The sequence below is a fragment of the Pezoporus wallicus genome, unplaced genomic scaffold (assembly GCF_028554395.1).
Source record: "Pezoporus wallicus isolate ANWC-B61680 ecotype Strahan unplaced genomic scaffold, APGP_CSIRO_Pwel_v1 contig_2132, whole genome shotgun sequence".
NCBI lineage: Eukaryota > Metazoa > Chordata > Aves > Psittaciformes > Psittacidae > Pezoporus > Pezoporus wallicus.
The window spans coordinates 622,106-766,284 of record NW_026637551.1 but is presented as its reverse complement, the minus strand read 5'-3'; the positions used below and the strand labels follow the sequence as shown (position 1 = coordinate 766,284).

The 144,179-nt window shown below is 39.1% G+C and overlaps 1 protein-coding gene across 15 annotated transcripts; it reads left to right on the top strand.

The window, feature by feature from the left end:
* Positions 1-34,809: 34,809 nt before the first annotated feature.
* Positions 34,810-123,645, top strand: MPDZ (multiple PDZ domain crumbs cell polarity complex component). 15 transcript variants are annotated; one of them, XM_057406240.1, is made up of 49 exons: positions 34,810-34,941; positions 35,346-35,512; positions 43,767-43,988; positions 44,926-45,065; positions 47,132-47,345; positions 49,112-49,240; positions 50,436-50,639; positions 53,619-53,733; positions 55,483-55,571; positions 57,267-57,462; positions 58,756-58,845; positions 60,591-60,670; positions 61,375-61,521; positions 62,749-62,916; positions 63,856-64,041; positions 66,756-66,965; positions 68,967-69,083; positions 71,383-71,541; positions 74,130-74,405; positions 75,282-75,405; positions 79,566-79,764; positions 82,533-82,574; positions 87,065-87,169; positions 87,336-87,428; positions 87,932-88,109; positions 90,243-90,353; positions 90,880-90,963; positions 93,809-93,910; positions 95,110-95,181; positions 97,909-98,071; positions 98,683-98,879; positions 100,844-100,935; positions 101,212-101,296; positions 101,643-101,723; positions 102,124-102,216; positions 102,343-102,417; positions 103,837-104,014; positions 106,336-106,481; positions 106,808-106,891; positions 106,991-107,184; positions 107,411-107,558; positions 110,628-110,714; positions 116,658-116,754; positions 117,409-117,452; positions 118,486-118,608; positions 119,514-119,618; positions 119,737-119,849; positions 121,067-121,190; positions 122,018-123,645. In XM_057406240.1, exons 1-49 carry the CDS (start codon positions 34,926-34,928, stop codon positions 122,162-122,164), a joined length of 6,411 nt encoding a protein of 2,136 aa, XP_057262223.1. In that variant the 5' UTR covers positions 34,810-34,925; the 3' UTR covers positions 122,165-123,645. The 15 variants fall into 15 exon arrangements, with proteins under 15 accessions (XP_057262223.1, XP_057262224.1, XP_057262222.1 ...); XM_057406241.1 differs by having other exon boundaries at positions 87,333-87,428; positions 117,412-117,452; XM_057406239.1 differs by having other exon boundaries at positions 87,333-87,428.
* Positions 123,646-144,179: the final 20,534 nt, after the last annotated feature.

The following is a 144,179-nucleotide window of genomic DNA, read 5'->3' as shown; positions in this document are numbered from 1 at the left end:
CGGTCGGGGGGGGACACGGACCTCGATTGTTGTCAGCTCGGCACCACTCACTGGGAGTGGGTGAACAAGTTACCTGACTGGGTTTAAACCACGACAGGTTGGCATCAGCCCACCTCACAAGTGTGTCAAGGTCCCTCTGGATGGCATTCCTTCCCTCCAGCGTATCAACCAAACCACACAGCTTGGTGTCATTGGCAAACTTGCTGAGGGCGCACTCAATCCCACTGTCCATGTCAGTGACAAAGATGTTGAACAAGACCGGTCCCAACACCGATCCCTGAAGGACACCAGTCGTTACTGATCTCCAGCCGGACATTGAGCCATTGATCACAACTCTTTGCTTGCGGCCATCCAGCCAGTTCTTTATCCACCGAGTGGTCCATCCATCAAATTGATGTCTCTCCAATTTAGAGACAAGGATGTCATGTGGGACAGTGTCGAACGCTTTACACAAGTCCAGGTAGATGATGTCAGCGGCTCTACCCCTGTCCATCAGTTCTGTAGCCTCATCACTGAAGGCCACCAAATTGGTCAGGCAGGATTTCCCCTTTGTGAAGCCATGCTGCCTGTCACCTTGTTGATTTTCATGTGCCTTAGAATGCCTTCCAGGAGAATCTGCCCCAAGATTTTGCCAGGCACAGAGGTGAGACTGACTGGTCTGTAATTCCCTGGATCATCCATTTTCTTCTTCTGGAAAATGGAGGTTATATTTCCCTTTTTCCAGTCGTCGGGAACTTCACCTGACTGAGATGATTTTTCAAATATTATGGACAGTCGCTTGACAACTTCATTTGCCAGCTCCTTCAGGACCCGCAGATGGATTTCATCTGGTCCCATGGACTTGTGTAGAGTCAGGTTCTTAAGATGGTCTCAAACCAGGTCCTCTCCTACAGTGGGCGCAAGGTCTTCATTCTCACAGTCCCTGCATCTGCCTTCCAAGACTTGGGTGGTGTGGTCAGAGCCTTTGCCAGTGAGGACCAAGGCAAAGAACCATTGAGAACCTCAGCCTTCTCCAAATCCAGGGTAGCCAGTTCTCCTGATAGGAGAAGTCTGTCTTTTATTTGCAATGTACTGTAGAGTCTCGGAAAACTGAGAGAAGACATTTCATAAAGGTCACTGATGCAACTTTTATTCAACAATGTATTCTGATTCTAATGATTTGATATGTTTACCTCCACAAGAAGGACTTTCTAGGCCATCAGTTTCATCAAAGCCTTTTACTAACATTCAGCCAACTCCTCTCCTCCTACTTTTACAACAAAAATTCTATGTATTTATGCAACTCTTAACTTTTCTGTCCAAAAATTACAAAAGTAGTATTGCTGAGTTTTAGTGGCAATTTTTCAAGGAGTGATGTAGGGGTTTTGCCTCATGGTGCTTATTAAATATCATGAGTCATATGACTAAATCCCCTCACAAAATTAATTTTAAGTTTAAGGAGCGCTCAGTTCAAACCAAGAGACATGGAACCAGGACAAAAAATCCTTACCCTCACTGCAGTGGAATTGGGCTAGAGTATATTGAAGTGAACTGGACATACACAAGTTCCTGGAACCTCACAGGATGCACCATGAGTGCTGAGAGAGCTGGCCCCGGTCACTGTGAAATCACTCTTGGTTATCTCTGAAAGTCATGGTGATCCAGTGAGATCCCTGATGACTGGAAGACAGCAAATGTCATTCCTGTCTTCAGGAAGGATGAGAAGGAAGATCTGGGGAACTATAGACTGGTCAGCCTCACCTCAATCCCTGGGATTGAGCAAACAATCCCAAGAACAACTTCCAAACATGTTGAGCACAAGAAAGGGATTGGAAGAAGTTAGTATGGATTTATAAATCCATATAAATCCATATAAATCCATAAAACTCAGATCATGTCTGAGTATTCTCATAGTCTCATTCTCACAGTACAATGAGACAAGTGGTTCTCTGGATGAGGAACAAAAAGTGGATGACTTGGTTTAGCAAGACTTTTGTCACTTTCTCCATGACATCATCAGTGACAAGCTGATGAGATGTGGTCTAAGTGCGCAGTGAGGTGGATTGAAAACTACCAACACAACTCAGCTCCAAGGGCTGCAAACAGCAGCACAAAGTCCAGCTGGAAGCCAGTCACTGCTGATGTACCCCAGGGGTCAATACTGAGTCCAACACTGTTTACCACCTTTTTTAATGACCTGAATGATGTGACCGTCAGTGTATTTGCTATGATACAATCCAGGAGGAGCAGCTATTACATGAGCTGACCATGTTGTCATTCAGGGGGACCTGACCACACTGAAGAAAGGGGATGACAGTAACTCCATGAAGTTCAACAAAGTGAAATGTGAAGTCTACACTTGGTGAGGAATAACTCCATGCACCAGCACAGACTGGGGGTTGACCATCTCAGAGCAACTTTGCGGAAGGACAGGGGTCCTGATAGACACCAAGCTGATCATGAGAAATCAGTATCCCCTTCTCACAAAGATGTCCAACTGTGTATGGGACTGCATTAGAAAGAGTGTTTCCCTCCACTCAGCAGCAGTGGGGACACACCTGGAGTGTGGCCGGTGCTGGGCTGTCCAGTAGAAGAGAGACATGGGCTTACCAGATTGAGTCCAGTGAAGGGTCACAAAACAGGTGAAGGGACTGAAGCATACAAGAACAGGCAGAGGCTGCTGGGACTGTTTATCCCTCAGAAGACAGAGAGGGATATGTGTATAATACCTGATGGGACATCTGAAGAAGATGGAGACAGACTCTTCCAGTTGTGCTCAGTGACAGGATGAGAAGCAATGGATACCAACTGAAATGCAGCAAATACTGTTTTACCATAACAAAAAAAAGTACTGTGAAAGCATCAAACACTGGAACAGAGCCCAGAGAGGCTGGTGGAGTCTCTCATTGTGGACATGTCCCTGAGCAACCTGCTGTAGCTGGCCGTGCTCTAAGCAGAGGTGGGACTGGACAGCCTTCAGAGGCGCTGGACAGCTTCAGCCACACCATGGTCCTGTGATTCTATGACTGAGACAATTAAATCCAATGAAAAATCAGTTTTCCTTAAGTTTCTAATTAAAAAAAAAAGCAAAAACCCAAAACAAACAAACAAAAAAACAAAGACAAAACAAAACCCAAACAAACAAACAAACAAAAACCAACCAACGAACAAACAAAAAAACCACCAAAATGGAGCTTACAGGGTGGAGTAGCTGTACGAAAAAAGATGTTTCTCAAGAGAAGGCATTCTTTTTCTATTTTGGAAGTTGTTCCTGAACAGGTTAATTTCAGTGAGATAGGGGGCAGTGAGTGAATCTGGAGACCAATTCCAGAATAGATACCACATACAAAACAGAAGAGATATTGTATGTCTTTTTAGTGACTCTTCCTTCCCAAAATGTCCATTGGACATTTTTAAAAACTAGATTATATGATTCTGGTAGATTACACCTGGGTTAATGCCAGCAAGTTACACACTCCGAGAAAGGTGAAAATCTCCCCAAACAACAGTGAAATTAATGCTGCCAATATTGGGTTGAATACATTCCAAAAGTATTTCCAAATAAAACTTCTCCATTACTCACTTGGGTGCCAATAAACAGGTCAACTTTTGGAACTTTAAATGCAATGAAACCCAAGAGCTCATTTGCTACATTTTCATGAGAAGCAGGATTTTTTTGCTTTTTTGTTTGAGCCATTAGAGGACACTCTCTATATCAAGAAACTTGTCCTGGCTTTACTGATCTATGTAAGATCACAAAAATTTCTGGACATTTTTGTGACCTTACATAGAACAAAAGAACTGCAAAGAAAGCTCTTAAGATTAATTCACTTCTCAATTAAACTGGTGAAAGTAAGGGGTCATCATTTCAATCTATACCTTTGTAACTGAGGAGATGATTGATTTTTCATTTGGAAATTTATATTGAGTGCCCAACTGTCCTTTCATGATTTTTTATTTTTTTAATAATGAAGGTTGGTCTGACAATTAAATATTTAGGAAACTAACTCATGATACCACCTGTGTTAAACTCAACTTGTCAGGTTCTCATGAGTATAACTATGTAATTGGAACATCCTACTGAGTAAATGTAACAATAAAATATGATAGTATAAAAACAAATTAAATAATCAGAAAAAAATACCATTATTAATGTAATTATTTTTCGTCTTTAGAATTCATTATACAGTATAAATTTAGGGGTTTTTATGGGTCTTTCATCTCTACCAGAGTACTCTGTGACAGATTTCACTTTTTTATTCCTACAGTGATTGTTGTGCAGCTACATCAGTGATATATTTGATCCCCTATGGAACCCACTGGGGATGGGGAAGGCAGTTGACTTTTACACAATCACACATGTTTAGCTGTGATTTCAAGGTATACAACACCATGATGCATTATATAATGCCACATATATATATGTATATGTTATTATGGGTGTTTATGGTATCTGCTGCAGACCAGCAGGCTTCTTATTGAGGATTCTGTACACAGGTATTGATCTTAAGTTTCCATTTCAGTCTGTGTATACTACTGTTTTCAACAAGTGAGCTCTAGAAATTCATTCAAGTGCTAAAAAATGGAAGGCAGAAGAGGAGACAGTGAACTGATTTGCTTCTAAAAATGGGACTGAGATGGGGAAAAGGCCTTCATAGACAAAAACAATCCTGTAAAATCTCAAAACACTTTGGAGAAAAGTCTGATGAAATACTGAGAAGAAAAATGATTCACCACTATTTAGCCAAGGAAAAAACAAAGCAAAAACAGTCAAACAGATTTTTGGAACTGAAAAGTATGATGAAGGAGAATGTCCTTAATAAAACTAATTGTACACACAAATTGAATAAAAATTTCAGAGAAATACCTAAGGGAAAGACAGGAAAAACAAAACAAAATCAAGGATTAGGCTTTTTATAATATACATACATACAGTCTGATATTGATTTACAGAATGACCACAAAGAGAATGCTCTGTTCTCTGGATTTCACCAGTGCAGAGAACCTACTAGGGAAATAAAAGGTCTACATCTGATGTATAATCTTCAATGCAGCATGATTTTTACAAATTTTTCCTTCTGCTTATTATATTCCTATTTTATACTGTGGATGAACTGGGATTTTAGGTATACCAGTGTAAAGGGGAAAAAAAGCAGCATCTCTGCTCTTTCTTACCACTTACTCCTAGAAAGTGCTGGCATAGCTTTTTGAAGGGCTGTCAGGAAGTCTTACAAGGAAGTTTACTGACTCTAATTGTGCCACAAAAGAAAACTACCTGTGTTTTGGAAGAGGAGGGGAAAAAAAGGTAAGGAAACAAGAGTGTGAAGGCATGTTTGTCCTGCAGCGCTGTGCTGGAGGAGCTTTCAGTGTCTACAGTAGTGTCAGCAGAGGGTATCACCCAACAGCACCAACTACCCTAGAACGAACTACCCATGCACTCTGCTGCTGTACCACCTCTGCACCTATGCCTGGTTTGGCACATTGCTGATCCTTTCTGCTCCTCAGGCTCTGACACAGAAATCCCCACCCTGATAACAGAAAAGGATCAACCCTCTCAGCTCCTGGCCTAGCTCCCACCACTTGCCCGGTTACAAAATTCATGTGGAATCCTGCCCTTTTCAGCACAAGTAGGCATTATCAGACATCAAGCTCCTAGTCAGCAAGAAGATGTCTGATGCCAGCAATGCTATAAAGTATTTGTGAAAGCATCTGGAGGCTGGTGAAGCAGCATGGCTATAGGAGGAGGCAATGGGAGTGGGATCAAGAAGAGAGAGCACGTGGGGCAGGCAGGGTGTGGGAGATATGCTTAGCCATGAGAGGAGGACCAGGGAGAGGAATTTTGTTTGCTCACGGTACCTTGCTTTAGTAAGTGTAGCACTGTCATTTGGCACAAATATTTTCATATCTGTTTCTTGTGACATTTTTTTGCTGCTTTTATATGCGTATGCATTTTTTGATTATAGCTGATAGGGCATTCACCAGTGTGCTAAGGATGATGTGGCCTTATTTATTTATTGTTACAGATAGCTAAGGATTCACAGGTAAATACAAAATAGTTTTTGAAATATAGCATCTTGTTTTGGTTTGGAGATTTTTTTTTTTTTTGCTTGTTTGTTTATTTGTTTTTCTCAATATCGTACAAATCTTCTCCAAATAATTGAGCTTGGTATTTCAAAATGTAACAGTAGACTGATTTACTTTTCACATAAAGATTTTTCTGACTTTCTGTCCAATAATATTGACCTTGTTGGCTGTGTCTAAATACTTGCCTCTGTCAGTGCTAATAGTGTTGTATATAACTTATGCCTGTGGAAGACTGTGGGATATGGAAGTAGCTTCTCTGATTCTTATCATCTGTGCTGTCTTGTGAATTTTCCTTCACAGCTCCAGGCCAAGAGATGAATAAAAATTGCATTTGCTCCCCACATTGCTCATGGAAAAAAAAACACAAATGAAGCAATTAATTTGAAATAAAATTATTTTTATTATTAGTGCTCTCATGGACAAGTTCTAACCATAGTGGAGCTTTAATAGAAAGATCATTCAGCAATGCTGTAAAATTCCACACACAGGCAAACACTGCAAACAGAAAGCCAAGCCATAAAAAGAAGAGCTTGCAAACCCTTTGTGTTGATCCAGCATCTGTCCAAGGCATACCAGCCAGCAGAGACCTCTAGAGGCTGTTCATGGCTTCATCCTCCTGCGCGTTGGCATCCATCATACAGAAGATGCATCTAAATACTCCACCATCTGTGGGACAGCCATTTGCTCCCATGGTGAGTACATGAAAGCCCCACAGCTTTCCCATTTCTGGACCATATGCTGCTCTCATTTATATCCCATGGATTTGGAACTGAGGCATAATGTAAATGGGAAAGCCTAGTTATCAGGATCTGCTGTTTAATTTATGCAAAAACTGGGGCACTGCAATTCTGGAAATCATATGGTACACATTTTAGTAATCTATCATTTACATAAAGATGGGGGTGTCCTGAAAAGTAGCATGTGCATGAAGACACACATCTGAATCACAGAATTCACACCCAGATTTCTATTACTACTTCACCTCCAGACTCCGTGATACTCGTTTCTCACTTTGAGGTTAGATCGCTGCAGACACAAAGATGAAATTTGCATCTGGGCTACATTTCCAAATGCCTTCAATATTTAGTTGCATCTGCAGTTCCCAGTCAGCCACTCTGTATTTAAAAAAACAAAACAACCTCCTTTTCCTCATAATTCTGTGAAGACCGTCTTTCTGTCTTCTAAAAGTGCATTTTTGACCAACGTAATCTGTGAATAATTGGGTCTTCTGTGAATTATATACTTTATTCATTCTTCTGTGAATTAAAAAATTGAGTTGGCCCTACCATGGGCATGAATTCTGTAATCTGTGTTTCAAGTCAGATGATGTGGATTTTTTTTTTTGTTATTTATTTATTTTTTAATTTTTGTCATGGGTCTGGCAATCTTCAGCAGTTAAACTTACCGTATTGCTTCCACCAATGCACACCCACATTCTATTCCATTACTTTCATGGCACATCCTTCTAGTATTTTTGAGTCCAAGAATTCAGAAGCTTTGTGAGCCTTTTGTCAATGCCAGGCTGCTGGGGCCATGGCAGTGCCATTCTGAGGGCACTACTAAGTAGAGTGAGAGCAAATGGAACATTGACTAAGCTGACCTTGTCCACCCTTGTGTGCATCAATCTTGATCAGCTGGGCATTTAGTACCTTCTAGAAAAAAGAGTGCAAGAGGCTGCAACAGGGGACACACCTTGTTGCATTTAATACTAATTTGCTTGCTTTTGTGCTTTTTTCTACCAAATTGCCTGCCTTTGTGGTTTTCTCAGATGATGTGTTTTTTTCTGTTCTGACCGAAGGCCAGCTGCATGCTTCTCCAAACATTTGCGGGCTGGGAGTTAGGTATCTAAATGGTTTGTGGATGTGAACTTCTGTGCCTGGCACCATCAAGGTATTGCCTCTGCCAGAAGCCACTGTACCACTGAGGCAAACCATTGAAAAACCACTGGTGGCACTAGAGGCCTAGTTCATCTCTGTTGGTATGAAGAGCTTTACTAAGGCAGGCTGCTTCTCATGCCCCATTTGTGGGTCTCTACTCTCACTATTGCAGATCCCCGTCAGCAAAAGGAGCAGTCCTTTTCAAAAAGGAAGAAAAAAAAAAAAGTGAAGAGTTGCTGCCTTTCTTATGCTACTCAGTTCACCCTTCCTTTACTTCTTTGCATCATGCAATATGGAGGGTAGGTGAACAGATAGCTGCCCACTCCGACTTAGCCTTTCAATAAGCTAGCAATACTGCATATCTCATGTCAAACAAAGCTTTAGAAATGGGAGCATTCTGCTATCTCATGGCACGGTACACTGGGGCACAACTGGTACCTGCTGAGTTCCTGCAGAGAAGAAGGATGAAGGAGGTTTCAACCAAGTTGCATATGTTGTTAAGTGATGCCACCATCTGGTGAGCTATCATTTTTCACGGCAGAATGTCACGACACCCTCCACCAGGGGAGCAGCCACTTCAAAGGCTATGGATTGAGCTCAGCTCACCTGTGTCTGGGTGCCCCTCTAGGGACCAGAGTCAGGTCAGCTGTCCTAGGGACTGCTCAGTGTGTGAAGGAAAGCAGGCACTTGAGCAGTGAGCCAAGGAGGTGTGACAGTGAGACCCTAGCTGGATATGCTTTATGTTTCTCTTGGACTTTATGACTTCCCTACAGGGGTGAATTTTGTGACCTAGTGGAGAGGCCAAGCCACCAAAGGGTTATTAAAGCACTGAGAGCTCTTGCACAAGCATGAAGACCTTACTCATATGGTGAAGGCATGACAAAGTGAACACTCAGCCAGGAAATATTAGCAAGGTCTGAATGATCATGCAGCCTGGCAATTTAAGACAGGCAGTTTCCTGTTTCTTTTTAAAGTTATGTTAAAATAAAATTCAATAGCACTTACTTAAATACAACCCTCTCTCCCAGGAAGTCTGTACTTGCTATGTTATATTATGTGAGATTTATCTTCTCCCTGATGGCTATAAACCTTCGTTTCTCTTTTCAACTTTAGTTACTGAAGGGACCAATTCTCCCTTGCATTCTGTCAAAATATCAATAACTAGCTTTAGATGTTTGGCTCTTCAGAGAGTAACAAGTAGAAAGCTTTTTTGTCTTTCACAGAGACAAGCCTCTCTCATGTAGTATCTATTGCTGTGTGATTGATATAAGTACTGGAGAAATGGAGGAAAGGCTCTGTAGTATTACATCTTACTTTCCATTTGCATTCAGGGGTCTGTCGATTTTAAGAGGCTAGTCCATCCCTTAATAAGGAATATCTATTCTTCTCCATCTTTGATCCTAACCACATTTCCCAGGCTGTATTAATATACAGTTTCCTAAGTGCCTGATTTCAACTCTCTGCTTTCTTGTTCACATACCTGGTCAGAGAACTTAATGTCACTGAGGCATATTCATCCCAAGATCCACAACCATCATCCTGTACTCGATATTATTTACTTTATACATCTTAATGCCAGCTGTCTGGTAATGATCAGCAATGTGGGACTGATTATTGACTTTCAGGGGAACTGTGGAGATTGTAAATAATACAGTCTGTTAAGTTTGATGAAGAGATGTTAAACTTTCTATGATTCATGAAGCCAAGAAGGATATTAGTCAGGAACAGACCTGTTGCTGATTACCCTGGCGTCTTTAGAGAACAATGTGCATTTCTCAAATAATTCATGAAATGTTCCACCTCATTGTAGAATACTGATATTTGTGCACAGCCAAGACAACAGACAACAGGAATTAAGAGGGAGGAGGCTTGGTGAAATTCCTCCATTTCAATGCACCCTGATCTGCATTCCACCTTGAGGGTTCTCATATGAGTTTCTAAAACCCTAAAGAAATAGAGCCATTTGCCCATTATGGCTTTGTTTAACTTCACAGTAATATGTCTGAGGTTTTTTGGTTTTTTTTTTTTTTTTTTAAAAGGCATTTAATAGACATTTTTTCTTCTCTCTTCTTCTTTTTTGATTTCAGGTAAACAACTCATTTTATTCTGTACAATGGCCATGGACTTTGGATTTTGGGTTTTGGAATGAGTTTTGTTTTTCTCTGTCGATAGTTAACTGACATCAGTAACACCAGAATTATTACGGAGAACATAATTTTCTGTTCTATGTTGGGTGTCAGGACACCAGCTATTACAGTAAAACAAATAATCAATCTTGGCATATGAAAACTTAAAATAAGGAAGAACAATATCTTCAGCTATTCTGTATAATATGAGTATAAACCTACCAATTCAATGTTCTGTATATTCAATATATCTGGTCCCACCAATTTAATTGCCTATGTAAGACACTGTACACATGCATGTTAGTGAAAAAAGTTAGCTTTGTATAGAAGTATAACAGGAATGCGAAATATGTGTGTGGGGCTCAAACTAAAGCAGATTCTTTCTGCTTACTTTGGATCTCATTATTTGCATGAAAAAAATTCTTTGTGCATTCCTTTGTGAGACAGGGCTTAACCATGCTTCCTGTAACATTTTCTGTTTTCACCTCCAGTTTGTAAAACACTTTGCTATCCATGGCAATGGAGGAACAGAGTGAGAAAACAGTCACTGTCACACGTTAACTGCAAGTGATCTTCTTGACAGTTGCCCCAAGTGGCCCCAAAGCAAACAGTCATGTAAATGCTAAAGAAGTCCCAAAGCAGGACAGTTAAAAGCACACACGTTAAAAATAGCCAGACTGGCACAAGAATGAGAAGTCCATTACAACACTGCTCAATTAATATTCACTAGTAGGGACAAAGGATAGTGCCAGCACGGAAATGAGATCCTGCACTACCTCCTTGTCTTTCTTGTCTTCCTTAGGCTCAGCTCACATAGAGTTCATGTCCTGATTCTGCCCCAGGGTACTGTATTGGGGTGACCCAGACAACCACCATTCTCTCCCCCACCTTCCCACATCTTTCCTTCTCTATCTCCAGGGCAAGGAAATGTCAGTGCGTTTGCAGGAAAGTAAGTAGTCCAGCAAGCAACATCCAGGTGCCCGGAAGTCAGCTCAGACATGACTTTCATTTCCTTGGGCTTATTTCAACATCTCTGTGGAGGGTAGTGAGGATAAGTATGTCAAATTTAATAAGAAAATGTAAGAGACATGAAAATAACCTGGAATTTGACACTGTGTGAATTAATATGCACCATTTCTGATCAGTGATCATTTTGTCTAGGTAGCATTTGAAGGCCTTGGGAAAGGATAATTTTTGATTCTTTATTTTGATGGATGCTACTGACCTATTTTGGTCTGAGGTAAGCAAAATCAAATTGTGTTAAGGTTTCAGCGTTCAGCATCCTGACACTTGATAAGGTTTGCAGCCAGTAGCAGGGTCATGTATCATCAAATGTATGTGAACTGTATACTTAGGAAAAGACATTATTTGTCTGTGTGGTTTGCAGGTTTAGCTGTTAGACTATCATAATTGGTAGAGTGAGTATGGTAAATATCCCCAAATACAGATTTTTGGTTATTTTGGTTCTATTCATGTGTTAATTCTGAAACTATTCCAGAATCCTGGAGGGTAGGAATTAGGATTTCAAACCCAAGGAGCAAGACATTAAAAAGGGAATGACAGCAGGTAAAACAGTATGACAATACTGTGGGAAAACAGTCTTTCCAGACCGGAGCTGATAAATAAGTTTGCCATGCCCCTATGCAGAGATACGATGTAGAAAGAGTATGTAGTTCTGCACTTGTTAAGGCTATTATCACACCATTCCTACCTCCTCTTTACTTAGAGGGTTAACTAATTCCAAGGTTGCTTCCTATTGACTATCTGAAGTTTTATTCACAATTCCCCATCCCTTTGAAAGTCAGAGGAAAATTTTGTAATACAGGCTCAATGGAATATAAATATAGTCCTCAGCTCTGAACTCGTCCTGGAAATGTCAGAGAAAGCTACAGTTATATTTTATAAGTTGTAGCTATAACTTCAGATGGATTTTGAATTCCAAGTTGTGGCTGGAAAAAGCCAGGTCCCAATACCTATTTCTGGAAATGCTATGAATTCATTAATGTAAGAGCAAATGTTTTTGGAAAGAAGATAGATAATTAGAGATGCCGATCAGCAAGTAAAGAAGATGCCTAGAAAATACCTTTGAAAATTTTAGCACTGAAAATCTCTTCAAGCTCTTGATAGTATAAATGACTAAATTTTAAAATTACAGACTCGATCTTTTCTAAAACTGTCAGACTGTTACATGATACACTAATTTTGATTTGTCTGCAGCCATGAATAGGAAGAACATACTCTGCTATACTGTAGTGGAGTTCAATGATTGTACTGACCTCTGCTGGTATAATATTTTTTTAACTATTAGGTGTAATATTTGAGATTACAAGCTTGTAAATTAAGGTATAAGAAAGCATTGCTACCTGCAATTACTTTTTTTTGTTATTATTTATTTTTATTAAAACAACCAGCTATGCTATTGTGCTTACATCTTGCTAGTAATGGAATACATTTTCAGGAACTGCATTTTCACTGTATTGAAATATACCATTGCCATGGTGGCAATTTGAGTATTTTGGTTGGTATTTTGGTTAGCTGTTATATCAACCAATTTTGGTTGCTTTTTTAGCACTCCCTAGTAACGTATTGAAAGGGATGGGGTGCTATAGGTTAATTCAGTACTTAACAAATGTCATTGCAATGACATAAAAAAGACAGAAAACAAATTTTATGGCAGGCACAGGTTTTCTGAGCAGCATTTACACAGCCCTAGTATTACATCAGAATGTAATTAGTGCTGTATTATCACTTTGACAGTAAAGATGTCCTGCAACATAACATAACAGACACTCAGCTCTCTTTTACAATTGCCTCTGACTGAAGTTATTTTGACACTTCTTGGAGGAGTTTTCATTTATAGCTGGCTAAGCATATTATGAAATAGAATGGAAATGCATTAGAAATCAACACGCTAAAAAGCTGATGGGAGGGAAGAGTAAACATGAATTAATTACTTTTCACAGATCTGTCATTAAACCACAAAAGGACAAATAAACAAGAACTTTTAAATGCAGTAAATTTTTCAGTGGACTGTGTCCTCAGCCATTTAATATGTGAGGGAGGCTATGTCAGTCTTTTTTCAAACATCAGTGTTTGAACCTCCTAATAGAAAACTTTTATTATATTGTGGATGTTTTTTCCTCACATCCTGAAGGAAGAAAAAAGGTATGTCAAGGTCCCACCTTTTAAATAATGTCTCATTGCTATATTTCAAGTCACATTTCACAAAAAGTCCAATGTTGGGAATGTTCTAATTCGATTGAGTTTCCTGATTGCAGAGCAAAATTTTTACCTTGACTAGAGGAGGGAGACACAACAGGTACTGTGTCAGTTCAGGAAAGGAGAAAAAAAGATCTAGGAGAAAAAGAAAGATGTAGGAGAAAAAGCAGAAACTTAGATCCTCTAAGATTTAATAAGAAATTTGTATGCTCTGTCTTTCAAAGGATCTTTGGAATGCCCTGTGGAATGGTCTTTCTACTAATGAAAGTTGCAGCACATGTATAGCAGCTGTTGCTTGATTCCAGTATATGCTCATCATTATATCTACCTCACTAATAAGATGCACAAAACACCAACATAATACATTATAGAAAGGTCATAGGTTGAACAAAGCAACCTTGAAACTGATGATTTATGTTCTACATACAGTTTTACACACTTCTTAAATGTGAATATATTTTGTACATCTGAGGTTTTGGACTTTATCAAAACAGTAAGAAATTATGAAGTTTGAGACAGAAGTCGTGGTAGAGTGCTTAAATGCTTAATTTGGGAGGTGAAAATCCTAGCAGATGTCTTGATTACCAGTAGCTTTGGATATGAGAATACTTTATACATGTGAAGATCTCATGTTCTTTGTAAATTAAACATCATAATTACATTAGATAAATCCTTTTATGCTTCAGTTATTATAAGCATACATTACCCACTATAATTTGCTCAGAGAAACTGCTCACTGATAACCACGTTAAATGTTTTCCCTTTACTTACGTGTAACTTTCTAAAACTACAATAAATCACAAGCAATCTGGCCGTATCTAACCATCTTGCCATGACATTTTCTTAGTGTGTGTCGTGGTCTAAACCCAGCCACGCAGCTCGTTCACTCACTCCGCCCCTTCCTCCCCCCCCTCCCGGAGGGATGGGGAGGAGAATCAAAAGAATGTAACTCCCATGGGTTGAGATAAGAACAATCCAGTAACTAAGGTATAACACAAACCACTGCTGCTGCCACCAATAACAATAATGATAAAGGAAATAACAAGGGAAGAGAATACAACACCTGAGCACCTGCTGATCGATAACTCGCCCGACTGAGCTAGTCCAATCCAGCAGTGCACTAGCCCTTCCAGGTAACTCTCAGTTACATTCTGAGCATGATGTGCTGTGGTATGGAATTATGGTTATTATTTTTAAAATATTGAAAGAGTATTTAAAAAGCTGTTTAAAAGGCTAATTTATTGTTACTATAAATAGTAACAGTATGAAAATCAACTTTTACATTAAAGCCCTCTGAGTGCTTCAAAAATATTAGTTAAAAAACATAGTTCTTTGGCAGTGTTAATTGATGAGGATTCTATTCTTTTTATATTTTTAAATATAAAATAATCCTTGCGTATCATTCAATAATCCCTAAGGCTGCAGTAACGGAAAATCCAAACTGACTTTCAGGGCTGCAAATAGTGAATTTACTTAAGATATTATGGAAATGCTGGTGCAACTAGAAAATCTAAATATTTATAAATGAGAATTTAGTACTGCTAAACAGGCTTAGAGTTATCTTTTATTTTCCAACTGTAAGAATATTGCAACAGAGCTTTATTTTTTTGTAAAAGGAGACAAAGGTGAGGAGACTGATAATTTGTTACAGATGCTTTTAGAAACTTTTCATGTAATTGGCTCTCACATTTAAATGCCTATATGACTAAATTTTACAGCATATATCTTTTATATTACAAAATTTTGCAACCTATGGTCACGTATACCATGTACTTAATGACACCCACTTTGGATGACTGTCACTAAACAAAACAAGGGTTCCAGCATTAACTTATCAATTCACTGATGCTGTGACCATGAAAGTAACTTTAGGCAAGCCAGCCTGTCTTCCTCTGTAGTCTGTGGCATCAGATTTTAGATCTGTTAAGAGTGGGTCTAGAGAGGACCACAAAATTGATCAGAGGACTGGAACAAGTCCTCTGTGACAAAAGGCTGAGAGAGTCGGAGTTGCTCAGCCTAAAGAAGAGAAGGCTCTTACCGAGTCTTTCCAGTACTTGAAATGGGGGTTATAGGAAAGGTGGAGAGAGATGTTTTACTAGGGCCTGTAATGACAGGAAATTGGGCAACAATTTTAAACTGTAGAATGCTAAATTTAGCTTGGACATAAGGAAGAACTTATTTACAATGAAGATGGTGAGGCACTGGCACAGGCTGGCCGGGCAAGTTGAGGCTGCCCTACCCCTGGAAGTGTTCAAGGTCAGGTTGGACATAGCCTTGTACAACCTGGTCTAGTGAAAGATGTCCCTGCCCATGACAGGGGAGTAAGACTGGCTGATTTTCAAAGGTCCTTCCAAACCAAAACACGATTCTATGATTTTACATAGTGTCTTCTTTTGTGAAGATTGGTATCTCCTTTAATAAAAATATACTTTTTGGTTAGCTACCGTACTTCATCCAGTAAGGCATCCAGACACTACCTGGCTCTTTTTGAAGAGTATGAGAAAATTATGATCATAAATATGATGAATACTTTGTCCCCTTGCTTTTCATATCTCCATGCTTAAGTCTCTAATAGGTTTTCTTCCATAAATTTTTTCAAAATTTGTATTGATCCCGTGTAAACTTCTGTTCTGTGGCAAGGAGCTATACATCTTGCACAAAAAAAAAATAATCCTTTTTTGTTTTAATTAGCAACTTTTAACTTAATTTGAGATGTCCTAGTACTTGTACTGGAAGAGACAATGAACTTCTTTTCCCCTTTTCCCTCTTTGTCCCATTTTCTGCACTACAGTCTCCCTCAATCAGTACTGGCTTCCTGTAAGCAAAGAGTGTAGCAATTATTATTGCATCTGGTGAAGAAAAATACTTGATGTTGTACCAGTCAACTAGTTTGCACACCTTCAATTTCAATAATTTTCACTAAAAACATTGCCTGTATTTTATTGCTTTGTAAAACAGTGATGGTATGTTAATTGTCTGCATTCATTATGGATTGTTCATTTCCTACAGTGTATATTTGACACCTATGTGTGTCTACATCATGCAAACATATGAGTACCAGAAGCAGGACAGTTACATAAGCCCACTGTCCACCTGGGCTAAAATGCTCTGATGCCCAGAACTAATTAGCCGAGTCAAGGTACTGCACTAACGTGGCTCTAGTGTTTCTGGTCCTAAGCCATCTCTGAACCCCTGAAGATAAGTTGCCTATCTTCATGTAGGCACGTGATGTGTTAAGTAGCAACAAGAAGTCAGGACTGGTCCCAGAAACAGCCTGAACCACCCTGGGGACCAATTCTGCAGAGGAACTATAAGGGACCAGACGCCTTTACTGCTTTATGAGTTTCTAATAAGTTAAGCAAGTTGTAGTGATGGATACTTGATTACACTATTTGCCTCTCTTTATTTGACACTTAGTAAATGTAGTCCTAAAATTTCTCTGTTTCTCTTGGATGTCCAACTGATTAGTTACAATTTTGAAAAGAAATTAAGAAATGCTTTTTTGAACCATCTGCTAAATTGATATGAAGTATAAATCTCTTTTAATGATTTTCTCCAAACTTCTATGCTGAAAGTCTAAAAGACTTACTATTTCACTCATTGGAGAAATGCTTATTGAGTCTTAACAGATGCTCAAATTCCCTAATTTCCAGAGTTTGCAATTCCCCCCTTGTCTTAATGAGTGTGTTCAGTACCACTGGTTACAAGGCACAGAAAATTTGATTTCTTGGATCTCCCATCTCAGCTGAAAAAACACTTATCCCCTGCCACGCTTGTAAGGAAAATATGCTTGTAAGCAATGCATGACTGTCACTGCTGTTCATACACACTCCCCTATCAGACTCCTGATGCTTATGTCTTAATGAAAGCTTTAGGCAGGCTAAAAGTGAGAAGGCAAAATTGATAAATACAGGTTTTTTTTCCCTTCCCAATCATTTCCTCTACAAATTATAAAAAGGGTTCAAAAACAAATATTCCTAAAGCTGAGAGCATTATATAAAGTAAGAGACCTGTTTGGATGTTTTCCTGAGACAAAAAGTAGAAGGTAAAGAATCTGGACCTAGATCCAAAGAAAACATGACTAGTCCAGCTTGGTATAGATATATTGGCTGCTTGATCCTTGCTATGGCTTTCAGGGCCCTGATGAAAGTACTGAAATATGGATAGAGAGTATTTGCTTAATGAAATCATGCAGGGCCAAAAGCTGCCTTAGCAAGGAAGAACATAAACAAAAGTATTCAAATCTTTCTCCCTCCTTGGACTGACTAATTTTCCTATCTCATAAGATTCATAGATCATGAAATTTTCTGGCTAGTTGATACCTGAAACAAAAGCTTGATCCTTTTCATGTGGAGATGTCCACATATAAATGGAATAGTTAGCTGGGCAGGCTCTCCATTCAGAGTGTAGCAGACCGTGCTCCAATTTTCATTCCTCCATTTGTTTGGACTGAGGGCTTTTTTGGTCAAGTATGCTACTATGACATTCCTGGAGTGAGTTAGGTTAAAGACTTCTTTTCTTAAATGTCAATAATGCCATTATTGACATTTAAGACACTGAGGGCTGCAAGATGGAACAGTCTCAATGTCAAAGGCAGGGACTGTGCTCAACTCAGCATGCCATCAGCTAGGATAGCCTAGCTTATTTTTGCAAGAAATGTGAGTTTAAATCCTTCCAAGAGCTATCTTAATTCACTTGCTTGAGTACCAAATTCTTCCTTAAAAACGGTGAAGAAGCAGGATGCCCTTTTGTTGTGGTACCTGCACAGGCAGGTATCTTCTAACAGAGAAGTCTGTGTACAGAGCTCAAAATCAGGTAGAAAAATGTCTGCTTTATGAATTCCAGCAGGGCTTACCAAAGGCTAAACCAAAAGTGTATTAGGAAACAAAGATGGAATCATCTAGGTAAATTCAATGTCACAAACATAATGCTGACAGATCTGAGAGTATGAAAACATGGGGTATGGCAGACTTTGGTGAGGCTGAGTGTTGGGTGTAACAATATTGCTAGACTTGTTTAGGTACTCAGATCTGGAGAAAGGCTTTTTGATCTCCAGCTTGACTAAATTCTGTAAGAGCTGTTTCTCTCAAGCTGTTCTGAGGACAGTTTTAACATTCAGGTCCAACATTTATTTCAATACTGAGGAATAGACAGTGGCATTAGAAAAAGCATCTGCAAAGGGTGTCTATCATGAGGGTGACCTTGCAGGCACAGATGTCTGAAGCCACTAGCTATGTTACTGCAGTGGAATCCACACAAATTGTTATGCATTAGATCCCAGAGAAGGAGGACATACAGAGTAACCTGGAAGAGGAAAGGAGAAAGGCTGCTTGTAGCCACATGACTGGGATGATAGGCTCCGTGCTGCAGGGCTGGGGGTTGTATGCAAACTAGTGGTCTAAGTTTCCATACAGCTCATTTCAGCTAGTTTATGCAAAGAGTAGTCCTAAAAACTGTAAGGGTTTTTCTGCTGCTGCCAGCTTCCCTTGTGTCTCTTTCATCAATTCCTGCCTATTGAAAAACATTCCAAGGGGAGGGGGACATTTAGGAATGTCTCTTTTGCTGCCTGCAGCAGATCCTTTCTGTTCTATAATAGCATTTTGCAAACTAGATGTGCATTTTGCACCTTATTCATGTTCAAGAACACCTGATTCTTGAGTAATTCAAGTAATACAAGGTTATGAGATACTAGTTTTAATATTTTTGTGACTTTTACATTCTCATGTTTCTGTCGTTGTATGGGCATATAGAGTTCTGTTTTTCAAAGCTCAAGTTATCAAATGATATGGACATTACAGAGAAGAGCATGAGAGGGAAACAGTGATTTTTTGTTTAGTTGGGTTATTATTCTTCATTCCTCCTGCATACAAGTTAGATTCAGAGTTCAAATATTATTAACAGCAGCTTAAAAATTCATCACTTTGCAGCTGTTAAATCCATTTCCTCTTTGTTTGTCCCCTTGGCAACAAAAATTAAAAGGTAATCATATGATGAAAAAACAGTGCAGCTCATCTGGGCCTGTCTTTGCATAACACATTTTGAGATTCTGACTGGTTGTAGACTTGATGTTTGCTCAAGCCAGAAAACTGGAGGAAGTTTATGAGTGCATTGAGATCTCATCCTGTGCTCTGCACACTATATGAATCTTTAAAAAGAAGCAGAAAAAGAATGAAGACTTAGCCAGTGACAGTGGCAATACCATCTAGCTAGAAAATGAACTGTTTTCTGCATACAAAGTTGTGAGTACAGATGGGCAACCATTTTACTGCTGAAAGTGAGGGGTTCAACTAACTATAGTTGTGTGTTTTTTCTATGGAATATTCAATCTTATTTTTACTTATGATGGAAGTTTCTGGCACATACTGAGCAGCTAAGGACAAATTTTTACATTTCATATCAAAGTCTTCAAGAGCTCCTCATGGCAATACCACTGTGAGAAGGAAGTCTTATCTAAAGGAGAAGCAGCTGACCTAAACCAAAGCACACTTCAACAGGAAAAAGGGATTTAGTGAATCAGCTTCCTGCTCTAACACAGCTTTTTCAACGCTAGTGAGAGTACAGCTGAACTGCTCATTTGCTAAAGTGATTTTCACTTAGTGCTAAATTTCTATTTTACAATAAAGTAAAATGGACCTTTCAGTTGTCAGATACTTGTATAAATGGGCTTATCCCAGAAATTACAACCTTTTAAAGTCTTTTAGTCAGTTCAAACCTCTTTTCTCACTGTAGTTTTATTTTTTCTCAGTTTTTCTTAGTAATTTCTTGATCATAGAATCATAGAATCGTTAGGGTTGGAAAGGACCTTAAGATCATCTAGTTCCAACCCCCCTGCCATGGGCAGGGACACCTTACGCTAAATCATATCACCCAAGGCCTCATCCAACCTGGTCTTGAACACTGCCAGGGATGGAGCATTCACAACCTCCCTGGGCAACCCATTCCAGTGCCTCACCACCCTATCAGGAAAGAATTTCCTTCTTATATCCAACCTGAAGTTCCCCTGTTTAAGTTTTAACCCGTTACCCCTTGTCCTGTCACTACAGTCTCTAATGAAGAGTCCCTCCCCAGCATCCCTATAGCCCCCCTTCAGATACTGGGAGGCTGCTATGAGGTCTCCATGCAGCCTTCTCTTCTCCAGGCTGAACAGCCCCAATTTTCTCAGCCTGTCTTCATACAGGAGGTGCTCCAGCCCCCTGATCATCTTCATGGCCCTTCTCTGGACTTGTTCCAACAGTTCCATGTCCTTTTTATGTTGAGGACACCAGAACTGCACACAATACTCCAAGTGAGGTCTCACGAGAGCAGAGTAGAGGGGCAGGATCACCTCCTTCGACCTGCTGGTCACGCTCCTTTTGATGCAGCCCAGGATACGGTTGGCTTTCTGGGCTGCGAGCGCACACTGAAGCTGGCCCATGTTCATTTTCTCATCGACCAACACCCCCAAGTCCTTCTCCACAGGGCTGCTCTGAATCTCTTCTCGGTCCAACCTGTAGCTGTGCCTGGGATTGCTCCAACCCAGGTGTAGGACCTTGCACTTGTCATGGTTAAACTTCATGAGGTTGGCATCAGCCCACCTCACAAGCGTGTCAAGGTCCCTCTGGATGGCATTCCTTCCCTCCAGGGTATCAACCAAACCACACAGCTTGGTGTCATCTCCAAACTTGCTGAGGGCGCACTCAATCGCACTGTGTCACCAACAAAGATGTTGAACAAGACCGGTCCCAACACTGGTCTTTTTGCTCTGAGTCAGGCCAGTGTTCATCCTCATTTCACACAAGAAGGCTTCTGTATGAACAATGCTAACAACCAAGCACAAATCAAAGGTAAGAAGACAGAATTAAAATTACATTTTAATTACATTAAAATTACATTACGCTGAACAGCCCAAACTTCCTCATCCTGTCTTCATAAATGTTGTGCAGGAACAGTGAACTCCTTTGCAGTGGCTAAGCACATACAGAAGAAGGCAAGTACAGGACCAGTGGAAGCAAACTGTAAGGATCTTTTTATCAGTGAGATGTTAAAAACTCGGCCTGTTACAGACATGCGCATTCACATCTGGGACAACAGTCTGTAGCACAAAGCATCAGAAGTTTCCTCTTTTCATCCAGCTCACTGAACAGAAGATATTCTCAACATAGGAAAGGCTCATCCTTTTCACAGGTTCTGAGCTTGCTTGATCAAATACATTAGTACAGAATGGCATGGAAAATGGCTAAGAAAGCCTTTTTCCTGGGTAACCTCCTCAAGAGATCACAGCTGTCTCCTTTGGAAATGTTACCTGCCATCTACAAAAGACTGGGCTGATGTGAATGAGCAATATGTAGTTTTCAAGTTCCTAGGCAGAGGAAAATGGACTTTGCATGTTCAGATCTCAGAATTAAATTCTCAATATCATCATCAACACTGTGTTGGTAATTCCTAGTCTATAATAATTCAACTCAACTACATATTCATGCTATTAAATGCAGTCAGTAATACTAATAATACTACTGGTTTTAGTCCTTAACCAAAGTGCAGCTACATCATAAATAAATTGAAAGAAGGATACAGATGTACATTTCAGCCTCTTCTCTACACATAACTTAAAATTCAGATAAATCACACAGAGCATGTGGAAACAGTCCCTTTGTAAAAGCATCTGTGGAAGGTCATGGAGGAGGGCTATTTGCAAGGTCTCTCCGAAAATCAGTGAAACAGAAATACCACTCCATTTTCACAGTTTAGACCAGAAGCAAAGAATTGAAGATGTGTGCTTTTAAGGTTAATCTGCATCATACACTGTATAGGGCAGGATCTCAAACACACTAACTAGGTAAATAGACTAACTAGGTAAATAGTGCACACAGAGGGAAATACAAGCTATATGTACAGTGATAAACTGCAGGGCCATATGACAAATTGATCTATATATACTGCTCTGGTTTACTTTAGTTTCACCAATTCATCTTTAAGAGGATTTATTCTGAAAATAAATCAACCTGCCACAGAAATATTTCCTTTTCTTCTTATAACTATGTCTCCTTTCAATCTAATGTACTGTAGGTTACCTGGCTGTAAAATTTACTAAGTATATGGCATTTTTTCAGATAAATTTATACCACTGTTCTGATATCCCAACACTTAAAATCACAGAATCCTTTAGGTTGGAAATGACCTTTAAGATCATTAAGTCCAACTGTAAACCTACCACTGCCAAGTCCACCACTAAACCATGGCCCTAAGCACCACATTTACACATCTTTTAAATGCCTCCAGGGATTTTGACTCAATCATTTCCTTGGGCAGCCTGATCCAATGCTTGACAACCCTTTTAGTGAAATTGTTTTCCCAATATCCAATCTAAACTTCACAGTTTCCAACATCAAACAGCAAGGGTCACTGGACAAGTAGGTACATTTTCAGTATATAACATTAACATGATGAGCTGCAGGCAAACTCCTGAACTAATCAGGTCAGTTACTCCCATTCTGAATTCTTTTATAAATCAAGGAAATCTCATGTAGGACATACCGATTTTTCTAGCACAAAATTTATTAATGAGATACTCTCATTTTTTTCAAATACTGGAACAACTGTTGCATTGCCAAGTACCCCAGATCACATGTTGCTCTGTACTGTGCTCCTGCAGGCACTTCTAAAAAAAACAGTTTTAAATTAGATTGTCTGAGAGTGGGGTCTGTCAAATATGTGGCTACCTTTGGTAAAACACAACATTTTTTTTTTTTTGGGGGGGGGGAGAAAGGAAGAAAAAGCAAGCCTTAATCTGAGAAAACCAGACTCTCCTTGTAGGTATTATGTGTCTGAAAAATCTACAATAAGATTAATATGCTTTGTCAATCATTTGGCTTCACTTCTCTGCTATGGGCAAGGCCTGTGGTTTTAAACAATCCTGTTTGTGTGTAAATAAATGCCCCTTTAATTTGCCATAATTTCAAGTATTTTGTTTTGTGCTTATAAATAATTAACATACTTTTTATGATTTTTTTTTACTCTCTTTTACCTTACGGCGCATACTTTCTCTTCCACACACATGTGTAACCTCCAATAGCAATAATAACAGTTATGAAGTATGTCCCCAGGGGAGACAATTTCCCTAAAAACCTTTAAAATGTAAATCTATGCATCATTCTCGCCAACATGTATGCTCCAGTAAGTGAAACTAATATTCTGTACTTGCCAGCATAATAATCTAAAACTTGAATAAATTCCAAGCACCAAAGTTAAGAGAAAGTTCCTAATTCTTAACTCTGCATGACAACATGCATGGTGTTACCCCCAACAGCATAGTTACTTGCTGCCATCTGACTTTTGAAGCATAACTTGCATGTTGAGGTGATGGAAAATACATGTAATTTGACTGTATACTTCTGATAATGTAACTTCTGGTACATATAGTGCAAAAGTATTCTAAAGAGCTCCATGAAAAATAAGAAAAAAGATGGTGATCCAGCCTTATTTTGATCAATAACGACAGAATGCATTGCATAACCACGTACTTAATATATTTCATTAGTAGCTATAGCATAACAGTGTTTTGAGGAAAGCTTATGTTTCAAGTAACTGTTTGCAGTTCTTATTTAAAATCACATGGATAAATGTATGTAGATATATAATTTTTTTTTAAATTTATTTTTAGATTTTTTTAGCTTTTAAACAGATTGGGATTTGAAATACAAAGTAGATTCTCCTTCTTTACATTTTAAGGACAGCATCTCTCAACATAACACAACATTAATGGCCACACCACTTACACTCATGAAGCCATGACACAATGTAAACATTATGTATCACTGTACATCACCTAACCCACCCCTTTGACCTTCTCTTTTTCTGCAAAGGGGCTGGAGAGGTAACTTGGTTTCCTCACTGTAAAATGAGTAAGATGACTATCTTTTTGTCTACTTCATAACACGTCTGCCAAAGAAGAAATAATTAAATGCTAATTGCTGATGTCCTTCTAGTTATCTTCTTAAACCTATTAGCAGGTATATCCACAAAAGCACTAGTGTACTCCAACCCCTAACAGTCTGCTTTGCTATCTGTTAGAACCATGTCTTCATGACTCTTCGTAAAGAGTCACCAGCTACTGTACATGAGAGCTCTTTGTGTCACCATGATGAAAACCTCCCTTACAGATGTGTTATACGTTTACCGAGAGGGCTAAGTTTGTGGGTTCAGCTATGCTAGCATAATTATACCCATGCAAATATTTTTAATACAGGCAAGGCCTAAGGTAGCATGATATTTTGAACTTTGGTAGTTATAATCTACTTAATATATACATCACAGGACTTGAAAAAATCAGAATATAACTGAAAATGCAATTCTACTTGAGAATAGCAGTTTGCACGTTAAAAAAATATCTGAAAGGTATATCCCATATAAATACAAATTGCACTAGGAAGAACTATTACACAGCTCGTGTTGTTATGCATGAGGAGTAAGGCACCACTGCACATAATTTTGGCCCATTTTTAGCTCCAAACAAACTTAGTAGAGTCACTGTATTTTATTCAGTGGGATGCTATGGTTAAAGCCTCAGCAACAGGAAAAGTAAGAATAGCAGTCTGATTTTGCATTTATCACATCTGCTGTGGCTTACTTGCTGAACAATGACACATGCAAACAAATTGTACCTTACTTTTAAGATTGCATTCTGGATTAAATAAAGGGTCATATAACACAGCATGCTGGTGAGGCAGTTTATAGAGCATTCAATGCCTCAGCTATAGCAAACAGAGCCTCTATATTTAATTTTAAAAAGTGGTATGCTCATCAGCACATGCTGGATTGAACAATGGAACCTGTGAATAAAATCTTGATTTTTTTTTTTTTTTAACTTAAGAAATGAAAAGAATGACTGCTAAGCAGGGGTAATTACATGCATATTTTAATGTACAGAACAGTAAGAGGTAGCTAACCATTTGGAGTTCTTCAATCTGTTAATTGTAATAAGAAAGAGAAATACTGTTTCGAGGGATAACTTTTTTCAGAAGTTACTCTTCTAAATTAAAAAAAAAAAAAAATCCATGCAATGTACAAAGAGATGCATTTCTTAAAGTTTACATGATCAATGCTCTGCTTGTGAAAGTGCTTGTACCAGGACTGCATTTATTGTCTCTCAAAGAAATAGGGCAGTATTCCATTATATCTCTAAACCAAAAACCTTATTTAAATTGCCTGTGGGACAACAAAACCCACCTTAAACAGTTATTGCTTGAATATGATGATGCTTGCAATTAAAATCCATTTGGAAAAAGAACCAAACCACATCAGAAGGCAAGCAGAAGAATACTACACCAAGCCTCTGCAGAGCCAGGGCCGTTGCGCCCAGCACAACAGCCCAGATTCCTTTCCCTGTTCACGGTGTTATCTCAACAGAGCTGCATGAGTGCATCTACATCAAAGAATTATCTCCTGGGAAGCAAAAGGGAAGACCATAATCCTACTAACGTCTGCTAGGTGAAAAAATGTTAACAGCAAAATACTTCCACCTTTTCCAGAAAGTATTTTTTGTGATCTTTGCAAACACTCCTGTATCATGTGCTTCATTCTTACAATGTACCTATGGTACCCAGCATCTTTACTTTTAGTCAAGATACTAACCAGCTGTCGCTGAGAGGGAGAAAACCATCCACTCATTAATCCTATGACCTTACTCATAATTTTGTCAGGCTTCATTATAGGTTGTCTGTTGGTTTGTCATGTGGTGTTTTTTTTTAACATTTCCAAACATGACCCGTTTTCCTCCGTTCCAGCCCAGGCGCACCTTGTTGGATTAGGAGAGGTAAAGCCGGTGGCTAGCAATGCAGCAAGCAGGGGCAGTGCCTCCAGGCTAGCAGGACCAAGCCCAGCCAGAGAAGGCACAGCCCCACCTGGACAGGGCAGGGGTCGTCGTGCCGCCGCTGTACCCCCACGAGAAAGCCGGCAGCCGGGGAAGCTGGGGAGGGAGAACCAGGCAGCCCAGCTCGTCGCTGCCCTCCCCGGCAAGGCGTGCTCTCCGCCGCTAGGCCCCGTCTGCCGCCTCGCCTGCAGCCGTGGGGAGACAACCGTTGCTGGCTGGGGTGCGACGTGACCCGCCGGCGAGGCAGCGGGCCGGAATGCCCTCGAACGTGTCCCGCGGAGCCCTGCCCCCCGCGTTGACGGGATGCGGCCGCAGCCCCGCTCCATCTTGCTGGCTCCGTGCTGCTAGCGACCGCTCCAGCCAACCTCGGGGAACGCCGCGCCCGGACACTCGCCGGCGACGGGGTGTGGGCCGGCCCGGGGGGGTGGGGGGGTGGGGGCGGCGGGGCAGGATTAGGTTTCAGGCGGCCGGGGCGTGCCTGAGTGAGCTTCCCCTGCGGCGCGGCGCGGCTCGGCTCGGCTCGGCGCCGTTACTTGGGGGCGAGAAGAAGGAAGAAGGAGGAGAGCGGGGCTGGGCCGCGGGGGTAAGAGGGGCGCTGGGCCGGGGAGTGGAGGGAGCTCGCCTGTGCTGTCTTACGGGCAGGGCAAAGCAGTGCGGGGAGGAGCCGCCGCGTCGCTGGAGTTTGGAGCTGCCTTTTAAAACGTGTTTAATTCAAGAAATGTTATTTATTGTTCTGCTGATGCGCCGGGGTTTGTTGGGGCCGGGAGAGGGCGGCTGGGGGCCAAGGAGCGGCAAGGAGCCCCAGCCTGTTGCTCCCCCATCATTCGCCCTGGGCCGAGCTGCCCCGGGGGCGGCAGGGAGGGCGCTGGACTCCGGGCCGTGGTTCCGGCCTAGGGCCTGCGGGAGGTCCGCAGGCTCGGGCGGCCTGGCTGGGAGCCGTCCTCACGTTAACGAGAGCCGAGCCTCCTCCGGCTGCCGCAGGGAGCTCTGCACCTCCTCCCTCCCTCTGCTCCCCACATCTCCTTTGCTTAACCCGAGCGGTAGTGTGTCGCGCTGGGGAAAGGGCTCCTCACCTGCCGGAGACCTGCGGGCGACCGCGGCCCTCGCCCAGTGCTTGCGGGAGGCGGCTTGGAGCCTCGCTCGGAGCCGGCTGCAGGGCCCGAGCAAGGCCGGCAGTTTCCCCCGCTACGGGTCTGCTGGCTCCCGGTGTCTGCGCTGGTACCCCTATTGCCGTGCTGGTGTCGGCGACTGTTGCGAGTCCGGACCCCGCTGCAGCGTTCCCCTGATCTGCGTTTATACGCGCTGGTTTGGGCGGGATGGAAGTAGAGGGCAAGGCGCGACCCTCAGCTGTGCCCTCCGTGGTCTGGTGTTTGGGTTAATTTTTCTCGTGCGGTATCCGCCCTTGCTGTCAGTACCTTCCCGCGTTACTGGAAAGAGTAATAGGAAGAAAACAAGAGAAAGAAAAGCTCTCACAAAGCCGTCCATTTGAGCTTGGAGTAGTACCACTGGTAACAGATTTGATTTGCTATTTGGCTGAGCAATGTTCTATTTTTATTTTTTTTCCTTTGCTTTTATAAACACTGCGTCATCCCTTTATATTTTTGCTTTTTAACATAAGAAGATTTTGTTAGTGTAAGCTGATGAACTGAAAATTTCCTTACTGGCTTTGGTGCCAGAAAAAGTGGCAGGGAGCAGAGCAGTAATTACCGTAATTAGGCTGAAGGGTCTGAATTCTCCTGTTGAGGAAGTCTATTGTCTAATGCCTTGTGGTTTCTGTATCAGCATTGAGTTTTCCAAGATAACAGCAGCTCTTTGGGAGGGAAGAAACTGACCTGGAAAAGGGGAAAGTGGTAAAATCTTTTGGGGAAATGTTATTTGATGCTTCCGTGGAAAATGGAAATGGAAAGTAAAGTAACATTAGAAGAATGCAGAGTAAGCGTATCTAAGGACATATCTGTCTTAACAGGCATAATTTTTCATGACAGAGGACATAACTTTTTTACCTAAAATTTATTACGCATTTTTAGTATACATATTTCTTATCTCTCTGTATCTTGTTAATAGTAACATGCATGTAGCATTTACTGATTAATACTGGTGTTTAGCTAATGTCTTCCTTTGTGCTTTCAGTAAGGCTTTTTTGTATCAGGACCGGATACATCCTCCCCTCTCGGCGAAAGTGCACTAAGAAAGTTAGGTCAGTATCAGCAGCAGGGAAAGGAGAACTGCACTACTTACATACTAATGGGTGATCTTTATGTTCCATCTGGCTCTGTGTCTGTGAATTCTTCAGATAGGAATGCCATACAACTCAGTCTCTCAGTCTCGCAGATCGCTGTAAATGCTTTTGTTTTAATAGATAGCACTTTAATCAGTGTACTGAGAACCGTTGTAAAGACCTTTTAAATAATCTGCTCCATGTTTCGTGTAAGGAAATTTAAAATTCTGTGAAGTATATCCAGTAAATTTTCTAACTGGCTTTAAATCTGAGTGTGTTGCTGAATCAGTTTAAGCCAATACAATGCTATGCTGGCAATATTCTTATCATCATTGGTAAGGACAGTTTTGTTTCATTGTTGCCCTTCCTGACAAGTCAGTATATAAATATGCTATTTTTGCCTAGGCAGTATTGGAGTATTTCTTTCGCAGGCTTTTCAGAGCCTGGTCTTGCATCTGAGACACTTTGCACAGCAGTCATGTTACATACTGCTTTTGATGATTTTCTGCTTTTCCTGTATTACTCACCTGTTAATTGCCAGAATATACAAAGAGAAGTTTGTGTTTTCAGTTTGTAAGGAAAGCGGTGACTCTTCCTTGAAGCTTACCGGCAGCTCTTCAGTGGGGCTTCCTATTTATTTATTTATGTATGCTCTTGTTACCTCTGTGAAGAATCCGGTATACATCAAGAGGTGCAACTGTTGTAGGAACAGTGGTTCATCAGGTTTAACTGAGTTTAATGAATATGCTAATCAGTTGCATATGCTGAAAACATAAAGAGGCAATATTAAGCATTCCTGAGTTTCATACATTAATTCAGGATATGTTGTATATATTCTGCATATACTAAAAAGTTGCTTTTCAGTTTCTGAAGCAAATCCTGTATTTTGAAAGTTAGAAGAAAGTAATGCCAATTAATTTCAATTTAAAATATTTGCTGAAAGATTTTGGCTTTGTTTTTTGTTTGTTTTCGGTTTTTTTGGGGTTGTTTTTTTTTTTGTGAGCAGATGATCTGTTAGTTTTCTTAACCAAGAAAAGAAAAAAAAAGCCACCCAAAATCTCACCATAAAAATTTCCCCTACTGTGTTGTTGGTTTTGCAGTACTCTTTACAAATTACTGTTGAATGCCCTGTATCACACATGCTTATCAGTAGGTGAAAGCATTAAGTATAGTTTGGGCTCATTTCCCAGTTGCAATTATAACTTGCACATCAGCTAACATGATATTATGCTCATGTAGGGCTCCCTACAGTGTTAAAGAACATTATTATTTAAACACAGTAAACAGATTGCTTGTCCATCCAAAAGCATTGTAAGTTTCCCTAATGCATAAGTGTAATGTGTGCAGAAACCTAAAAATAATTGAACGTTCAAAGTTCTGTTTTCATAGTTAATTAAAAATACAAGATGCTTTTCAGCTCTATCACAGTACTTCAACATATAGTGCCAATACTATAATCTCTTTACATCTTTTTGATGCATTCAATATTGTCCTAATTCAAGAAGCTGGTAACATCACTTTTCAAGCTGCTTATAATCTTACATATGCTTTGCGTTTGTTTCTGAACTTTTTTTTTTTTCTGCTTTGATTGTTTCAGAACAATTTTAATTAGCATAGGTTTTAAATATAAATGTCAGGCTTCTCCTGCTTGCCTGTTGTATTCCAGGTAGTCAGTGGAAATCTGCTGTTTTCCTTTTGGTGCAGTGCACGTTTATTTTCCTTGTATTAAATCCTTAATTTGAATCAGTTTGCTCTTCTGTCATTCAGAAGCATGCAGTCCAGAGTCTCTTGGCTGATGAAACCAAGTGGTTGATGTTAATTTGTCACATTCATGTTCTGTCAGTAAAATGGTAGGCTTGCCTTTTTTTTCCCCATCTTTCTTCATTTGCGCTTTTTATTTATCCTGCTTTCCCTGTCTCTGCTGTCCTGCATTTACCTTCACACCCTTTTACTGCATGCTGAAATATGTGTATCTCTTTCATTATGAGTAGTGAAGGCTATACCACTCAGGCTACAGTTGTCGAGTCCTTGTAATATTGCTCCTGATCCTAGAAAGTGATTTGGTGTTGCTCATAATCTAAGACGCAACAGCAAAATTGACCTTATGACAGTAGAAGAATATATATATAAAAGTGTGAGCTCTTTGAATTTACTGTGTATGGCTTCTGCTGCCTTTATATTGACAAGACTCCCTGCAAAGGGTTTGGGAATCACCTTAGTTTTCTTACTAGAAATGGTAGCCAGTAGGTGGGAAGTAACTGGGTGCAAGGGAATAGGTGTTGGAAATTACAGGCAAAGCAGAAGGTTTATCAGTAATTAGTATCTTCCACTTCCTTTGCGGTTTGGTTTCTGTTCCGCATCAGGCAGTGCTACCACAATGTGCCTGTTTGAGGTATAGCCAGAAAGGAGGAGAGGGAGATGGCATGGGTTAAAAATCAAGTATGAAAGGGTATTTCTAGCCCAGTCAAATCCAGGCCCAGGTGTTGAAATTTAGATCAGAAGCTTTGAAATATGCCTTTTAGCAGCTGTAAAATGCATTCTGTGATTACCATACTGCTTAATTGAAACATACTTAGTTTTAATCTCAAGTGAGTGCTAGCCAAGGTTTGGGTCTACAGATCACTCTTAAGATAGGCATTTTCTCTGTATCCTCAGGGTACTTCAAGTAGCGCATGACTGACAGCAAAGCCTATTACTGTGTTTTCTATCTTTGGCATCACATGTTTGCTAAGCCAGTGCTGTGAGCGTTGGTGTCCAGAGTATTATCTGAAATGGCTTTGTGAAATAATGGATGCATTATTTGTCAATGAAACAGAGGAAGTTTCCTTGCAGGAAGTGCATGATCATGTGTGAAAGAGTAGTCATTGGAAGTGAGTTATCTTTCCCTTTCCATTAATCTTTTGTCCGTTTTAAATAAGTGGTTTACATGGTTGCAGTGGAAAGGTGGTGATCAGCATAAATTTCATATCTCTCTGTTGAAACACCTGTGGATTTGAGTGTTTTAGGAGTGGGCACAAAGAAACCAGAGCTGCAGGATGCTAGCTGTTTTCTGGCAGCTGACCTTACAGAAGGGAGCATAAAAAGTGGGGAAATGTGTATATAACACATTTTTGTTAGCATGAAAAGAATCAAATTTCAGAACTGTTTGAAAGGGATCGTCTTTAACTTTTGTGCGTGCTTGGTAGAAGACTGAATGTTTCTTACCATGCACCTGTATAAAATTACTTGTGTTTTCTACTTTCCTGTAATAAAGAGAAGCAAAAAGAGAAGGTACTTTTTTTTTTTTCCCATTCTTTTTAAGCCACATCTTTCAGGTACCTATGCCTTTGAAACTTGTGAATGAACTTGTTACTCTTTTTAATAGTATTTCTTCAAGTTGCCGATAACAAAGTCTAACTCATTTACTTTGTGTTCTTACTACTATGAAGAGGTTAATGGACTTTAGCACTGAAATACAAAAATAGTTAAATCTACTTTGAGCTAAGCTAGTAAGCTCTTTGAGGCATGAACAGTATTTGCATCTTGTATAGAAAGACTGGTTTTGGCTTCAAACTCCTGTGAGACGGGCTGCCAGCAGCATGCAAAATGAGAGAATCAGAACTAAACTTCCCATTTGTACATCCAGGAGTTTGTGACAGCATTATAAAAATATTCACTATAGCAAATGATAAACCTGTGCCTTTGGACAAATAATCATGCAGGCCTCTGTAATCCTCTGCGGTGTATTATTGTTAAAATATCCAGAAGCAAGCTGGTTTAGAGGCCTATAGTGGGAGGTAGTGTTGTGGGTATGCCTCTGTGCTGCATGTTGGACAAATGAGTTCTTGCTTCCCTTGTACTTCGACTTTGCTAATGCGCCGCTAAGCTGGTGCTGACAGATCGCACTTGTTATTATCATGTATGTGGCACAGCAGGAGCAGTCACGTGGCTTTTTGTTATTTCAGGGTGCAGGCAGAGAGAACAGGGGTCATCTTGGACTGCGACATGTAGAAATGCTGGTCTGTCTCAATGCATTGCTCCTGCATCAGATGAAGTCTTGTGGAGGAAAACATCCTAACGGCAGTTTTGATCTTGGTCCTGCTTAGTGCCACAATTAACAAAAGCATAAAGCTGGTCAGCTGAGGAGGGATTCCCCACTAATATAAGCACAAAATAAGGAGAATTAAAACTGAGAATTAAGAAATTGATTTACTGATATTAAGGTAGCTCTGGAGCAGTATTCCTCCTTCTAAAGCATGAGGTAAATATGAAGTATATAATGAGTGTCTTAGCAGAGCTAAGGACTTCTTTTCAGTGCAGATTAGACAGCATTATCTCCATCAGCAGAGTATATTTAGGACTTTTGTCTGCTTCTAGAAAACTTCCATTGCAGTCTTTTGAATTCATACCTCTGGGATTGTACAGAGAGTGGTGACTTTGTCTATTCTGTCACTTGCAACACATGTCTTTTATAGCACACCAAGAATGAGTTTTTTGGCAAGTTGAATCACAATATAAGGCAATATCCAGCTACTCCAGAAGATACAGTCTTTTTACAGCTGCATCTCTTCTTGAGATTCTTAGTGAGCTAAAGCAGAAGAACAGTTAGCCTGTTTTATTCCTGATTAGTTTCCTTAGAAGATGAGAGTTGAACGTATGATGAGATGTGCCTGAGCATAGAGTACTCGAGACAAACCAAATCATTGCACTGAAGTGGCTGAAAATGCTCCATATCTTTTGTTTGTTGTTATTCACAAAGTTCTCTGATTGCATCCACAGCACAGCCCCAAGAGTAGCTATAGAGGAAGAACTGTAACGGTGAAAGAGGGAAGAACTGCTTTGGTTGGCATTTCCATGAAATAAAACAACTGTGAACATGTCATCTATATGATGTGAACATGATCTCTATTTGTAACTGGGGGCTCTGAATTGAAGAAGTGATAGTAGTTTGCTAACCTAGAAAGAAAAGCTATGAGTGATTAAGGTTTGGGGTAGCCAGCTTCCTTCATAATGTTTATATAATCTCATCCAGCCCTTCCCATGTAAAATAGATGTTTTTTTGTCTTGTTTTCATAGATTGACAAGGTGACAACGCAAGATATTTGGCATGGTTTTCAGATCTGGTAATCATGTGCTGGGATTTGTCTTGCCAAGTGAGAAAACAAATTCAGGAAGGCTTGTTTTTATTTATTACTGATTTGCATAATTTGGATTATGGAATAAGGTTACCTTGGCAAAGTCACATTCCGAGGATTTGAATGTCTGGCCCTAAGTGGTACATTGTCCTAAAAAGGGTGATCAGCAATCCCATATCAATATGTTGGGAAATTCAAATGCAATAAAATAATCTGATAGGAAGCATCAGGTGTATCAAAACTAGGGAAGTCTTGGTGATGGAACTTGAAACCCTTTTAAACCCACTTGATTTGTTTTTTTCTGCACAAACTACAAATAATATAGGCTTGGTGAAAATGTTCATCCTGTCTTGTGTTCTGTCAACACCATTCTTTTCCCTATCTTTCTCAAAAAAATCAGGAAAAACTAATCTTTCCTGAGTGCTTATAGATCACAGCGCTCTGCATGTTGATAAGCTCACCAGATTTAAATTGTGATGCTATACTGAATTGCTTCCCTATTATCAAGAAAACAAAGGCACCATTGATAAAATGCACATCTCAGTTCATACAACTGCAATGATGTTTGAACTCCTCACTTCTCAGCTACCCGTCTCTATCAAACATATCCTGTCACTACAAATTTCTGAGCAATTGCAGATACACTGTTGAACCCCCCCCTCAAAAAAAAAGCCTCCGACCTCCCCTCCCCCCCCACAAAAAAAAAAAAAAAACAAACAACCCCAAACCAACCCCAAAAAGCAACAAAAAAGAATAAAGCAATTTTAGATTTTCTTCCTCTCAGCCTATAATTTCTTGCTGGAAAACCCACACTGACAAAAACCCAGCCATCATCCAGATCTGAGTCTCAATTCCAGAAGGTGATAATAGTGGAGGCTGTAGCATGAGAGTCCTGCAAGTCTGTGTAATGTAAAAACTTAAGTGACTTACGGGACTTTTATTTGCAAAAGGCGACTTCAGAAAACATGCTAAGGCTCACGCACCTGAAATGGTCGACATAGGGCTTGAAAACTGATCCTGCAGGGAATGTTTTTTGTGAATCACTGAAAAGGAAAGGGAAGAAACTGTGTAAAATATCAGTGACAGCTGTGATTCATAGCCTCTGATTAAAACAGTGCAGGACATGTTGTGCAGCAGTATGCAGGCAGCAACTTTGATATGGAAATGTAAAAATAGCGCGAAGCATATTCCTAAAGCAATTTTCAGGGAGGTTTTAAGCTCCGAAGTAACTCAGAATATGTTCAGCTCTGAGGTTATTTTAATCATCCAAGGAGATACGGTTTTTGTGGATTGTTATTTTGTGGGGCGATTTTTTTGTTTTCAGAAGTCAAGCTTTCTTGTTTCCTCCAGAGCTTAGTGATTCTATAAGTGTGACCCTTTTTTCTTTCTGTTATTTTTCAGAGAAATACTGTATTTGCTGCCTCTTGCCATTATTGGAATAGAAGTTGATAAGCAGAAGACATGTTGGAAACAATTGGTAATTTTTTTTATTTGTATCACTATTATTATGGCCAAATCAAGTGTGCATGATAGATTTAGGACACTGGTATATACTGCTGAGAGAGGTTTTGTAAAAAATATTTATTGTGCTTAGAAATATATGGTGTATTTGAATTTTTGTATTTTGTATTTGAAAACAAAAATGGTACCATCATTTGTTTAGTGTGTTTAGTTTTTAGCCTGCTGTTTTGATTTCATTGTTTTAATCTTTACTATAATTTAAAAAGTTTGTACAAAAAGGACAGATGTTTTCTATTATGGCTATTTTCAGCACTACTTGTTTACTTGTCTGTAGCCACAGTTCCCGCAAGTAACTTTGTTGCTTGCCTTGTATGTGGTTGTTCCTAAACAGCTACTGATTAGGAATGATTATTGTCACAGATACACATCGGGCCTTTCAGGCCATGGAGCGCTTACAGGAAAAACTTCGGGATCGAGGTGACATTGCAAACGAGGAGAAGCTGAGCTTATTAAAATCGATGCTGCAGAGTCCTCTCTTTAACCAAATTCTCAACCTTCAGGCTTCTGTTCAGCAACTGAGAGATCAGGTAGGAAAAGCAGCCTCCCAGGTGCAAGAAAATTGCTAAGAAGGTGCAAAATAGCCTAAATTAAATGTCTGCTAATGCTTCAGGGATCTGAGGAGGATGTACCCATTGACTTCTCGGGGCTTTACTGAGGTCCATAGTTTATGTATGTGCATTTTTATATGTATGCTTGTTACTCAAAATGCACGTGATAGGGAAATGATGATCCTGAGTGGGGTGTTAACATAAGGCCTTCTGTCTCTGTCCTTCAAGATGAACATGTTTTGTATGATCTTTTTTTTTCCTACTATTCTTTCACTGCTCTTTTGTGTCTTAGCCTGCTAAATGACAATAGATGAGGGAAGCTGCAGACTGCTGATTTCAGAAGATCTGTTGTGTTTGTTTTTTTTTGTGTAGGAATAAAAGATGAAAGAGAAGCAAGAGCTCATGCCTCCTTTTTCCTTGCTCAGGGTTTTAAGTAAAAGTATTTTTCTGCATGTCTTCAGTGAGGATGAGAAAAAAGGGCTGCAATTTGACTATACTTTATTAAATTACTGTAACGTAATTTCCTTGTCAGCAGAATAAAAAATTGAAGAATATAAACGTAGTTCAGTAACTGAGCTAGGACTAAAATGTGTATCTGGCTTTGCAAACAGTTGTTCTTGTTGACTTCTGCAAGATGGGCAGCTCTCTGGCTGGTATGCAGAAATGCCGAAGTGGGAGGATGCAGCCCCTGCACACTGACCTTATCAACAGCATGGAGCTGCATCCAGTCTCTGTACTGCAGCTGGTGAGGAGCCCTCAAGATCTTGGTGCTACTTCAGCTGCATAGCAGAAGAGCACAGTGGAATCATATTTGTGCTATTTTTCACAGACAATAAATAATTTGGAATGGTGTCTATAGTGCTCTGTGTGACTATGTCACATCTTGCATGTTTAGTATGTAGAGACTTGATAACATTGGAGTGATTTAAAAAATCTAGGAAAAAAACCCTGTTCTGAGGATTTGTTTGCTCTGCTACCTGAAAGGGATGATTGAACAGTAACATCCAGAAATTATGTGAATTACCTGAATTTAGTGAAAAGGCAAATTAAATTTTCACTTCCAGACATCAGCTGTGAAGTTAAAGGATGCTTCTCTTTTTAAATACAGTCACCCGAATCAGTAAAATGAAGCAGCTGATACTACAGACAGGTAATTTCCGATGTGTATTTTTAAAAAAGCAAATAATATTTTAAGTTCTGCCTTAAACTCACAGGTTTATCTGTGCAGAAGCTTTAGTTGCCCATGCAAGTTGCATGGTACATACCCAGTCTAGTTGACAGGGGAGCTACTTTGATTTGAATTCCTTTCCTGTCATGTGTTCATAGAATACCCACACATGCAAATATGTTTCTGGCCATTCTTAGATTTGGGTCAGCTCTTCAGAAAATACCCTGTATTTTCTGTATGGATTCTTCCCTAAAATACAACATGAGATGTCTCTCTCTTCTTTGCTTTATTTACACGTTTATAAAGCGTATTGAAACAGGACAGAGAATAAAACCATGAAATAGGCAATCATGTTGAAAAAAAAAATGTGTTTCTTGACATTTTCAAAGGCTTAGTTTTGTTCAAGGATACCCTTTTATTTTTCTTTTATGGCTGGGAAGGTGCTTTGCTCTTGAAACTCTTAAACTACAGGTTGGTGAAGACTGCAAGGCACGTGAATAGTGACACGTATCCCTGGAAGGAGACAAGTGTTTCCCAAGCTTTTGCAGTCACAGCTGTGCTGTGCTGAGCTGTGCAGCGGCTAGATGTTGCATGCTTCTACCCACTAAAGACTAAGATGCATAAATTTTCTGATACTTCATGTTGAGCTGCACTGACAGTTGAATGGCAGTCTGTTTCTTCTCAAGGTGAAGTGTAAGGGGCAGTCTGTTAAGCTGCTCCTATATTTGTAAATAATTTATATGTTTTTAAAGAGCTATAAGACTACGCAAAATTCTCATGAGGTCATCTCCCTAGTGTGGGAGGTGGGAAGTATAGGTTGAAAGAGAGGATGAGTGCAGAGAAGGAATATTCAGTTTACTTTCTAAGTCGAGTCCCTGCAAGCACCCCAGCAGATGTAGGTCACTGAGACGTATGTGTGGGCATGTAGTGGCCTGAATAAATTTGAGAGTGGGACATATTCCTGTCTTGAGGCACTGTGTCTGGAAGGCGGAGAGGTGATAGTGTGAGCTCCATCTTCTGTTTGTGCAGCGAGCCTGAAAAATGATCTGGCAAATCTTGTAAACATCTGTTGTGTTTTCCTAGCAAAAAATAGGATGCATATACACAGTTTAGGCAGACAAATATTCCTTGCATTTTAGCAAGAGTTACTACTGTTTTTATGGCCTGAAATAGTAGACTTCCTTTTTGTTTTTCCCCTACAAATTAGTGATCTTTTAAGCATGAAAAGAACACCTGAAAAAGCGTGTTTCTGCAGGCACGGAGATATTTTAGATCTGGTGTCCTATTTCCTTAAAGCTTCTGTGTGTTAATTAGAAATTGATACCTTTTGTTAGTTGGTGCATGCTTAGTAAAAGCCCCTCTAGTTTGCATTTGTTGCATGTGCAGTGGTGTGGACTGAGTGGTGTATTGCTTCATCTAGATGGAGATCTGCAGACTTCATCTAGGCATGATGCTGAAGTCTGCAGATCTGGTGCTTTGGTGCTTGTTGGTAGGGGCTTTATATTGTTAGTTGTTTTGGTTTTTGTTTTTTTGTGTTTTTTTTTCTTAGACGAGCAGGCAGGATTTGTTTGCACCTCAAATCTATGATTGTTAAGAACTGGAGTGGGAAAAATCTAGAGACAGCAAAGGGGTGTTTTTGTCCTGACTTCACTAGTCACTTGACTTGAGGAGCACTAGGAAAGCAGGGTTTTTTTTCTGCCTGTTTGTATCTTTATTCTTCAGTGAATGCTTGTTTTCTCATGCTGAAGAGCAGTCTTGTTTGAAGATAAGGAAGTGACAGGAAAGAAAACCAGAGGTTGTGATGTGTTGAATTTATCAATAATATTTGGATCTCCAGGGGTCCCTTGCAACCCTAATGATTCTGTGATCCTGTGATTTTCATTTGTTTCTAAAATACTTTAAAGAAAATAATCAGATTGTGCTGACAGTCCTCTCCTGCTTCTTTCCTTTCTGTCTCTCCCTTGTCCACCTCCTCCTCCTGCCTCCATTCTATTCAGGGCTCTGCCTGAGCAAAATACCCTTCACTTGGCTGGGCTGCATTCCTCAGATTTTTTTCTGCTTGTGAGTTTGACCATAGTTTCTCATTCACAATGCAGTAGTGAGGATGAGTGCCCCCACACTGCAGCATGTATTGGGTTGCATGGGATAGCTGGCTGTCAGAGCTGAAGAGGATTCAGGGAAGAATATATGTCAGATATAAGGAAGAAGTTACTATGAGGATGGTGAGGCACTGGAATAGGTTGCCTAAAGTGGTAAATGCTCCATCCCTGGCAGTGTTCAAGGCCAGGCTGGACAGAGCCTTGGGTAACACAGGCTAGTGTGATGTGTCTCTCTGCCCATTGAAGGGGGGTGGAACTAGATGATCTTAAGGTCCTTTCCAACCCAAACCATTCTATGATTCTGTGATTCTAAGAAATGGAGAAACTGTGTCTTTCCATATTGCCTGTAAGCATTTTTTTTTAACTCTGTGTTTTGCACTGACTATAGAGGAGCCCTTTAGTTTCCATCCTGGACCCATTTTTGTACCGTGCTGCTTGTTGGTGTTGTGAAACAAAGTGCTTACAGGAAATGCTAATTTGGAATCTGCTTTGCCTGCCCTGAGGAGGAGACATAAAGGATGCACACACATACTCAAAACTTTTTTCTGTTAACAGCGTGTTAATATGGATTGGACAGTTATTTTTGCCTTTTCCTCCTACATGTACTATTCAGCACTACTTGTCAGTGGTATTTCAACTGTCATTCAAATCCAGTCTTCAGAATAGTGGAGTTAATAATCATTTATGGAAAATACTTTTGAAAAAGATGAATAAATTTTACCTTCTGGTTTGGAAGGCAGAAGGAATGGGAGAATTTGGTCAGTTACTGTATGTTTGCAGTAATGTCCCAACTCATGTAAGTGTGCAGAAGGGATGAAATATTAGACTGAGAAGGTGGGCACTATATTGCCAGTTTGAACAGGATTTGGTCTATGAGAACATGCACTGTAAACTTAAAATATTAATTAGCATGGTTCTACTTCAGTTTTACGCTTAGTGTGAATTTTCTAGGAGAGAGAAAATCATAAACCCCTAAGGAAGCTGTCATATCTTAATTGAAGAACTCTTTGAAATTTACATGGCGAAGAAAATGGTGATACTGGGCACATGCTCAGGTGAAATTTAATCTGCCCATCATGGTAATCTGCTGTTTAAACATTATAAACAGTGAAACAAGCAGCTGAAAGCAATCCTCTGTTAAGCAGTAGTAGAATGACATACATAGAATGAAGTGCAGGATGGACACAGAGCTCCTCTACATACTGAGGGTTCTGCTGTATGGGATATTGAGTGATACAGGAAGTGTTTTAGGCTCAGAGGAGGCATATAATACAATTCATCGTAAGGGCAATGTGTGATATAAGCCTTTTATTTTTCATGTGTAGCTCCATTTTTATCTTTTTTTTTTTGCTGTTTGTACATAAGGAAGGTATTTTATTGTATATTAACAAAAATTAGTATCATGATGTAAACACCATTTGTATCATTCATATTACGATCAAAATGTCACATTTAGGGTTATTGTGGCTGTGATCTGCTTTATGTGCATTGCATGATTTTTCCATTGTTGCAGTTTGCTCCCTATACATTTCTTTGTAAAAACAGTGCTCTGTATAAAAGGGAAGACTTGACTTTTTATAAAGAGACTTCACAGATAAGGATTGTCTCTGTGTTAGCAGTCTGCATACCATATGGTAACATGGAAAAAATTTAAAAGTGAAATTCGTGAAGGCAAATAGAAGGGAAATAGGCAGTAGGATGGGCACAGCAGTGGTTCCTTAGCTATAGTTTCTGTGCCTTAAAATTCTGTTTCTGTCCTTTTTTGTCTGCATGGCTTTTTCTTTGTAAAGCAGAAGGGGTTCTAGGTTTGTCTACATAGTCTCAAATTTTCCTCTTAGCGCTATTGTAGGATTTTTCTTCTTTTTTTCTTTTTTGTCTTAGGAGATGACTGCACACTCCACTCAAAGTGGAGAATCATGCACAGTTGGGTTTTATAGGACAATGAGGAATACCAGTGACCCTTCACCTGCTGCCATTTTGACGAATAAAATCTCAGGAAGCTCTTCCCACATTAAAAAGGTCCCGAGACAGAGTAATGCTGTACTTAGAAGGGTACTAAGAGAAATGGAAGGCATTTTATGTATTTTTCTCTTAAGTTTAATTGCACTACCTGGAGTGAGTTACACTCTCAGCTGTTGAACCTTGCCTACTTAGTTTGAGGTTACCACCCTAAGGGCTGCACCACAGAGGTTATGTGAGCTTTCACTAATTTGCATTGTACAAAATCAGTAGGTTTGTTCATGCTATGCTGTTGCTTTAGGTTAACCTTGCTGGCTTTGCCTGAGCAGGTGGTGAGTTCGATAGTGACTCCTTTCACCAAATGAGCTCTGATGATGGTAACCTTCTGCAGCAAGGGTAGTTCAGGCCTATTTTATACAATGAGCACTGCAATTTAGAAAATGAATTTATATCCATGACTGACTTACATTTGTGATATCAGACCCATGTGCTGTGACCTTTGGGTGCACATGAGAAGTATTTTGGGTTTGCATCTCATGTACTTTAAGGCTGCTTTATCTTGCAGTGGAAATGTAAAAATGCTTTTTTGAATAGAAACAGTGCAAGACTGGATAATTAGGGTGGTGTTAGATACTCCTACAAATAATAATTTGAACCATGACATTTTTTTGTGGGAAGGAACATGACAGTGGGATGTATAAGAAGATTTGAAGGTGGAGGAGAACAAGAAACAAAAAACATTAATTGGCCAAGTTCAGTGATACACTTTTATACATTAAAATGTATGACATTGGGAAGGTGGAAGTGTATTAACCTATTATATGGGCTCATTCAAATAAGAAGTGTAGTGTGGCATAAACTTTATTAGTTTCAAATCCATGCATATAATGTAAGGGGAAATCTTGCATTCATGGAAAGGCAGAATTTGATTACGTCTCTGGGTGTTGTTACATGTTATGAACTATGAAAAAAGATTTATCTACTTGTGCCTTACAAGCTTGTTGAAATAGCTGTATGTGATTAAAGAAAGTGCTTGTATGCATATTTTAGGCATTATTATTTATTTAACACATAACCCAAGTGATTCCTCAGAAATGCGGACAGCTGACTGTAATTACTGTGTGATAGAAATCACTCCATTCCAAACATCCCTATTTTCCTCTTTCCATTTTACTATGGCAGAGCAAGCTATGTGCTGTTGAGGACTCTTCTTCCCAATGCTGGTTTGTTGTTTGTTTTCTTTTTCTTTTAACTTGAGGGTCTTCATAGGCACAGGTGGTGTTCAACAAATTATGTTTGTTCTATTGTGTTAGATGAGAAGGAATTGTGTGATGGAAAACAATACTGCCCTTGTAATGACTGGACTGTTGGGAGACTGATATAATAAACCTAATGGAAGTAGCATGGTCAAACAGTTGAGACTGGTGCAGTAGACATTTTAAAATACAACTACAGTTTTAAAAATTTTTGTTGCTACTTGAAATTTAAAAAATAAGGTTTCAAGGAAGGGGGATCCCGGCCTTTTTTATTGTGGTGCAGAATGCTAAAAAATTTGTACCGTAAAGCTATGAAAAGTTTTTGAGGCTGTGGTCCTAAATTGTGGTTAGTGTGCCAGGTAGGTATGAAACAGATTAATGTGGAGTAAAACAGTGCCTGTTGACAGTCAACAGGAAAGTAGAACAACAGCCAAATGAGGGTTCTTGGTTCACCTGTGCTTTAAACCACCACCATCACCTGCCAGACATTAGAGTTGTCAGTGGAGACATGCTTGAAAATAGGTAATTTATTATGGCTGGGCAAAGCAGGAGAACTTTCATGTTTTCTTTTCTGCTCTTTAAATGAGTGTATTATCAGGGCTGACTGTGTAAAGGCACAGCTGTGGTTTTTAGATCAACCTGGTGATTTTAGACTTGTTCAGTAATTTTGTATTTAATTGTAGCTCGTGTAGAGGGTCACATTGGCAGCCATACTGCATAGTCATGTAGAAACCCTGACCAGTGAAATTTGTTCCCTACATAGCTGGTGGTTTTTTGTTTTGTTTTGTTTTGTTTTTTTTGTGGTTTAAGCCCAGCCGGTAACTCAAAACCACGCAGCCGCTCTCTCACTCCCCCCACTTTTTCCTCCCTGTGCTCCCAGAGGGATGAGGAGGAGAATCGAAAGAATGTAACTCCACGGGTTGAGATAAAAACAGTCCAGTAACTAAGGTATAACACAAAACCACTGCTGCTACCACCAATAATAATAATGATAAGGGAAATAACAAGGGAAGAGTTTACAACCCCTCAACACCCACTGACCAATACCCAGCCCAACCTGAGCAGTGATCTAACCCTTCCTGGTAACTGTCCCCAATATATACTGGGCATGACATGCTGTGGTATAGAATACCTCTTTGGCTAGTTTGGGTCTGGTGTCCTGTCTCTGCTTCCCCCTGGCTTCCCCTGCTCTCTGGCAGAGCATGAGACTCAGCAAGTCCTTGGTCAGAGTAAACATTACTTGGCAACAACTGAAAACATTGGTGTTACCAACATTGTTCCCAGGCTGAAAGTCAAAAACACAGCACTGCCCCAGCTGCTAAGAAGGAGAAAAATGACTGATACTGCTGAACCCAGGACATTTTTTAATTTTCTTGTAAAAAAAAAAAAAACACCATACATTTGTTTTTCAAAATACCAGGACTGTACAAAAAACTTGTTCATACGTATTTACCTCTACCTTTGTCTTGGAGTACTGCAAGCTGCAATGCTGATATGATGAAAGAATTTTAGAGTATAGAAAGTAATTTTTTATTATTTTCATAAATTTCTTTCATGTTTTGTGCTGATAATTCACACCTTTACATCAATTATAAATATTAATGATAATTTTTCTTTTTAAAATGTCTCTTTAAAATTACAGATTAGGATTTTGGATATTTTTACAAGCAGTTGACCTGGTATGATGCTTTTGGATGAAGAGGAGGTTTCTGCTCTGTCTGTAAATCTATGTTATCATTAATCTTTTACAGGCAAATATTACACTTTCCATACATTCCACTGGTGAATTACCACAACTTCTCCACCATGGTGCAAACACGGGGTCCTTGCCATATAATGAGTCATATCTGTTGGCTCAGCAGAATGGCAGCCCAGCTAATGTGCTAGAAGCATCGGTGAGATCCATTACTCCTCAGATTAATGGGAAGTCCTGTAGTGATGACTTTGAGCAGCTGATCAGAAATATGTCTCAGGTAAGCATGTTGTCTGCTAACTACAAAATGCAGGTCACGGATTGTCTGGAAGATTAAAATATGTTTATTTAAAAGCAGTTGAGCTGTTAAGCAAACCAGAACTCACTTGATACATTAAAAAATGAACGAAACAAAAACAACTTTTAATTTGAGGAACAACTGGTAAATGAGAAAACAGTTGGAAAGTAGCCTTGACATTGTCACTGCTGAGTTACTGTCCTTAGCTGGGCAGTGTGCCTCTCACAGATCAGCATGCCATTATCTTTCCTTGCTCATTGTAGGACTGCTGCTCTGTGCATGAGGGAGATGCTTTGTCAGAGCAAGCTCTTTGTATGCATAACTAATGAAAGCTAGTTCTGTGACTTGCTTGGAAATAAGGTGGAAAATTCGGTTTTGGCCTTGCTATGTGTTGTTCTGTAATCTTACTACTTTCCTGTGGTGGGCAGAAATGGCATTCAGGTTCCTTCAGTGGCTTTGAGAATGGCCAGGCATATATTCTAGCATTTTTCTGGTTAGCCTGTAATAGAGCCAAATAATAGGGGAAGTCTTCTGCCGTTCACCCTGGAGAGCCTTTTTCACAGTCCTGTTTTTTCACTCTTTTTGGAATTCAGCCCTTTTTTCTAGTTCTGCTTGAGACTTGGCCTATACCCTCTAAAATTTCATAGATGTATATATCCTAGTTTAGTCACTACTAAGCCTAACCTTGGTATCTTTAGCTGCTGTTTCCTGATTTCCTCTTCTGGGCTGTAATAATCTTTATTTCTCAAATCTCTCATAATTGTTCCTTTCCGTATGATAGCGAGAAGTCTTAACTGAACTGTTCTTCAATTATTAGCTAGTCTAACCTTGTCCAAAACTAATTTCTAAGTTATCACATTAATTCATACTGCTTTTCAACATTTTTAACATTGTACCTTTTTCTTCTTTTACGGAACAGGGTCGTCTTGTTGAGACCATTGAGCTTACTAAACCTTTAAGTGGTGGTCTGGGCTTCAGTGTCGTGGGACTTAAGAGCGAAAACAGGGGTGAACTGGGAATATTTGTGCAAGAAATCCAGGAGGGAAGTGTGGCACATAGGTAAGATTATGACTGGAATATTTTACTATACAAAGTGCTAACATGACACTGCAAATTTATTGTGTTATTGCTGTTGTTTTTGTGGTACAAGGGCATGTGTCTCTCATGCTCTTTAAGTTATACATTATATCAGATTTAATATTATTACTTACCTCTCCAGTTTATGTAACTTCGGAACAGGGCAACGTATTATCTGTTCAGAGTTTCTGGAAAATACATAGGTAGTTCCTCTGTGGTTTTTTGTATAGTATCTCCTTTCCAAGAGGGAAAATGGGGAATTTGCTGTTCAGTGTTACGGCTTTTAAAGCTGAAATACAAATTTTGCTGTCCTTTAATATACTGGGAACATTACACACAACTTGGTGTGAAAAGATCAGTTGTAACTGGCAGGATTGTTTGTTAGGTAGGGTCCTACTCAGCAGCTGTGAAACGCAGCTTTTAAGCCAAGCAAGGATTGACCTAAAGTTGTTGGGCTCTTAAAATGAGATATTCAGCTTATGTTACCAGAAATTATTACTATAATACTCATGTTACCAGAAATTATTACTATAATAATAGCTTGCACCTAGTATACTTTAGACGTCAATCCTGATTCCACAAGTAGTGTTCAGAGATTTCTCTGTAAGAGCAGGGATTTCTGCTGTGAGAACAGCCCGGAGGGGCAAACAAAGTGGTGAATGGTGGCAGCAGCACTGGTTCACTGCAGTGTGTGTGTGGATTTGCTGATCAGAATCCTGACCAGAGCTGCTTTGTAGTGTACGCTGTATCTTCTGTGGGGCAGCTGAGTAATCCCAGTGCTATTTCTCACTGTGTTTTAGGGAGAAATTTTCTGCTTATTTGTGTTCTGAACACTTCCTTTTAAGAGAGGGCAGAACATGGCCTGCAGTATTAATTCAGTCATGAAAAGCAGCATGCTTAATGTCATTACAATATTTTTTTTAACCTGCCTAGATTCCATGTCTCTTATTCTGTGGAGCTGAGACCTATCTTTACTAAATCAGGCCCTGCTTCATTCACTAGCGAGAAGAGAAACATTCAACAACTGTTAACAGAGCTCATAAATCAGAAAGGCTCTGGCAGTAATAAGCCTTTGAGAGTGCCCTGAAAAACAGTTGAAATTCAAAAGAGAAATATTATGGGTTGAAACTAAGCAGTGTTTTTCCTGAATGCTGTTGGTACCTTGGCTTCTACCTACAGGTGCTCGAAAAAACTGGCATAATAGAGATCCTTGTTTTTGTTGCTGCCCTTTGTTTTCAAAGCATTGCCACTTTGTGATGTTGAAGACAACACTCCAGAGTTTTTGTTGGTTCATTGCAAAAGTAACAGAAGCAGTAGAGGCAGCAAAGGGTAACTCATCTGTGCAGGCTTCATACACTTCCTTTGAAGCAGGTCTGGAAAAGGGCTCAGTACGTAATTTTACAGTAGTGCTTCCTTTGTCAGAAAGTAAAGAGATTATTTTTTTAATTTGTTCAGGGCTTGCCTCCCCATCCCCCCTGTAAAAGGAATCTTTTTTTATAATTTTCTTTCTGTTACTCTGTCTGCATCCCCCTCTCTTTTTTTTTTCCCCTCATCTCCCTCCCTCCCTCTCCCCCCCACTCAGTTTTGTGCAAAACAAAATTTGTTTCCATAAAATCTTGATGAAAGTGTGTTCCACTCCAAGGTTTGATGAATATTCAGAATGGGTACACTGAACAAAGTGGAGCACTTGGTCTGTTAAGCAAGAGACTCAAAGACAAGAATAAACATAAGTTCCCAGGCTATGCTTGGGAGTGACTGAGATCTAATATGCTTAGTCTCACATGGGGGTATAGGGAGAAGAAAGCTAGCTAGGGGGTAGTAGCCGGGGGAGAGTGGCAGTGGGATTAGTTTCAAAGGAAGCTATCACCAGGGTGCCGCATCAGCTCCTTTCAGCAAACCTGCAGGGAGAGATTAAAAAGTGGGGGGGGGATAGAGACCAGGTTATTAAAAATACTGGAAAATTGTCAAAATATTGTCATTCCTTTGGCAACACTTCTTTGGTTTTTCCTGTTTGTCGTACCCCTTTGCTGTTTACACGTACGTGACAGAGATGGAAAGCTGAAGGAAGCAGATCAAATCCTTGCTATTAACGGACAAGCCCTTGATCAGACAATTACACATCAACAAGCTATCAGCATTTTACAGAAAGCAAAAGATAATGTCCAGCTGGTTGTGGCCAGGGGTGCTTGCCCTCAGCTCGTCAGTCCTGTAGTTTCCAGGTCTCCCTCTGCTGCAAGCACAGTTTCTGCCCATTCCAACCCGGTGAGTATACCCCAAATGTCTATGTATTCAGTTCTGGGCATGTATGTGCTTACTGCATCTAGTATTTTAGTTATTTTTTGAAACTTGTATATATGTTTCTGTCACAGTTCTTGAGGGTTGTACCTTTTCCCATGCAAAGAATAGAAAATACTCAGGCTTGCTGGGGGGGAGAATCTTGATCTTGTATGTATTTCTTCTTCCCATCTGCCAAATTCTCTCTGTCCACCAATGCAAATGTGTCGTGTTTATGTTATTTTATGAAGCTTTATTTTGAGGTAGCAGTAAACAGGATCTTTTTTTCTCTTTGCCCCCTGCCTGGGCAACCAAATGTGTTTGAGACATTGTAGTCTGATCTGCACCATGAGCCTGACACATGCTTTTCTGTTTCTCTGTTGTCTGTTAGCAGTGGAATCGAGTAAAACAGCAAGAGAGAGTCATCAAATAGCCATGAATAGAGACACACTTTAGGACTACCAAAAAACGGCTGTGCCACATTTTTTTTCTTTTGAAAACTTTTGCACATCTATGTTTAGAGAACATAACTCAGAAATACGATGATATTAACTCTATTTTCTCTTCCTGGTATCTTTCCCATGTAACGGCTTGTCCTGGGATGAAATGGCCTGTCTTTGGTTTCTGCAGGTTTTACTATTCAGTCATCTGTGGCCCTTCTTTAAGGGAGTTAATAATAAGTATACAGAGCAATATCATAAGTATACAGAGTCTGGAAAAAGCAGCTATTTTACTATTTATTTTAATCATTAGCATAAGAACTTTAGTGGAGAAATTTCAGAATTATTATTCTCTGTGGAGGAATAAAGCTGATTGACCTAACTTCCTGTCAGCGGATAGGAGAGGCCTGCTGTCTTTTAGTATGCCTGTGACGTGCTTCTTTCTGTATGTGATCGCCTCCATATTCCCTTGCTTGAAAAACATGCCTTTCAAACCTGCCAAAGCTCCTAATTATTCCAAAATAATGACTTATTTTCAAAATCCTATCTGTTGGAGCACCAGCTGTGGTTTTAAATTTCAGTTGAGTTTACTGTGTGGTTTGTTCTTCAGGAGCTTCCAATTGCCCTTTCAGTACCACCCTCTGCAAGCAAGCAAGCAGTTGTTCTTTTTTCAGAGCAGTTCCACTCTTATGTCAAAATGTGAAGCCTGCCATCAGAGCTACTTCATGATGCCTGTTGACATCATGAAGTAAATCTTTGTTGCACAGGGGCAGTTCTGCTACTGCTTGCCTTGCAATACCTTGTGCTGCTTCCAGCCTTACTCTCTGAACTGGTTTTATGTTTTCTCCTGTCCATTGTTATAATGGCTGATATGAGCATGTGCTTGTCTGAAGATTTTATTTTCCAGTCCTGTGAGATTTCCTAGAAACAGTATTTTTCTCACTGATTGCAACAGAGCATGGAGATAGCAGCCCTAAGTTGCTAGCTTAAATTCATTCAGCAAGTTCTTGAAAGGCCTGACCCATGACACAGCTCTGGTTTGTTCCAGAGAAATTCCAGCTGTCACAGAATGAGTAATGTTTTGCTTAAATATTATGTAATCTAATAGTAACTGTTAGAACGGTCCCACATTTCCACCTTCCTCCATTCTTCCTTTATTCAAAAACATATCCAAGAATTAAGAGAAGGTACTTTGCAAGTTTTAATGTGTATGTTAACAGTTGGACTTGATGACCTTAAAGGTCTTTTCCAATTGAAACAAGTCTGTGATTCTATGAATTTAGTAATTTGCAAGCTTATATTTATTACTTTTAGGTTCACTGGCAGCATGTGGAGACCATTGAGTTGGTGAATGATGGCTCAGGTCTCGGATTTGGGATAGTGGGAGGAAAATCAACTGGAGTCATTGTTAAAACCATCCTCCCAGGAGGGGTGGCTGATCAGGTAAATTCAACCTACCCTTCTGTTTACTGTTCCGTAAGGTGTGAAGTTCCTCTTTACTTTTACAATCATGGTAAATAGTGGTAGCTTTTTTCCTTGTCAGTGTAAGAGAGCAAGCGATGAAATTTATCCTTGGTAAATGTGTGTTTAGTGCAGAGGATCTGTGCATTTTGAATGTAAAAATGGATTAGGCTCCAAATCACATTTTCTAACATTTGGTGCAGATGCATTTAGGCATGTACTGGTTGTCAGCCACGGGTGTGAGGGGACACCGCTTCCTTGCTCTTCCCTGACACCTATGAAGAGCATCTGCTTCTCTCAGCTGGGCTTACTGAAGCTTGGAACAAGCATGTGGCATTATGCATCTGCTTCAGGACACAAGCTCTGCTCCTGCCTGGGGGGCTTATGAAAATTGAATTTGGTGATCACAGCTCATTTAAAGTATGTCCACTGGACAGGTATCTAAGGCTACCATAATGGTTGAGGATTGAATAGGCACAGATACTAGTCAGTCTTTCAAATGCACAAGTGTTTAAACTGATTAACAGGGCCTGGAGATGTGTGTACGAGATTTACTGCTGCACTGTTTCCCTGAGCAGGTAGATGGGTTCTTTTAACAGATCTGTCACTATAATACTTTTAATATGGGCTAAATTCATGTGAAGGTTTTTTATTGATTAGGGTTAAATCAGTAGGAGATGAAACCAGTATAAAGCAATATAATGATTGCATCACAGTAAGGAAGAAATGTAATTTATTTTGAAATTACGGTTAATCCAGAAGGCCAGTTTTTAAACAGAAATGCAAAGCTGAATGTATGTTTGTACACTGTCTTTTGGAAGTGTGTTTTGGAAATGAAACCTGAAGCTCTGTAATCTACATGCAGTTATTAAATAGGAGTAGGTAGTAACTATAACTATATGCATTTTTTATTTTTTTTTTTTCCTTTGCTTGAGTGACTGCTTGGAAAAGGATGTCCTGTATATTTCTAGAGAAATTCTAGTAAAATTAATATGTCATTAGGCAACCTACTTTTCTTCTCCATGTTACCAGAATATTGACCCACTAGCCTCAAAAAGTCTCCTGGTTTGTAGATCTTAAAAGTGACTAAAGCTATGTCTTTCTAGTTGAATGGTGTGTGGGAGAAATGGCAGGATATTAATGATGAAAAAAAAATAATCTATTATTCTTCCTTCAGCATGGGAGATTGTGCAGTGGAGACCACATCCTGAAAATTGGTGATACGGACCTAGCTGGAATGAGCAGTGAGCAGGTGGCACAAGTTCTGAGGCAGTGTGGAAATCGAGTGAAACTGGTAATTGCAAGAGGTCCTATTGAGGAACCATCTCCACCAGCAGTCCCCCCATGTACACCAGTATCCAACTCCACGCCAGAGAAGCAGGTGAGCAGCGTGAATATCCTTAACTCATGACAAACTTGTATCTCAAACTTATTTTCTTTTAACTGCTATTGGAATATCTTTCACAATTATGTTCTTAAAAGCCAAAATTTTCTTTACCACTAGTATTCTCAGCTGACAGTCTGAAAGCGTTTAAATGTCATGAGTCCACAATGCAAGGAACTATATGCTTGAAGCCTTTTGGGATCAAGGCTTAGGACTTCCATAAGTATTATCTGAATAATGTCTGGTTCTGGCTTGCTTGTGATTGTGCAGTACTACACTGGGAACAACTGTAGCTGTACAGTCCTTTCTTCAGACAGCACAACGTTGCTTTTTAGCCTTTCTCTGCCTGCCTGTCTTTTTTCTCTTCAGGAACATTTCGTAATTCCCTATCATTGCAGCTATCCGTCAGACTGTTCCTCCCTGTGCCAACCAGCACACAGGTGTTGTTTCTTTCCTACATCACCTGCCATTGCTCATTTGCTTGACATCTACCAAAGAAAAAGCCAGCCACCTGCTACTCTTATTCCCCTGCTGCTGATTGTATTCTCTGTGCTGTTACTCTTCTACAACTGTCAGCCTCTTGAAAAAATGCTGTAAATATTCTCATGTCAGCTCAAAACCTATTTTGTAAATAGGTCATTACCATGTTAGCAGCAGAGCCTGGTTTCGTGGCACCCAGGAACTAGAGCTATATGTGTTTTGTCAGATATAGTTATGACCAGATACATGTAAATGTGAATATGCAAAATGAATAAGAGAAGAAAAAGGCGGTTGTTTTTGAGCTTACAACTAGGTAGAATTTGTGCCTTATAAAGAATTTTTTATTTTTTTATGATGTTTTATCTAGACATATTCTTCCCAGTTACAATTTACATTTCAGGTAGGTCACTTTGAAAGAAAAAAAGGCTTTAACATTTTTCGCATGATTACTATTATTTTTCTTCTGTCAATTGTAGTGGTATCTGTGGGAAACAAATAAATACTCAATCCTTCTTCTACGGCTAAAAGGCAAAGAAAATTTATCCTAACATGGAGTCCTCTGAGCATTTAAGAGGATAGACAGACTTCTGTGTCTCTCAGCACTCAGAGGCAGGAGAAGATGGCTGTATTTTAGATAAAGGGATCAATATTGAGCCTAAATATTATTAATCTGAAAAGCAGTAATCTCAAAAAAGAAGCTGAATTTGGTACTTTCATCTGTGTAAATTTCTTCATTATTTGCCTTTCTGAGGTTATATGATGCAGTGTTGAAGGCTGTATCTGCAGGTGTAAGATTTGTAAGATTTCTTCTGCCAAAGAAATAGTTCAAAGCTACCAAGTAGCAAAATTTGACCTTTTTGCCACCTTACTTTCCATTTCCATCATTTTAAATACTTTGCACCTGGTACATCTCTCCTGGCTGGAGGCAGGCTATTCTTAGTTTCTGCCTGCACAAAGTCTTGTTCTTGAAGGGCTCAAGAGGGTGCTGCAAGCCTCATTAAGGCGGGTCTGGAGTGAAGACAATGTTAGAAATAACTTGGTTTGTTAATTTCTTCCTGGCAAATGCAGGATGGGTGAAGACTTCATAATGCTCTTAAAGCTATTACTGAGAGCAGAATGGCTTTCAAAAGGGTGCTTGTCATCATTTCTTCCATAGATCTCTTATCATGTAAAAATTAATGAGGTTATAGAAATTGGAGCAGATTTTTAGCGGTATTACCTGTGGCCAATATAATCCTCTATTATCGAGCAGAGAGGCTGTTAAAGCAGTAGGAGTTTATTTGTCTTCTGTTTGATTGCTGTTTTGGGTGGAGTTCTTCAGATAAAGAAGTGAATAAGCAATACTACTGTTTTGGCAAATATCATCATAGCTCTCCTGAAGTCTTCTTTTTTTTTTTTTTTTTTTTGGCACATGTATACTCATCTAGTCAAATTAAATTTAGTTAGTATCTGGCTCACTGCTGTATTGGCATTTTAAAAAATACTAGCTGCTATTTTGTCATGCAGAAGAGCCAGAACAAAATAGGAATAGAGCGGGATCTAGGTAGACTTGTACTGTGTTTATGAACTGCCATTTTAAATGTGTGCTGGAATATTGATGTCCATATTTACATACATATAGTGAAATTCAAGCCTTTTATATGTAATCGCATAATCACACGTATCAGCTATGGAAGTGGGTAGTTAACAGTCTCAGATAACTAAGAGATGAAAATTTCCTAAAAAACCTTTTTTTAAAGCTGAAATTAAGTTTTAGAAATTTTATTCTACTACAGAAGCAATATTGTAGAAATAGGACTTTAGTATGTATTGTGCTTTCATTAACAGTAAGTAAATGAATTCATTACCCCCAAAATTCTTTGTTATTGAAATTCAGAGTATTTTAGTAGATAGTAGCGGAGATTGTAATTATTTAACTAGCTGGAGGTATAATTGCTACTTTCTAAAAGAGAATATTTAAATCTTTCAAAATCAAACATAATTGCCTCACTAGTAATAACTTTTATTATGTTTTAAACTTGGCATGTGTAGGAAAAGATAGCTGTAGTTATTGAACTGGAATTTTGACAAATAGTCTACAAAACACAATATTGATCTTTTTTTTCCTTGTTTTTAATAACACAGCAGTCTAAAGCTTGTTTTGAGGAGGTCCCAGAAGGACTGCAAGCTACATATTCTAGTGTTTAAGCATGGTTCATGTAACTTGCTGTAGAAAAGATTTGTTGTTAAATTTGTACAAATTTCACCAGTCTTCTTAATCATCAAATAATGATTTTGTAGGTTAGAAGGTAATATTCCAGGGTAGCAAGGTGGGGAGGGCATGACCTGCATGTTACCTATGTTTAGTTTCTCTGCTGAACACCAAATAAGAGCAGAATCAAAGCTGGTGCTTTCTTTTTTACATTTGTGTCTAATTTACATGTGAATGGCATCAAAGAATGTGGTGATCTTTAAAGAAGAAAAAAGCTTCTTTTCTAATCACTCTTTTCTTATTAGGCAGATGCCTCTGTTGTTAGCTGTGAAGATGGGGAGAAATTTAACGTTGAACTCACTAAAAACAACCAGGGATTAGGAATAACTATTGCTGGTTACATTGGAGACAAATCATCAGGTAATGATCAATTCCTGCAGTTTACTATACAATCTGCTACATACTGTGGTATATGCGCATCAAAGACATAATTTTAGTTTTGATATAGCACCTTTAAAAAAACCTTTGCCCTCTAAACTTTTAAGGTTTCTAAAGAATGAGGAATTATTTTCCTTTTGTGAGAAGGACATTCAGTTTAGAAGCAATCAATTTTATTATAATATCTCACCTCAGCATTTTTAAATCAGTTTTTATATTAATTCTTGGCTAAACCGTGTTTTTATATGTTTTGCAAAACAATTCTAAAATAGAGCCGTTTGCATTCAAATTAGCTGGGCCTTTAAAATTACATTTTTATTTTTAAAAAGCTCTTACAGGATAATGCATTAGTATTGCAAGTAGTTTTAGAGCGCATTGTTATTATTTTTTAAACAATGTGTATAGTACTGCTGGCAGACCAAGAATTTCTTAGGGACTTCTGGGTATAGTAAATGCTTGTTGACCCCTGGGTTGCTGCAGCCAATAAATAAGTTTATTTAAATAAATAAATGCAACAGTGTTTGTGTACCGTTGTGTATTTTTACTTGGTAATTTCCACTACGTTTTCCATAAAAATGGTCCAGAACTCTGTTAGGCCCCCATTACGCGGGATTTGGCAAATGCAGTACTGCTAGGAAGGCACAGTTGACAAATGGCTTGTAAAATTTCTCAAGAGATGTTGGTTTGACTTATGCTCATGTATTGTTACAAAAATGTGGATAGATATATCCCATATTATAGGCAGTTTATAGGTATAGTTTATTGGCTTTGAGATGCAGGATCAAATTTTAACAATCTGTCCATAGGACAGGATGGAACTAAATGATCTTAAGGTCCTTTCCAACCCTAACTGTTCTATGATTCTCTGATTCTATGGTCACAGTTTGTGTAAGTCAGCTCTTCAGCAGCATCCAGTTGAATCTTTAAAAAGGCATGTTAAACATGTGGTAGATCTGATAGCATATTTTAATTGATTTAGTGATAAAGTATCACCAGTCTTTGATTTTAAATTATTGTGCTGCATGTAATTGTATTAGAAAACATTCTTGCCTCTCATTCTTTCATGTCAATTAACTTTATGACTTAATAAAACCTGGGAAAATAAAGGCTTAAGAAAAAAACAGAAAAAAATTGTCAGTTTTGTGACTTAAATATGTTTGTAATTTTATTCTTCCGAAGCTGAATATAGTTGTTAGAGGAAAACATATTTGACTCTCTTTCGTGCTAACTTTTATCATATTGAAGCAGTTAAATATTATTTTCTGCATTTGGTTATTCAATCTTGCATTTTCTTAAGCAGTTACTAAGTACATAAAAAAATACAGAATTTACCTGGTTAATATACTCAAACTAAATTTTCTGTCCTGCAGTTTTAAATCTGACTGAGTTAGAGATATGTTTTATGTTGATGTTGGTTTCAACATTTAGATTAAAATAAGTTAGAATAATTCTTCTTTTGCATAAAGAATTGGGAATTTGGCCTTGTAAGATTTTGAACAAAATGTGGTCCAATTCAAGCTGACATTATTTAGGCTAATCCTTTTGGAAAATATTAACATATATATTTTACTTAAAGTAGATACTTTCTTGCTAATTTTTTCCTTATCTTAACTGGAGATTGTGTTTTCTTTCTTTTTCTCCCTTTGGCTTGTGGATTTAGTTGGAGATTGTTGCATTACTTAAATTGTTGCTTAACAAATTGATTAATTTTCTCTTGTTTTTTCATCCTAGAACCTTCTGGTATCTTTGTGAAAAGCATTACAAAAGGCAGTGCTGTTGAACATGATGGCAGAATCCATGTGGGAGATCAAATTATAGTTGTAAGTAAACACAAAGAAATGAGATCACTTCTCTGCAAAACTCCTTTAAGTTGTGAAGGGAAGCTTATATAGTACTTATTTAGGATTGCTGTTTAGGATTGCTGTTGAAATGGTGAGTCCTTTTGTTGACTATTTGATCACATTGTACCACCTATGTGAAACCCATGTTTCTTAAAAAAAAGTCTATATTGTATGTGTGTATCTTATCAGTAAGAGCTTTAAGGCTGCTTAGTTTCAAAAGGCAAAGTTTCAAAAGTTCAAACTAAGCAATTGTTTTCAAAATTAGTTTTTAAAGTATGGCATTAAAGTTTTAGAGAAATATTTTCAGAGAAAGAAGAAAATATTTTGTGCGTAAAGTGTTAGTTGTATGTTGAAAATCCATTCATGAATGCAGGAACCACATTTTCATGGCTGTCATAGATCTGTCCTTGGATTTATGCAAAGGCAGCACTAAGAACAACTTACAGTCTCTCTCCAGGTATACAAATGTGCCTGCATTTTTATATGTGAAAGTATATATGGCTTTTATAAGGATTTAAATGCGGAGTACAAATGGCTAAAATTGCATGTTCCGGATTTTGATTTCTTCTTCCTACTGCAGATGCAGAAGGAGAAAAAAACATCTGAGTGACCTCAGACAGCAGAATAATGAATACTTTTTAAATATGGTTTGCTTAAGTGTGGTGGAAAAATTAAATAACCTCATTTTTAATTATGTAATATTTAGAAGAGCACCAGAGTTGGAAGAAGTTCAGAGAAGGGTAGCAAAATGGTTAGGGTCCAAAGGAAGTAATATTTCATACAGGAGGAATTAAAATAACGGAATATGTGTGTTTTATAGATATGCTGAAACAACTACAGCAGTCAAGAAATGTATTATAATTTTTTCAGAAATAAAGGTAGTGGGGGTGGGGGTGAGACAAAGAATAGGATAACATGAACTTTGCACGGAGAAGGAGAAAAAAGTGTCTATTAGGGATAATGGGATGAAATCAAGCAATGCCAAAGTCTTGAGTTTCAGGGGAAAAAAAAAAAAAAAAATAGAGATAATGTGGTAGCTTCAAACAGAAAAGGCTAAAATTCTGTCTTTGAAGAATTAAAATGATGGACCAGAGATTACAGAGATTACATCTGGTTGGCTGGGGCAGTGTTTCATTAGGAAAGTGGATTTCACAGTATTCAGGCTTCACTGTGTCTGAGATTACTTGGCCTTGGAATGGCTGTGCTCTCTGTTTTTTTTGTGCCACAGTAGATGGATGTGTCTTCCCTCACTCTCCCCTCCCCACCTCTCCCAGCCATGGCTGTGTGGGTTTATTCACCCAGTATTTTTTCCTTGGAGTTGGGGATGGCTAAAGCGGTCAAGCAGGCAAGCTGCACAATGTGCCGTGCACAGCATGTGCTACATCCTCTCCGATTTACCAGTGCCTGGCCCCCACTGTGGTGAGCGCCCAGAGGACTTCTCCCCACTTTGCTGTGGTACTAGTTGTTACCTGGCTGTGGGGTAGTCCAGTGAAAGTGCTTACTGTATCCAATGTTTTAAGTCTTCCAGGTTTTTGTTCTTGTCCCTCCACTTGCTTTGTGCACAGGCTAACAGATGCTGAGAGGTCACCATATTATTTTCCCCTGGATGTTGGTTTGTTGTGGGCTTTTTTTTCTGGGTCGTGTTGCAGGCTGAAAAGCTGCTTAATCCTGCAGGTGGATGGAACAAATCTGCAGGGTTTTACTAACCAGCAAGCAGTTGACGTTTTGCGGCACACAGGACAAACAGTTCGGCTCACTTTGATCAGAAGAGGGCTTAAGCAGGAAAATCATATTCAGCCCCAGGAGGACTTCAGTGCTGCTGTTGAAAAGGACTTACTGTTCCAAACAATGGATAGTAGCACAGCCAAAGGTAATTAAAACTGGCTTTGCTTTAAAGTTGTCTTGAAACACTTTTCTTCTCAATTGCAAACTGGAAATAAAATGGGCCAGATCCATTTGGGGTTGCTATTACTGATGACAGCTGTTGTACTTGAGGGGAGAATTTGGTCTACTATGGTTTCATTAATCTTTTAGACACAGTGGTATTATTTGCTACATTTTCAAAGTGAGCATTGAAATCTCTGCACTGCATTGCATTTCTGGTGGAATTGCTTCAAGACTTTGATCCTGCAAATCTTCAAATGGTTTGGAGGCAGTGGGTGGTTTATTTGTGCTCAAGGGTGAGAGCTGAATTCAAGAGCAAGCAAAGAGATACCTTCCACAATGAGCAAAAGCAAGTCTGAGTTCCTTTCACTGTTGTTTCAGTGTCACAAGCTCAAGGTTATGACAGGAGTGGTTTACATCTAGAGGTCATTAATAATCTGATAGGACATTAACTATTTTATATGTGCAAAGTTTAGAAGCAAATGACCAAAATTAAGTTTGCTGCTGCTGAGATTAGCGAAGCCAAATTTTAAACTGTGCACATCTTGAAGTGTATATGTCAGATCTTTAAAGTCAGTGTTTGAACAGAATATCTGCACAGAGGCTGGATGCACAGTTGTTTTTCACCTACGTGTGTTATATATATATAGCAGAAATACATGGCAATTTGTGGAATGAGGCATAATCCCCATTTTGCACAAGATTTTAAAAGACCCAGTAGTGTGTTATATGTATGGCATCCTCTCAATCCCAGCTTTAGCAAAAATGGCAGAGGGAATGCTCAGAAAGTGCTGCTTCTCCAGCCTAAAGGCAATCAAGACAGCTGACAGCCAGCAATGTACCTAACAACACACTGTGATAGGAGAGGCTGTCTTGTCAGCTATACAGATGTCCAAGTCTGTAGGATTTTCATTTTTCGGTGTCAGCTTACATAAAGGAAAGAAGAGGAACAGAAAAAGAAAAAAGTACTGGAGTGCTAAAGAGTGTTATATTTTATGTTTTCTTGTACTTACAATCATAGAGATGCAGCTACTGATAGTTGCACTTTTTTTTTCTAGATTCATTGAAAAATCCACTGGAGAAGGCAAAGCATTAACAGAAAACAAAATGTCTTTAAAATGTGGCATTTTTTTTCTTGGCCCCTCATGCCAAATTCCATTTGCCAAACATGGATGCTCTGAAATACAGTGGGAGGGTCAGTGCCCTGAGGCATGCCTGTGAGCTTGATCAATATTACAACACATAAAGTAACTGAAAAGGCTTTTTACTTTTTTTCCAGATAGCAGTGAAACAGAACAGGGATCCCCGTCCCTCCCATGCAGTGCCAGTGTGGTAAATACTGGAGAGGATGTGAAACAACAGGAAACAGGTTCTCAATGTTTTAAGATTTTTTCTGTGAAGATGCATGTGGGTGTGTTTACACAAATATCAGGTGTTTGTGTGCCTTTCCATCTTCTTTGTGCTGCGTAGCTGAGGTACAGCTAGAAAGTGAAAGTAATCATGCATGTGCGCATGTACATGAGTGCTGTAAGATTATTGACTACTGTATGTGCCAGAAATATCACAAGAAGTAGTCTGCTTTTGCTGCATGCTCAGGTCCCTTTATAGTCTAGTTTTGAACTTTTACTCTTTTTAGTCTAGCTGTGAGTTAACCTTTTTCCCTCCTCATTCCCCAATATACCGTATCTTTCCAACTGCCCATCTGCAGTTCCAGGACTCATGCCTCTTCTGATAACTCTTCACAAAATCCTGAGTTTGTATGTATTTAGAATCATAGAATGGTTGGAGTTGTAAGGCACCTTAAAAATCATATACTTCCAACTCTCCTGCCATGGGCCAGGTCATCTTCCAGGTGACCAGGTTGCTCAAAGCCCAGTCCATCCTGAACCTGAGCTGCTAGGGATGGGACACCCACGTCTTCTCTGGGCAACCTGTGTCGGTGCCTCACCTGTCTCATAGTGAAGAATTTATTTCTAAAGTCTGATCTAGATGTATTCTCTTTCTGTTTAAAGCCATTCCCCTTGTCCTGTTACTACATACCCTTGTAAAAAGTCCCTCTCTAGATTTTCTGTCAGCCCCTTCAGGTACTGGAAGATTGCTCTAAGGTCTCGCCTGAGCCTTCTCTTCTCCAGGCTGAACAAGCCCAACTCCCTCAGCCTGTCATATATAGTATCCTGTAGTGCTGTATTTGCTGGATGTTGTATCTAGATACTGCTTCTTATTGTTTCCTGTCCTAGAATCTAAACACTGTGAATGAGGGGAAAAGGAGCAGGAGGAAAATATTTCTCTGTTTTTTTCAGCTTGCAGATAAACTTTCAATCAAGTTAAGAGTTGCTGCAGTTTGTTGTGTAGTCTGTCCCTGTATTTTTCAAAGCATCATTACTTTTCTCCCCGTGTTGCCTTCCAATTTTATTGCTGGTCTTTAGCAATTAGAATTATTCTCATAGTTTATGTGCAAGTATGTGAATCTAACAAAAAATAAAAAAAATAAATCTAGGACTTGCATTCTCTCCCTGCCCTCTAGGGCCTACAGTTTCAAAAAAATCTTTTACAGTTGTGCTCATTGTTTTGAAAATGAAAAAAAACCCCAGATTTTTTAAAAGCTTTCCTTGGATACTCTCTGCAAAATGCAGAGGCTTCCGAAAGGATCAGTATGCAGTGTCCCATATGTAAGTATTTCAGCCATTTCCCTGAATCAGTCTGATCAGCCTGCATACAGCCTGGTTTAACAGATGCTTGGGGCATGCATGTAGCTTCTTCATGTATTTTGTACCCATTATCTTGTAAAGTTGAATTAAATTCAATTCACTAAACACTGAGGCTAGTTCAAATACATGTCCTTTCTTCCCAGCCATGCATACCAACCCTTTTGACTGAACTTCATGTCCTTCAAAATAGTTAGTTTTTGGATCTAATGCTATTTTGCAAGCTTTCCCTGTGAAAAAGCTAAGCCTGGTAAGACAAAACATGCCAAGTTTTTAGTCATATTTAGGACAGCTCTGGCATCATGGGAATGGTTGTGTAGTCTTGCGTGGTCCATATACTTTATCAGTTTTATGGATATATACAGAATATTTTAATTTTTGTCACAGTAATCTTAGACATAACTTTTAGATTTCCAGCTAACTACTACAGAAGAAGCAGCTACAAAGGCAAAGTGGCAGAGGATTATGGGTTCGAATTATGAAATAGTGGTAGGTAAACTTTGATTACTATTATTAAATACCCTTTGATCTGCCCACTTATGTTGCTAACATAGAAATATGCTTGTATTGTATTTGTTCCTTTATTTATAAAAATCATACATCTTCTCCTTAATCTGTTGATTTTATTTTGATTATTAATTTTTAATACAGTCAAGATTTTTTTCTTTATTGATATTAAGAAAATAATTACAGGCTTCTTAAATTACTCTTTCTATGAGTATTGCTTCACAGACTTCCTAGCTTCAAGTTGATAAGTGTGTACTAGAGAAAAAAGTAATATTTAAGGTGAATTTTGAAGCTCCCTTTATTAACCAAAGTTGAAATGTCCTACCCATTCTGCATATTGAATAAAATGCTTGATGTAGTGATTTAAATAATGCATAAGACATTTACTATAGATACAGTTGAAAAGCAGTGTCTGAGTTTAGGACTTTACTTCAAAATTATATACCAGAACTGTAGTCTCTGCAAATGCGTATGTTTTTAGATTTATTGTTGTCATACGCAGTTGCCCCTTGTTTATGTTGAAGTGATCAGAATTTCAATTTTTACCTGACTGTCTCCATTACACATGACAATATTTCTGGTTTCTCATTTCTGGAATATTCACCTCATTTTATGTAAATTGAAACAGAAAGTAATAGGTATGGTTGTAAATATGTCAGAAGTAACAATTTCTTAATCTTTTTTAGGTGGCTGTAGTTAACAAATATAGTGAAAGCAGTGGGTTAGGGATAAGCCTTGAAGCTACAGTGGGACATCATTTCATCAGATCTATCTTACCAGAGGGGCCAGTTGGACGAAGCGGCAAACTGTTCAGTGGAGATGAGCTGCTGGAAGTAAGAAAAAGTACTACTATATCTCAGTCTGCATTCAGTAAGGTTTTTGAGCATCACTTGCTTCTCACAAGTTACAACTTTGGGAATGTAGCGTACCTAACTGCCTACTAGCTGTGAAGAGAAGTCCTTTAGCAGTCATTTCGTATGTGTTTACGTATATCTATGTGAATGCATACACTTACATGCATTTCTCAGCTGATAGCTGATTTTAAGATAGTTCAAGGTTACCAAAAAATTTTACCTAGCAAAAGCATTAAGATTTAATTGGAATATCCCTATACAGTGTAGGGACTTGTCATGGTTTAACCCCAGCTGGCAACTGAGTACCACACAGCTGCTTGCTCACTCCCCATCCCCTCAGTGGAGTGGGGAGAAGAATTGGAAATACATAAAACCTGTGGGTAGAGGTAAGAACAATTTAAGAATTAAAATAAAATACAATATGATTTTAATAATGAAAAGGAAAATCACAAAAAGAGAGAACTAAAAAAAAACGCAAAACAACAAACAGCAGCAATGCACAATACAATTGCCAACCACCTGGTGACTGATACCCAGCCCTACCCGAGCATGATTTGCCCTTCCCGGTAACTCCCCCAGTTTATATACTAGGCATGATGTGCTGTGGTATGGAATACCCCTTTGGCTAGTTTGGGTCAGGTGTCCTGTCTCTGCTTCTTCCCAGTTTCTTGTGCCCCTCCTCACTGGCAGAGCATGAGAGACTGAAAAATCCTTGATCAGGGTAAGTGCTACTGAGCAAGAACTAAAACATCGGTGTGGTTTTGGCATTGTTCTCAGACTAAAGCCAAAACACAGCACTGAACCAGCTACTAGGAAGAACATTAACTCTGTTCCAGGCGAAACCAGGACAGGACTAAACACTTGTTTGCTTTACAAAATAATTTTATTAGAATCAAAATCAGAATTTGTTTCACATGAATGCAAGAACAATGAAGTGACAAAGTATGGGTGTTTGTAGGGTGGCGTCATGCAGTTTATGAGGCTATCCATTCAGTTCAAAATTTACCTTGGTGCTAATTCTGAGCACCAAATTGAGTGGAAATTAAGGGTTGACAATGTCTGTTAGCATGGTTTTTTGTTGTGTTTTATTTTTTTTCTTTTAAATGAGGTGATTAGTGAGTTGGATAATTTTTTTTACCTATTTTTGTTCAATGTGCTTCCAAACACTGTGTACTTCTATACACTATGTGTTCTTTATTTATTGAGGTGAATGAGATATCTTTGCTTGGAGAAAACCACAAGGATGTAGTCAATATCTTGAAAGAATTGCCTGTTAAGGTGACAATGGTGTGCTGTCGTCCGGTAGCTTCCCCCATCACTCTCCCAGAAGTACTGGAGAATCTAAGTCTATCTGAGGTTCAGCTCACAGAAAAGGTATTTTGTCTTAAAATATCACTGGGTGGATGACTATTTCCTTGAGAAAAATCTCATCAGGTTCTTCTGCAAGATTAGACTTACAACCAGATAAATCAAATGAGGCAAATTATGTTCATCAACTGTACTTTAGGCCACCAGTCATTCATGGTAGGCCATGGGCAGAAATACTAGATGCAGGTCTATCTATGTCTGTCTAAGTACTTAGCTTCTGTTGTGTAGGTGGGCCATGGGGGTATGGCAAACTGAACTGTGTGTTCTTTAGAATATGAATATATTCAGTCTGGTTTTGAAATTTTGGGGTTTGTGTTGGTCAGAACTGTATGTGCATTCACTGGCAGAAACATGTCTGCCACTCATAGGTCCAGATTTCTAGGCAGCATGATGTATTAAGCATGTCAGTATGGCCTGCAGTATAGTATACAAAGCAATAACATTTGTATGAAAACAGACACAGTTAATTCTGCGTTCTGGACAAGGCACCAAATTCAGTTTATAGTTGCTATGCTTTTCTGTGAAAGCAAGTGAAGAGCATATGTGTGTGTGTGTGTTTTCTTTTTTTTAAAAGTTCTGACTCTTGTGAAAACTGTTAGATTAAAAGCAAGGCATATTTTTAGACATACTGTATAATAGTAGATATTTCTTATATTTGAATACATATACTAATGAAGTTTTCTGTAGTTTTTAGTTTGACAGAAATTCCATTTTGTAAATATTTTTTCCAGTAAGCACTTTCATATATCTGTAGCATAGCTGTTTTGTTACAAGGACATATGAATTTTGTGTTTATCAAATTTGTTTGTTAATTCTACTGAGTACTTTCTCTGTGTTTAGAGATGCATCACTTAGTTTTTATCTTGTTTATTGGGAGAACAGAGTATTGTCTTTGCAGATTCACAAAGATTTGTGTTTTATTGGTGAACATTCACTTTTTCTCAGGCTCACATAGACCTTGGATTCATTGGCTCCTCTGACACAGAGGGAACAGCTTTGGAAATAGCTGACGAGGGTCAGAGAAAGGAAGAGGTGCAAAGCTCATCTTTGGCAATGTGGGAAGCAGAAGTACAGCACATTGAGCTGGAGAAAGGGAGTGCAGGACTTGGATTTAGCATATTGGACTACCAGGTAACTTTTGCACTCCTTTCTTGTTGCAGTCCAGAATACTTCGTATTGGATCTTGCAGTATGATTGAAGTACTTATTTTAAGGGTAAACATTAATGGAAACGGAGCAATACAGTAAAGCTAAATGGTTATCACTATTGGTATCACTGTACTATCTGGCTCTATTGGCATCCAACTAGCTATATTACATATATTTCTTACTGTGTCAAGACTGCAGATTCTAATGATAATGGTAATTCTGGTCCAGAAAAATAGATAATCTGTTAATATACTAGGGTCTTCAGAAAGCTAATCTTCTACTGCCCCAGAGGCAATGAATGATGTAGTCAGGATATTCAGGCATTTAGTCATGTATTTTGCAGCTGCGGTGAAGTACTTAGGGCAAGATCCAATAAAGGACTTAGGTGCTTAAAACAGGATTTACAAAAATCCAGAATTGCGATTCTGAAATCCCTTGCTTAGCTGCTGTCTGTGCAGGACATGCCTAAATGCCCCCTTTCATTTTGTGTTTGACTTCAGAATTCCTAAGTATCTCAAGCTGTGATTTTTCATGTATCTCAATGAACCTCAGTGCCTGTCCCCAGCCTAAATTTGGTCAGGATCCCAGGATCCTTGTTAGGATCCCCCTGTTCCTATTTGTCACAGTGGATAATTTTTATTCTGACTTAAGTAATTCCTCTTGTGGCAGCATAGGCGTTTGCTGTTTGGTGGTGCTGCGGGATCTGGTCCCCTTCCAGGTATCTGCTGGATCTAGTTCCTAAGGATGTATGCATTTGCATCTGGAGGTCACTTCAGGGTAAAAATTACGCCTGCAGAGCATGGTTTAGAATTAATCTATGCCTCAACAGTATTTTATATTTGCACACTGATAAAAGAGCAGAGTAGTTTAATAATCTGAAGGATTCAGGCAAAGTCAATTATCTGTTTTATGAAACAGTGATTACTTTTTAATGTGTTACTCAACATGCTCTGGAGTGAGACACCATAGCTGAGCCTAAGTATTTGGAGTCCACATCAGCACAAAGTGTTGTATGTTTGCTTCAGCCTATTCTGAAGCATTGACACAAATGGTCTTTGTCTACTGAATTTTGTTTATGGATGGTAATACTGAAGGGTTGTGGGAAATACCTTAAACTGTTGAATATATTTTGCAAAGGGGAGTTTGACCATATCCTACAGCTCTAGTCAGATTTCTGAAACTTACCTTTTTTTGGTGTTACAATATTTGTGATTTGTCCTATGGTCTTTCCTTTGATGTGGTTAAAGCATTTCAGTGAAGTTTCTGCTTTCATCTGAGACTGTGAAAAATAAGATTACAGTGAGATTCATCTTTCTATTTTTCTGTTTCAATCAAGTTTTCGATTAATTTTCAATGAACAGTGATTAAAGTTAAGGACAGTTATGTTCATACTAATATGTTTCTCGTGTTTTATACAATGGCAGGCCTGTAGGAAAGTCTACATAATTTCTTACCCCAGGGAAGACTATTGCATAAACTACAGAGGTGATCTTTTTTTTTTTTTTCAAAAATGTGTCATGCAGTGTCATCTAAAGTGACAATGTAAATAGTTGTTAAAATAGTGAGGAAGATGTCAGTGTTCAAGCTTAAGCCCTATCTCCATCAATGCTAGTTTAATTGCTCCATGGCATTCTTCTTTGTGCATTAACTGCCATGAAGTGTTAAGCATCTTCTCGGTGTCCCTCCCTCTTTCTGTGATTCTCTCTCACACTAGCTTTCAACAGTCTCCCGTTCCTGTGATTTACAGTACTGCCTTGATGATGTGCATACTTTCAGATGTACATTTTGGCACAGAAACTTACTACAGCTGCATGACAGTTTGTAGATGTTTGGTTTTCTTTTGTTATCAGTAAAGCTGGTACATTATTACATTTCTGTTTTTTAAATGTGCATGTACACAAGTGAATTGCCATGTGTTGGGAGTATTAACATGTAATAATGTTCCTTGTGAATGTAATTCTATAGGCATGATGCAAATGTGAGCACCTCTGATAATTGTTATTACAGAATCTCATGTTCCTGTTACTACTATTTGATGCTAGCATTTTGATATAAATCAGTGCATTGGAGGATGGGGACTTCAAAGCACTTTTCTTCTTTAAAAGCAAACACCTCTTTGTTGTGTCCTGTTGATTAGTGCTATATTGGTATGGTCCTGTGTCCTGTAAACTGTTTGATGAGGCATGCATAAGGACTTGCCTCTTAGAAAGTACTTTCTCAGCTGAGTAAGATCGGGTGCCATGAAGTATAAGAGTTACTGAAAATAAACACCATGTTCCATCAGAGTGCATGCGTTAATTTGCCCTGGTCTGCACTGCCCAGCTGTGTTCCCAGGCCACTGGGTGTGAGGGAGGATGAGGTCTGCAACAAGTTCATTGCAGTAGCAAGTATTTGAATTTTTGGTGTGTAATTACTCGTTACAGTGCAAATAGCACTCTGCAATTTATCAGTATTTTATGCTGGAGTTACACTACGGGACATCACCTAGAAAGAAGTCACAATTTTTATATTTAAAAGTTAAAAATAGGTGGGTATAAATATGTGGGCAGTATGGACAGCAGGGTATGTTCCTGCTGAGGTTTCATCTGAAGCAGAGCTCTGATTTCTTTGCTGGATTAATAAAAGCTCAACATAAAAATTAAATTTTCAAGATATGAAAGTGTAAATAAAATTAAATGTTTTTCTTCCTTTAATTAGGATCCTGTTGATCCAGTGAACACCGTAATTGTGATTCGCTCATTAGTTCCTGGGGGAGTGGCTGAGCAAGATGGCAGACTTCTTCCTGGAGATCGCCTTGTATCTGTCAACGATACCAACTTGGAAAATGGGAGCTTGGAGGAAGCAGTACAAGCACTGAAAGGAGCCCCAACAGGAACAGTTAAAATAGGAGTTGCCAAACCACTGCCTGTAAGGATTTGGGAATTGAATGGGTACTTTTCTTCATTTAACCTGGTGCATGATGATCCTGACATCTGCAAACACTCTGTATGCTTTGGAGTACAGCTGCGTGGCTCAAAACATCTGGAAGCTGTCTTTAACATGTTCCTATATCTCCTTGCATGTAGGAGTGGCCTGTGTAGTGTACAACTAGTGCAGTGATTGCAGGACGTAACAGACCCATCTTGTAGCTGAGAAAATGGTAAATCATCTTTCAACCAGCACAGTCTTTCAGGGCTGAAAGTTGCCAGGCATAATATTGTACACTTTACAGGATTCTCTGAATGTGTGAGATGGTGATGTAAAGTCATTTTTATGTGATTTGCCTGGAATTTGCCTATTCCTTTGTAGCCTTTGTATTTAGAATGCATGCTTTATGTGTGAACAGTGGTGAGTAGTCTTCAGTTCATATAGCTCAAGCTGATTATTTTAGTATAGCTATAAATGCTTTCAGACTTGATTTTAGAAGGTAGTCTGTCACAGTTAGAAGAGTGAGGCTGAAGGAGACCTAGGGTTACTGGGATAGTGTATCAGTAAGGATGCCAGTGGACTAGTATTCCTGGTGTGTTAAATTAAAATCAGTAGAATGGCATCTTAAGAATACCCCTTTGGCTAATTTGGGTCAGGTGTCCTGTCTCTGCTTCTTCCCAGTTTCTTCTGCCCCTCCTCACTGGCAGAGCATGAGAGACTGAAAAGTTCTTGATCAGAGTAAGTGCTACTGAGCAAGAACTAAAACATTGGTATGTTTTCAGCATTGTTCTCAGACTAAAGCCAAAACACAGCACCGCACGAGCTACTAGAAAGGAGAAAAAAATAACTTGCAGCTGAAACCAGGACAAATACTTGAGATGTCACTCTAAAAGAGAAAGTGTGTGAGGGTTTTGTTTCTGTTTTCAGGAGTTTGTAAACATGCAGCTTTTTCACTTCAGTATTCCATGTGTTATGCTTAATCACTGGCTTCTTTGATTGAATAATCACTGTCTTCTTTGTAGCACTGGATAAAGACACCGAATGTCAATTTATGTTGAAAAACTACTGGTATGCAGTCAGAATTGAGTTTTATCTTTTTGAGTCTGTTCTACCTAGCAGATAAATCTTAAAATACAGATTGTGGATTCAGTGACCAGGGCTCCAGGGAGGTGATTCTGCCCCTCTCCTCTGCTCTGCTTGAGACCCCATCTTCAGAACTGTATCTGGCTCTGGAGTTCTCAGTACAGGAAAGGTGTGGACCTGTTGCAGAGGGTCCAGAGGAGAGGCACAAAAATGATCAGGGGCTGGAGTACCCCTCTGATGAGGAAAGGCTGAGAGAGTTGGGGTTGTTTAGCCTGGAGAAGAAAACACTCAGGGGAGACCTGATTGTGGCCTTTCAGTATTTAAAAGGGGCCTGTAAGAAAGATGGGGGAGACTTTTAGCAGGGCTTGTTGTGACAGGACAAGGGGTGATGGATTTAAGCTAAAAGAGGGGAGATTCAGGCTGGATGTGGTTCTGGGCAACCTGATCTAGCTGAAGGTGTCCCTGCTCACTGCACAGGGTTGGACTAGATCTTTGAAAAAGGTCCTTTCCAACCCAAACGATTCTATGATTCAGTCTCCTTGCCTTCTGATAAGATTACTCTGCAGCTAGCAAGGCTAATAGCCTCTGCTATTAGGTTCTTTCCCTGGTGGTAGTTTTAGCATATATTTGGTAAGACCAGAAACTGAAAATGAGTTTGGAAGAAGCTGTGAGCAGTGTGGTATAGCTGGACAGTCCTTTTTCTTTATGTGGGGGCGTAAAATGAGATATGAAGCTGAATCAGTTCAGATAAATTGGAAAAAAAGATGTTGCTTTACCTACCTAATGCTGTGACTAATTCAAATGAACTCTTTGCTCCATTTGAAATTCATTTGCCTCACTGAACTGCAACACAAAACACACTGTGCACGTCTTGTGTCCTGGCCACTCATCCAACTCAGAGCTTCGTTCTTTCTGCAGCTTTCACCAGAGGAGGGCTATGTCTCTGCTAAGGAAGATTGCTTTTTCTACGCTGCCCAGTCACTTGAGGAGGAGGGGCCAGCTGATGCAGCCCTCTTCCATGCTGAGCTGGCTCTGGTTAGTGGCCCAACTTACCAAAGATTTCTTAAGTCTTTGCATTTTGTAACGAAAGGGGTTGCTTTGTCACTGCTCGTGCTTATTTTTAGTGTTTACTATCACCACATTACTCATCTGCTGTAGCTGGGATGGAACGTGAAGTGCTAGAAACTGGCATCTGGAGATTTTCGCTGTTTGCATGAGCTGTGAATCTGGCCTATGATATGTTAGTTGATGGAAAAGAAGGAAGTATTTTGCTGAGATTTTCAAAAGTGCATGGCTGTTCACTTTTCCTTGCATGCACTCAGTATCCTTTTGAAAATCTCACCTTGTGTAGGGAAATGTTCATGTGCTTATTTAATAAATCAATCTTTTTGCCTATATAGCATAATGCATCACTTCTCTACCTTGAAAAGTTTTTGGAACTCTTTTTTTGCATGTAAGCCAGCCTTACAGGGAATGCTGCGTATCTGCAAAAGCTGCCAGTGCTTCCTTCTAATGGTATTTAGGCTTCAGCATCAATCAGTGATTATGAGATTTGCAAGGTCAAAAGGTGTTCACTTGTACTAACAATGCAGCTTACCTGAGCATTCAGTGCCTTATATAGCCCAGAAGTTACCAATAAGAACGCAGATGAAAAAGGCAAGGAAAACACAACTCTACAAAAAACCAAAACCCTAACCAACCAGACAACCCCCAAACCAGAATATAAAAAAAAAAATTCTGGGAATAAGTATTCTGAGAATGTCTTCTCATGGTTATTTCTACCAATCTGAATTTGATATTGAAGTTATTTGGCCCTCATTTTTCAGGAACATGGGTGGGAAGCAGTTTCTACTGAGCACCAGAACTTAACTAAGCAGAAAAAACCCCAACCCTAAAACCTAACAAAAATCTGAAATGGGTCCTTACAAGGCAAAAATCTCTGAGTTGCAGCTTCCAGTATGTTTGCTATTTTTTCACATTTGCGAAATGACAAGCTGGTTTTAGTAGCTTGTTTTTAAACAAGACAGCCAATTTCTTCTGCAGTTTGTTACCTTAGTACAGTAGTTAGATAGTACTGTTTGCCTTCTTCTGTTCATTGAGAAGAAGTATGAATAAGCTAGGTTATACATTGTAAATATCCTTTTATTAAAGATGCGTTGAAAAGATCAGATTAAAAGTTTTTAGAAATTTTACTTCTATATGTGATCCATACAAAAAATTGAAATTGTGAAAGAATAATGAAAATAGATGGCAGGTAATAGTTAGATTTTCAACTCTGTAAACTAATTAAATGTGCAAAATATGAAAATGAATGTGCAGTCCCCGATCTGAAGATGTTTGCAGAGTGCACTCATTAAATTACTGTTTTTCATAGAATCTGAGGGTAGATTTATCTACAGATCTGTCCCAGTTTTTCACAATCCCTTTTTTAGAGCATACCTTTGGAAACAATAGTCTGCATTTTCCAGAAGATGGGCTGAGAGTAAGTTACACCAAAGGAGCAGTTTTAATTAGATGTTAAGGTTTTAGGGTTGAGACATTTAAAAAATGGATCATTTGTACTCCAGAAAAGAATCGGCGAGTTCAATCATTGCAGACTCTGAATGTGCAGATTGTGATTGTGTTGTGAATCTGACATACAGAATTCATAGTATGATTCACCACAGAGGCACACAAAAGGTACTGCTCATGTCCATGTCTTTTTAAAATTATATTTGTCGTGTAAGACAGGAGCAGTGTCCATATTAGTCTTGTTGCCAAATTCAAAATATTTTGGACAACATAAAAATAATGTCATTTTTTTTCCTCATAAATATATTAGAAAGCATCGCAGTTTCCAGAATATTATTTTTTTATACCCTCTTAAAAGCAACTGAACCTGTGAAGTTAGTGGAGGCGATGTTCCTGACAGGTGGCTCTAAGTGAAGCTCATAATTTTTTCAGTGCTAATTCTTGTAAAATCAAATTAGAAAGAAAGAAAAAAAAGCCCTAAGGAAATCAAAATGTTGATATCGGGGAGCACAGCAGAATTCTCCCAATACCTCATACTTCTATTAACTGTCATGAGCCTGCCTTAGCCTCACAGCTCATTCCAGTTGAGACTCACTTTACTTCGGATATTCTTTGCAACCTCTGAAGATGCAGTAACATGAATTGTAACGGGAAGCAGAAATCTTTCCTACTGTGCTGTGCAAGTATAACGTCAATGTAAAACGTGGAGGGGGAAAAAGAAATACAAGAAAAGTGTCAGTGTGTAGTGGCTGAGGTGCATGTGTCCGGGGCTTATGTGGTGTGAATGTAACAGCCTGGCTGATTGAATTGCTTTTATTGTTAGGTGGACTCCAGCGAGGCAGATCTAGCGGATGAGTCCACCTTTGAATCGCAGTATTCTCTAGAGAGTGACGTGTTCCAGGCTTCAATGATAGCTCTTCATGGCAGTGCCTGTAGCGGTGAGCTGAACTACACCTTCTGTCTTCCATTGTCAACTCCCAAGGTAAAAAGGAGGATGGTTTTATTGATTAAAAAAACCTTTGATTATAAGTATGAAAAGCCTGTATTATTAGATATGTTTTATGTCATCCTGGCTCAAACTGCATTATTTGTTACTAGATTAGTTTTCTTTATGCTATAGCTGGTCTTTTAGACAGACAGACAGACATCTGTGTTGAAGAGGGAGTCAGCCAGAAGGTTGAAAGCTTGTATTTTTATTTTCTATAGCCAGATAAAGCGTGGTGAGATGATTGTAGTGTTAAAGCTGTGGTGAGCAGTCTGCTACAAAAACTTAATTGTTATTACCTAAGAACATAGCAAACAGTGGTAACACAAAATAGCTGCATCATTCTACAGTATTGTAGGTATAAAGAGCAAGAGTAAGTTTTCATCCTAAGCTTTGCTTTTATGCTTCATAGTTGATATGTTTGCTAATTCATTTACTGTGTTCTGGAATGAAATGTTCATACAGTTACTGTAATTAAAAATCAATCCATATATTTCAAATCACTGATTGTTAATATTTATTTAAAGGCAGTAAAGGAAGGTAAGTTCTTTAAGAGTATTGAGATCAGCATCATTTTTCTTCTAGTCACATACCTATAATGACTTGTTTGTATCAGAGTTGGTGTTTAATGATTCTTGATGGCTTTCCATGCTCTTTTCTCTTTACAGTCTTGACAATATATAGATTTGTTTTATTTTGATCCAGAGGTTTCCAAGTAAATTCTCCTAGCAGTCACCTTTGAAAGCATTGTGGGGGTTTCTTCCAGTTTTTGCAGTCTTTGGTCTTGGAATACCATAGCTGCTGCTTCTTCTTCTGCCACACTTGAACTTCAGTAGCTCCCTTTATCCTTCTGGAATATGTTCAGTCGTTCTAAAGCACTGGTTGGAAAGCTAAATTCATCTTCTAATGGTTTCTCCTAATCCACAGAAGAGCACATCTCTGCTGTGCCAGTGGGACAGATTGCTTTGTTTAGCTCTGTAATTGTTACTAAAACGGATTATGCATTTTGCATGCTGAGAAGCATTTTATGAGATAGAGGCTGGATTTACATTATATGTCATGCTGAGGCTCTAGAAAGTCTTAAGTTATTTTCAGCATTGACTTAAAAAGGCTTCGGTTCTCAAGATTTTTTAAGGATTATGCTCCTGACTTTTCAGCGTTCCTCTCTGCTCACCAGTATGAAGTATTACATTCTCACTGGGTAACATTTTATACTCTGTGGTTATGAATTACTTTAAAAAGTAAATGTGGCAAGAAAATCTGTTCATTAAAGAAGACTTCTGAAGCAAATGAAATACTGTAAAAATGAAAAAAATGCTGTTCAATGCTATGAGGAATGCAGGGGCATTTCAGCTATTTCTGACCTCAGGGCAGTTGACAGGTTCTGAATGCTTTTGGTGTCACTTTTGAAATAAGTGATGAAAAAACTTGAAGTCAAAGTTATGCACATTCTTTAATGAGGCCACATGTTGCTACAGTTACAAATTCCTGAAGTCATGTTTGTCTTCAAAAATTACAGCATTGCCTTTTCTTTAAGAGAAACAAAAATTAATATGGGCATATGCTGCAACTTTAATATGTATATGTGGCATGTGGAATAAATATTGGGAATTATTTTGTTCTTGTTTTCATTGTTGTGGAAATGGATACGCACCGGACTTAAAAGTATATGTCCCAGGTGTCTTCGAAACCTCACAGAATAAATACAGTTCTGATGTTTTGTTTTCCAAAAGGTAGGAAATTATGTCATTGATTGTATCATGTGGATTAGTTGTATTTAGGCTTTGCTCATTTATCTTCTCCAATCTTACTTAAACCACTTACTTGCAGGTGAACCTTTTCTCATGATTGTCTGGGGACATAACAAGCATGTATGCACTTTATGAAAGATGAGAAAAATTAATTCTAATGCCCTTGATAGAAAATTTTGCAAAATATCCCAAAATCCCGGGAAACATGTTTTTTCCACTTTTTGGAAAGGTCATAGAAGAATTAATAGGACCAGTGGATAACAACCAAGACAGGGGTAGACAGTCTTGTGATTACATTTACTACATTTCAGAGAAGAATTCCTAATATAGATACAAAAATCCCTAGTATTGATACAATGTCTAAGTCTGTAATATATCCTTCTAATATCTATTGGCCTACATGTTTTTAAAATTACTTAATTTGAAAGCTCAGCTAGAGAATATTTGAAGATTTTTATTTTTTTTCCAGTAGGTTGTGGTTATTAAAATCTCTTAAAATATTTGAAATGCAGGACCTTGAAATCTTGAAAGTCTAAACAAATTTTGTGTAGTGAACTTAATCCAGAAGTAATGCAGCTTTTTGTTAGTGGAGAGCTACTGATGAGTATCATATAAGAATTTGGCCTTTGCAGCAACTTATTTTCACTGATTTTTGGTATTTAAAAAAATAAATTGGCTGAGGAAGCAAGTAAATGTTATAGTAAAATGCTTCATGTTACAACAGATATGTTTAAATTCTGTGTGATTATTTTCTGTTTAAGATTTTAGCATGAAATGCAGTTTATAAGTATACTACAAAGTAATGTTGATTGTTCATTGCCCCATGTTTTATAGTCTGTTGGAGAGGAATGTTCAAATGCTGCAGCCGATTTCCATGTGTCTGACAAGAACCTGTACAACATGGATCTCAATCAGAAAGAGCAAAAGTCTGTAGCAGGGAATAGCCTGGAAACTGCCACTGGTTTTACTAAAAAGGATCTTCTGCCTCTGGATGTTTCGGATACCAACCAAAATGAAAACACAGCAACATGGACTGGATCTCAGAAAACATCAGAAATTGCACTAAGTACGGGCCTTGCTACTACCGTGCAGCTGGATCCCACTGGAAAAGTAAAGATTTTTTTCTTTTTTTTTTTAATAGTCATTAAAAAAAAAAATCTTAAAGGCCATATTACACCATAGTATCTCCTCCAGGAATTGACACTGGGCAGCAACCATGTATAGTTCTTTCATTATAAATGTACATTAGATGTCATAGCCCACGTCAGATTTGTAACTTTCCAAAACAGGAGATAATTCATGGTGTCTAGATAGTAATCTCTTAGCGTGGCAGTACAGAGGTATATAAAAGTCTGCGCATACCTTACAGCATTAAACTCTCTTGGACAATAGTATGCCCTTTGAGCATATTCCCTGTTAGCCTCTGCAGAAGCGTGGGTGCATGGCTGAAAACCAGGCTTAGGATGCCAAGGAGGAGTGGTGTAACAACCTGTATCCTGGTGTTTGTGCAAGCCTGTTTGGTTCAGCTCACAAGCTGGCCTCTGACACCACAGTGTGCAAACATAATATTCCTTTATATGACAGTCACCGTGATGTGTTTCTTCTGTTCAGTGATTTACTAAGAAATTCTTTAAAGAGCTGCAGTTTCTTGCAACAGTTGTTATTTTAGCACTGCTAAATTGTTAGGCATTTGTGGTAAACAAGTCTGTGAGCTCCTGAATTCAGGCCACTAATTTCAAGAGTGTTACTGATGTCCTTAAATTAAAAGCATACCTTGCGGTAGATGTACTGTATAACCTGCATGAAAACAGAAAATATGTATGTCAGTTTGATCTTTGATAGACTGACTTTTCTGGTGTCTGTATAAGGAATCTGTATAAGTTATGCACCTAGCTTTTGTAGACAGTATGATTAGTTGAGTTCAGTATGTCCAATTGTATTTTTTATTGCGGTATTCTGATCTCATGTTATTTTCCCCTGTGTTAGGATCAACTGCTTTTGATGGAAAAGAGATGCCCTGTAGCTTTGGAGGGAGTTTCCACAATCCCAAATTCAGTCAAAAATGTGTATGAGAAGACTATCACTATTGCAAAAGGCAATTCAAGTTTAGGTAAGGTAGCTATCATTTTTGTAACCTTTTCAGGAACATGGCTTTCTGTTTTTCTCATATGTTTTCTGTTTTATTATTAAAGATTAAGCATTTTCCTTTTAGTATGGAAAGCGTAATGGGATATTGTTCTTTGCTGCTCTTACCCTGCTTGGCTGTGGTAGCAGTGGATCCATTTTCTGTCACTGTGAATACAGAAGTAATGTCTCCAGTATGACTGAGATTTTATTATTTTTTCTCTGTAATGGAGCTTAGTAATTCTTAAATGTTAACATAATAATTTTAGTACATTGTTTTTTAATGTCTGTATCTTTATGTAATATGGGAGAAGAACAAGATACAGCCAAGGAATGTTGTAGAAGAACACTTTGGCTTAAGAGCCACAGAGCAGAGTTTCAAATGTATGTAGACACAAAATGGTCTTGCTCTCTGAGGATGGTCAGAAGGGTCTAGCAAGCTGTTAGCTTCCTTGCTACAGATTTATACATATGTTTTAAGTGCCTCGGTATTTCTGAAATTCAGATCATTGACATAATTAATAGGTTATGTTTTTAGCTCAGTGATACTGTAATTTTGTAGAGAAATTCAAGTTTTGAGTATCTGCAACTTCCAAAGTATACTGAGTAGAGACACATTTTGGAGTGAATAAGCACAACAGCTGGAAATGTTTTTCAGAGTCCTCTTGTGGACTCTTGTGTGGCCCCAGGCAGGGAGCATGGGGACTGCATCCTCCCAGGACAGTTTCTAGAGCCAGCAGGAGGGAGGCTTTGTGGTGAGAAGCAGTGGTGCTCACCTCCTGTTCATGGCTGGAGTGTTCATTTACTTTGATTTAGGTTCTGGTGCTGTTTCTTCTGGCCAGTTGCATGTCCTTGAAGACTCTGGTGTTGGTAGGGCAGGAGCTTGTGAGGGTGCTGCCTGTTTGCAGTGATTTCACAAATGGTTTTAAGATGGGTTGTCTACAGAACAGGCTGTTCATAAACATCACTCAGGACTCCCTTGCTACGCAGAGGTGGATGGGGTGCTGTGATGCTGTAATTCAGTGGCTGCTTCTGCCTGGTATAAAATACCTTCTGACGGCTGGGTGCTCATTTTGACCCATGTCACCTTCTCCATGATATAGCCAGTCTCCAAACTGGATCAGAAACTGATCTGGTATAAAATCAGCCTCCCCAGAATGTAAAGCTGTAGGCAAGGCTGAGGTGGGTATAAGTTTTGGCTTTTGTTGGTATGAGATGTTTCGGTAACTACTGTCTTTACTGGCTTCATTGCTAGGCTGTGTAAAGTGCAGATCACAGACCAGTTCCAGGCATTTGGATTTTGTTAAAACCAGGTTTGTTTGCAGTAACTTCTTAACTCCATAAAGCAGTCTATATGCATGTCTAGGAGTATTTTAAGTGTAGTGAACATAGAAAGCAAATTTCTTGTCAAGTGTAATACTGTGGTGCACACTGGCAGACATTACATGCATGAAAAGTAAGACTGGCCTCTAATACATATGTAGTATGAATGTGAATAATGCTTTCTCCTGGCTTTTGACTGTGGTCTTTTTCTTCCAGTCTCTGTGTGCTCTGGCCTGGGAATCTGCCTGGGCACTGCAACCAATTTATACACATGGCTGCACTGCTTTTAACTTTCATTTTTACAAAAGGAGCTAAATCAAGAGCTGTGAATGATGTTGAGAGCTGCAGCTGCATCAATTATTTCCGTTGAAAGCTGGCACTTCTTTTTTTTTCCTTTTTTTCCCATCTACAGCTTGCAATAGCTCTTCAAGAGCAGGCATAGCTGGAGCTCTAACCTTTTGGTTGTGATTTTTAAAAGGTAAGAGGATGGAGGACCCACATGCCAGAAAAGCTGAAATGTCATTGTCCTGTGTGATGCATTTGGCAACTTGACAATGGCATTTGCATTTTTAACCTGAAACTGTAGCTGCCCAAAGTGTGACATCAGCCTTGCAGATCTGTTGTAATGAGATTGTCAGCTTAGAAACTGGGGGTGATGTTTTTCTAAAGTGCTGTTACACTGGCCTCAGTAATGTTGTTGTTTGGTACTGGCTTAACCAAGCAGCAAAATTAGGTTCACAACTTCAAACCACATTTCAGCTGTTTTCTTGCTAATTTGCTTTTCTGTGCACACTGCCTGTGTTCTGGTGGAGACCACTCTTGTTGCAGAGTTTTGTTTACATTCACCTATGACTGCATAACCTGTGGGAGCAGATCTCTCAAGAGATGGTTTTTGGAAGGCATACGTGAGTGTAAATGCTGGGGCATCCACTGCAGGATGGCTCTGGTAAATGCCATTGGTGATGTGCTCAACATTGTAACATTACTACTCTGAGAGGTAGGTGACAGGCAGTTTACCTCTACTTTTTCTGATAGCAAGGCAATGTCAGTGGCATTGTGTGTCGGTATCACAGATTTGCGGTACCCATGTACCATGTTTACCCATGTACCTGACCACAGCTGACATAATTTTCTGGCAAATCATAAGTACAAATCTCCAGTCAAAGGTAACACCATATTTTTTTATCAGTTTAATATAAAGTACCATTGTGAAGATGGGTTTTGCAGTTTTTTCAAAAGAGAAATGTGAACTTCCGCATACCAAAATAGAGAAGCAGATGTGTTTCTGTGTCTAGGAAGCTTACTGGGCCGCCCCTTGCTAGTTAGGGCCACCTTTTAGTACTTCAGACAACTATGTTGATCTCAGCTACGTCTGGGTGTGAGGAACCAACACTATTAAGAGATGTTTATTTCCTGGAAGGAGTCCTAAAAAGCACAAATGAATATCCAGATTAGTGTTGTTTTTTAAATGGTTAATTTTAATTTTTTTCTCTGAGACAGATGTATATATGCAGATGTTCATATGGTTGGCTGAGTCTGAGTAGCTTGGGGTTTATAGCTGCCTTCTGAATTCTGTACAGCCAGTCTGTCTCCCAGGGTCTGAGGTCACAGAGTAAAGTGTTCAGTCTCTGTCTTCTGTAGCTGTGTTTGTATATAAATGGTTAGAATTTTTTTGTAGTCAGTAGTTTTGCTCTGGGTAGCTTTCATCTTCCATTCACAGTCTGGACAATAAAGTACACATTCACAGTCTGAACAATAAGGTACAGACACACAGCTGCACTCCCAGTGCTTGCTAGCCTGATGTTTACATGCAAAACCAAGAGAGCACATAGCAGAATAGTCACTGCCCCCTTCTCCAGAGGATATTCTCTGTAAGGCTCTCTTACTTCACTGGCTTGATCTTGTTAGTAGAGGAAAGCTTTAGCACACAAAAAAGAATAAAAATGAGTTTGGCAGTATTAAGATAGTGGAAGCTGGGTCCACTGGCTAGACGTCCAGAGTGATGGCCTTTCAGCTACTTTTCCATTAGGAAAGAGCTAAGAACTTTTCCTGGAACTGTCTTCAGGGTTGATTTCGTGAGCACCAACTGTCCTGAAAATAATAGTGAGAACTCATGAGCCTAACAACAGTCACAAAAACATGTGAAGTCCCCTTTGGCTTCCCATTGGGAAGGAAGGAGAAGAGCATCTCTCTTATCCCATTAGTGAAAAGAAAGTGGAGTTAAATGTTGTGCATAAACATTAAGAAGTAATGTCTTACTGTGCCACAGGGTGGAATCATGGTGTATCTTAGGTAGTAGACTGAATCCATCAGTAATGCACAGGCTGTCACAGATGTCAGTACACTCTTCTAGGCCTAAGCAATGCCCCACCTAGGAGGGCAGGAAGGCAACCACTAGGTCAATGGCCTCTTATTCAGGCTTTTTATTGAAAATAAGTATGTGGTTTGTTGTCCCTACGCTCCTGATGAGAACCATCATAAAATGAATTGACATGTGGTGTATAAACTCAGTAAACCATCCAGAAAAGTGTAAATTTGACTGGTTTAGAAACAATTTAATTACCTTTTTTTATTTTCTGCTTTTTTTATGTTGAGCCTGGTACGTGACATGACACAAGGTAAAGTAATGATGCTAAGACTGTGATTTGTAACTGCGAATTGGAAGGAGGAGACTGCAAGAGAGAGTAAGAGCAATATTTATAGGCTTGCTGACTTTGGCAGGTGGGCTGGCTGGCTTTTGTCTTCCCTGCCATAGGTTGCATTTCTTTTTCAGAGCTAGCTCTCAAAAACATTACTAACTGTTTAATGTGTTTTTCACTATAGGGATGACGGTAAGTTCCAATAAAAATGGCTCAGGAATGATAGTTCGCAGCGTCATCCATGGAGGCTCAATAAGTCGTGATGGACGGATTGGTGTAGGGGACTGCATCCTCTCCATTAATGAAGAGTCAACCACTGACTTAACCAACGCACAAGCCCGGGCTATGCTAAGAAGGCATTCGCTCATTGGACCAGATATAAAGTAGGTAAAGCTAGATGATGAATTGTGGTAGGAAGAGACTAATAATCAAAATTTGGTTATTCATGGAAGTATTCTAAATAATTTTTTTTTGTTTATTTTTACAACTTGAATTTCCCTTTAAGTTACAGCTTCAGATGGATAATTCACCTTCAGATTACAACTTCATGGGGTTGAAAGTTAAAATCACTTGTGTGAGAGGCTTCAGATGTTCTAACTAACGTTATCACTGTCACTGGTAAACATGATCATTACTGCCCTGCCTGGTGATGTTGAAGAAATGGTATTAGAGTTTTGCTTTCATAGTATGACTTTTCTAAAGAAAGTGGGGGTTTCCTCAAGGTGTTTGTGTTTCTCAAAGGTGAACTGTCCTGGCCATTGCACAAGTGATTTAATTTCATGGAAATCTTTCTAATGAATTTTGGCTTTAACTGCCAGACAGAAAGTATGACACATGATGTTAATGCAGAAAAGTAAAATTTAAAATGTTTTCAGTACCTCTGTGACAAACAGCAGAAACAGTCTATTTTGTGAAGTCACAAGTTTTTATTAGTACATGCAAAGGAGCTGTTGCACTAGTCCATAAATATCTGCCCTTGGGAGTACTACTTTAAACTTGCGGTAATTAATACAAGTTCTGAAAAATATGTTTGCTTGATGAGAAAGTTTCTTCTCAAGTTCACTCATTTTACAGCACTTTAACCTTCCCTTAAAGTACAGTTTTTTCTAGCTGTCATGGTTATGGAGTTAGCTTTACCCACATACACCATCTAGAAATAAAGCTGTTCCTTAGCTTGTAGACAGTGCTCTAGACACACCAGTGCAGTTCCAGGAATCTAGTAGCTCGTTTTCTCATATGCATGGTAATATGGATTGGGTCAGTTCAGTCCCGGTGCTGTTACAGGTAACTGTGTGGTTTCTGTCAGTTCAAAATGGGCTGCAGGGCATTTGGTTCTTCCACAGAAGTATTCTAGCTTTGAAGAGACCTGGCATTTTGGGAACAGATAGGCAAAGTATTTTCTTTGTGTGTAGTAAGTTTAATTGCCCCATAGTTGTCACAGATTTACGATTATGGTGTAATGCAAGTTTGTTTAAATAATTGGATGTGCTCATATAATGAGTTAGATTATTGTCAATTCTGTAGTCAATATGAGTCGCTGATAAAATGAGACATTGATTTTTATTACAGGCTTTCAAACTCTGACTACCACAACTGAAATCAGTTGGTATGCATGCATGCGTGTATGCATCTGCTTAGATGATAAAGCACCATCCTCCTGTGAAGAGTCTTTTATTAGTGTCACAGTTATGTAACCAAACACAGATGTGCTCATTAGTTGTGCTTACCCTTTTATAGCTGCTGCACTTTACACTGCGTGGCTACAAGTTTTGTAGCTTTTTATAGATATGGCAGAAATACCAAAATCTTGTCTTAGATGTGAATATTCAGATTTGCAGAGAAAAGTTCATCCCCTTTCTGAAAGACCTTGCAAAAGAAGGGCAGTTGCTATTCATGTTCTTACTAAGATATTTTGTCTTTCATTTTATATTTATGTTCTTTGGTGCATTCCCATGATAAGGATTTAAAGTGAAGCTGGCTTCTGCGCTTTAAAAAATTGAGAGACCAAAACCTTTGGTAGCACCAAAAGGAGTCTATAGCAAGAATAAGGACAATATTTTTTGGCCTACATAGTTTTGATACAAACCTATTCAGGATAATTAAACTTTTCTGTAATTTGTACTTTCAGGAGAGCAGTACAGGATCTCATGAAAAATATTATAGTAAAAACGTGTGGGTGATGTCCCAGATCTGAAACTGGAAATGTGAAGCATTATCTTATGTCAGATGTTCATGTTTTCTGAGGGAGATACCCAGCTATGTAGATGTCATTTCAGAGCTAGTGTGGTGCACCGTGATGGAGGATTTGCTGTTTAAGGGCCAGCATTTCTGATGAGCAAGTTGCATCTCTTTGTCTTCTGTGGGAAACAAGGGTGCACAAGCACTCAGATGTGTCTGTCTACATATCATTCTTCTTTATCCATAAAGGGCTGCAAAGTTAGCGCATTAAGACTGAGCTTTTTTTGGGTAGCAAAGTGCCTGTCAAAAAGTGATTAAGTAGAAATATTTTAATTTCAAAGCTTTATTTCAGTGGCATACATTATTTGCTGAGAAAATATAAACCTGTTCTTACTTGCCACGTAAAGGCTTTGTTTTATTTTATTGAAGGAAATTTGATTTTTGAATAGTTCAAGAACCAGAAATATAAGTTTCAGACTAAGGTATTTATTTTTTTTCCCCTTTGTGTGTAGAAAACCAGATGTGTGGCCATACAGAATGCATTCTGTTTCACTTATCACTCCACCTTGTCAGGAGCTCTTATATTTCTGTAATAATAGCCAGTGTTTTGTGCTCAGCAGCAGCTGCGTGTAACATCTGTCAGATAATTACAGAGCTGAATCAGAATTCACCTGCCAAAAACGTGGGGATGAATTCCTGATCAAGAAATAAAAGATAGATTGCAATTCCATTTTCCATGCTTGTTATTAATCACTGCTATAGAAAATAATAAAGAGCAGATGCTTTCTGGGGGAGGTGTACATGAAGCGGAGGTGGAACGGGGGAAAAAAAGAAAACAAAAAGGAGAAAGAAAACAAAAAAAAGCAGCTCACACTTTTAACTACATAAATATGCCTCTCACATTCAGCATGAGACACTGACATTTGTTAACACCATTGTAAAAAGATACTGCCTCATATGCTTCACATTCTAGATCTTCTCCAGCACCTGCTGATGATCAGGCCCTCTGTTATGTGTGAGTATTGGCGATTCAGACACTCATTATGGCTCTATGTTGCAATTTGTCTGTAAAATCATTCCATGCTTTTATGACGTCCATAGTAATGTCAGGTATATATCCAGATATAGGTACATATTCTCTCTCTTTCTGTGTGTACATGTGGCTGCACATATTAATGTTTATATACATTTCTTTTAAAAAAGGTATGAGTGTGTGTGGGTATATATGTATGTGTATATTGCTTTAACCTTGAAGATTGGAGCATACTTTTAAGACTGGAATGAAAACACCTGTATTAAAAAATAGTATTGTTAATTTTTTTAAATTTAATCTATGTCAGCCACCCCAGAACATGTTCAGAGCATGTGTATGTGTGTGTCTATGTGTGTGCGTGTGTGTATAAAGGGTTCACAGCTAGAACTGCCATGAGGATGATGTACTGATATCTGGATTAATCTCAGTGTCATATTTTCTGTGGCACTTACATTTTACTTCCTTCATTTATAAAAAGGTTCAAATTAGACCTTAAATGTTAACAACAGTAATTTGTCCTGAGCATTCTTCATACTTTGTTATTTGGTTTGTTAGTGTTTCAAGGTTTTGTGTGGCTGTTCAGTCAAGCATGTGATAAATGTTCCTCTGCACTGCATGCGGTTATGTGTTGACAAGATATTTTCATATGTACACCATTGGTGTTTCCATTGTCGCTGCTTTCACTGCTAGTGCATATTGCTGCTTTCAAGAAAGAAATCCAGAACGCTCTTTACTTCAAACTGTACAGCTGTGAAAGAGAGGAAATGATTAAACCCTGCATATTCTTTCTCTTGAAATTGTTAACTTGAACTTCTCTTTCAGATAAGAAATGCAACACAATGGTAGAGCAGTCATTTACTTGTTTCCTGGTTTCTGTGTCTTCATCCTTAGTTTCTGGCACATGTTTCTATTACTTTCTTCTCTGTGAACATATCAAGGCAATTATCAGTCCCTTTTTCAGGGGCTATTCAGTTGGCTGTTGGATTCTTATTTCCACTTACAGTACAAGAGTCAACAGAGTTGACCAAAGGAGTCCAAAACTTCTTTTGTCTGCGCTTCTCATAATCCCAGTTACACACTGGGATTGTTGTTCAGGATATTCAGAATAATGCTGAATGTCTTCAGACCTCACTGTGACCTCCAAGAAGTGGATTTGAAAATTGTGGCATGTCTGCCCGTGAAGTACTAAACAGCAAAAAACTCTTAGCAGATTCAAATTCAAGGGTTTTAGTACACTACAACCTTGCTGTGTGTCACAGAAGGCAGGGCAGGTTAGACAGCCACTGACCAAAGATGATGTTCAGATACACCTATTTCCTAAAACTCTAATTTACAGCAGAACTAGATTTTTTTTATATAACTTTCTCATTTCAGTAATAACATGCAAAGGAGATAGGGCAAGAGTACAGTCACATCAGTAACGCAGCTTAGTTAATAAAAGCAGGTAGGGAAATCTTTGCAGTTAACTGAACTTTGGAAATCACGAGCAAGAAACAAAGGTGAACTCCTACACAGAATATACCTTTTTGTACATTTGACACATGTAATTTCATTTTCTCTCCTATGCTGGTTTTTTTCAAAACATAAGTAAGTGTTCTGGTTTAGATTTATGAAGTAGCTGACACATTATTGAAATTCATTATTGTAGGTAAGAATGAACAGTTAAAAACATGTTGACTATTTCTTTGTGTGTTTAAAATTAGGCAATTAGAACTGTAGTTAAGTATTAGGATAAAAATAATGTCATTTTCCAAAGAGCTAAAATGTAAAAGCTGTCAGTGATACTATCTAAATTTGACTCCATCTGTGGAAATCAATTAGGTAATTCAATTCAATTTCAAATGCATTTTTTTAAATGGTGGAGTGGAAGTCTTTTCTTCTCAGTTTCTATGCTGTTCACAGAAAGGGAAGCTTAGCTACCTAAGAGAGATTTTTGAGATGTGTTTCTAAGTAGTATATAAAGTTGGTTGAGAGCATACTTTGAGTCATACCTTTTGCGTGTCTCAGCACAATGTCAGTTACTTATTCATATACGGAAAAACAACAGGGTATCAAGTGCATATGGTTTGCCTCCTGCTTACCTGATCTGTAATGTTGATGTTGCATAGAAGTATGAGGTAAAAACTACTACTGCCTTTAAAGCTTGATGCCCTGTGTAGTTGTTCACTACATGGTCCTTGCACAGAAGGACTGGACAGGAGTTGAAAGATGTTGGACACTCCACTGTCAGTGATCACAATCCACTGTCTGCATCCAGGCTGAATCTGGGCATATCTGTTTCATTTTTAGCAGGCTGCCATTGTCCTTCCTGTGCTTTGAACAATAGCTTACAGCTACAGTTAAGCATGAAAGAGATTGTCCAAGCCTCATAGCCAGCAGAAATCTTGCTTGCAGTTCTGGTGTCTTTCCTGCAGCTGTCTTTCAAGGGAAAATACATTATTTCTTACTTATTTTTATAGGGTGAAGATTGATGAATTTGATTGGGATAAAATGATGAATGTAACTGGATGAATGACACATTTTCTTTTATCGAAATGCAGCTTGCACATCTTGTGGCTTTTTTTAAAGGCAAGGTATTCTTATGGGCTTAGTGGGTGGTGCTTCTTCAGCAGCATTTGCCCAAAACATAGAATCATAGAATGGTTTGGGTTGGAAGGAACCTTAAAAAACATCTAGTTCCAACCCACCTGCCACAATTAGGGGTGCCTTACATTGAGTGTTTTGTGACCATACTGCTAGCACTTTGCTATAGTTCAACACATGTGGAGTTGGAGATGGTTGAGAAATAGTAGTGATTATTTTCAAAATCTCTTTTTCGTCTTCTCTCCATTTTCCTGCTATGGCTTTGCAGAATAAATGCTATGTATCTTGCATATTTCCCAGTGCCGGGAAGTCCTTAGGGAACACAGATTACAGTCAGTGACTTGCTGAGTGTTTGTTCCCTAGTGTATGTTAACTCCCCAGCATTTAAAGATGAAAACACTGTATGTCAAGCACATAACACCTCTGTGTTTGAAAGAAGGCCAAAGCAGAAGAGGGGGAGAGATTTAATGAAGAGAAAAACTGGTGATAGTATGAATGGTTTAGATGTCCATTAAAAGAACTGGAGAGTTCCTCCTATTCAGCACCCTAGGCACTTCCTTAATGACCGTCTTCTGCAGTTTTCTATATGTGGTAAATATGAGAGGAGATAGGGAATATGCTTGGGCACAGATGAAGAAGACAAATAAGCTGATCCTTAGGTTAATTTGGTAGAATGTTTTGGACAGACAGCATTAATCATATGAAAGTTTATCTGCTCTGCCTTCTTCTGCTTGCTTTATTCAGCAGAAAACCAGTGAGAGGGGGAATTAGTGGCAGTCAGGTAGTGATGGACAGAAGAGGCCTCAAAGTTAGACTTGGAGCTGAAGGAAGTCTCTTCTCAGCAGCTTAGATGTCCTTGTGCAGTGGTCAAGATTTTTGTTTTATTTTTGCCATGTCTGTTCTGTGAGAAAATGTGTTCATGTTTTTTTTTTAACCGAGTGACAGATGAGCAGACAGGCACTTTTTTGGTGTTCTTTTTCCATCAGCCTTACTTCTTGGCAGACTTGCATCTGATAGCTGAGTCGCTTATTGAACAGCTAAGGGTTTTTAAGAAGACAAAGCATCATTAAAGGATGGCCATCTAAGTAGCCCAGTTTAGATGATGGTGTCCTTTCGCCTGTAGAGGGAAGTTTTTTAAGAAATACTCTTTATGGCTTAATCTTTCTCCTTCTCTTTGTTTCCCCCTCCCCAGCCTATTGGGCCATTTCTGTTCCTGGCATTCAAACAAGGTCAGGTTACACCAGGGCTTCTGGAGTTTGCATGTCATTTGGCTGGTGAAACTTGACTGACTGTCCCAAGCTGGCTGGGAGTGCATGAAGTGGTGGAGGAAGGAGCTGATCAGGGAATTGCTCCCTGCAGTGCAGGTGGTGTGGTGTAACACATTTGTAAGTCCAGACCCATGGAATACTTTTCACCAAAATCATAGAAACCTAAAATAGATCCAAAACTGCCCAGGAAAGCACAAAACCTCCTGCAAGCTGACTTCAAGAAGCATTTTCAGCCAGCATTTAGGATGGTAATGGGGCTTCACATTTCACAGATTGTCAGTGTTTGTCTTTTTTGCACGAGAAATCTGTTTTGATTGAAGCTGGATTGTCTCTATTACACTCTTGTCATTGTTCAAACACCATTTACTTAAAATGGGATGGCCAGCCCTCAGAAAATTATGTGTGGTTCAGCTACCTAATTTGACCATAAATGCATATTTGTTGCAAAGTCACAAAGGATTCATACAAACTACTTATTCCCAACATACCAGCACTGTGGCTTTGAAGTCAATGACTCCACGAAGTAGTCTTGAGAGGCTTCCTCATAATCATTCCTCACACACACCAAAGGTAGGACCAGCAGTACTTGTACTACTTTAACCATGTGCCATCTTATTGCAGTATTACATATGTGCCAGCAGAAAATTTGGACGAGTACAGGGCCAGTTTGGGACAACAAACAGAGGGAACTGTGCCACTTGAGCTTTTGTCTTCACATACCGTTAGGTGAGACTGTATTTTTTTCTCACATAGAACTCTCTCAGATGTAACACTTTCTGTACACTTCGCACAATTTAGGAAGATAACTTTTATTTTAGAAGAGCTGAAAGATGGAGAATTTTCTTCAGACCAGCAGCCATTACAATAAAAAGCTGTTCCTATTCATCAGCAGGGAACTCCCAGAGCTTCCAGAACGTGAAGAGGGGGAGGGAGAAGAAAGCGAACTTCAAAATGCAGCTTTCAGTAACTGGAACCAGCCCAGAAAGTAAGTGCAGATCTAGTTGCACAGTATAAAATTTCATCTGAAATGAAAAAAAAATTGAATTCTGTAATATATTTTAAGATGAATAAGAAAACAACAGAATTGCTGCACTTAATGTATGTTATGCATTATAGGAGTAATTCACTGTTGATTTTTACTGCCATTGGGCTTAATTGCTGCAATCTTGCAATTTCTTGCCTACTTTAGTAATTTGTCTTCATAGACTGACTCTCTGGCGAGCCAGTAAGAAGAGACAGAGAGAAGTATTAAAAGTTTTAATTAGAATCCAAAATAAACAGCAGACACAATTGCAGACTTTCTGAACAATCCAGTAGATAACTCTCACTGAAAAAAAAACAACCAAACCAACTTTCCAAGGAGTAGCTGTTTCTGATTTTTTTCTTTTTTTTTAAAGATATTTTGCAAATCCAGGTGTCTCTATTGTGCAGCTTTGTCATAATTACAGCAGATTTTCATTTATTTTGGTCTTTATTTTGTCACAACAGGGTTGAACTCTGGAGAGAGCCTAGCAAGTCACTGGGAATCAGCATTGTTGGAGGACGAGGGATGGGGAGCCGCCTGAGTAATGGAGAAGTGATGAGAGGGATATTTATCAAGCACATCTTGGAAGACAGCCCAGCTGGCAAAAATGGGACGCTAAAAACCGGAGATCGGATTGTGGAGGTACTATCCGAGTGCCTTCTGCTTGCAATACCCTGGCATCTCAGGAGCCTCTGAGGTGGTCCTGGGCCAACAGCTGTGTAATTGCTCCAGCTGGCACCTCTTGAGCCATACAGAGTGTATGTAGTACCATCTGCTGAAGTTTGTGTGCAGACGGGTTCAAATTGAATATACAACCTAAAGCATAGATGACGGACTCTGTAAGCAAACACATGGGGGGCTACAAAGCCAGCAGTTCTACCTGCCTGTTTTCAAACCAGCGTGTGTAGGAAAAAACTTAACTTTGGTGAGGCTAAAAGGCTTTACCTTTGCATATTGGCTAATGAATAGCAAATCATGCAAATAAATGCCAAGCTTGTTTCCTAATTAATCTTACTCAGATCACATCATTCTTGTGCAACTTGTGCAGGAATTAAGGGCAAGAGAGTTTTTTTCCTGCTTACATGATGAAAGCTGGATTTGGTACAGAGGAAGTTAAGAGCATTGTGTCCATGCCTGAGGACAGGTTAGCCAGTGGTGTCACATGGAGGAATTTATCTAGATTTCTGTTTGGCTTAGCCAGTCCTGTGTTGATTCAGCCACTTGTGCTTTCTTGTTTAAAGATGTGAAGAATGAATATACTGAAAGGAGTGTGTCTTTCCTGTGGTGTTTATCATAAGTCAGACATTACCTCATCTCCAGTATCAGGCCATTAGGAACTGCACTCCTACACCCTGCCGGATGTCCTTAGCTGATTGTCTGTCAGTAAGAATATAACAAACAGGGTGATGGAAGTGGTGGTTCTTCCTCTAGCTGAGACTGGGCTGGCTTTACACAGTGATACTTAAACTTCAGTTTACTCTCTGCCGCAAGATCTTTATAAAGGAACTTGAAATAGTATCTTAATATAGATAGGACTTTCTACAGTAGGGTGGAAGATTTTCCAGTGTAGGACAAGTTGGGAGGTGGAATTTCCTTGATAAAATGTTAAAAACCATTACTTACAGGTGTATACCTGGATTTTTATAAATGCATGTTTTTTCTGACAATGATGCTTGCAGAAGTTTGAGTTGATGAGTGAAATTAAGTAACTAATACTTTGTTAATGTGATTGTTTCTGAACAGATTATTTGAGTTTCTCCAGCTGTGGTGTATCAAAGCTTTTCTGTACTAGCGCATACAGTATTTCACTCATGGAGTGTCAGAGTGCCTTAGTGTAATTTTTCAGTTTCTTGTAGGTGTAGAATTTTCTCTCTCAGATTGGTTTTGTGCTTTTTTTATTTACATTGGATGGTTAAGGTTAAGGTAGAGTTAAGCAATTAAAAAGGTAGGGGTAATCCTTATTCTATAACTTTGTGTCCAAGAATTGCCACTAACAAATAACTTCTATATATTAGCTTCTAGCTTTCATTATGGCCACTATAAGAATGCTTTACTGATGCTGCCCTCACCATAACATGGCTCTTACTTGGATCGCAAGGCAAACTGTTTTACACATCAATGCATACAAAGGAATGAAGAAAACCAATCAAAAATTTGTCTTTCATCATTCTTTGTAAATTGTTTCTTCTAGAAGAGAGAAAGCTTTTCAGCTGACCTGAAAGTTTACCTTCTGTGGAAAGTGTTTAGTAGCTAAACTTGTCTTATTGTGTTTGGGGAAAAAAGAAAAAAAAAAGAGGGGGGGGGGAAGTACAGTGTACTGACGTCATACCCAATAATGAAAGATTCTTCAGCATCTAACAATTTTCAGTTTGTAAATCTCATAATGTCCTGGGAGGAAGCTTATTCCAAGATAGGATTTACAGGAACCAATATTTGGCAAATGCTACCACTTTCTTCACATTATCTTATTTCCTCTTTCTTTATCACATTATCATATCTCTTATGTTGCTTGTGGGAAAACATATGGAGCCTGAACCAAGAACATTGACATCCTGTTTTTAAAACCATGGAGAAGATTTATTTGATGTCCTTTCAGTGCTCTTAGAAATCTCAAACCTGTCTGTGAGGGACCTCAGGCTAAGTCATTAGAAACCTTTGCATCAGTAACAAAGGTTTGGACTTAGGTTTTAGTCAAAGTTCCCTAACCAAAACACAAAGCTCACTCATGATTCTTGTAGCTTTTTGCAATTTTAAGATGAGGCCTTCCAATTACAGGTGGATGGAATTGATCTCAGAGATGCCAGCCATGAACAAGCTGTGGAAGCCATACGGAAGGCAGGCAATCCTGTAGTCTTTATGGTACAGAGCATTATAAGCAAACCAAGGGTAAGCATAAAGAATATGAAAAGAGATGTAATACATAGTAATAGATAAAACAATGTTCAAGGTGGTGGTGTTTGGGAATGCGATATTTAATCCTTAAAGTTCCATCTCAGCCATTATAGGAATAAATATTTGATTTAAGTATTATTTCCATTTAGAATGAAATCGATTTGGATTTGGAATTGCCCTCCAGCACGCCGTCCTCAAACTATTTTGAAAAGCCTCAAGAAAGATAATTTGTTGGGGGGCAGAGTAGGAGTCTAATAAACCCAGCTCTTAGAGATTGACAGCATGTCCGAGGAACGCATGCAGAAATACAGCACCTGTTAAAAAAATTCATTGGACATTAATGAAAGGACGTAGAAGTACACGAAAGTTTTCCATCACTAAGCTGCATGGACATTGCAGACAAAAGTTACTGAGTTTTAATATAAGTTGCTTGCATCACTAGAAACTAAACTTCCTCATTGTAGAGTCTGTGTAAGCTGCATGTTTATTTACTAGTTGTCTTATAACTCTTGTTCCCCAGCCAGAGTCTCTTTATAGCCCTTCTTCAGCTTCTGCTCACTGTGGGCAGAAAATTACTAACCCCTTTTATCGTCAGTCATCTAAGGTAAAGTTGCATGAAAAGCTCTATTGACTATTGGTTGTTGATGCTCGAGATACTAAAGTAAGGCTTTTGCATTTGCTGTGATGTGAACAAAGCTGCCACTGCTCAATGTTCAGGCCAGTTTGGGATGGGAATGATTCCATTACTTATGTTTCTTTAGAGAATGCTCCTTTGCTATTTTTAATTATATTTCTTTGTTCTCATTATTCTTCAGTTGTTAAGTTTGTAGGTTATTTCTTGGCTGTTTATTGACAAACCCGTCTTTCTCTGTAAGCAGAAACATTGCAAGTGATCTCACTGTACGTGTGTTGCTTTGTGATCTTTGTAAATAGCATTATATTTATTGTTTTCATCTTACGAAACTTGCATCTGTACTTTTATAATAAGATCTTACAAGAGAATTTCCTGCCTTCATTCATGTGCAGTGACCCAGATAGCTAGCTGCCTGCACACTGTAGCTGTATTTAATATGGTAACACCATGTATTTAGCAAGGCAGTCAGTTTCAAACGATGTGTTGCTAACCAGTCAGTTTCTTTCCCTTTGTTTTTTCATTTAGGCTTCTGTAGTTGGTAAAGAGATCCTAAGTGTACTCCAGAATAATGCCCAAATGCAAATAAACTGTGAAAACCAAGTTGATAGTTTTTCTGGCAGGAAGTTATTCATCAAATCTGTATTTCATGCTGACACTGCTCTGGGTATTTCTGAGTAAGAATTAATCTGTCACAATGGTTATGGTCCCAGGTAATTTGTTGAGTTACAGCACTGTGCTATATGAAATGCTACCTAGTTTGTGATACTTCAGCATCCTGGACATATTAAAATGCTGAACAAAAGTTAGTTAAATAAAAAAATAACATATAAAAAAATCCTGTTATTTTAGGGTTTGTTTTGAAATAACCCAAAACAACACAAAAACCCAATAACCCAGTAACAGGAAAAAATAGCCTTTATTGTAGCATTTGCTTTTCCTGTCCTAGACTTTTTAAGAAAGCATGCTAAACCTTGCTCTGTTTTGTTTGTTTTTTTTTTTTCTCATGGTAGTCGGTTCATTAATAGCACATTAATAACAGTGCTGTTTCAAGCATTCGAATTTGAGCTAGCAGTAGTATTTTAGGTGCTATACCGTCATGACGAAATACAAAAGGCAAGATTTTGAATTACTGTGGCTGACCTTTTGTTTTCTCTTTACTGGGATTTCACTGGTTATAAACAAAATGTTTGTGATGGTTATTTTAGTTACATAAATTTTTACCAAGATTTAATTTAAAATCTTATGCAGATGACAAATGAAATATAGCAGGGTCAATACACTGGCAAATTACTTTTCCTAAACTTCCCTTTATAAAATAAAAATCAAATGTGAATCGCATGTGTAAACAGAAAATCTCATAGGGAAACTGCCTGTTAACTTTGACTCGCCAGTGAAGAAACCTTGTTCATAGAGTCATAGAATAGTTTGGGTTGGAAAGGACCTTCAAAGGTCATCTAGTCCAACCGCCCTGCAATGAGCACGGACGTCTTCAAGTAGATCAGGTTGCCCAGAGCCACTTCCAGCCTGGCCTTGAATGTCTCCAGGGATGGTGTATCCACCACCTCTCTGGGCAACCATTCACACACAGCTCTACTTTGTCATTGATGAAAATACCGTAGAACCAAGACATATGTTCTTACCAAATTACATTACTCTTTTATTTTTTTTATTTTTTTTTTTTTCAAAATGATATTTGAGAGCAAATGTTTAGGGATGCATTTTCTATTTTTAGGAGCATTTAAGAAAACAAAATGCTTTAAAATAATTTTTAAACAGCAGCATGTATCTGGATTAAATTACTTTTATGTAAACATATCAGTTGATACTGCAAACTTTTCACATTCCTTTCTGTTTACTATGCTTCTTGTTTTCCAGCAGTGTTAAACTTAGAGTCCTACAACATTTGGTTAATTGCCAGATGGATACACCCAGTGTAGAAATTACTTATAAGTATGTATTGAACAGTATTTCCAAAATATTATGCAAAAATCAGAGCTGTTCTCTCTTTATTAAACAGGTTCTCATCTCAAAATAGAATACAGAACAAAAGCTGCATAAGGAATATTAATACTTTAATTATTTTAAAATCCTTTAATTTTGTCTAAATATAAAAACTAATTTTGTGTTAAATAACAATAAAGAAGTTCCTTGTATTGTCTTCATGTATGTGGTCTAGGAGAAGACTAGAGAATTTAGTGTCATTAAACTATAAATTCAGAAAATTATAGATGCATGCAGACACGTAAAAAGTGATCTATAAAAGTTGTTATTAAATATGAAGTCTGTTTAGACATGCCTAATATTACTAAACCTTCTCTTTTGTGAGACAGTGTGTTACCACAGGAGGTAAATTAAATAATGAGAATTAATCAGTGGCTTTCAAAATAAAACGAAGTTACTGCATTATTACAAAGAATTGTGTTTATTCTAATTGGGAAAACCACTACTTTGTAATTAACTAATGTATAAGAGTATCCCATATGCTGAGATGCTTGGATAAAACAGTACAAATATAAAATATTAGGAAGTAATTTTTTTATTATTTAGGCTGCTGAATTCTGCACTTTATGCACTTTGTATGCTAGAACAGTTAGGAAGAGGCTTTTCGTTTATGGTCTTCTAAACATAGCTGGTGAAAACACTGAACAGATACAGTTTTGCTTACCTTCAGATGTCTGTAGTGAAGTACAGAAAGCAGACTTTGTCTGGATAGCACAAACAGCTAACTAAATACATGTTGTTTTGTGAGTCAGTAAGGATTCATGTAAAAATGTAAAAATGTCTTTCTTTAGTTTCTATTATGTTTACCTTTTAGAACCCTTCCCTGCCTTTCCCGCAGAACAATCTCTTCTGTAGGCCAGCTGTCTTCAGCAGCACTAACCCGTTTGCTGATTCTTCTCAGTTCAACACTGGCAAGGTTGGATGATGACACACTGTCTGCCTTTGACTCACCAAACATTATATGTGTGCTTCTTTGCCCTTAGTATGTCTGCATTTAAAATCTTTTATACCATTTTGGCTGAAATACTGTGCTGATGAGAGTAGAATTTCTGTGTCATGAATTAAAAAGCCACAGACACACATGCACATAGAAAGTTCTGAAGAAGTTGAAAAAAAAGCCAGCTCCATTAATCATAACCACTAAATCTGTTATAATCAGAGCTACCAAAGGAGTAGGTTCTCAATTACAAAATTAGACCCTGTGGTTTATGTAAGATATCTGAGTGTAACTCTCTCATCAGTGTGAGGTGTTTTGCTGCTGCGTACTTCATCTTCTTTTCATGTGGTTAGGACTTTCCAGGTTTGATATCTCTTTTTGGTTTTGCATTAGAAAAAAAAAAAAAAAAAATCCCCAAACAACACCGGCAGCTTTCATTTTGTGATGCTGAAAATATTTTTCTTCTGCTTCTTTAAAATTATTTTAATGCACCATAAACAGGATGCTGACATCTTTGGAAATATGAAAGAATTTTTTTTGGTTGTTTCCTGTGGTTAGTGCTTACTGCATGTTACTCATATTGGAAACAGACTTAACCTCTAACACAGTAATAAATAAAAGCTTCATTCTTACGTGCATGCATTTCTGAATTAATAATTCCTAGCTGGTTATACATCTTGGGAGTGAGTGTGCCCTTTGTCTGTTCTTTCATGTTGTCTAATACATTGAATGTATAACAAGCATTTATGATACGTGGTGTATAATTGCATGTGTATTTTTGAAATCTTTGTGCTTGCTACAGTTCTGAGGAACAGGAGTAGAAGTGTAACGTAAATGATGGCTTGTGCTTTCTATATTTTCAAAAGTATTTCTGAAAAAAATTGCACATATTTGTAGAGAAAACATAATTTTTTGAAGGTTCTGCATAGCTCCTCTTTTAACATTAAGAATGGTGTTTTGTTGTCTCTGTCCGCTTCTGCTGAACTAAGCTTCATGTACAGTAAGAAACTTTGCTGAATCAGGGTCCTTAGTAACCCCTAAAATACTTCTGTCCATTTACAAATGAGTTAATAAAGTTGCTGAAGTTAGTAAAATGAAACCATAATGAGTTATTCATTAATAATGCTGTGTATTGCCAAAGGTGCTATAACGTGGATTACTGTTTTCTGTTACTGTAGGAGGTATCGAATCCAATTAGGGTTACCTTCCGTTGTTCCCCAACTAACCCTTTTGCTCCCACACCATTCAAGGTTTGTCTTGATTCCAGTGAGTGGGTCCCACCGTATGTGTGCTGTACATTGTACATGGCCTGTGATACATTTCTTCTCTGTGTGTGCCTCCTTTGTTGCAAATGCTGCTCCACATTTCTGGTATTTGCTTGGCTGTGATCACTGACCCTGGTAGCCAAATGGGTTCATGCACTGTCTGGTGCTTTGCATTTTAAATGAAATACTGTGCCATTGACCACTGAAAGTATTTCATGAGTTACAAGCATTTTAGGTTTTTCATGCGTGGCCCGATTCAGGGAGTGAAAGTCTTATGTGTGTGCAAATTGTTGGGGCCAGCCTCTGCTGCGATGGTGCATGTGTGGCAGGCTGTATTCTGAAGGCAGGACATGGTCCCCTCCACCCGAATGCTATTGCAACACCCTTTTAACACTCCTCACAAAGGAGGCTTGCTTTTACTATGGTTTCAGCATTTCCTTGAACATCAGACATGTTCAGATTTGTGTACTCTTGCACAGAGGTACAGAAGGAAACATTTTATTGTCAGATCGTGGTGACTGCAGTTCATAAATGCTAATCTGTCAGCCATAAATCCTCACCAGGAGTACTGCTAAAGTGGTATATTTTCATTTTATAACACAGAGACTACTGTAAGGTCTGCTGATCTGTTCTGCTCTCACCCTCTATTTCCTCATTTTTTATGTATGTAATGTAGGTTTCTAGTTAAAACTCCAGGAAGAACTCTGAAAAATCTGTGTTTCTAGAACTGCTCTCCCCTTCACCCCTTCTTGATGTAGAAGTCTGTCACCAAATTCTCTCCATGGTGGATACATGAATTTTTGATTTATGAAAAATTGCCGTGAATGTTACTAAATACCGTTTCCATCCAGCTCTTATTCTGATGGGTAATAATGTCTTTGCTAGAATTTTGGTGCTTTAGTTGGGTTTATTTCTGCCCTGTAATGATTAGCATGTTTTAGAGTATAAACTGTAAATAATGCCTACATGAAGTTTTGTGATGCAATGCATCATCTGAGCTGGATGACATTGCCTTAAATTTCAAGCACAGATCAATGTGACTGATATGATACAAAAAATCATATAGCATTTATATGTTTTTTTATAAAATGATTGGCTTGGGTGCCATATTAAAACTTATCACACTTTTGACATTTAATGACTTCTTAGTTAAGCTCCTAGAACAAGTTCCTGAATTTAGTGGTGAATGCTCCATCCCTGGCAGTGTTTGAGACCATGCTGGGCAGAGCCTTTGGTGACATGGTCTTAGAGTGAGGTGTCCCTGCCCATGATGGGGGGTTGGAACTGGATGATCTTAAGGTCCTTTCCAAGCCAAACCATTCTATGATTCTGTGATTCTATGAAAAGAATTTTTTTATTTTTTTTTTTTTCTGAGCAGAAGCAGAATGAAGGAAATAAGAAGGAAATAAGAAATAAGGCATTTTCTTTAAATCTTTCAGGTATACAGAGAATGAAGGTAACTCATTTTCCTTGGGAGATGAGACCTTCCTTAAATTTCGGTGTGACTAAATTGGTAACCTTCTATTTTTTTTCAATGCCTTTAATTTAAGGCAGATTGGAGTTTCCCAAGGTGTATGTTGTTATCCATTTCATTGTTTCCTCTGGTGAAGAAGTCTCAGTGTTTTCAGTACCCAGAAACACCATATGTTCAGACTTAAGCTAATGGACGTAATGAAAGCTGAAATGATGAGAACAGGCCTATGAAGCTGGAGCAACACCTGAAAATCCTAGTGTTAGAAAAATACTTTGTTTTCAACTAAGGTCTTTGGTTTTTGCATCAGCTGCTGATCTGCCAAATATCAAAATCTCTTGGTCTCTTGAATATGCATAGGCTTCAGAATGATGATACTCAGATGCAAGTTTCATATTACGTGTTTACTCTGAGCAAGCCATAATGATATAAATTACAAACCCTTAGCCAAATCCCTAATCAGACTCCTATTCCTCAGGGAACTGACTTGAATGGAGGCTTGCCAGATTCTGGATTTGGGTGTTTAACCATTATATTGCAGTAGTCATGTAGTAACATTTTTAAACTTTTTGTGAATATGGATAGACCATGTGCATGAAGACCAAAAGTATTTGTCTCCTTCATGATTTGATCTGTATCCTCCTTTGTTTGATCTCCCCCATGCAGCTTGTAGGAAACCAGTAAATAAGACTGAAAAAGTCCAGATATTTTCTGTTCCTTTTATTTTTAAATTGTCCTTTCACTTAATATGCCAGTTCTTTTCTCTTTTTCTGAGGACATTTTTTGAAAGCACCAAGTTCTTTGTTTCCTTTCCCTTTCCTCCTATTTGGCTTCCAAAGCATATGATAGGAAAAAATTATGTGCAGTAGCTTTTAAAAACAAAATTAAGTAGAAGTCTCTTACAGATATGGCATTAAAAAAAAAAAAATTGAGTCTTCATTAGAGATTTTTTGTGAAATGTAAAGTGGCACATAAAACTTTACTGAATTGGGCTTTTATTGTGAGGTCTGTTTGCTTCTGAATACATTTTGGAGTGATGTTATCTCTTGCCTTGCCTGGTGTTTGTTTCCATCTTTGATCTCTTGCAGCCTTTCTGTGCCGTATTACTAATTTAGAATTCTAGCTGCTTGGTATTTAAACTTCAAAGCCATAGTCATTGCCATTTGACATTTTTGTATACTAGTTTGCCCTACACAGAGTCTGCATCTGCTTAATCTCTGTGTTTTTCTTATTTTCCACAGGTATTTGGTCAGTCTGATTTAGAACCAGAAAAGACTTCACTGTGTAACTTGCCTGTGCCCCCACCTTCAGCATTTTCAGGAATGAGCTGTGATATCGCACAGCCATCTTCTAGCAGAGTCCCAGAGGATGGGGATAAGGAGGATGAGTTTGGTTACAGCTGGAGTAAGTTTATCCTATATGACAATGTTTTAAATACTCAGTGTTGAAATAGCACTGTAGCAGAAGATACGGGGGGATCCAGTTTGAACTACTTCATTTTATGTGCTTTCCGTTTTGGGTGTTAAGTGTGCCTGTCAGTTTTCAGCTGTGCTTAGTCAGATGCACGTAATGAAATATGAAAGTAATTTGTTTGCCTTCATTGCATTCCAATCTCTGTTTTCCTTCATCATCCAAATTCATTGTTTCACATGCAGGGTGCCTTGAAGATTTTCAGTGTACTTCAGGTAGCTGATGGCAGTAATTGGTGTGATAGCTTTTGTTACTTGAAATTGTTACTGGAGGGAAGATTATTGCATTTTTTTGTTAATTTATTTTTTTAAGGGAGGTTTTAATCTTTTCTGAAGTTAGAAGGAAAACAAGGAACTAGAAGTATTGTTACAAGTCACCTAAGGCTTAGCTTAAAAGAAAGTGTGGTGTGCACTTAAAATTTTCTCACTCAGTTTGGTATTCTTCTATAAGATACTGCCCACTGGACACTGATCTTGACTCTGTAGGTGACTTGTGAACCTCTCCAATATAAATCCAACTTCTGCTGCCCACACTTTTACATTTAGAAAAGACTGTGCAGCGCTATGGAAGTCTGCCCGGGGAGCTGCACATGATTGAACTGGAAAAAGGAAGAACAGGTCTGGGACTTAGTCTTGCTGGTAACAAAGACCGATCCAGGATGAGTGTCTTTATAGTGGGAATTGATCCAAATGGAGCAGCTGGCAAAGATGGCAGGTTACAGATTGCAGATGAGTTACTAGAGGTGAGTTTTTGCAATTTCTACTGAAATCCAACTTAAAATGCATTAAAATATTTGATTCTTGCTGCAGGGTGGATGTTCCTCAGTGGGCTTTGAAATCCCCCAAGTTATCCAAGTTGACATCACAATGCTACCAGATTTTCATTCCATTGTTTGCCAGACAGTTGCAGTTGGTTATAGTAGTACTAATACATGTGCTTTAAAAATGGACAAAAATGAGGGATGACAACAGTTTCTGGGTTATGGACATGCATGGAAGGGCAATATATTGCAGACCATGGAAAATAATTAAAAGTCCATTAGTCCTGCATCTGTGGAGTGTTCCAGACTTTCCAATTACTTCTCTGTCTCCTGGAAGTATGATGACAGAATATTTTTATATTGTGTAACATATACAGTGGAATTTAAATTGTAGAAACAGGAACAGATCCATCTGTATTATGGACTTTTATTTCAGGACACTTTGGAGCTGTTTACTAGTGGCCTTATGGACAGACCTAACCACTGAAAGTGTATTCCCAATATGTATATGAGCATAAAGTCCATTTTTATATTACCACAGTTCAGTTGATGATAGTTGCAGATGTATTCTCTGCTATAGCTTTTCTGATGCTTTCTGGTAGCAGTAGGTAACATTACCTCACAGAAGTGCTTTGTGTAACTTCAGAACTGTGCGTGGAGGTGTTAGAGCTTGTGCTGGGAAGATGGTACAGGGAGGCAGTGGTGAGACTGAGCAAAGCTTGAGGGAGACACAGAGAGTGTAAACAATGTAAGTTGGCAGTTGCAGACTAGGAGTCAAAGTAAGAGATTTGTGGTGCTGTGGACCCAGTCTCATGGAGGGACCTAATCGCTACAGGGTCCAGTGTTACTTGCTAGATGGTTCTCTTGAATCAGTTAAATGGATATGGTTTTGTTTTAAACCTTGATGTTGCAGATACTGAGTATCCTCTGGACCCACTGAAACATGTCTATCTGAGTCTGCTCTCATGTGATTTCTTGCTGTCTACGCTGTAAACCTGATGCCAAGAGATTGTCTCAACCTCCTCTGAGAGGAGACATCTGAGCTTGCTCCTTATGTTCCCAAGTAGCTGTCCCTCAGCTGTGGTAGGCCATGCTCCATCTGCCAGCAGACAGCCTTACCTGGTTCTTCACAAGCCCATGTCAAACACTGAATTGTCACCTCCAGTGTAGATCACAAGACTCAGTATCCCTGTGGCTGTGCCTGGTGGACACAGCTTCAACCCTCAGTTCAGTGTCTTGCATCTGTTGCTCACTGTTTGCCACTACTTTGCTTCTATTAGTACTAACTCAGTACGTGTTGCATTATTTTCCCTTTGTGTAGGTCCAAACTGTCCTTTTCTAATCATTTCTCATTTCCTAGAGTGGAATTCTGCACTGTAGTTTTCTATTTCTAAGAAATGCAACTTAAAAAAAAAATGTAAGTGAATTTGCTGATAGCTTGAATCATATCTAAGCTTCAAGGGGTTTCAATGAGTCTACTCTGTCAAATGAAGACAATGATTGTCACATCAGACCTTCACATTGTAAATGCACAAATGTTCAGACTCCTGTATAAAGTGACTAGCTCAGAGCTGAGATTTGGTAAATAATATCTCATTGCTGCGTATAAGCGATCCATTTATTTGTTACGGTTAGAATTTCCCATGGCCCTGCTTTACCACTACATCAGTCATGAGGTGATCAATGGCAAGTGGAAATAGTTGAAGTGCCAAGTCAACCTGGTGTAACTCAGACAATGACATTTTTAGCACTGTGACAGTGTTAGTCTGAAATCAAACTGTAAGGAATTTTATGCTGGAAGAAGGGAGTAAAAACTGCACACAATATACTCTGCTATTTCAATATAATTGCTTCTTTAGTGATGTGGGATAATGGATTTATTTAAAGCTTAAAAAATAAGGGAATTAAAATTTTGGGGGAAATAATTGCTGCCTTTCTTTATGTAGATAAATGGGCAAATACTCTATGGAAGGACTCATCAGAATGCTTCCTCAATAATCAAGTGTGCACCATCTAAAGTAAAAATTATCTTTATCAGGTAAGTTCTGGTTAAAGATCTGCCTAAAAAGGTTTATTTTAAATATTCTCAAATTTTGCACAGAGTATTTCTGGTTTAGTTTTCATTTTGGTTAAGGTAGTTATCCTTTTGAACCCAGTTCTTGGTAGTTGTTAAATGTGTCTTGTGTTTTCTGGTTTTGATATTTGCAATGTGAGTGCCAGAAATAAAGGAAAACACTAGACTTAAACTTGTTCTAAGAAATACGGTGCTGTATTACTACATTCTCACTACATTTCTTAACTAAATCTATTGTAGGAATAAAGATGCAGTAAGTCAGATGGCTGTTTGCCCTGCAAAGTCAGTAGAGGCTTCACAGTGTACCTCAGGGACTCTTCCAGAGGTAAAGTAAATTTTTGTTTCTCTCATTGACTAAGATATTAATATTGTTCTGGATAGGGGATTGCCCTCTTTGCTTGGCAAATACTACAAAATAAAAAGAAATCCAAGGGAAAAATAAATGAGGTTTTAGTAAACCTGCTAAATTTAGTACAGCTGTGCTCAATTCTGTTCTATTTTATATTCGTCTAAACTATGAAGTTAATCTAATATTTCCATGAATACAGTTACAGCAGTTTAAATGAATCCAGAAAATAACCAGACCCACTTTAAATGTTTGTGTGCTACTTTATTTTGATGGAAAAATATTGAATATTATTGCTCACAGTTACGTTTTCGTTTTCTACTAGATTGATATCACTGCTGCAGACTCCAGTGCTTATTCTGACTTCAGTTCCTGTAAAAACATTCAGTATGTGGAGCTCCCTAAGGTATATGCTGAAAATTAAATTTACATCAGCCATATTTCTATGCACTAGCTTGCTTTTTTGTAATGGACTTTCTTATGGCAAACAAACTTACTGGAAGTCAGAAGAGGTTTCTAAAGGTCTTTTGTGAACGGACCCCAAAGTTTTCCTGACATAATGACTTTGGCAACCTCATGAGTCTCTTTAAATTCACATAAATTAGCGAGTTGCTCTGTGTCTCTGAAGAAGTCACCACTTGCCCTATTTGCAAACCTTTTGTTAACCAGCTGGTGGTGGAGCCTCAGGTAAAATCATTGCTATTGTTGTTCAAAGTAAATGAACTGGCATATTATTTAGTGAATGTATATTCTTATATTTTGATAAATGCAGTACCTAACCATTTGCTTTTTTCTATTTGCCCCAGGATCAAGGAGGCTTTGGAATTGCCATTAGCGAAGACGACACAATTCATGGAGTAGTTATTAAGAGTTTAACAGATCATGGTGCAGCAGCAAAGGTGTGAGAACATTTAAAATCCACATAAAACATTTAAAATCTAAACATTTAAAATCCATAAAGAATGAAAAATGTCTGTTGAAGTAGCATCCAGAGCTCAAAGTTTTCATTCTATGTTTTTTTCCAGGATGGACGAATCAAAGTTGGAGATCGGATCCTGGCAGTGGATGATGAAATTGTTGTGGGATATCCAGTAGAAAAGGTGATTCTGAACTGTCAGTAATGTTGCAGAAATCACAGCCCTTAATGTAGAAGGTGACTGTGCCTTAAACAAAGAGTAAGGTTTTTGTGGCTATACTCTGTTCATTTTCAAAGCTGGCTGAAAAAAAAAAGTTCTGCAGGCATTATCTGGATAAGGAAACTACTGCAGAACTAGCTAAAGCCTGAATTTAAAGCTAAGCTGCTATTTTACATTAATGCACTACATGAATCATCTATCTCTGTGCTACAGTTGTGATTTTTGTTTTCCCTGTGGTTCATGTCTGGTGATTGAGAGGCACTTAGCTGTGAGAGAAAGCCATGGACTATTGCTCAATAATGATTTTTTCATAGCTGCTCAACTTCGAAGGTATTAGAACCAGCAAAAATTAATACCTGTAAATTTACGTGTGTGAGTTACATCAGTGGTAAACAGATCGTGAACTGTGCTTATATGTGGGGAGTGTCTGTAATAATGGCCTCATTGTATTCCAGGCCTGATAATCCAGCCCTTTGGAAAAAACAATCTCCTTTCCTAAATAACAAGATTATTTCTGTCTCTACACACTCAGTTTGAGTTTTCTGTGAATCAAGGAGAGCATTTTGCTAGCTTCTGCCTTGCTACAAAGAAAAGTGACTCTTTTGTCATGAGAAGATTACTTTCTATTTGTTAAAAGGGGAATTAGGAGAGCATTCATCTTACTCTTGGATGCACTGCTGTCTCAGAAGGAGTGAGTAAGAGATAGTGAAGTTGTCTGCAGGGAAGTAAGTAGGCTTTAAGAGATGAGACAGAAAGACTAAGTAGGTAATTTCTGAAAATACTTCTACTGAAATGTCAAATCTCAGGAGGATTTGGTGTCTTTTTTGTGAGATGGTAGTTGATTTTAAAGGTTTTTCAGTATCCTTTTAACCTAGACTTTGTGTTACACCCTAGTTCCTTCTCTCCCTCCCATAGTTCAGGTAATATTTTCAGATTTTTCTTCTAGCTGTGTGTCTGATGAAGGAGCTAGGATGGCAGTAGCACTTTTATTTTAATCAGTAGATGTTTTGGCATTGAATTCTGTGGTATCAGAACCAGGCATCTCCAATCATTAAAAGACATAAGTTTTACGATTTTTCTAATAATTGCTATAAACATAGTATATTGTCCAAAGAAGCCATCTGAAGACTAATGCATTGTCATCTGGGGTAGTTTGGTGAAGTTTCAAGGAAGCTAGTTGATTAACATCAGCTAACTGGCCCACAGTTGTGTCTATAGCTGTTTCTTATAAAAAACATTAATATTTGTCTTGGTCACTACCAAGAAAACCTGCAGGATTGTGACTTGTAGCTCCAGTGTGCAGAACAACTCTTCTGCTGTATTTTGTTTTATAACTGAACAGTGCAGTTACACTCTTCACCAGCTTTTCTCTTTGTCATTCAGTTTATTAATCTGCTGAAGACATCCAAAACTATGGTGAGGCTTACAATCAACTCAGTGGAGACAGATAGCCTGACTGCAGCACCAGTTCCTCCCAGTACTGCCCCAGCAGAGAGGAGGAGTATGCAGCCATCAGCAAGTCTTCCCTCTTCCAGCTCACCAGAACCAGAAGCCGTGAAAAGTAAGGTTCTCCCTACATGTCTGTCTTGTGACATAAAAAAAAAGACCCAGCCTGTAAACAAGTTCTCTCTTTTTGTATGCTCTCAGCTGTGTTCTGAGTTGCATTTTCTAGTACTTTTGAATTACAAATCCATCTTACAAAAGCAGTGAGGCATCACACCAAAGACCTGCCTCTTGTGTTCTCACTGGCCTGTTACTGAGGCAGGAGGATGGGTGAATTTCCTCCTCCCTCACAAAGGCTGCACAGCAGGTGCCTCTATTGTGGTTGTCTGAAACTAAATGGGAGGCATTCCTTTTACTGAGGGAGAAAAGCCATCTCATCTTTCCTAGAACAGGGGAATGGTTGAGACTGTCTTGCCAGTTATAACTATCCACATTTGACTCTCCCCCTTTAGAATGGAGAATCAAGATGTCTGATTGATGATAGCTATCAGTTAAGCACTACACTACTAAGAAGCTGATAATAACTTAATTGTGCACATATCACAGTTTATATGTACATCACTGGAAGTATTACTAAGTCGTGTTTCTATTGCTTATTACAAGCAGTAGTATAGATATGCAGTTATACTACTATAAAGAACCCGCAGGAGACCTGGTAAGTAATAATTCTGTTGTCTTCTCTTCTGCGTTTAGTTTTGGGGTGAAATCTATTGCTTTGTCCAAGTCTATTCCTTCCATCTCTAGCCTGCCACAGCAAGTCTTAGGGATAAAGACCTGATGGAGACTTTGGCAGTGCTCCCTCCAGCATCTTGGGGATTTGTGATTGCAGTTTGGCTTCACTGCCATTTACAGGCATCCACAACCCAACTGTTGGAAGATCTCCCTCCTCTTTATTCTCCACCTGATTTTATAATTTATTTTCCTGCTTCCTTTTACCAGGCCCACGTTTTTGCTGCCTCTGCACCTTGTTTTCTCTTAACAGCCCAGCCTCCTTCTAAATAAGCAACTCATCTCTAGTGATTTTTTCCCCTGTTGGTTTGATTTCTACTACCCCAATTTGTTTTTTCCAGTAGCACTATGTAGGCAATTTTTGGCCTAGTACTGGTGCAGCTGTCTAGGTGAGGTCCATTTTTCATACCCAGACTCCAGTCCAGTTCTTCAGTTCACGTATTTCATATGCATTTTATGTGTTCTGGACAGAAGTACTATACTTTAGCCTTGACTCCTGTACTTAGCTCGAACTAAGCATGAAGTCATCATATACACAAAGAACTTGTGTAACAGAGCAGTAGAGTAATCTGTTCTATACTTGCACAGAAGCTTTATCCTTAAAGAGTCTTAACTGGCTTCCTGGTCCCCTTCAGAGGCCAAGGCTTACTTTTCCTGCAGGACCCATTGTAAGTATTTGTCTAACATAAAGCCATATACTTGAATGGTCAAGTCCTTTCTTAGTTTCAGTGGAACTTCCTTTAATTAGTGCCTTTTAAAGTGCCTCAAAAGGATTTAGATACCTGTTTCTACCTTTTGGAAAAAAAAAGTAATTTTGGTGTTTCTTTCAAGCACAGGGGACATAAGTAGCAGAGATAATCTGAATATCCCAGGCATTTCTATTGCTGATTCTTTCCTTTAGTTGCAACACAATATCCCCTCCTATTATTTTTAGTTTGTTTTTTTTTTTTCTGTGAAGGGTACAAAGGGACTAAAATGCTAAAGCAAAGACCCATTTGTGACAGACCAGAGATACTGAATTTACAGATAAATTGCTGCATAAATACTTGCACTGAGAATAAATATTTGCACCACAAAATTTACAGCTTCCAAAAGATGTGTCAGTTAAAATTTCTTTTCGAATGCCACTAAATAGTGATTGTATAAAGCATTTGACTTGATCATGGATTTGTGAAATATCACTACAGTTGATTCATACTTAACAATCTTTCTTATTCGTCTCATTGTCTGAGATGAAATATTTAGTTAGATGGACCTTGACTTAACATAAGACAAAAGTGCAGGGCTGAAATCCCTGAGTTCATGTTTTTAATACATATTATGTACCTCATTTGTCTCTGGTCTACATTACATAGTTGCTAGTACTGGTGTTTAATTTGTGTCCTAAATAGAAACTGTTGTGTACAATAGCTTCTTTGGCTATCCAGACTGTGATCTAGATACTTGGTGGTATAAAAATTGGACAGTTGTGACTTAAACTACAGGGCAGTGCTTGTCTGAGGGGAGCAGAGAGCTGGCACCATCCTTCTTTGTAGGTCATCTATTCAGCTCTTGCTGTATAGCTGTCAGTGGGCTTTCAAAATGCTGGTTTAAAGTCACTTTTCTAATACCGAGCCATCTTACTGTAACGAGGATGTTTAATTGTTTCAGACACAAGCAGATCGTCAACTCCAGCCACATTAGTCTCTGACCCAGCTACTTGTCCTATCATTCCTGGATGTGAAACAACCATCGATATCTCCAAAGGGCGGACTGGGCTTGGTCTTAGCATTGTTGGAGGAGCAGACACTTTGCTGGTTGGTTGTAAAAACACATTTGTCACTGAAGTGAAATAACAATAATGAAATTAAAATGTCTGATAAAAGATTTTTTCTTCATCTGTTTCTCTAGCATTTATAGAAAGATACCAAAAATACCAGTTGGGGGGCAGAAGAGAGGGAAAGGTCTTTTAAAATTGAAAGAATAACTTACCTCCTTTAATATTTTGGTGATCTGTTTATCATACATCTGACTGTTCTGTTTATCACTGATGAATTATAGTAGGAATTTTCAGTTGCTCTTGGTTCAAAGTAAGGGCATGTTTTTTCAACAGGCAATTTATTTTTGTTTTATGCATTCACAGGGAGCAATTATAATCCATGAAGTATATGAAGAAGGAGCAGCATCTAAAGATGGGAGACTGTGGGCTGGGGATCAGATATTAGAGGTGCAGTGATTTCTTTGATCACTTGCTATCATTTGCTACCTAGGCATCTTTTGTTTGTCTGCTGAAAGGTCCTGCATACTTTGTATGTTTTCACTGCAGGTGAACGGAATTGACCTCAGGAATGCCACACATGATGAAGCGATAAATGTCCTCCGACAGACTCCGCAAAAAGTTCGTCTCACTGTATACAGAGACGAGGCCCAGTACAAGGAAGAAGACATGTATGACATACTCAATATAGAGCTCCAGAAGAAGCCTGGCAAAGGCCTTGGGCTGAGTATTGTTGGGAAAAGGTATGAATGTACCTGGAGAGTCAATATCTGGAACTTGCTGGGTATGCTCAGCGTACTCAGCAAGGTGCTTAGATCCTGTGGGCTTGAAGGCCATATCTGTAATTTTTGTGCTTAAGCTATTTAGCCATTCTAGAGGAGCTAGTGCAACATTACTCAATAGAAAACTGAGACATAAAAATAGGCCTCAAAGAATGCTGTAATGCAAACTCCATGTGTGTATTTGCAGAAATGATACAGGGGTGTTTGTGTCAGACATCGTCAAAGGAGGAATAGCAGATGCAGATGGAAGATTGATGCAAGGAGACCAGATACTGACAGTGAATGGAGAGGATGTTCGAAATGCTAACCAGGAGGCTGTTGCAGCTTTGCTAAAGGTATTGGGAAAAGAGAAGGTGGATAAAAGTGAAGAATTGTCATCCAGATATTTTGAAAGATTTAGTTTTGTTCAGACTGAGTTCAGATTGCTATTGAAATACCAGTGAGAATCACCTGTGGATCCAAATTTAAGCTTCCTGTAGTCTAAAGCATTAAGATTTTGATATTTTGCCTGATGAAAATGGAAGTAGTGGTGGTGCAAAATGTCATATGTTTATAAGACAACGGAAGACCAGTACCTAGAACAACCTAAAATCTAACCTGTATTTTTTCCAACAAACTGATAGCTGGTTAACTGTCTCACATTTTCAGAGAGGTACACAGAGCTGACTTTAAATGATGGAAAATTCATCACAGTATCTGTGCCAAAAAGTGATTACTTTGCTAATTGACAATGTTCATCTTTTTTCTTTTTTTTTTTGGGACATCCAGAGCTTACCTTACATCCATTAAATAATATAATGAGTTTTCCAGTGACCAAAGCATCTAGTATAAGAAACTGCTTTCTCACAAAGATAGTTTAAGTATAAATTCCTGTCTGCAGCTACCAGATTTTCTGTTCTAAATAAATTTTGTGTTTCTGATGTCCTCCTGCAATTTAGAAATCAGAATGAAGTCAGATATATGTTTCCTGGCAGGAAGTCCAGCTGGTCAGCTAGCTCATCTATTTCCATCCAGGGTTTTGAATCATTCCTGTTGCATGGTAAGGATTCAATTGAATCAGCATTTTCCAATAGAAAACCATTCCACTGGAAAAAAAATTAACAGCCACTACTCATGGCTGACTCTTGGATTACATGGACACACAATCATGATTCTTTGCACTCAGCATTCAAAGATATAGTTTTCTAGATCTTGAACAGTTCCTCGACCTTTTTTTTGAGGGGAAAGGATAATAGAAAGGGGAGCTAGGAGCAATTCTTCCATATTTTCAGCATTAGCCTGTAAGTGAGAATGCCAGGTCTCTGTTCCGACAGTGAACTCATTAATAGGCTCTTCTGGTGTAATGGTATACCTGATACTTTATCTAAGGACAGTGTATTTCTTCTTCATATGCTTCACTTTTACATTTCTTCTAAATTAAAATGCCATTTTTGACATGTATGTGGAAAGTTTGATTTTTGGCACGCATTTTGAACTATCTAATTGAAGAGTCTTATTTCCCACCTGTCATTCTTATATTCATGTATTAAATATTTCATCCCACTCAGTACTACTTGTAATTAATTGCCCTAGCTCTGAGGAACGAGTCTTTAAAAACATCTCAGATACATTATTCTTAATGATTCTGTTTTATTCTCATAATATAAATGGAATAAAGCACAATCGCTCACATATGGGCATTTTCCATTTTTATTTCAGGTGTTGGTTTTCTGTTTCATTCATGAGATCATGGGAGTGAATGGTCTTGAATGGACTGAAATGTATTTTGCCGCAAAATTATTTATAATATTTGGAAAATCCTAATATATTTTAAGTAGCATGAGACCACTTGAAGGTATTGCCAGGCTGAGAATTCTACTCATTCTTGCACTGTTTCTTTAAGTATCTATAAAAAAATGAAAATCTGATCACTTTTTCCCCCCTCTTTTATCTTAGGGATTCATCAAATGGGAGATTTCAGGAACAGGGAGTAACCTGTAATAAAACTAAATGTGAACTGATGTATTCACAGGTTCTGTTGGAAAGTATTACCTCCCACTTTGACACATTATAACTTTAAAATCTCATTTGTGGGTTTGCATTTTATGGGAGGATGTGGTAGTTTTATGTATGTAGGCTACTTCCTCAATTTTCCATTTTGGATAAGAGTTGTCCATGTGGTTTAATATAAGCAGGAAAGAATGGTTTTGCCTGAGCTTTGATCAGGTTTTTCCCAGGACATAGTGAAGTCAATGTTATTTAAAAAATGAAGAGCACTTTAGTAATAAGCCTTTCAGTGTCACTCCTAAAAGAATAGCAATAGGATATGGGGTATGGAAACCCTGTTTGAATGGACATGTCCTGCCTATTGATTTGTTACTTAAAGTGGATTTTCTGGCAAATATATGAACCTCTCTTAGTTTAATACATCTAAAACATGATAAATAAAGGCAAACTTAGGTAATACTGAATTATTTGGATACAGGTATTCGTACTAACAGTTTCCCAGTGGAAGAAAGAAAGGAAAGCAAAATAGCAACAAAACTTTGAAATTTTTGTATTGAGCATGTTACAAATGGGTAGCTTTCTATTGACACTACTTGTGTTATTTTGGAAGTTCACTTTTCTAAATATTGTTTGTGATAATGTATCTGTTTCCAAAGTCAGCCTAATATCTTGGTTTCTAAATATTTCATTGCAGGGTGGATTTTCTTCTGGGGCATGCATTTTATGCAGAGATGTAAAAACCTAATGTCGTAATAAAAAGCTTAAAGAGCAGTGGAAGGGTTTTCCAATGTGCAAACAATCCATATCACCCAGCTTCCTTCTGGGAGTCAGATGCAGAAGGGCCATGTGAACTACGTATAGATGTTGGGAAAACCACCTGCCCAAAATTTCTTTAGTTACATTGGTATGGGTCCAGAGTAACAGATAATTTCAAGACTGGGAGAGAGATTACTACCTACCAGTTTAAATTCCATGTTCTTAGTCATATTAACAGAAATAACGATTAATGCTTTCAGGTATTTTACTATTTTTAGTGCTTACTGTGAAAATAGTCAATTTCACTATTCCTTGAAAAATGCCATCTTGAAAATATATGTTGACATTACAGTTGAGAATCCAAAACTACTCCCTATTAAGTGGAAGGTAACAGAATTAGTCTTCTTGGGAAATTTTCACATTTGTATTGTAATACTGATTAATCCAGAAAGTACCCTGCTCAGTATTGAATATCACACTGTACTTCATTTCTGTGTCTCTATCTGGTCAGAGTTCACTGCAGGGCTGGTAGCCCATTATTTTCCTCTCCAACCATTTTTTTTTTTTTTTTTTCTTCTACCATCTAATGAGTGAGTTAAATATTGTCATAGTCCTTAATGTTGTACGCATGGGAGATGTGTTATGAGTGACTGGTTCTTTAGTGTTCTCTAGGTATGGTAAGACTAGAGGTCGGAAGAATAAAAGCTGGTCCATTCCATTCCGAGAGGAGAACATCCCAGAGCAGCCAGGTATGTAACTGTTCAGTTTGGAAGAAACAATAGTTAAATATGAAAGCAAATAAAAAGAATTGGCTTTATGGTGACAATGATTTTCCACTTACTGATCCAAGATGAAGAAAAGTAGTTTGTATCTGTTTACTTTAGCATATTGTATCTGTTAGAGACGTGATCTAGCCAAAAGTGTAATCCAGAAATGGTTTTGCTGTGTTGCCTAGTCTGATTTTTATGGTTCCAGCCTGAGAAGCAGAAATAGCTATGATTCTATCGATACCACAAGAAATTGGGAGTCAACTTTTAACTTCTTTGTTACTTTAGGAGAGCTTGGTATTCAGTGCAGTATTGTTTCAGTAAATGTAATTAATTTCTTCATTCTTTGCATCTTCTTACCATAACCTTTGTCATCAGGAGCAGGTAACCTGCACCCTTGTCACCAGACTTCTCTCAAGTTCATTTATTTTATTACTGGTCTCATGGTGGAGTGTTCCAACTTGCATCAGTTTCTGCATTTGAATGTGCATCATATATGTGGTAGCAGCTCATACTGTAATTATCCTCAGCAGGGCTGTATTTCTGACAGCTCACAAGTTACCTTAGGAATTTCTCTGGTTATAAGCTGGGTATGCAGATCATCAGTTACTGAAAAGAAATAGTTTGAAGACAAATCATAACAGTTTCAAGTGAGCAGGTTAAGACTGGATAAGACTGAAATGTTAGGCTCTCTTCAGAATGGGTAGTGCCAGTCAAGATGAAAACATGCCGGCTCTGAGTGGTCATAATTGTAAGTACTTAAGTAAGAAGAAGCTAATGTTTCGAAGAGTCTGTAACAGTCAACAAACCAGTCTCACTGGGAGCCATGTTGTTCCTTTACATTGCTATGCTGGTATAGTGAAAATCTGTCTGGGAATTGTGCAGTTTAAACTGACTGGAGAGCCTAATCTTAGTTTTAGCTGATGCAGTGGGTGAACATGAGATACACATGAGGATATATAAAGATCCATCTTTTATATTCTGTCCCTACCTTGATAATTGTTGCTGACTTTTGCTCTAGAAGGTCTTGCTGAGGTTGTAGAAGGTGCAAATATAGGGTCATAGTGTGACCCTCAAAAGCAGTGGTTCGAAGCATTTCATGGGGGTTGTATATATGCAGTCTCTATTGGTCAAATGATGTTTCAAACAAGCAGCCCTCTAGAGTGATCAAGAAATACGTGGAGGTTCACTGTGTCAGCTTTAGCTAGGCACAGAAAAAGTAAAATACAGCAGAATCCACTGAATACCGTGGGTGACAGTTTTATTAGCTGGGTGTCTGAAGCTTTTCGGAGTGGAGCGGGGAGAGATCAGCGTCCACGAGCCTCAACGCAGAGCGACAAAAGCCATTGAGGAGGGAACCTCAAGTCCTCAACAGGACTTGCCCAGGAGCCGGCAGCTCAGCTCTCGCGAGCATCTGACTCACCGGGGGCGAAGCCAGCAGGCTCGGCGACAGCTGTGAGCGGTTAAAAACCCGCACAGGGAGCGCGGGCGACCAGGAGCGGGTTGAGGCAGCTTGCGCAGCAGTTCGCGCGGGCAGGCGAGCGGGGTGACCGCCTGATCAAGAGGGCTCGAATGGAGCGCAGGAGGAGGAAGGACTGCTTGCTTGTGCAGAGAGACGTAGACGGACCGATCGACCAGATAGATCATGGTCACCACTCGATCAAAACCTGTAGTGAGGAATAACGTGGGTACCCAGACTGAGCCTTCCTGCAGACATACGGCCGTGCGGGTCTCTGGCTGCAGTGAATGCCTGAGCCTGGCACTTGTATCGGAGAGAGCCAGTGACACTGCTTGTGTGCGGTGTGAGCGAATAAATGATCTGCTCGGGTGGGTGGCTGAACTGAGGGAGGAGGTAGAAAGGTTGAGAGCTACCAGAGAGTGTGAAAGTGAAGTTGATTGGTGGAGCCACACCCTAAGGCAAGGGCAGAGGGAAGTGGTTGAACAAGTGATAAATCTCCTTCCCTCCTACCATCAGACAGAAGGAGTAAACTTAAGGGACAAGGAAGTATGGAGGGAGGTCCCTCCTTGGAGAGGTAAGCAAAAACCCTCACAATCCCTTCCTTCCTCCCAGTTGCCCTTGAGTAACAGGTATGAGATCTTGGAACTACAGGGCCAGGTAAATGGTGATGGAGGGGTTGACCCATCTAGTAAGTCACCTAGGGCTTGTCACTCACCCCCATGCCTTAGAACTTCCCCAAGGAAGAAGAAAAGAAGAGTAATTGTGGTGGGTGACTCCCTTCTGAGGGGAACAGAAGGGCCCATTTGTTGACCTGGTCCATCCCACAGGGAAGTCTGCTGCCTACCTGGGGCTCGGACTGGAGATGTTAAAAGGAAACTCTGTGATCGGGTGCAGCCCTCTGACTACTATCTGCTGCTGGTTTTTCAGGTTGGCAGTGATGAAATTATTACAAGCAGGGCAAGGGCAATGAAGGGAGACTTCAGGGCCCTGGGACGGCTGGTTAGAGGGTCTGGAGAGCAAGTGGTGTTTGCCTCCATACCTGTTACAAGCAAAGGTGAAGAATAAATAGGAAGAGACTGCAGATTAATGTATGGCTATGGGACTGGTGCCAAAGGCAGGGGGTTGGGTTTTTCAATCATGGGCTGCTATATGAGACACCTGGTTTGCTGGTGGCAGGTGGGATACATCAGTCCCAGAGGGGGAGAAGGTTTCTGGGGCAGGAGTTAGCAGGGCTCATTGACAGGGCTTTAAACTAGGTAGGAAGGGGGAAGGGGAGATAACTGGGCCTGTTGGGGACAAGCCCAAGAGAAACATGCTAGGGCTTGAAGAATGGCAGACTAGGGAGAACTCTCAATCTATTGTTTCATTTGAGGGAAAGGGTAGTTGTTTAAACCCTGTCCTGCAGGGGGAAAAGGGTACCTGGGCAAGAGTTAATAGAGCTCACTCACAGAGCTCTAGATTAGATTTGAAGTGCAAGGGGGTTGTAGCTGGGTTTGAACTAGTGGGGCAATGTTCTAGTATGAATGAAGACCAGAAGGCCTCCTGCCTTCCAAGGGTGCCACTAGTGTGCTCAACTCGCTCCCTGAAATGCCTGTACACCAATGCACACAACCTGGTGAATAAACAGGAGGAGTTAGAAGTCTGTGTGCGGTCTAAAGGTTATGACCTGGTGGCAATTACAGAGACATGGTGGGACAGCTCACATGACTGCAATGTGGTCATGGATGGCTATGTCCTTTTTAGGAAAGAGGTCAGCAAAGCGAGGGGGTGGAGTTGCTCTTTATGTGAAAGAGTGACTAGAATGTATTGAGTTCTGTCCAGGGACAGATGAGGACCAAGTGGAAAGTCTGTGGGTGCGAATTAAGGGACAGGCTGGTACGGGTCGCACAGTTGTGGGGGTCTATTACAGACCTCCTGATCAGGACAAAGGAGTTGATGAGGCTTTCTACAGGCAATTGAAAGCAGCCTCACGACTACATGCCTTGGTCCTTATGGGGATTTTAACTACCCCGATGTTTGCTGGAAGACTTACACAGCCAATCGTTCACAGTCTAGGAGGTTCCTCCAGTGCGTTGATGATAACTTCTTAATGCAAATGGTGGACGAACCAACTAGGAGAGGAGCGCTGCTGGATCTAGTACTCACCAACAAGGAGGGTCTGGTTGAAGTCGTGACGGTCAGTGGCAGCCTGGGCTGCAGTGACCATGAGACGGTGGAGTTTAGGATCTTGTGTGGGAGGAATAGAATACCTAGCAAGGCCACATTTCTGGATTTCCGAAGGGCCAACTTTGGCCTCTTCATTCAATTGCTAAGGGAAGTATCATGGCAAAGGGTACTAGGTGGTAAAGGGGGTCAAGATAGTTGGTCAGCATTCAAGAACCACTTCTTCAAAGCTCAGGATCAGTGTCCCAATGAGTAGGAAGTCAAGTAGGGGAGCCAGGAGACCAGCATGGTTAAACAAGGAATTGCTGGGCAAACTCGTACGGAAAAAGAGAATCTATGGATTATGGAAGGAGGGGCTGGCCACTTGGGAGGAATATAGGACAGCTGTTAGAAGATGTAAGGAAGCAATTAGGACAGCTAAGGCCTCCTTGGAACTTAATCTGGCAAATCAGGTCAAGGACAATAGAAAGGGCTTCTTCAAATACATAGCGAATAAAACTAACACAAGAAGCAGTATAGGCCCACTGCTGAATGAGGTGGGTGCCCTGGAGGCAGAGGATATAAAGAAGGCAGAGGTGTTGAATGCCTTCTTTGCCTCTGTCTTTACTCCTGCAGACTCTCCCCGGGGGACCCAGATTCCTATAGCCCCGGAAGGAGTCAGGATAAAGGAGGAGTTTGCTTTGGTAGATGAGGATTGGGTTAGGGATCAGTTAAGTAATCTGGACATCTACAAATCGATGGGTCCGGATGGAATACACCCGTGGGTGCTGAGGGAGCTGGCGGAGGTCATTGCTGAGCCACTCTCCATCATCCTGGGTAAGTCGTGGGAAACAGGTGAGGTGCCTGAGGATTGGAGGATGGCAAATGTCACGCTGGTCTATAAGAAGGGAAAGAAGGAGGACCCGAGTAATTATAGACTGGTCAGCCTTACCTCCATCCCTGGAAAGGTGATGGAACAACTTATTCTTGACACGATCTCTAGGCATATCAAGGATGAGGGTGTCATTAAGAGCAGCCAACATGGCTTTACCAAGGGGAAGTCATGTTTGACCAACCTTATAGCCTTCTATGAGCAAGTAACTAGGTGGATGGATGATGGTAGAGTGGTAGATGTGGTTTTTCTTGATTTCAGTAAGGCATTTGATACTGTCTCCCACAGCATCCTCATAGATAAGCTAAGGAAGTGTGGGCTTGATGATCAGGTAGTGAGGTGGATCAAGAACTGGTTGGAAGGAAGAAGGCAGAGAGCTGTGGTCAATGGGGCAGAATCTAGCTGGAGGTCTGTGACTAGTGGAGTCCCTCAGGGCTCGGTGCTGGGACCAGTGCTGTTTAATATTTTCATCAACGACCTGGATGAGGGACCTGAATGTACCCTCAGCAAGTTTGCTGATGATACTAAACTGGGAGGAGTGGCTGACACACCAGAGGGCTGTGTTGCCATTCAGCGAGACCTGGACAGGCTGGAGAGTTGGGTGGAGAGGAACTTGATGAAATTCAACAAGGGCAAGTGTAGAGTCTTGCATCTGGGGAAGAACAGCCCCATGTACCAGTACAGGTTGGGGGCTGACCTGCTGGACAGTAGTGAAGGGGAAAGAGACCTGGGGGTCCTGGTGGATAGGAGGATGACCATGAGCCAACAATGTGTCCTTGTGGCCAAGAAGGCCAATGGCATCCTAGGGTGCATTAGAAAGGGTGTGGTTAGTAGGTCAAGAGAGGTTCTCCTCCCCCTCTACTCTGCCTTGGTGAGGCCGCATCTGGAATACTGTGTGCAGTTCTGGGCCCCACAGTTCAAGAAGGACAGGGACCTGCTGGAGAGAGTCCAGCGCAGAGCTACGAAGATGATTAAGGGAATGGAATACCTCTCTTATGAGGAGAGGCTGAGGGAGCTGGGACTCTTTAGCTTGGAGAAGAGGAGACTGAGGGGTGACCTCATCAATGTTTACAGATATGTAAAGGGTGAGTGTCAGGATGATGGAGCTAGGTTTTTTTCAGTGATGTCCAGTGATAGGACAAGGGGCAGTGGGTGTAAACTGGAGCATAGGAGGTTTCATGTGAACATCAGGAAAAATTTCTTTACTGTGAGAGTGACAGATCACTGGAACAGGTTGCCCAGGGGGGTTGTGGAGTCTGCTACATTGGAGATATTCAAGGCCCACCTGGACAAGTTCCTGTGTGATGTACTCTAGGTTACCTTGCTCTTGCAGGAGGGTTGGACTAGATGATCTTTTGAGGTCCCTTCCAACCCTTAGGATTCTGTGATTCTGTGAAGCTTTTCTCTAATCGCTGTGTAACACTGTGTTTAGGTCAGTGAAGGAAGCAGCAGTCTCTCATCCTTCACTTTCCCGGTTTCTGGGTCCAGTGCACCTGAGGTCTCTGAAAGTGGTCTAAAGAAGAATACCAGTAAGGTTTCTTTGGTGATTTCAGTATTTTATACATGTGAACTGAGAGCTGAGATCTTTCACTTTCCCTAAAATGTTATCATTATGTGCTGTAAGCCTGAAAGTGATTTGTTAGTCATAAAAGTGCTGCAGGGGTGGTTATTGCACAGTGGGTCATATATATCTTTGAGTAATTTTTTTATAAATTGTCAGTTTCTTATACCAGAAATGTAGATATTCAGAATTTGTCATAATTTTTATTTAGTCTACATATGTCTTCAGTCATGCTGTCTCATTCATAGAAATCCAGATACTGTATAAATTATACTAGATATGGAATAGCCGTCTCATGCTCAAATTTAGAACAAAGTTACTTTGGGCAAAAGTACTATTAGCAAATGATGTTTTTTTTTATATTCAATTCTAGCATGCACAACAGTGTTATTCCGAAAGGTATTTAAATTGAGAGAATGGAATGACTACTTTCACCCATTCTGGAAGCATTTCAATCCTATTAATTTAATGACAGCCACTTTCAAAATCTGCTTATAAAATGTGTGCAGTAGACCAGCAGAACGTTAGAATCATTATTGTGGTTTGAATAACTGTCATGTTAAAACTTCTTAAAAATGCTAGTTTTAACTTTTTTTTTTTTTCTTCTTTAATTCATTGACAGCAGCTTCTGAAATACAGGGACTAAGAACAGTTGAAATAAAAAAGGTAAGTTACAGAATGAAGTGGTATATCAGCAGCAGGTTTTGTAGATTGTTGTCGGTAGGTGTGTTTACAGAAAGGAAGAAGTCTGGCCCTGTTAGTTGTTTTGAGAGAGGAATTGATATGCCTTATTCATTTGGCTATCTTTTCAGGTCAACACTCTATGATCTCCACTGCCTATAGGTTTATGTAAAAGCAGTGTGATCTATGCTATCACATTCTGTGACCTGAAAGCAAAAGGAGGAAAGACTAGTAAGAGATAATAGGACCTAGTTTTACCATTACGAGACTGAGTTATATCCAAACTGTTTTAGTGAAATGAGGAGAACTGTAACAAAGTTGCAAGCCTATTGTTTGGTATTTCTTTTTTTTTATATACGTATTTTTAATTTTTAGGCTCTTACACGACAGCTGCCAAGTTTTCAAATGTGAAATTCGGTCAACTTCCTTATTTACAGGATCATGGGATCAGACTGTTTCTGATTGTTCAAAATATTTATATTGATTTGACTTTACCCAGCATCTAGTTAACTTGATTACATGTGTTATATTTAGGCATTCTCTTTTTACAGTAGAATCTGCAAATACTAGCTTACAAAAGCAGTTTTTGCAGTTAGGTAGGGTGTTGTACTGTTCTTCAATAATAGGACACTAGGGGGAGCATAAAGATTAGTCTTCGGGAAGTTTGTAGCATGAGATTGATACAGACAATATTAAGGACAACCAATTCCTCCTGTCCAGTTTTCCTTGCCCATACTTTCTGTGCTGACAGTAAAGGTCTGACACTGGATCCTGTAATTATTTAGTTAAGATAAAACCTACACCTAAGTCAGCAGATTGTCACCTAACATGGGAAGAAACGCGCTCTCTGCACTTCTCAAAATGATATGAAATGGTTAAGCTTAAAAAATAGTTTGAGACATTGGAGTTATAATTTTCATAATATAGGGGCTTTTGTAATTATTTGAGATAAGCTTAGAAGTCTCTGCATGTGTTTTTCTTTCCCAAAAAATCTAATTTTTTTTAATTATGATAACAGGGCCCTGCAGATTCACTAGGAGTGAGCATTGCTGGAGGTGTAGGAAGTCCTCTTGGGGATGTTCCTATATTTATTGCCATGATGCACCCGAATGGAGTTGCAGCTCAGACTCAGAAACTCAGAGTAAGTTAATTGTTAGGAAGGTTGTAAAGATTGCATGGGTAATGCACAGTAATTGCGTTAGGCAGGCAATATGTTAGCAGTTTAATGATGTAGTCATAAGTGCTTCTGGCTGTGACAAGAATTTCTGCCATTTGGATTGATGAAAAGGGAACTTGGATTGCTTTAGGGCTTCCTTCCCCAAGTTAGTTACCTTTCAGCAATTACCTCTTGCCATGTTAGCAATTTTGGATAACAGAGGTAGTCAGCTTATGAAAATTAAAAGTAAAGAGCGTAGTTCAGAGTGATGGATTCTGTAAGTGAGCTCTGCTGGTGAGCATGGCGGTCTGTGTGTATGTAATCTGTTTTATCTCTCATGTTTTCCATGCTTATCTGTCTTGGTACTTTTTAGGTTCTGAGTTAAAGTGGGGGGTCTTCTGTCGTACAGCACTTACATGCATACTGTATTCAGTCGACACTATATGTAGTTGAATTTGACTCATGCTCCATTGAAAATGGACAGTGTTATTTCATGATGAATTCAAACATACAATCTGTTATAATTTGCCACTTCAGTTAGATGACATTCAAAATTCATGTCTTTTTTACATGCTGTATATTTCTAGTTTTTAGGATCAGTTCTGTAAAGCATAATTACTTTTTTACACTGAATACACTAAACCAGTATAATTTGCTAAATGTGATATTGAATTTTCTGCCTTTGCAATGGGTCATTATGTAGTTCAAAGATGATCTGCCTTCAAGAGAAAATGTACCGTGAACAGTTGCTGATTTCTTTCTTCCTGCAGTGTATCACTAATAAAATTGGGCAAAATACAAATGCACAGATCTGCTATTATTGAAAGAACCTGATAAATCTATGTAATGAAAGTTATTGTTAGCTAGATTTTCTACACTTTCTTCTGCAGGTTGGGGACAGGATTGTTAGCATCTGTGGAACATCTACAGAGGGCATGACTCACTCCCAAGCTGTTAGTCTCCTAAAGAATGCTTCAGGCACTATTGAGTTGCAGGTAAAAAAATCTTCAGTGACATTTGAAGTATTTTCTGAATACAGTTTTGCCAGCTGCTACAATGAATTATTTTAGTGTCAGCATTCTCATTTTACTCGTTTCCAAACTCTGTTCCTAGGTTGTAGCTGGAGGAGAAGTGAGTGTCGTAACTGGTCATCAGCAGGATCCACCTACGTCCAGTCTTTCATTTGCAGGACTAACTTCAACCAGCATTTTTCAGGACGAGTTAGGGTCAGTAATTATAGAATATGCAACCTCTGTAACGTGTTATTTTAGGTGGAACTCAGCCTGGAAAAACTTAAAAATTCTAGCAAATTATGGATGACTTAACTTAATCATTACTTACACATTTGATATACATGGGCCCTGTAGGCCATAGATCCTCTTCTGCATTCTTTGTGATATCATTTGCTGTGCTGCTTTATTTTGCTCCGTTGTAGACTTCTGATTTGATTTCTTCTCTGTAAATACAGTCTCTTGTTTCACTTGGCCTTCGTAGCTGGGATTAACTGATACACCCAAAATGGTGTTTTTTTTTTCTCAGACTTAAATAGCAAGGCCTTTTCCACAGTGCTGTGTGTGTTTCCATAATATGCTTTCTAACAATGGGCTGTCAAGAGTGTCAGATTTTCCTGGTATACAAGATACACTGCTTGTGGTATACTGCAAGGCACAGCTATGAAAACAAGTTTTGACTCAAACTCAGTTGTAAATCTGAGGCATTATTCTTCTAGAATTAGGGAAAGAGGGAAAGGGGTTTTATAGCCACATAGATGTATTTCAAAAGATTGAACTTCAAAATTTCTTAAAGTATATGTGGGGAAATATACCTATAAATAGTCTGTATGAACACATATAGAAATATGCATTCATATATTAAAGGAAGAGGGAAGCAATTACACCTTACAGAATAAACCATTGGGCTAATTTTAGATGGTTTTTAGGGTGTGTAATGAGTTACAGGATTTTTAAAGTAGCTTTTTGTTACAAGGAATTGGGTTACAGGTTTTCGTCTTTACTTCGCTACTAAGCAGTCTTAGTGGGACATTGCACTTGTAACTGTGCCCTGAGCTGGGTGGAAGAGGTGTTTGAAATAGCTATCTTTGAGTAATAATGAGGGCATTAGACAGTTACAGTGTTTTACATTAACTAAAGAAGCCAATTCATTATAATAAAAGCATTTGTAGTGATAGTGGAATAGAGTCATAGAATCATAGAATAGTTTGGGTTGCAAGGGACCTTAAAGGTCACCCAGTTCGACCCCCCCTGCCATTGGCAGGGACACCTTCACTAGAGCAGGTTGCTCAAAGCCCCGTCTCGCCTGGCCTTGAACACTGCCAGCAAATATATTGCTTAACTTGAAATTTTTTTTGGTTTTGTTGTTGACCATTCTACAGATTAAGTCGTAAGTTCAGCCAACATTGCAATACTCTTCTTCCTTTTCTTAGACCTCCTCAGTACAAGACCATTACTCTGGATAGAGGACCAGATGGCCTAGGCTTTAGTATTGTGGGTGGTTATGGCAGTCCCCATGGAGACTTACCTATTTATGTGAAGACAGTGTTTGCAAAGGTAAGTGTAAACTTTAAATTTGTTCAGTCAATTTATTACTTAGTTCATAGCAACCGTTATCCTAAAGAATGGCTTGAGTTTGAAGCCAAAGGATTGTTAGTTTCTCACAGCGTTTCTTCCTTGGCGCAAATGCTGGTCAGAATGTGCTTGCAGCATTTGAATGCTATAGCCTTAGGAAGATTCAGAATTTCCAAAAGCATGTGACTGCATATGGTAGTCTTCTTCAGCTCTCCAAAATGAAATTGTGCACATACTTAGAAAAACAGCCCGCTTGCCATATGTTTAGAGTGTATTTTCTTCAGGTAGTAGAAGGTACTTTTTTGTTTATTTTGACTCAGAGTCTGAAGGATAGACCAAGATGAAATAATTAAGCTCAGGTCTGGACCTTTGGAAAAGTTCAGGTACTGATAGATTGGACTGTCCTAGGAAACAGCCTTGAGTCAAAGAAAACTGGAATCAAGAATCCCAATCTTTTATAATAAATCAAAGTGCAGAGCTAAATTTTGATTATTCCTTATACAAATTGCTGAAAACTTCTTCAGGTCCAGAAAATCTTACTTCTGTGATAGTGGAGTTTAATTGTTACACTGGCTGGGCGAACATGGTTAAGAGAACAAAAAGTCCTACAGGTCTGATTTCTAAATGTTGTGAAACTTAGAGAAGGCAGGGCATACTACAACAGTAGCAGGCTGTACTACAGTTGACTGTATTTGAATCATTGAAATTTAAAAAGCTTTAAGGGGTTTTGTGTACAGAGCCCATCTTACTCAGACCAAAGGGAGAAAAAGAAATGCATGGGTCTGCAGTTAAATGTTGTATCATTTCAGGGTGCAGCAGCAGAAGATGGACGCCTGAAGAGAGGGGATCAAATCATTGCTGTGAATGGGCAGAGTTTAGAAGGGGTGACTCACGAGGAAGCTGTTGCTATTCTGAAAAGGACAAAAGGAACAGTCACTTTGACTGTTTTGTCGTGAACTGGCTACCTGAAGGGGTAGGGTCAGTAAGACTATGTTATTTACACTCCACATAGCAAAGAGAATGGAAAAGTTTATATAGCCTTCTTGCTTTTTCAGCTTCACAGAACTGTGTTACAACACTGAAGAATAACAACATTTAACCATATTTTTGTATACAATAGAAGTATTTCTCTTACTGTCAAGCCACTGGGATGAAGTTATGTCAGCTATGTAAAGACATGGATATTTTTCCTATTACTGTTATACTGAATGCTTCTAAGTCACCAGGGGAAAAAAAAAAAAAAGGAATGTTTGCATTAATAACCACACAGCAAAACTGGAATGTTCTGCTAAGAAGCTTTGGATATTTGAAATATGTTGGAAAAATGATAAAGTCAACAAGGGGGTGGCATGAGTGGCCATAGTCAGAAAACAGAAAAAAGGTTATTGAAGAAATAACAAAATATCAAACTCTACAAAAAGAAGAAATAGTATGTAGTCTGGAGGCAGATTATTAATGGATTTAGGTGGTTATTTGTGTTATTTCACAATGCTCAAGTGGGAGGACCTGAGTGGGTGGCTTGGGTAGTTTTTTTTTTCTGTGTATTTAAATTTCATAAGCCATGGTGTGTCCAAAATAAAAATAAAACTGTGTTTTAGTTTGGCTTAGGTTTGAGGTTTTTGGTTTCTAGTTTGTTTGGGGTTTTCTTTTGTTTGAGGCAGGGGTGTATGTGTGTTTGTTTTGAAAGGAGAGCACTTGTCCTCAAGGCTGAAAAATCCATTTGCTACAGGAAGCTACTCCTGGTGAATGAGAGTGTGTAGCAATTGCAGTATTAGAACAACTAGAATTCTTTTATAATAGTAGTGTTTTTAGCCTATATGGATGTGAAAGCAACCTTTCCAATGTGAAAGATGTGTAAGGGAATCACAGAATCATTAGCGTTGTAAGGGACCTCAGGAGATTATCCAGTCCAACCACCCTGCCATGGCAGGGCCACCAGCAGGTTACACAGGAACACATCCAGGTGGGTTTTAAATGTCTCCAGAGAAGGAGACTCCATGACCCCCCTGGGCAGCCTCTTCCAGTGCTCTGCTACCCTCTATGAAAGAAGTTCTTCCTCATGTTGAGGTGAAACTTCTTGTGTTTTAGGTTATGGCCATTGCTCCATGTCCTGTCACTGGGCACCACTGGAAAGAGTCTGGCACCATCATCCTGGCACCTACCTTTGAGATATTTAAATATATTAATAAGATTTCCTCTCGGTCTTCTCTAGAAGAGAAAGTTATCCTTTTCCAATGTGTTTCATGTAAGCTACTTGAATCAGAGCCACAAACAAACCTCTGAGGGCAGGTTTACTTAGCTTGTGGATGTTGGTTAAGCCAAGTTGGAAGAAGTTGATGTTACAGTGTTAGAGCAGTTACCAGTAGCAGCAAAGGTCAGGTCCTCCTTCGACTGAGGAGACCTAAAACCAGGAGCTGAGGGTAGGTAAATGCTGAAAATTTCCATGGTAGAGGAGTTATCGGTTGGTGGTGAGGTGTTGTATTCTCTTCCCTTGTTATTTCCTTTATCGTTATTATTATTGGTGGTAGCAGTAGTGATTTGTGTTACACCTTAGTTACTGGACTGTTCTTATCTCAACCTGTGGGAGTTGCATTCTTTTCGATTCTCCTCTCTGTCCCTCCGGGAGTAGGGGGAGGGAAAGAAGGGGGAGAGTGAGTGAACAAGTTACCTGACTGGGTTTAAACCACGACAAGTAGTGAGACAGCAGTGAAGGTCTTTATGTATCATCATTAAGCAGAAGAGGATATATGAGGGCTACAAATACTGGTTTGGGCCCTCAGATTTCATTTTAAAGGAACAAATACAAGACAGTGTTTAGTCCATGGAGCAGTTGTTTGACAAGCAGTGTGGTCAATAAATTTATGAACTCAATTTCCTAAGCTGGGGTCTCCAATGAGACTTTATCCAAACCCTTAACTGATTGTAGCCTGCCTTTGCCTCTTCTACTTTAAACTGGCTCTTAGGAATCTAGCAGATAAAGTGCACTTTGCCTATGATTTACCTTCCTGCAGAAAAATTTTCTAAGTCTTTTGAGGGAGATTTGTAATTACCAGCAATAACCTTTGTGTTAATTAGCAAAAATAAATCTGTAGCAAGAAGGCCACCGTGTCAGTTGTCATTTAAGAGAAACCTGAAGTGAAAATGCAGGGAATGCTCAGGCTGTTATTAGGAGGAGACACAAAAGACTAGCATTTGTTTTACTGGGACACTAAAAGCAGCATTAGGAATGTATTTGAAATAGTATTAACAGATTGATAGTTATGTCTAAATGAATTAACTAAATAAACCACCCTCTTTGTCTTTTTAACTATTTCAGAAGTTACACTGTGGTAGGGTAAGATGAAAGAAAACAGATGGTACCATTACTAGATGCTGTTGTTACGGAATTGTTTTTCTATACTTATTCCTTGGTTAGAGTGAAAAATGCCTACATTAGAGTATGTAAAGTCATCTTAAATAGTATCTATATTTGTAACAGAAGTAGTGTACAGATATTTTATTACTGCTGTTCTGTCTAAATGGAAGTTTTGAGTGAATAAATTCCAAACTGTTATGATGAAAAAGTAAAGTTGCAGGTGTGTTTCTGGTTGCTTTACAATGGCATGCTTGCATTGTTCATTCTGTCATGAAAGATTTACTTAGAACAATTAAGAAAAGGCATTATTCTTTATGTGAACCTTAAAGCATCAGCTAAAAATTGCTTTATTTGGATTTTGAGATTTTATATTCGCTTGCAAACTCTTAGCATGAGACCAGATATCAAAATTATCTAGCAATTAATATGAAGCTGCTTTGCCTTTTGAAACAGACAGCATTACTCAGTCTGTTTAAAAAGCATTCTTCTGGGCATGGGACTTGCCATGAGGAATCAAATCAATGAGCCACGGAGCCTGGGACTTTGTGTCCCAGGACGATGTGTCCCACGGAGCTGTGACCCATGCTGCTGCTTCAAGAGCACAGGATCTCACTGAAGCCCAATGCCAGGAAAGCTATTTCATGACCACTGCTTAGTGGCTGTCATGCAGTGGACCATGGAGGGTAATACACTTTGCAGGCTTAGGATGTTTGATTTACTTTATCATTTGGTCATCAGCACAATTCTCATATCACAGGGGTTACTCATGTGAAGTGATGGGTACTATGTCCCCAGTTCTAACCAGGTCTTCTGGTTTTGGTTACATTTTTAACATGTGACTGTGTTAACTATGGGACTTGACAGTGTTGGAGCTGAAGGGCCTGGTAACTTAAAGATTCCAGGCCATTGTTTGTTCAGATACCTAGTCCTTTCTTTTAACTCTGCTTACCTCTCAGCTGTTCAATGCTGGTAATCTTAGAGTGGTACTGATGAAAAAGATTGGAACTTTGTAAGCATGGATCTGGACAGAAGACAGCTGGTTCATGGGTATACACATATTTCATTTCTTGGCAGTAAGCAGGTATCATTGGCACAGCTGCTTTCCTATTCAGTCCTCTGCTGGATTCTGCTTCTGAGTTTTATGGTAACAGTGGTATTGTAATTCTCAATTGCTAGAGTGGGTATAATTTAGTGGCCATTGAGTATCCTTCCCCTTCACTCTATATCCAGCCTCTTTAAAGAAAAAGGCAGCTACATATTCTGTAGACCTAGACATGTACTATCCTAAAGAAAAAAAAGTCAACAAAAAACCCCAATCAACCAACCAACAACAACAAAAAATAAGATGTCATCTTTGTTCTAAATTGGCAAAGAGACATTTTGCTTTATTGACAGACTTGGAAGGAATGTGGAGGAACTTAGTATTTTCATTAGTAGTTTTCAAAGAAAGCCTTAAAGTGAGAGTGACATTGGAAAGTTGCTGGTAGTGGTTTCCCATACACATCTTTTTCTTGCTTTTTAGAGCAAATTCTTTGATGCATGTAAAATATTCACGTGTAAGGAACACTTCTGTCTTAGGCACCACATGAATCTACTAAGAATAGATGAAAAATTTCGCTTCCTTTACAAATGATATTAAAACTGTGAACACTGTTGTCCTTGGCATGTTCAACACTTGCAGTGTATATAAAAGCTGTTTTTATTTCTCTCTGAATTGCAGATCACGTATCTTCCTCAACAGCTGTGTAGATCTTGATTTTAATGCATTTTAGTTCATAGCCATTGTTGCAGAGTTATGTGTTAGACTGATTAATTTCAAACACTTAATAGTAGTATACCTGCTAATGCAAGATGATGCTTAAATAGGTTGAGGTTCTTAACTTTTCCATGTTTTCATTCTCCTGTGGTAATATCTACTCTCAGTGAAAATGACGACATGAAATGGGCGGAAAAAAATGTTTCTTCCCTTATTTCAGTAGAAAGGAGAATAATTTCTGAAAAGCTACTAATCCTGAAATCTGCATACATCTCAGTTGCAGATGTATTACTAATTTTCAACAAGATTTTTTGTTAAATTACAGCAGCAAATTGTTTTCAGAAAGTGAACCAAGCAGGCTTACACTTAGTCTTTCTCATCAAGCTACTTTCTGGTCAGTCCATTGTATTTGACCTTCAAATATGTAGTTTAAAATATGTAACTTTTAGATACCTATATATTACAAAAAGATAATGTTTGAATCACATACAATAAACATTATCTGTGTTCTCAGCTGAGAGTGTGACGTTATATATTTAAAGTGCTAGCAGTTAGATGTCCAATTTACTCAGGGATACACAAGTGAAAGATTTTTTACTAAGATGGGTGGCTTTGAATTTTTCAGCGCTTACTGTTTTCTGTTATTTCAGCTTTTGGCAGTTTAATAGTTTACACTTTGTAAAGTGTAGTTCAGTTTGTTTAAGAGTATATTTGGACTGAGCAAGGTTAACATTATAGCTAAAAGGGAATGTTCTACATGAGTATTTCCATGGGACGTGGGATACCTTTTTAAGACTCTCAGCAGTGGTCAACAACAGTGTGTTGCAATTTGGTGTGTTTTCATAGATTGCGCAATATCAGGACTGGGAAGTCTGAGGCCACAGGCTACATTTGCAGGATGCTTTATCAGGTTTCCACACTGCACACCAGATGGAAATAAGGGAGCTTGGGTTTCTGTTTGGGCACATCTACAAGCACTTAGGCTGAGGCATATTAAAGGTCTTTGCAGGCTGTAATTTTCAAGTACCTTCTCATCACAAGGATGTATAGCCACCACGCCCAGTGCTTCGAAGTCTCACATTTTTGGGGATTTTACAAAAAGCAATGGGAGCAGCATCTTGGGTATTTAACAAGAAATTAGTTATTCTCTGTTTTGGGAGAATCTTTGTCTGAAACTCAAAGCCATACACGTTTTGTTGTGGCTTAAAAAAGTTTGTTACTCAATGTTAAATGTGAATATGTCTGTTGGGAGTAGAAAGGTCAGTGTTGCAGATGAGTTACATAAATATCAATATAATCCTAATGGCTAAAGCAGCAAATGTCACTGGAATTCCTGTTTGTGACAGGAACCACTGAGGGCAAGTGATAATAAAGATTGTCATATGGGGAAAGCATTAGCCTTTGTTACTGTCACCAAGAGCAGAAGAAAGAAGTGATGTATTCTTATTTTTGTAGTGCTTTTTTTGGTAAGTCCACACCAACTCTTATTTTCCAGATTTTATACCTTTTCCCAAGTGTAAAGCCTGCAAAGGGCTAATAAGGTGTTATTCTTCTAACAATCTTGGAATGAAGAAAAAACCCCACATTTTCCTTAGTTTTGATGAATATATACAAATACAAGTAGTGAAGGAAAATGTCACTCTTAATGTTAGAATTCTTCTAGGGAGTCCAAGCAACTCCAAATATAGTACCTGGGCTGGAGACTTCATTTTCAGTAGTTGCAGATTAAATGGGGTAAGAGACATATTTAATGTAGTAGATTAGTGTTGTTTCACAGTCATCTTAAATGCTGGGTAATGTGAGCCGCATCCGCAGTTTCCTTTTGTATTCACCTAGACAGTTCACTGCTTGAATCCCATGTCCTGGAAAAGTTCCTGTAAAGAAAAGGCTTAGGATCTACCATTTCACTTGCAAGTCATGCCTTAATGGAAGACAAGGTCCAGCACTATTTTTGAAGAACAGCTATAGGTTTCTGTCTGTATGAGAAATTCTGAGGTTTAAGTCCTAGCCAGACAAAAGCTTTGATGCTGTTCCTGACAGACTTGCCTGTCTGAGAGGTGTGGTGGTCAGAAACCCACCCCTGGGCACAGTGGGATCCAGGGTCACTCCCTGATGGGATTGATGTCTACTGGGCTCTCCTCAGTCGGTATACATGTGTGTATGACAAACCTGACAAATTTCATTTGCAGTCCTAGAAATCACAGCCTGCTTGTTTGGTTGGTTGGTTGTGGTTTTTTCCCTAAGATGTAGCCTTCAGTGTCTTGGCTTTAAAGATAGTGGAAAGGACCTGCATTTGTTCTATCTTTATCTCCAGTTCTCTCATATACTGCTGGTTTTGAGCATATACATACTGAGTAAGTAATCTGCTCAAATGTATTGTTAATGTTGAGTCAGAGGTTATTCTAACCAAGTATGTGTGCTAATAACTCCACATACCAGTGGACAAAGTCTGCTGATGAAGCTTTTACAGGCCCTTTCACAACACTGAATGACAGCAGTGATTGCCTTTGTGTTAAATTTTGTGTCTAACAAAGCCTTTGCAGTAAGTATAAATCTGTCCCGGAAAGAAAAGTTAATTGCTTAAGACAAGGTGGGAACCTCCTGGACTGAGCTGAATTTCCTATTGTGACTAAGCACGCTCTCTTTCCAGTCTCTGCCTTATCTCCCTACGAACAGTTTGGTTCTTGTTCCTGTCAAATGGCAGCTGACCATTAGAATTCTATGTATATAGCCTCTTTCCTTCTGGAAAAAGGCCTTTACTTTTCTTATGGCAGTCACTACATAAATTGACCTTTGTCTTTAAGTGCAGATTTATGGAATATTAGCATTTAGTAGAAATAATTCAGTTTACTGTCATTTCGTGTCCTCTTTTTTTTCCCACCCAAAAAAGTCAGAGACTTTTCAAAGCTATTTATTTAGCCAGCAGCTGAACCATTTCTGCCTGCATTTTCCCTGCTACTGTTTCCTCTGATTTGGTTGTGTTGTGCTGGGTTGAATAGGGGTGAGGGGAGCATGTCAGAGGCTTTCTGTACATGTGCAATTTGGGGAACAGTACTGTGTAAGAGCTATTTGCCTGCAGATACTTCCAGGCACCAAGTTTCAACTACAGAAGTGAACGGGAGCAGGAGAGGGGAACTGCTTACCCATTTAGGCATAAATAGGCTTGGAGGTGGCCACCAGCAATCAAGATAATGCTGCCTGCATGAGTGTTTCTTTGGTATTTCAAAACAAAAAGCGGCCGGGTGCTGGTTTCAGCTTAGGCACTTTAGCCTGGGAGCTTTCACGTGCTGAAGGTTTGTGGGAGAGGCTATTTGTCTGCAGTATCCAGACCCACATGCACACCTCGAGCTCATACTAGCCACGGAAGAGGACCCTAGATTTTTCCATAGGTGCCGTCTTCTGCGCAGCTGCATTTCTATGCATTAATCATTTTCAGTACTAGCCACTAGATAGCACTAGGGAATCAAAGTAAGTCGCAAACAGCATGGGTTGCGAAGATTTAAACGAACTTCAGCATTCCAGAACTAACAACCACTGGACTCCGTCGATGGTGTTCAGCTGTGATCAGCAGCCTAATGGAAATTGTTCAATCAGGAAAAACTCTGGTGTATTTAAAATGTCTACACTGATGTATTCCTGAGCCAAAAATACAGAGAAGTAGCATGAAGTTATCCTACTCCAGCCCTCTTATTATTATTTTTCATCTTTATTGAAGGCCACAAACTTAAAAAAAAATAAAAAAGTGCATTAAATCTAAAATGTTTTATAGTGGCCAGCACAAAATGAACACTTTAAAATTGAAGTAGGAATGCACCTCTAAAAATATCCATAGGGATATATGCTTTCCAAAATTATGCCTCCAAAAACATATCCTCAACAAAAGTAATTTGCAGAGTGGGTAAAAAGTAATCTGTGCCTGTGACTTGCTGGAAGTTTACTCTATGCTTTGCAAAATTGCAAGGCTTTTTTAGCATTGCAGGAAGATTTTCAGGTAATGAAGAAATCATTACTGACCATCTCAGCGGGAAGCCAAGAACTGATGTTTTTAATCTCTGCTATGAACAGCAGTAAGAGTACAGCTTCTGCTTGCTTACTGATAGCCTTTCAAGAAGTCCTATGTGATTTTTTCTTTTAAGGGATTAGGAAACACAGAAACGTTTTGGGAGAAAGGCATGGGTAACTGCCTGCTTGTTCTGTGCATTTTCGTAGGTTTTGCACTCCTCTTGTAAGCTGTATATTGAAGGCACCAAAGTTCTTTTGATCTGCACATTCATTAAGTTTTTCTGGCAGTCCTGAGGAATATACACATGTACGCATGATGCTGTACAAGGTAAGAAACTTGGTAATCTCTGGAATCTGCATTCCTGACTTTTGTTTCAAAATACCATATAAGTGATCACAGATTCTTCTGTTAATTATTAACGGGGTTCATATGCCCAGATGCCACATCCTACTTTGATAACATGTTGCAAGAGTTTTTGGCAGGGATGTAAAATTTGAAGTTTGAAGGTCTTGAACTCCTAAAGTAATGTCACCTAAATGCTTGTCTTGAAGGACAAATACATAATCAGCTCAGGGCATATGGCTCTTGTTGCTTGCTTCTGAAGCACATTAAACAGGCTGATACCGAAATATGGAACTGTACAGTAGCTTATTTACAGTAGGCATGTTTCATCTTAGGTAGAGGCACTTCAAGGACTGCAGTCTTGGCTGCCATTGATAGAAGCTCAGAGGAGCTCTCAGTGGACTTGGCTGATGCATGTGTGAACTCTTTCAGGCAGTAAGCTGTTTATTGAAGAAATTACAGAATGTTACCAAGAGATGCACAGGCTATTTTTGAGGCTTGCTTACACTTACAGTACATGCAGAGTGTCATTACCTACCAGCTTTCTATGAAAATTCACCTTTTCCCATCAGTGTGTGAGAGGCGCATGTTGAAAGAAGATAAGAGATTTAACAGCACTGAGGGTTGATCATCTGTTTCTCCACCATCTCACTGAAGATTTTGCAGCCATCCTTTTCCCTCCCATGCCAGTTCCTCAGCTGCAGCTTGGTGGGCTGAACTTGCTTCATGATAACAGTCAGTTATGCAAACATAGAGCTGAGTGAGATTTGTCAATCACACTTCCAGCCTCCTTCAGGCATGCTTTACTAGTTGACAGCTATTTGCAGCTGGCAGGCCAGCAAAGCAATTACTTACAGGACTGGGATGTGAACTAGCATTGTGTGCAACTAAAGCAAGATTGGCTACTGACGTGGTACCGCAAATCCTTCCGACCCCTTTTTGGGTTTGTTTATTTATTTATTGCACATATAAAACTATACTAAGCATGTCCAGGCTACTACTGTACTTCATTCCAAAATGCAGGAAATTTTACAGGGTTTGCTCCGTGATTTGTTTTGCTCCAAGTGAGAGTGGCAGGGAAGCTGTTTTTGTAAGTGCTTTGAAAACAAGTTCCAGCAAAACTGAGCCTTATCAGATCCAGCTGAAAAAGGCTGCAAACACTGAATAGTGTTTGCCTGTTAAATTTTAATTTGGGTTACGTAAAAGATTGTTCTTAAAGTGGCACATATTGACATTGTTCTCACACCTATTAACTTGCAGCTGGAGAGTGAAAAGGCCAAGAGACCGGTAAAATCTGTTTGTGTGTGTTTGTGTGCATGTGTGAAAAAACTTTTAGGTAGGCTATGGCAGAGTCACAGAAACCTTTCTGCAGCAGCTTTTTCCTCATGGGGTGGTGTGGGGGAATGGTGCCTTGCAGGCTAAAAGTTATGTAATTCAATAGCTCTTTTGGGGGAAGAGTCCTTGTTTTGGGGACCAGCTGTCAATGCATTATGGATCTTTTTCATGTAAGTTCAGAGGTGTAGTGAGGTTGTGCCTAGAAGTCCACATGTGGCCTGAGCTGGGAAGATTCATAAGTAACAGCAAAGGGATGCAACACATACGCTTGGGTAAATGACAACAAGTATTTAGCTTACTGCAGGTGGAAAAATTTAGTTGAGTTGGCCACGCAAATTCTAACTGGTGGTTTTTAAATGTACGTGCTCTTGGACGCTTTCCTTTGCGAAGGAGCCGCAGTTACTGCAAGAGGAGAAGAGCATAAAGACACATGTAAAATTAAAATACCACTCCTGATAGCTAAAGGATTACACTAGTGCAGCCTAGGAAAAATGAGAAGACAGTTTAGTGCTTTAGTTTTGGGAGTCTTTTGGAGTTCTGATAGTATTTCTTACCTACAGTGAAACTTGAAATAAGGATTTTTCCAAGTGAGTAAACTCTCATCTTTAAAGTACTTACAAGATTTCTCTTCTTATTATTTTAGAAGGACATGGAGTTGTTGTAGGGAATTAAGAAAAGTTTTTTTCTGTGTTGTAAAGTCACACTTCAGGATATTTTAAGATCTAAGAACAAGTAAGTTCTATAGTGTGCCAAACAGGTAATTTACATACCTGTGACGCCTGTTAATCTACATCAGAGACCTTTCATATTTACACCTGTGTACCTCAGATGATAAAATGGCCTGAGGCATTTGGTTCCCCTTTTGGCTTCAAAGGGTGTTTCACTTGCATTGGGTGTGCCTTCACTTAGATGCAGCACTGCTTAAATTGCCATGGGTAAATTTTTCCTTAATTCACTTTTTGCCATGGGAATTAACTATTGATCAAAATCCCAGGAACACTGCTGTAGCTAAAAGCTTAAAAGGCAGGTTGAAGTGGTAAGACCAGCTGAGAACGATACATGTGCAAGCATCAGAAGCAATAGGATACAAAACAACATCAAGAGCTGAAGGGCCAAACTTTCTTTAACCTATTGGCTGCTAAGTCTTGGGAAGCCAGACATCCTTCCTTGTTTATTGTAGTCAGTTCCCAAAGTCAGCTAAGGCTGTCTTTGAAGCTATGTCTTCAATTGAGTGAGGTCTCAAAATGATCGGTAATGCAGTCTTCATCTGTGAGGAAGGATCAAAAAGGGAAAAGGGTCAGAAATAGGGAGATGGCCCTCCATTTTGTAACAAAAGTTGTGCCTTTTATTAAAACTTCAGCTAGGTTCATCCATCTCCGTGAAAGCCAACCACACAATAAAATCATATGGTTTGCTGACCAAAAACAATTCTCAAACCCACACTTCACACATTTTAGTAGTGATTATTAAAGCCGACTTCCTCTCTACTGTGAATTTGGTCTTAAACTTGGTTGCGCCAAAATTGAGTAGGCAATTGTTTGCTTGTGTACACTGTACAGCATTATTTAATTAGGAAAATGTGCTTGGCAGAGGAGAAATGGCAGCTGGAAAAGACAGAATCCTTGTCAACAATCCATGTGGTTCCCAAAAAAGCAGGGTGAAAGTATGTGGAAGACAGATGGTAAAACATTATGTGAGTAGTGGTGTATGTGGTTGCTGACAACCCAGGAAGTGAGGATGAACAAAGGTATTCAACTGAAAACTTTAGAAGCCACATGTTATGCTATCCTGTCTCAGGAGAGGTGCAGGAAGGCTTTGCATTGTGTTTCTGGTGCTCTGTATAATCAATTTTCTAGTGCTTGCAGTGCATCTAAAGCATGGATGGATCAGAGAAGTCAAGAAATTTCCTTCCTAGGTATTTCTGCTGACAACAGCTAGCCTGGGGAAACTGTGCTCTGTCCTTAAGAATCAGTAGGGAGATCTGGTAAGCAATCTCCTTTCCGTTTTCATGGAATATCAAACTTCTTCTTCCACACATTTTAGAGACACACCTGAGGTGTGGTTCAGATGTGTGTGTTTTGATCCCTAAAGCCCAGTTAAGACTAAGCAGGGACACCACCATGGTAAAACAAAAGGAGCTGTCTTTTGCAAAGTGCAGTTACACCAGGAAACTGTCTTCAGGATTTGTAGCATTCAGACAAGTGATGAGGCAAGCTGAAAGCAAGCAGCACACAGTCTGAAAGATGGGTAATGTTTAAAGCCAATGTCAGTTCTAGAGAGCAGGTATTATATGCTTTACTGATGGGCTTTACTGATAGGCTCCTAAACTAGGTGATGCGGGAAGATAAATCTGAATTTAATCTGGAAAGTCTTCCCTCTCCATCTGCATAATTATGGTTTCCCTCCTTTTTATGAAGACCTATAATTACTACTTCAGTGGATAAAACTGTAACTAGAGGTAAGACAACTACAGTAAGCTGCTGTCTTTGCATTAACGATTACATCAAGCCGGGCAGATCTGAATCAGGTTTGTAAAGCGTAAGTTTGCCTTGCGGCCAGCCCAACTAAAAGTAACACACCCCTTACCATCTGTTCAGTGGAAGATTCCAGCCGTAGTGCTGCAAGCATCCCCTGGATCTAATGTTATGGAAAAATAATTGACAATGGTCCAAATGCTTTAAGGGATGATCAGTTCAGTGGGTGGCATCAGGGTTTTCTGGGCCAGTAGAAGTCCTCATTTTGCATCCAAATATATATTTTTAAGCCAAAGAGTAGTTGTGATGCTAATCCAGCTACACGATTCCACCCATTAAAATAAATTAATGAACTTTAAAAAGAACCTCATTCAAATGCCCAAACAGAATATAAAGAAAATCCTCACAAAATACAAAGATGATGTAGACTGCTGGAAAAGTCTGGCATATGTGAAGGACTGTCTGCTATTGCAGACAATGTGATGAAATTTGGGAGTTTATTTTAAATTAGATAGAGGCTTCAGGTATCATCCTGAAGATGTCATACAGTTAAAAAGGGGCAGAGCTACCAGTTAAGGTTATTCCAGTGGCTTGACTTTGCTAAGATCTACCTACCACATCGCTGTTCACTTGTGACTTGCTTATTCCAGGTGACTTGGAGAGGCATAGCAACAGCAGATGCAGGTATGGAGATGCATTTATAAAGTATGTTTCCAAAGAAATGGATTTGTAGGGAGGAACTTTTGTTTCTGAAGATATCCATCTTATTTATTTTTCAGTGTATTTATTCTCAGCAAATTCTTATGTGGCTCCTTCAGCTGACTGCTCTTGTGGCACAGCTTCAGCTTGAGTCTCCTCCAAAAGGTGTCCAGTTTGCGTGATCCACCATATGAGGTGAATTAGCATGATCAGACACGTACCACACGAGTAAACTCCCAATGCAGACTGAAGTGCTAATGCAGGGAAACCCAGACAAAAGTACATATACTTGCAATAAAGATTTGACAATGTAAGGTAGTTGTTGCTACAAATCAAAATTGTTGAGAATTTTTAGAAACTGTTTAACCAACAGATTTATTATTGTATCTTGATAAAGAGAGTTAGTGTTTACTTCAGGTCCAAGTCTAACCTGTTTTGGATGAAGGACATAACAAATGTATTTGCATGTAAAAGGCTGTGTGAAAACAGGGAGGAGCCAGGCTACGGCTTAGGTAAAACTTGTTCATTCTTACACAGAACAACATCTATGTGATGGGATTTAAGTATGTGCTTTAGTCCTGTCCTGAACATAAATGCTTCCACATTTCACGGCCATAAAAAAAGAAGGAAGAATCTCTTTTTCTTACAAACATTTAGGAAGTTAAAAATAGATGGTATTGAGGAAATGCCATTGAAATATGCATCTGTACAACATCCAGAGTCTGTCTTTCTGAGTTACTACTTGACCATTGCAGTTTCACAAATCAGTCCTAAGCTTAAGGTATTAAGCCACTGACAAATCCAAACAGTATCTGAGAAGTGGTGTTCCTGGCTCTTTGCCATATATTAATCACTTTCCCTTTGAATTGGACCTAGGACCTCTACCAGTTACACTGAGTTATAGAATCATAGAATAGAATCACAGGATAGTTAGGGTTGGAAAGGACCTTAATATTATTTAGTTCCAACCCCCTGCCATGGGCAGAGACACCTTCCACTAGCTTAGGTTGCTCAAGGCTCTGTCTAACCTGGCCTTGAACGCTGCCAGGGATAGGGCAGCAACAGCTCCTTTGGGCAACCCATTCCAGTGCCTCATCACTGTCAGAATAAAGAACTTCTTCCTTATACCCAACCTAAATCTCCCGTGTTAAAGTTAAAAACCATTACCCCTTGTCCTGTCAGGGAATGAGGTTCACATACAAGATTGTAATGTAGAACTTCTAGGAAGGTGCACGTACCTTCTCTATCCGGGAAAGCTGTAGTGCTGCAGGGAAGAGCAACTGGAAAACCAGCAAAGCCCAGATTTTATTTGGAGCTTTGTGGGTTGAAATCAATGCTGTCTGCTGTAGCCAGAAAGTTAGAGATAGTTAGGGAATGAATAAGAGCGTTCAGGCAGATGAAGTGAGCAGCAAATGTTTTGGCCACAATGGGTAGAAATAGTGCAGATGTTAGTGATGCTAAAGTCTGAAACCCAGTGTGCTTCTCTGGCAGGCAATGGTTCCCTCCTGCTCTCAGGTGAGAGGACTTCCAAGAGCTGCACTCCAGCTTGGCCCTGCGACTCACTGGGTATCACATGCTGCTCAGAACATGGGCTCTGCACTGTGATGCAGAAGAGCATGTCACAGATCATAACTGCTCTGGAAGGTGAATGCCAATTTTTGCTTCCTTACCCTTCCCTTCTTTTCTGTGCTTTTCAGCAGCTGCTGAGTATGGCAGAGATAGTTTTTCAAGGGTTGTTAAGTCTGTGTGCCACTTTGGCCTGATTACCTGTGAAGATATTACTGAGACACTGCTGGAGCAGTTTTAGGGAAGACCTAGTGAAGTGGAACAATCTTCACTACGTTGCTGCCTTTGTGATCAGTAACTTCTGATGTTGTGTCTTATGCTTCATTTATTTAATGGAGACATTGTAGGAAGAGGGTAGATTTTTTTTTCTCTCTGCTGTTGTTCTGTGAGTTGTCATAAACCCACAGGTTTTGCTTCAGTATTTCAAAGACATTAAGATACAAATTCTGAATTAGGTATTTGAGTCAGAGTTGTGAGATATTTATAAATATATATAGTGTAAGTATATACTATACATTACCAAATAGTATATAGTGAATATTTAGTATACAGATAGTATACCTATACACTATAGTATACTATACAGTACACTATACAATGGTCTAAATATAATATACATGTATAAAATTCAACAATATGTCTATAGGCTGCATATAGATGTAACAGTGTTATAAATATATCATTTTATGTAAGCCTTATTCATCCATACAGGCCTTCTGACTTTCTTGCCTGACTTCCTCTTTGTCAGGATGCATCACTCCTGAGCGTAAAGGAGGTGATCCTTGAATATTAGCCAACTTGCTTGGGCTCCTCTTCTCTCCAGGTCTTTACCCCATGGTACTTCAGCAAGCATTTCCCTGTAGAGGCCAAAGTCTGCTGTCCTGAAGTCCAGGATAGTGAGCTTGTTGCACACCCTCCTCCTTGCCCTGAGGATCTCAAACTCCACCATTCGATGACCACTGCAGCCAAGGCTGCCCTCAAGCATCACACTGCCCACCCGACCCTTCCTGTTGGTGAGGACAAGGTCCAGCATAGTCCCGCTCCTCCTTGGTTCCTCTAATCTCATGGAGAAGAAAGTTATCATCAACACCATCCAGGAACCTCCTGGATTGTTTGTGCCCTGCTGTGTCATCCTTCCAACATATATTGAGGTGGTTGAAGTCCCCCAAGAGGACCAGGGCTTGCAAACCTGTAATTGCATCACTTAACGTAAAACAGGGAATTGTGAAGCTATAGAAGGTGTTAAGCAGATCTAAAATATATACAAGCTGTTGTAAGATGTTCAGTGAAGGAAGGGGATGCCATTCTTCCCACTTAATAATTGATAGTAACTTAATAGTAAATTAATACTAAGTAGGACTGGAAAGTCTCTAATATCAGAGCCAATGTGATTCAATAAAAGTGTTCAAGTGGGAGAACATAAAAGCTTGTAGCAATATACTGGATCTGATACAGAGTTGATCAAGGAAGTTGTATTTGGTCTTCAAAATAGTATCACAAGAGAAATATCAAAATATTCAAGGAAACTTGAAGCTCAGTTTAGAAATTGATGGTCATAACGGGGGGCCCTCAAAGACTTTGTGACAGTGATTGACACTGAGATGGGATTTGGTTTTGTTGTGGCTGGCATAGAAAATGGATCACAGATACAGGCTAAAAATTCCACTGTAGCTCGTCATGAACTTGAGTCCCATGGCCTTATATCTCAAGTAAACTCCCAAATTTGAGTGGTGAGGAGAGATCTAATCTTTTTATTTGGGAGCTTTTATATATGTTATTCTTTATCACTGTGGCCAAACTGTCAGCCGAAGAGGAAGCTTCAGTTTCTCAGGACCTCAGATTCGGGAGGGAAGTGGTGGGAAATGGCTGTCAGGACAGCATCTGACACACGTGAGCTGAACATTTCTTCTGTTGGCTCAAAGCCTTAGGTTTAAACTAGGATCATTCAGGCAGCCTGCAGAGATGACCCAAACCTGGCAAGGGCCTTCTGAAAGACTGAGAAAAACCCCTTTGTTCTAGGTCTTTCAGCTCTGTGGTATGCAACAGCAGTGCATATTAATCTGCACACACTAGAATGGGAAGTCCCAAGCCCAGAGGAATAAATCCCCACCCCACTGGACCTGATTTCAACAGTCTGGCTGGTTTTAAGAGAGGCAGCAATTCCCCTGGGAAGTCTATTGCTCAGTGTCAGAAACTGAAGAATCTCAGCAAGAGGAAAATAAAACCTCTTCAGCTGAGACATTCCGAAGAAATAGAAAGTTGTGCCAAAATTACTCCCTTTTTTGCCCTGAAGATGTCATATGCAGAGCCAGTTAAACAGCAACCTAAGGTAAAGTGCATTTACAATTGCCATGTGATGGTGACTTGACTATGGTTGCTGAGAACAGTAATGTATTTAAAGCAGTATCTGTGATGGGTTAATAATTGAAACTCATAGCTGCTGTGGCAAGGACATGGTGTTCAGCCCTTTATTCATATCCAGATATATGGCTGCTAACTAGATTTTAACCAGTCTGTTTAACCGTGCCATGCTATCTCTTCTGTTAAAAGGGCAGTAATTACACATCCCAGGAAAAAGAGAAAAAACAGGTCAGTGGAACAGATTGGGGTATTTTGTTTTAACTAAAGAACAAAAAGTAATACCTTTAAATTGATCCTGAAATTGGAAAAAGATGCAGTTTGCTTGTTCAGAATGGAATTATGGATACACCTGTTGCAGAGAAGTAGAATAACCAATGGAATTGTATAATTAATTTCCTTATTAGTCTCTGCTTGAAGGAATCTTAATTAGTGCTAGAATAATAGGCCATTTCTGTCCATCGCTGTAAAGATGATAAGTTTTTCTGTCCATCGCTGTAAAGATAAGTTTTTCTGTCCAAGTAGTTATTTCATGCAGAAGAGAATCTTAGAGACTACGTGTAAAAATATCTTGATCTCTGACCTTGTTTGTTGGAGGTTATGCAACTTTTCCCAGATAATAATTTTGCTGCATTAATGAAACCCTATTGAGCAGTTGCTTAATGCTTAGCTACTGCACTGTGCATTCAAAAAGGATTTCGTATGTCTTTCTCATAAAATTCAGTACAACTTTTTGCCCTGAGTCCATTCTCCTTCTCTCAAGTGAAGGTTTTAGTGCTTTGGAAATTTTTAGCTTGAGCCCAAACTAAAGAGCTTGCCTTCCCTGAATCATGGAAAAATATAATTGCATGCAGAAAACCAGTGATAAAAAGGTACGGGTGGAATTGAGCTGCTTAAAAGCAACTCTTCAGTGTCATTTAAGGTGCTTTATCTCTCCACTGGGATGGAAGAGACAATTCAGACCAAGAAAATTAATTTCTGGGTTGGTTTTGTCCAAGAATGATTTTCTATGCCTTCTACTTAAGAATCTGAAAGTCTTGTGAAAAGGTAACTATCAGTGTTTCCTACTTATTTCCTTAGAGGAAAATCATCCTGAACATTACCTTGTGAATGCGTCTACCTGTTCCTAACTACCTATCAGAGCAGCTGGCAGAAAAAGAAAAACATGCCTCTGATTTCACAGGCTGTCTGCACATGCACTCAGTCTGATGTTTTCAGTGTGTAGGATTTGAATCTTTGTGCAAGCCTTCCTGGTTAATACTGAAATGGCACAGTGGTCACTATCCAAAAAAGTAGCAGCTACCACTTAGGATCCTACTGAACAGTGGGACCATTTTTTAAATGACACCAGTTTAATACTGTTGTCTATGCCCAGCCTGCTTCCCTTGTATAGATTTAGGGATGGAACAATTTTTAAGGTCTGATTTCCCAATAACTTCTAGGGTAATAAGATGCTGAAATAAATTCCAGAGGTTCTTGAAATTTGTTTTCAATTCATGGAAGCACTTTAGCTTCACCGAACTTATTTCACACATTTAGGTTTGCCTTTTTGGGTTCATTGCTCTTAAACTTTACGTTTAGCAGGTGACCGAGTTCTTCTCTCAAAATGCATGAAAAGGTCCAGTGTGGGCATTAAAAAAAAAATAATAAAATCAGGAATCAGGAAGTTGACAGTGTCAAATGAGTCAGTAGAAAGTACAGACTCTCCTACCTCTAATCATTTTGACTGTGTATTGTTCCTGCAGATTTGAACTCATTAAAACAGCTCTGTAAGACAGCTTATTTGAGTCTTGGTTGCCACGTATAGTACAATAATAGCATTGTATTACACAAAAAACTTTTACCTTTTTTATTGTAGTGTTCATTTTGCTGTTCCTAAAACTTGAATTCAAACAATGGGATCATTCTCCTGTCTCAAATAGAAAATTGATCAGTGCAGCCTGGCTTCTGTCAATTCATATTCTATTACCAGGAGATTCTCCTGTTGCTTCCAGGTCTCTGACTTCCCCTGAGTTAGGGAAGAAAACTGTGGATAGGATTTCTAGTTGTGGATAGCAAACATTTAGTGTTCTCTAACACTCTTAAGAAAATTCTGTTGCATGCTGGGTATAGGTGCCTGCTCTGGCTGGTTTTTTTCCTGTTTGTTTTTTTTGGGGTTTTTTTTTGGTGGTTGGGGGGGGTGGGGGTGTATTTGTTTTTTCTGTTTATTTAGGGTTTCTTTAATTAAGGAATAGTTACTTATTTGCAAAATTTTGCTGGACTTGAATGCAGTGAATGTATGAACTGAGTGGCTGCTGAAAACACATTGCTTAAAGCAAGCTGTTAATATTTGACTCCAGCAGAAATGACAGCAGGCATACTGGGTCAGCAAAAATATATTACGAGTTGTTATCTCTGACTATGTTGATGGACAGGGTTCTGTAACGAGTCATATGGCAGTAACTGCCATTTTTAATTTAAAAATGCTCTATGGAAATAAGCTCCTCTTTTTTTTTTTTTTTTTTTTTCCTTTCTTCTCTGGTTATTTAATTCTTCAGGTTTCTCTTCTCCTCTCCTTCTTGTTAGTACTTTATCTATTATTAAGCAAGCCTTCCTCAGAGTCACGAATTTAAAACAGCTGGTGTGACTTCATCAGTCACTCATGATATTTTTGAAGCCTTGTGATTTACAGCTATGAATAACAGCTTTTATTTTCTTGTGCTGCTTGATCTTTTTCCCACCACTTAATTTGTTACAGTTGTCTAATGATGCATTTATGTTATATGTCACAAACATATTACATTCATACAGACTCGGGCAGGAGTTCAGACTGTTGCATGAAGAAAAGGTCCATGCTTTGATTCAACAAGTAGAAAGTTATAAATTAATTCTGGTACAGTGCTTCTCAGAATTCAGTGTGACCTATGTATAATGATGTATGTCTAACCTTTTTCATTATTAAGGGCTGAGGAAGAAGAAAACAAGATCTATTGGTCTTGGGCTTAGATTCTGGAAGTTAAAGAGCAACTCAGTGAGGGATTTTTAGTTGGAACCGCAGTCTGTTCACATAAATGTTCAGTTCCAGACCTTTCAATCTAACTCAAATGGCCTTACCCTTCTGAGAAGTTGTTTCCCACCCCTGAGTGAAAGCAAAATGACGATGGACATGAGGTATCACTAACCATAGTTCCAATGATGGCCATGACTCAGATCACATTGCATTCTTTGGCATGCTTACACTCTTAAACATGACCTCTGTAACTGACAGGTGGCAGATGGGAGTACATCTCAGAAAGTTTCCCCCCAGGGCCCTCATATATACATAGCTTTTCTTTCTTAGAGAACAGGGAGGTAGTTAACATTAAAGCACTACTGAAATTCTTGACAGTGGTTTCTACTAGGTAACCATTTCAATGACACTGCTTTACTTTGAGACTTGTGGCATTGTCCTGCAGTGTGCATTAACGCAATGTTTGTCTATACTGTTGTGGTAGGTTAATTGCTGTGGTGATTCTTCATTTTAGTGTAGACTGTATACATTTTTCAAGCAATCAATACGGTTTGCCTTTTGTATTTGTATTGTTGGGCTCTCTACATAGTCTGTTTCAAAATTATATTACATGAACTCACTTTTTCCTTTACTGTCAACAACATGGATCATTTGTAGAATCAGTAGTAAATCCTTCCCAGTCTTCAAATCAGTTTCAAAACACAGCCCTTCTCCACCAGATGTTTTTGTGTAGTAAAAAGCAGGTATGATTTATGCCTGTTTCATGTGCATAAATATATAAAAGTGTCTATATATGTCTTTATATATATCTGAGAGACACAATATGGATCTTTTCCTTTTCTTTAGTGTTGGTTTTTATTTGTTTTCAAATTTTCTGCTGAGTTATATCCATTAAGAAACTGCATCTTTCTTTTTTGGCTCAGTCCATATCTAGGCCAGCGCAAGAAAAGGATTTCCTCTTCTCTTAGTGGGCCTTTTCTCTTAGGGCCAATGAAGTTATTGCTGGGATATGCCGGTTTGAAGGTATTCAGAAACTGATGGAGGTACTTTTCCCATGCTTTACCATCAAATAGTTTGGTTACCTGTGATCAGGTGATACCAGCGTGTGAACAAGCACATTCAGTACAAAGGCAGTACTATTATTCTTCTAGGAACTGTATTTATTTCCTGCAGGTACTTCACTTGATAGGTTTTGAAAGGAACATTTGTTAAGTAAGTGCCAAAGCCAACAAAGAAGAAAAGTCATCTGTCACACAAAACAAGCACTTTTTAAAGAAGCGGGTATGTTACTGGTGTCTGTTGTACTTTAGCTTAAGGCCACCCCATAAATCATATTTGAAAAATTAGTTATGGAGGGTTATGCATACCTGTTTCTATCAGTGCTATGAAATATTCGTTTCAATGTAGTTTCTGTTTAACTGATGTTATGGTATTAATGTGTAATTATCACATTAATCCTTTTTCAAAGTTATTTTGGGGTCTTCCTTAGTTTAGACATACTAATAATGCTCCATTATCTTGGTTTAAAACTAATTCAGACAAATACAGTATGTTGTGTTATCCCACCCATTAAAACAATGCCAAAGATTCTTATTGAGAGCATTCAGAAAATTCAAGAGACATTGATTTGTTATTCTACATCAGTTACCTTTCATGGTGAGGTTACAGACAGAACACCACTGATTTGTTTATTTAAAATGAAATTGCAATGCACAATGCATTCCTGTAAGCTCGATTTATGTGGAATATTTTCAGCTGAACACTATTCATTGAACTGTCAAGTTTTTAGAAATTTGCTAAAATATAAAAATAGCAAAGACCAAGTTTGGATTGAAATACACCACCTGTGATGAAATAGCTGGTAGAGTTTATTACAGCATGGGTATAAACAAATCTTCCAAAATATAAATTACTGTGGCTCTACTGACTAGGCAATCTGGGTTTGGTTTTTGGTTTGGTTTGGTTTTTGTTTTGTTGTTTTGGGTTTTTTTTTAAATATATCTGTACTCCTAAAATGAATGTTAAAAATCTGGAGTTGTAAATATACTAGTAAATTAGAAACAACATTATTTATCATAAATCCATAGTAGAAAG

Coding starts and splice junctions, on each gene's coding strand:
- MPDZ (XM_057406239.1), top strand. Junction 55,572..57,266: donor TGGGAGATCAAATTATAGTT/GTAAGTAAACAC, acceptor TTAATCCTGCAG/GTGGATGGAACAAATCTGCA. Junction 62,917..63,855: donor AGGTTCAGCTCACAGAAAAG/GTATTTTGTCTT, acceptor ACTTTTTCTCAG/GCTCACATAGACCTTGGATT.